This window comes from Physella acuta, unplaced genomic scaffold (assembly GCF_028476545.2).
Source record: "Physella acuta isolate Inbredline_101_S28 unplaced genomic scaffold, ASM2847654v3 ptg000009l, whole genome shotgun sequence".
In the NCBI taxonomy this organism is placed as follows: domain Eukaryota; kingdom Metazoa; phylum Mollusca; class Gastropoda; family Physidae; genus Physella; species Physella acuta.
The window spans coordinates 16,641-160,819 of record NW_026731529.1 but is presented as its reverse complement, the minus strand read 5'-3'; the positions used below and the strand labels follow the sequence as shown (position 1 = coordinate 160,819).

General features: G+C 35.3%; 9 protein-coding genes and 1 long non-coding RNA gene across 14 annotated transcripts in view; 2 read left to right on the top strand and 8 right to left on the bottom strand.

The window, feature by feature from the left end:
• The window catches only part of LOC131928769 (transmembrane protein 145-like), a 19,191-nt gene extending 16,576 nt beyond the window's left edge, over positions 1–2,615 (bottom strand). The window contains exon 1 of the mRNA XM_059284924.1: positions 2,419–2,615. Within this exon, the coding sequence (XP_059140907.1) occupies positions 2,419–2,523 (105 nt within the window). The 5' untranslated portion in view covers positions 2,524–2,615. The remainder of the gene's footprint in view (positions 1–2,418) is intronic.
• Positions 2,616–15,020: 12,405 nt separating this feature from the next.
• LOC131929516 (BTG family protein) lies at positions 15,021–18,658 on the bottom strand. 3 transcript variants are annotated; one of them, XM_059285959.1, is made up of 3 exons: positions 18,586–18,658; positions 16,680–17,361; positions 15,021–16,540 (listed from the first exon to the last, which is right to left on the bottom strand). In XM_059285959.1, the coding sequence occupies exons 2-3, from the start codon at positions 16,988–16,990 to the stop codon at positions 15,550–15,552; spliced, it is 1,302 nt and encodes a 433-aa protein (XP_059141942.1). In that variant the 5' UTR covers positions 16,991–17,361; positions 18,586–18,658; the 3' UTR covers positions 15,021–15,549. The 3 variants fall into 3 exon arrangements, with proteins under 3 accessions (XP_059141942.1, XP_059141868.1, XP_059141785.1); XM_059285885.1 differs by having other exon boundaries at positions 18,546–18,628; XM_059285802.1 differs by having other exon boundaries at positions 18,537–18,613.
• A 5,727-nt stretch (positions 18,659–24,385) lies between these two features.
• On the bottom strand, positions 24,386–39,569 carry LOC131928687 (A disintegrin and metalloproteinase with thrombospondin motifs adt-1-like). The gene is made up of 13 exons (XM_059284810.1): positions 39,141–39,569; positions 38,907–39,030; positions 38,554–38,796; positions 36,938–37,105; positions 35,479–35,581; positions 34,992–35,002; positions 33,658–33,861; positions 32,234–32,404; positions 30,452–30,616; positions 29,014–29,196; positions 28,304–28,471; positions 26,915–27,001; positions 24,386–24,674 (listed from the first exon to the last, which is right to left on the bottom strand). The coding sequence occupies exons 1-13, from the start codon at positions 39,567–39,569 to the stop codon at positions 24,511–24,513; spliced, it is 2,220 nt and encodes a 739-aa protein (XP_059140793.1). The 3' UTR covers positions 24,386–24,510.
• Positions 39,570–44,592: 5,023 nt separating this feature from the next.
• LOC131928604 (putative uncharacterized protein DDB_G0282133) lies at positions 44,593–47,489 on the bottom strand. Its single transcript, XM_059284703.1, has 2 exons — positions 47,340–47,489; positions 44,593–45,897 (listed from the first exon to the last, which is right to left on the bottom strand). The coding sequence occupies exons 1-2, from the start codon at positions 47,487–47,489 to the stop codon at positions 44,593–44,595; spliced, it is 1,455 nt and encodes a 484-aa protein (XP_059140686.1).
• An 8,226-nt stretch (positions 47,490–55,715) lies between these two features.
• Positions 55,716–63,532, bottom strand: LOC131929394 (uncharacterized). 2 transcript variants are annotated; one of them, XM_059285599.1, is made up of 9 exons: positions 63,345–63,532; positions 62,433–62,594; positions 61,356–61,400; positions 61,114–61,161; positions 59,539–59,667; positions 58,823–58,955; positions 57,972–58,072; positions 56,457–56,639; positions 55,716–55,901 (listed from the first exon to the last, which is right to left on the bottom strand). In XM_059285599.1, exons 2-9 carry the CDS (start codon positions 62,574–62,576, stop codon positions 55,851–55,853), a joined length of 834 nt encoding a protein of 277 aa, XP_059141582.1. In that variant the 5' UTR covers positions 62,577–62,594; positions 63,345–63,532; the 3' UTR covers positions 55,716–55,850. The 2 variants fall into 2 exon arrangements, with proteins under 2 accessions (XP_059141582.1, XP_059141671.1); XM_059285688.1 differs by lacking the exon at positions 61,114–61,161 and having other exon boundaries at positions 55,717–55,901.
• A 6,051-nt stretch (positions 63,533–69,583) lies between these two features.
• Positions 69,584–81,112, bottom strand: LOC131928314 (uncharacterized). Its single transcript, XR_009383762.1, has 3 exons — positions 80,981–81,112; positions 70,579–70,680; positions 69,584–69,765 (listed from the first exon to the last, which is right to left on the bottom strand). It is a non-coding gene; the product is annotated as an uncharacterized LOC131928314 (long non-coding RNA).
• A 689-nt stretch (positions 81,113–81,801) lies between these two features.
• Positions 81,802–84,022, bottom strand: LOC131929843 (beta-1,3-galactosyl-O-glycosyl-glycoprotein beta-1,6-N-acetylglucosaminyltransferase-like). The gene is made up of 3 exons (XM_059286259.1): positions 83,254–84,022; positions 82,279–82,359; positions 81,802–81,883 (listed from the first exon to the last, which is right to left on the bottom strand). Exons 1-3 carry the CDS (start codon positions 84,015–84,017, stop codon positions 81,802–81,804), a joined length of 927 nt encoding a protein of 308 aa, XP_059142242.1. The 5' UTR covers positions 84,018–84,022.
• Positions 84,023–91,631: 7,609 nt separating this feature from the next.
• LOC131928236 (Golgi pH regulator) lies at positions 91,632–100,026 on the top strand. The gene is made up of 15 exons (XM_059284230.1): positions 91,632–91,823; positions 92,276–92,335; positions 92,576–92,679; positions 92,950–93,056; positions 93,415–93,525; positions 93,824–93,944; positions 94,259–94,339; positions 94,881–94,995; positions 95,586–95,672; positions 96,097–96,189; positions 96,817–96,912; positions 97,066–97,155; positions 97,542–97,607; positions 98,018–98,076; positions 98,911–100,026. The coding sequence occupies exons 1-15, from the start codon at positions 91,782–91,784 to the stop codon at positions 99,056–99,058; spliced, it is 1,380 nt and encodes a 459-aa protein (XP_059140213.1). The 5' UTR covers positions 91,632–91,781; the 3' UTR covers positions 99,059–100,026.
• Positions 100,027–103,147: 3,121 nt separating this feature from the next.
• LOC131929322 (SID1 transmembrane family member 1-like) lies at positions 103,148–124,260 on the top strand. The gene is made up of 22 exons (XM_059285475.1): positions 103,148–103,887; positions 104,548–104,669; positions 105,112–105,273; positions 105,633–105,777; positions 106,565–106,648; positions 107,120–107,282; positions 108,189–108,282; positions 109,899–109,942; positions 111,991–112,068; positions 112,635–112,756; positions 113,362–113,435; positions 114,438–114,504; positions 115,451–115,602; positions 118,532–118,698; positions 119,474–119,610; positions 120,643–120,745; positions 121,059–121,132; positions 121,533–121,579; positions 121,780–121,885; positions 122,256–122,366; positions 122,992–123,105; positions 123,345–124,260. The coding sequence occupies exons 1-22, from the start codon at positions 103,318–103,320 to the stop codon at positions 123,405–123,407; spliced, it is 2,799 nt and encodes a 932-aa protein (XP_059141458.1). The 5' UTR covers positions 103,148–103,317; the 3' UTR covers positions 123,408–124,260.
• A 7,805-nt stretch (positions 124,261–132,065) lies between these two features.
• On the bottom strand, positions 132,066–141,510 carry LOC131929127 (monocarboxylate transporter 14). 2 transcript variants are annotated; one of them, XM_059285329.1, is made up of 8 exons: positions 141,491–141,510; positions 140,559–140,906; positions 139,741–139,884; positions 138,564–139,476; positions 137,470–137,720; positions 135,599–135,868; positions 134,993–135,118; positions 132,066–134,224 (listed from the first exon to the last, which is right to left on the bottom strand). In XM_059285329.1, the coding sequence occupies exons 2-8, from the start codon at positions 140,851–140,853 to the stop codon at positions 134,043–134,045; spliced, it is 2,181 nt and encodes a 726-aa protein (XP_059141312.1). In that variant the 5' UTR covers positions 140,854–140,906; positions 141,491–141,510; the 3' UTR covers positions 132,066–134,042. The 2 variants fall into 2 exon arrangements, with proteins under 2 accessions (XP_059141312.1, XP_059141336.1); XM_059285353.1 differs by having other exon boundaries at positions 137,470–137,714.
• Positions 141,511–144,179: the final 2,669 nt, after the last annotated feature.

The following is a 144,179-nucleotide window of genomic DNA, read 5'->3' as shown; positions in this document are numbered from 1 at the left end:
TTAGGATTAGGGTTAGGGTTAGGTTTAGGCTTAAACCAATGTCTAGCTTTGGTTTTGTTTTTGTGTTAAGTTTTGGCTAAGGTGGATGCTTAGGTTTTGGTCTTTTTCTTAAGGTTAGGATCAAAGTAGTATATAGGTATAGAATTCTAGTTAGAGTTAGGATTCTAACTTGAGAGGGGGGGGGGGGGGGGGGGGTAATTGACAGGGAGGTAATTGACAGGGGGTAATTGCTCCAGGGGGAAATATGGGGGGGAATTCTGGGAGGGGGGGGTAATTTCCGGGGGGTAGGTCAAGTCCTGTAGCCGTTTAGACTTCAGCTTATAAATAGTATTAGATTCAGTATAAGGTTGTTAAATATGTAGGATTATTATATAACAGTTGTTATATATTTGATAGGGCCTAAAGTTAGATATGGCTAAATAAACTATGAAGCTCATGCCTTTGCCGTTAAAAACAAGGCTGGTCTGAAATCTGTTTCTAGCTACCAGGTTTAATATTGGCTTAGCCATAAACACTTGAACCGTTAAACATGTCAAAGAAAACTGTCACACAGGTGTGCCATAAAGGAAACAAGCATAAAAGACCAGGCGTAACTGGTATGAATAGGCCTAGGCTCAGTGTGTCTGAATCCGCTAAGGGCTAAATTTAAAAATAAAAAGGTGGAGAGCAGGCCACAGTGACCTATTTTTATTAAAGGAGAATATTGGTTTTCTTGGCCATGGGTGTTGACATTAAATGTATTACAACATAGTGTGTAGCTGAAAAAAAACCTATAGTCAAAATATAAATATGTAAAATAAACATTAAAAAAAAACTTTTTTTTTTTTTTGCTAAATTGAAATACCAGAAGTATTTTTACCCGAAATTTTTAGTAGCTCATCTACTTAGTGTCAAAACAAAAATGTAAAATAAACAAAAACATCTGTTGTTTGTTTGCTAGAAAATCACATACCAATGGATTTTTAAGAACAATTTGTCAATTAGTAGCTTATTGGAAACAAAATCATAACAAACCATTTTAGTTTCTTAATTTATTTAATTTTTAATTAAAAATAAAATAACTTTATAAGCTCAATAGGTCTAATGACACTACTACTATAGATTTTGTTTATTAATGCAGATTCAGTAGGCCCTAACCTTCATTATGTTTCAATAATAATAATAGATACACTAAAATATTAGTAGGTCTACCCATAAAAGCTAAGCTTCACGAACATCTAACAAGGTGTGCTATATTTGAGGTTGATATACAATGTATGTTAATTTGTTTAGATTTTTCATCATTGATATTTGTTTTAGAATTCATCTATCCATTTCCAAGATGTTTAATACTATATAGTAAGTACATTATTGGATATGAACTCATTAGGAAAGATGCTAAGACAAAATAAAAACAAAGGTACTAGAAATCTTGATTAATTAAACAATAAAAAAATGACCTTGGCAGCTATACATTACTAATATTTCCATGCTCTCCTGTTACGTTTGGCGTGTAGTGTTAAAACCCTAACCCTACTGATCTCACCACAGATGATAATCCTAAACTTAAATTACTCAAACAAGCAACACCAGCAGAAGATTTTATAAAGTAAAAACCTGGATGTATACACTTAGAATACACTAAAGTAACAAAGCAGTCTTTTACTTCATAAAGAACAGAGAAGTAACCAAGGAAAAAAAATAGCTATTCCACCACCACCCCCTCCCCTTTCAACAGAATCGTTTAATACTGAAATAATATAGATGCTCTATGTATGACTGTATGCATGTAGTATGTGATGCATGCTGCAGCATGAGAAAATTGAGACATGGTGAATTAATAATGATAAACCCAATAAAACATTTTAGGCCTAAACCTGACTTAATATAGAAGAATGTATCTGATACATTGACAAATTCATTCTATCAGGCTTAAGAATGAAAATGCCTAGGCCTAGGGTCTAGGCCTAAATAATAAAATATAACATAAAATAATAAAATAATTAGGCGGCCTAGGGCCTAGTTCTTTTGATTTCTAATTTAAAATTATCTAGATCTAGAACAGCAGTTCTGTTAAAGACTAAATTCTAAAGTACTCTAAAGTACTAAAACTAAAGACTAAAGTGTCGTAACACTCTTAGTCTTAACTTAAACTGAGTTTTTTAAACTCTTTTAAATTTTTAAGTGATGTTCACAGTCATTTTACTCATTTATTATTAATTATTATTATTATTTAATTTCAAGTGGATTTTCTTTAGATCTAGAAGACTTATTAGTAGACTAACTACAGAGTTGCAGAGTGTACAGATTCATGGTGCCAGAGACCAGAGGCAAAGCAGAGACTTTTTATTTTTTTTAACTTTTTACCTCAATTTCAAAATTTTAATTTTAGATTTTTTAAATTTTTAGTTTTAATTAAGTTTTAGATTTTAGTCTTACCGAATCTGTTTTTATTGTCCCTTCTACCCATTTTGTTTGTATGTCCTGTACACAAGTCAATACGAGAATTACAAAAACAATAACGATTCTATCAATGGCAAACATTCCTCCAGTGTTTTTGAAGTGTTTTGTTACAAGTAGGGCTGAAAGACTTGTTATTGCGATTGTAAAACAACATCCACCATTTTGAAGTATAAGTCACGTGACGGTCGCCGAGACGACAGTCAACAATACCTAAGGCCTAGTCAATTAATTTTGCTTTCTTCTTAGCAAGAAGAACCGTAACAGGGATTCTCAATCCATTTTCATTTTACTTCGAACTGTGGAATAATGGAAAATGTTATAAGACTTTAAGAAATGAAGATCAAAACTCGACATCTATCTAAAAACTCTCAAAATACGTTCTGATAACAACACTTTGCTTGACTATTATTATTAATATTAAATTAAAATTAGGTCATTCATTACATTTAATTAATAATTACCTTAGCATTAGGTTAGGGCAGTTAGGGTTAGCATTAATAATTAGGTTAATTAGGCTTTTGGGATCTAAACTAATTGCTAAATTACTTCTTTGAAGGCCTTATGCCTTATACTATAAATAGCTCTAATATTTTTAATATATAATAAATAGGCCTAGTGAATAAGGGCGGGGTTTGTTAGAGTATTAAAAAATAGGAGTAAATGATAGTATGGCTAAACACTAAAAATATAATAAAATACTTAAAAAAAACTTTTTAAAAAACCACGTTTTTCTTGTGGACTAAAAAGTAGAAAATAACTATTTACATACATTTGATGACAAAAAACGTGGGTACGTTCACCATCAAATTTCCCGACCCATCTGCCCGACCCACGTTTTTTGTCATCAAATGTATGTAAATAGTTATTTTCTACTTTTTAGTCCACAAGAAAAACGTGGTTTTTTAAAAAGTTTTTTTTAAGTATTTTATTTTCTCCTTTTTAGTCCGTTGCTACACATGAAAAACGTGGTTTTTAAAAAAGTTTTTTATATAGTTTATTTTCTACTTTATCTAATGACTTGATTAAGTATGAATTGACTAAGTGTTTATAAATACACGGACTAAAAAAATCTTGAGCGACCAGGATTCGAACCTGGGTTGTCGCGGCCACAACGCGAAGTACTAACCACTCTACCATCACGGCCAGCGCGCTCACATCGATTGGGGCCGAAGTAACTGTGTCAATAAGCCTCCAGTCTTGTCGGTATCTTTAGAAATCATGTCCTCAATTTTATGGTCCTTTGGGCGTAATTAAATTAAGCTAATTACGGTCTCTAATTGCTAGTTTTTATAATTGCATCTGAAATTGTTAGGCGAAAGTAGCCTGCATGCCAAATTTCAGAACTATAGAACAATCAGAAGTGGGCTAATTTTCGATGTCAATTTTAACAACAAACACACAAACGCGAAGCTGAGTTAATAATAAAATACTTAAAAAAAAACTTTTTAAAAAACCACGTTTTTCTTGTGGACTAAAAAGTAGAAAATAACTATTTACATACATTTGATGACAAAAAACGTGGGTACGTTCACCATCAAATTTCCCGACCCATCTGCCCGACCCACGTTTTTTGTCATCAAATGTATGTAAATAGTTATTTTCTACTTTTTAGTCCACAAGAAAAACGTGGTTTTTTAAAAAGTTTTTTTTTAAGTATTTTATTTTCTCCTTTTTAGTCCGTTGCTACACATGAAAAACGTGGTTTTTAAAAAAGTGTTTATAAATACACGGACTAAAAAAATCTTGAGCGACCAGGATTCGAACCTGGGTTGTCGCGGCCACAACGCGAAGTACTAACCACTATACGATCACGGCCAGCGCGCTCACATCGATTGGGGCCGAAGTAACTGTGTCTATAGGCCTCCAGTCTTGTCGGTATCTTTAGAAATCATGTCCTCAATTTTATGGTCCTTGGGGCGTAATTAAATTAAGCTAATTACGGTCTCTAATTGCTAGTTTTTATGATTGCATCTGAAATTGTTAGGCGAAAGTAACCTGCATGCCAAATTTCAGAACTATAGAACAATCAGAAGTGGGCTAATTTTCGATGTCAATTTTAACAACAAACACACGCGAAGCTGAGTTAATAAAAACGTGTTAAAAACGTGTTAAAATACGACCTGACCCGCGACGTAGCATACGCCGCTATCTCTAGTTGTTTTATTTTCTACTTATCAATATCATTATTATCAACAATTCATAATTTGTGAATTCGACACTATGGTCTCCATGAAGAGATTTATATATATATATATATATATATATATATATATATATATATATATATATATATATATATATATATATATATATATATATAGGCTTATAACAGTTGAGATCAGTGTTTCTTCCAGACTTTTTATCTCCGGGGGCGCACTTGAAATCTTCGGGGGGGGGGGCGGTAAACTTTCTTCGGGGGGGGGGGGGGGCGGACACTGTTAAAAGTATATACTTTCTATATAAATTATATAAATTTCATTTCGTTCGGGGGGGCGGTAAAAAAATTTCGGGGGGGCACTTCCCCCCCCCCCCCCCCCGAAGAGATGCCTGGAAGAAACTCTGGTTGAGATTTGATTAAAAGCAGTTTAATAAGGAAGGGCGCAAGACAACTCTTTTTTACTTTCTCGTATATACGAAGTATAGAGAAAGTCTTGTAATCGTGCAAAAAAAAAAAATCGAGATTTTTGCAAATCTCGACGTTTTGCATCTCACTGATACGGAAAAACATAATTTTGCAATCTTGTCCGTATGTCTGTGTGTGTGTGTGTGTGTGTGTGTGTGTGTGTCCGTGTGTAAACACGATAACTTGAGTACCGTTACAGCTAGGTTGATGAAATTTCATATATAAGTATTTAATCAAAATCGTAGATCCGTATCAACTTTTGAGCGATTTCCGATAACCGGAAGTGGTACTTTTCCTACTTTGAATTTTTCAAAAGCCTATAACTTGAGTACTATTTCAGATAGATAAATGAAATTTCATACGTAAGTAAAAGATCTAATTCTCTACCTTCTATTAAATTTTGAGTCATTTCCGTTGACTGGAAGTGGTACTTTACGCTACTTCCGATTTCTCAAAAAACTAATGTAAATTTTAAAAGTAATAATAATATTGCGCACTATTATGCGCTTTTTTATTTCGCGTTCACTTGGTGTGCAATTAATTTGTCTACGAGATTTTATTCTATTTTTAAAACTTTAAGTATTTAAAATGGATTAAAAATCATGTCTATAGTCCGAGTTCCCATCCCCTGTTATTTTATATAAGAATATTCGAGAAAGTTTAGGGGAGATCACTCCCGGTTTATTTTATTTGTTTTTGTTTTTTCATACTGAAACAATTTTTATTAGGTCTACAGATTTGATTTTCTTCTATAAACACAATACTGTATTATATAATATTGATTTTCTTTTCACATACTTTAGGCCTATTGATTTTAATTAAAAATGTATTACTCAACTTTTGTCGTGGTTTGTGTATGAAGGAGAAGTGGTTCCTAGATACGTTGAATATTATCCAGATAAGCCATACCAAAAAAAAAGTTAATCCCGCCACCCAAAAAAAAGGTTATAAGAAAGTATTTGAAATGTGTTCTTTTAGTTTATAACCCTAATCCAAACCAGAGGGGGGGGGGTGCGGACCGCACCGGTGACACCATTTAGGGGGTGACACCAAGGCAAAAATAGCAAAATATATACAGAAAAATGATAATTCCGCTTAATTAAGTAATTAATTCGAGTGTTAAATAGCCTTTTAAGAGGTGCAAATCGAAAGTTTGAGGGGGGGGGGGCGCAAATCGAAAGTTTGAGGGGGGGTGCAAATCGAAAATTGAAAGTTTGTTCCCGGGAAGGGTCGCTACTCCTCTAGGGGGGTGACACATTAAGTGCAGCACCGGGTGACACCCGACCTTGCTACGCCACTGATCCAAACCATATCACTAGAGGCAGGTATGGAGTTATTTTTATGGCGAGCGTTTCAATATTAAAATAGATCTATCTATTATCCAGACATCAAAAATAGTCTTTACTGATACTAAGGTTAGATTATGACCACAATGCAATCCGACGATTGCTAGATCTACTTTTTTTATGCTTGTGATTTTCTTTGTCAGTCCAAATGATTTTAAACACATATTTCTAAATATTATAAAGGGGAGTTAACTAGGTAGCAATCGCATTCGATGGTTTCTCATGGGAAATATTAATTGGAGTGTCAAGAAAAATCGGCTTAGAAATAATCAATACAATAGGCATACTAGGCCTAATTGGTATTAAACAATAATTTTTGCTTACTTTGTTTGTTTATCTTTACTATCTAAATACTAAAAAGTAGAAAACGTTAAAAATTATATTTATTATTATTATATTTATGTTTATTTTTATGTATAAAAACAGTAGATAAGTATTATCATATCAATTAGGTACTTTTTTGTTGAAATGCCATTTAATTACACATTCGCATTTTCAGGTTTTAAAATAAAATTGTAACTAGATGTCGTGTGTGAAATATCATATGGCACAACGCAATAATGCTTGAGAATCCTTGCTTCACTACATTGTTCATGAGAACTATTTTGACTGATATCGTTTGAAGCTAATGGTATTGCTGATAAGCATGCCTGGGACTAATATGGCCTACAAAGCCAAACTTTGTTTTATAAGCGTTCTATGATTTATAACCATCAATTGATTGTTGAAATCGTGATCCACTGAGTGTTTAACTTTATCATAAAGAGATTTATTGAGCTCATAAGTGCCATTATAGTGTAGATTTAGTGAGCTCCTAGGTACCATTAACCTTGTAAGAAAATTGGTACTCCATTTTAGAGGAGTCTTTTGTGAAGTGCTTTTAAAAGTAAAACTCTAGGCCTATATAGGCAGGTTATGATAATAGGTGTATGTGTTTATGGGAGGGGGGGGGTATGAAGGAGGAGGGGTTAAACCCCTCTACTTCCATAATTAGTACAACTGTGTCACATTACAAGCTTCAAGCATAGGGAAGTTACAATAAACGAACCCTAATGAGGCCTATATGTCCAAGTAATCCATTATTGTCTCAAATAACTTTTCTTAAATTCCCCTTATCTCAGACCAATGTCATTCTTCAAGCACATTAGTAAATGCATGTGTCCTTAACAGAATGTAAAATTTAGAAAAGGACAGCGGATGTATTCTTTATATATCTACAACAGTAATAAGTAAGCAAAGTTTCCCTTTCAAACCTGACGGTCTATGGGGCAAGTGAAGTAGAGTTCACTTGTTTCTGTGACCTCGGCATATGAAAAGATAGTGTGGTCAGCACTATGCCCCGCCGCCTTTACTTTCCCTAATGTCTGTTATGTACCCACCAGAGTTGGGTGGACTCAGGGACGGTCTACTGACTTGAACCTGGATTCAAGACTAACGGGTTAGCAGTCCAGCTCTCTACTACTAGACCAATCCGTCCAGACAACAGTAAAATTTGGAAAATCATCAAAATTTAGAAATCTCTACTCTGAAATTAAATTTGTAATTATTTTAAAGTTAAAACAGAGACACCAACACAAGAAAAAATGAAACAAGTCGGCAGTGCTAAAATTGCATTCATAGAGATATATTTGAGGCAAACCTGTGTGTGACGTGAGATGTAAATAATTATGAAACTCCATAATGAATGACAATCAAATTAATTCATTTTAACAATCATTATTTTCAAATCCATCAATAGACTATTCTGATGCTAATTAAATAAACAATTTCTTGATAACCATATGAAATTAAACAATTTCATAATATAAATTTAAAATATTAAAAAGGCAAAAAATATTTTAGGATAATTACTATCAATATTGAACTGAATAATTATAGTTAATTTCTACAAAGTTAACTAAAAGTAAAGCAAATATTTTACAATTAAATAGGCCTACTTAGTAAAGATTTCAATTACACAAAAGGCATAGTATTGTCATAGACACAGTTCATTAAACTAAATACAGGGGGAAAATTCTAGTTATATCTCCAGACTGTAAAATCTGAAGGGAAAATAAATAAAATCAGGAATGAAATTCAAAAATTAGAGATACGCATGTACAGGTTCAATTTCTAACTCCACCATAGTTGTTTTCTTTTTATTAAATACATTGTTAATTTTAGGATTAATGGATATTCACTTTACACACATAAACATTGTCAACATGAGGGGAAACAACTCAGTTTAAATAGGTGTACATTATAGCATATGTGTTTAGTCCCTTTAGTTAAAGATAAATCAACATGAAAAATGTGATAACAAAAGTGAACAAATAATTCTATTTTTAAACTAATGATGAGAACAAGGATGAATGTTTTTCAACACACAGAAAATAATATTTGCAAACTAAGACAAACTAAACAACTATAACACATGGCTGCACATGTCAAAACACATGCAGAATGCATTTACTTTATAAAATTAGCACAGAGCAATCTATTCCCATTAAAACTACTATTATAAGAAAAAGAAGTAAACCAAAAGTGGACAACCGATAACCAATATTTTACACCATTAATCAGAACACTTGATTTACAGATATAAATGCTTAAATCAGATATAGTACTAATAGTGATTAATTTATTAAAAACAAGGTTAAGAAGCTATAATTTGTCTAGTAATTACTTGCTTAAAACATCTATAAAAACAGTGCTTTTAAATGAGATAGCATCTGACAATGAATAAATGTAGCAATCTAATAAAAATAAATGAGATACATTTTAACTTTTTAAAAAAAAACTGCTGCTTTGATAAAAAAACAAATTTAACATTCTACTGTATTATAAATAATTATAAGGTTTATAGAAATGACAATTTTTTTAATGGCATAAACTGCAGTAAGATGTGACAATGAAAATTATTCTATAAAAATAAATGTTATAAAGAAGAGATGAGGGGTTATTTCCCTTGAACTGTGCTGCATTACTTAAAACACATTGTAATTTAAAACAGGTGAGCTACAATGGAAAGGAAAGGAACTGATGCAAATGTGCTGAACAGGTATAAACAATTTGAAAAACTATAGAACAATATATAATTAAATAATCAACATTGCTGCTCTTTGTTTAGTTGTATCAAGTTAAACTTAATGCTGATTTCATCATGAGGCCAAATTGATGGTGATTTTCATCAGATGAAATAAAACATCTCAAACAATTTTTTTTTAAAACAAGTCTTGTAAAATATCTTCAACAACACGCTACCACCAACGCTAAAAGAAATAAGTTATCAGAACTACACTGACTAAAAATTTTTTTTTTAAATGTGCATCTTTGGGAGTGGGGGAGAGTGGAGGAGGAGAAACTAAGTTATAACATTGCATGTTAAAAACTACCCAATACTGGAAAGGCTTAGCATATGGAACGTCTTAAAGGATTTATAAATATACAAGTGGCTTATAATTATAAACAAAATGACCAATGGCACAGCTGCTGTGGAGATAGACATTCAACCTGTTACACACATTATCAAAATCAAAATTATTTCACAATAATTGCAGTCAACTGAAACACAGAATTGTCTATCATTTGGTGGCTTTGATAACAATGATTATAAATGAAAAATGTTCAGTCGGGTGAACAACAAATTAAATAAGAAAAAAAAAACAGGCATGAATTAATCGTGAAAAGAAAGCACATTGTTCCATTTGTCTTGAATAGGATCTATCTACAATAAAGAACAAATTGGACCAAGCACTAGCCTCACAATGTACAGACACTTCCAGAATTTGCCTCAAAGTATACTAAAACAAAATGATTCTCCATCAATTGAAAGGAATAAAAGAAAATTCTAATTGATAATTATGTATTTTAAAAGTATGCAGAATATAGAGAATGAAAAAAATAAAGAAAAATTGTGTTATGAATAAAACCAATTTCCCTGCCTGCGGATGCAATATGAAAATCAGTAAGGGAAATAACTTTACCGGTACATGAAAGTATTAGGCAAGAAACCTTTACTGACTACCTTGTGATTATTCATCAAGGACAAGATATAATTAAAAAATAATAGTTATATTTAAAATTTAGCACTTAAAATATCTTTTAGATGTCTCACAAGATAAAAATTTGCTATTTCTTTACAATAAGTCAAAATATATAATATTTTACAAAGTAAAATTCTCTAGAATGATCAAATATTTTAACTAGCTGGTCTGAGGTTTTATGTATGTACATTCACTTTAGATGAAAAAAAAACTTAACTTTCAATACTTACTTTTTAATTAGATAAAAAGGTGCAATATACTTTTTAAAAACAATCTGGATAGAAAGTAAAAAATCTTAAATGCTATTTTTTAAAAATTATCTCGTATGCCTAATAAATACACACTTAAAAGCCCATACCAAGGATAATTCCTTCTAGATAGGTAAAGTTTGTGCAATCTGCAAGTTAAAAAAAAAACCAAACAATCAAATTGTTTGAAGGAAACTGACAATCAGATCTGTAGAAGGTAGGACATTTTGGATTAAAATTGTATTTTCCGCACAAGTTATAGTTTAGAATATACTTTAATGACCTCTGCATTATTGGCAAAAAATTAAACAAGTATGTGATACAGACTATTCAAAGATAGACATCAAAATATTTCCATGAGGAAAAAAACTCCATGACAAATCCCACATAAATTGTTAACACTTTTATAAAATTAATTATACGTAGAACTAGTCAACAACAAACAATATTTCTTTAAGTGTACAGTCATCTTTGATATTCTTTAGAAATTGCCAGAAAATATTATAGCTCTTGATAATAATAATTCTATGTAAGGACAATATAAAACATGCACTTAACAACACAAATAATAATCTTTCTCTATTGGTTATGTAGAATAACAAGTGATAAAAGACATCAGTGACATGCTTGGATGACAAGCGTCATCTGCATGTCATGAGAGGCTCAACAGGATGTTACGAGAGAATATTTAAAATATGATGCTGCAAAAATGATAAAACTACTAACAGAAATATAACCCCTGTTAACTCTTAAGGTATTCTGATTCAATCTGCACACAATGCTTTGATTTTTTTTTCAAAGTTAAAACAGCAAAACTTGCCATTTCACTTCCTAGAATATCACATCATATTTTTTAAACCAAGATAATCAAAATGGGGCAGAGGTGAGAAATTGTAACTATTTGGTTTCTTAACGGCTGGAATGTTGCCAAAAATACTAGCTTTTAGACTTTAAAGTGTATAAGCACAAAGCACTCAGTAAACATGGTATAATCTACCCCATTATGAATATTTTTAATAACATTTAAAAATAACTGGGACAATTCCTTCAAAGCTTTAAGTTATGTGTGGAAAATTAGCTAGATAGGGGGCAACAATTAGCTGGAGCAGTATGTACATTTGTTCCAAAGTGTGTGTACACTGAGAATAAGGTTGAATTCATGGAAATACAATTATCAAAGTTTTATGGAGATGCTTGAACTTGTAAGTATTGGGAACAAAATTAGCAACAACAGATAAAAAGAAAATAAACAATCATACAAAACAATGTACCATTTATAGTTTATATAAAATAATGCTCCCTGATTTATAATCAATAGCAATATTGTACAATAGTTAAGTTTTTTGTATCAATAGATGGTCAGCTTTTAATGGGTAATCTCATTTTGCAAAATGAGTATGGTCAATGAATTTGTATAACAGTTTATGGGAGGGAAAGTTATGAAACTGAAATTATTAACAAACTTTACAAAGCCAATAAACAAGCCAAAAAAAGACATCATTTATCTGCATTTAACTGTATCTTTTACCATTGATATCTTTTTTCTAAGTTTTTTTTTTACTAATAAGAAAACCTAGAAAATAAAAACTAAAATAGTCTAACACTGAAATTTTAAAATAAGCTTAGGTGGGTTGCTTATGGAGATTGCTGAGAAAACTGGTCTAAACTTTTTTGAAGTTGACAGATTTACAATTGTGGGCCTTTTCATGATATATACAAAAATGAAAGTATAAAATAAATATAATTGGATATAAACAATGCAGCACTCTAAGTTTGATTTTCTTATATTTTTAAAAATAGACAATTTGATCTTTAAACATTTACTTACAAAGTATTATACAATTTAATTTAATACAGCATATGATGAAAGATGAACATTTGTCTAAGGAAATATCACCATCATTTATCAAAAAATTAAATATCCTAAAAATTAAATTTAACAAGGAAGCTTGAATTCAATATGAATGTCTTCCTGATAAACTAATGAACTCAATTTTTAAAGATTAAACAATTGACATTAACCATTAATGTCCCATTCATTCTACCAAAACTCCACCCATGACGGCCCAATGTAAGGAGCATAACTCTGTATGATCAAGTGAATAGTTTCACAAAATATTTGTTTTTGTCTAAATGAAATTGAAAATTAAGATAAAAAGTACTGCTTAATGTTGGGAATAAACCTGGCTTTCCAACAGTATTAAATAGAATATATTATATTCGGTAAAAGTACAGTATAAAAATAAAAAATGTCTGAGAAAATTCAAAACAGGTCATTTTCAGTAGTCAACTTTATTTATTTTTGTCTTAACAACTATGCATCGAATTTAACAGTTAAATATCAATTTGGTTATGTTTAACATATATAATTCATAAACTACATGCCTAGATACGTTTAGAGGCATTAATTTTTTTTATTTTTAATATTAAATCTACTAAAAATACGACAGATGAGTCGAAAATTTCGAGATAGAAAGAAACTATTATTTTTTCTTTCAAAAGCGCCATTGAAATTACAAGACCGGAAAAGGATGCTGAAACCATCCGACTTCCTGTTTAGTTAAAAATTAGGATTTGTAGGCCAAATTTTAATGAAACAAATTTAATTTTTCTATGCTTATTGTAAGCGGGCGGCAGCGGGCGTTACGGGACATTAACGGTGTCGGGCGGCAGCGGGCGTTACGGGACATTAATGGTTAACTTAACTATACTATTTTTTTAAAAATAATGACAATATTCTAGATTTTGGGCTATGTACACAGTGTGAATGAAATTGGTCTTGTACATTATCAACAAAAAGACATCACATTGTGCTGGACAGATTTCTGTTGATGGTACCTATAACATCTCAAACACAACCAACCAAAACATTATTTTAAAAAAGCAACACATCAACATAACAGCAAGCCACAGAAAAGCTCCAAGGTTAACTCAATAAAACTAATTAAAGACAATGGCACACATTCCAACTCAAAAATTAAAAAAACAAAATGTCAAATATTGACACAACAGGATTACAAAGATACTTATTGTCCTCTCCATAAAACAAAGCAATTATATATACACATGAAAGCACCATTTTCTTGTTAAGACTGATTAACTCATAAGCACAGTTCATTTTTAAATATGCACAAAAGCTGAATTATTTTCATTATTGTGCTTATTTCTCCAGGTCAGCAGATCTACACACAAAAATACAGTTTTATTTAATACAAAAAAAGAAAATTTAAATCTTTTTATAAACTCTAAATCTGGGGAATACTATATTAACAAGATTACTTATACACCAGTAACGAATTAAAAAAAAAACATACTTAAGCACAATAACTATTCAATTAAATGTTGAATATCCGAATGAATTTCAAAAAGCGGGCAGCAAGATTAAAAGGGTTAAATATATTTCACCTTAGCAATACAATTCTTGAAGTGGATCTTAGGTTCCGAAAAATAAAGTCTATGTATTGTCAGCTTTTAAAAAAAAAGTAACAAAATGGTCCTAACTGTTATCAGCAGTACTAGTTAATCCCAAAGATAAGGCGAGGAGGTGTAGGTTAATAAAGTGTTCACTGTTACATTAGCAGCAAGAAAAAAAAATACCATACATTATAACAACTGAACCGACAGTTTAGGAGTACCATTGGAGTAAAAGCCAGAAGTGAAATTTGGACCAGATAATACAGCAACTACAACAAAAAAAATTAAAATAATGTGAAAATTCCATCCAGGAAATGCAGAGGTTAAGCAAAGAATTAAGCCTAATGTTGAACGAGTTATAACAAATCTTTCCAAGTATATCTAAGCACAATGATAATTTGAGACAATAGCTCCGCAGTGATCGTTACAACACAAATGTTTTTTTTAAAATGCATGAAAAAACCCAGCACATAGAAACAGAAAAATACATTCTATACCAAAATTTAGATAAAAATTTGAGGTAATTTTAAAAGTGTCCAAAGCTCTTTTTCTGATATAATAAAATGTTACATTTTTTTTTACATTACAAACTTTTAAAATTAAAATAGCAATATTGAAGATAGCTCTTGTTCAAGTACCAAAGACAAGTTAAAAAACTCATAAAATAGTAAAATGTTTTTAAAAATGACCATATAAATGAATAAAGAGAAATTACTAAAAGAAAATACCAAAAGATATTTTTTAAATTTAATGCACCCTTTTAGTCATGATGTAAGGACAAAACAATAAAATCCCAAAAATTAAAATTCATTATGAATAACCAATTTTAAAATTGTAATCTGAATTATGAAATTTTTAAAGATCTCAAAACCAAATTCATTCAAAGTGCCAAAACAAATTGATTGAAAACATACCCTTCCACTACTAAAGACTTTAAAATCCACTTTAAAACCAAAAATAAAATCCCAAACTACAAAAAAAAAATTAAAAGTATGTAAGAGAACTTAGAATTAAAAAGCAACAAAAGCGTTGCTAAAAGTAAACTGAATTTTTGGAAATTGAGCTTAAAGAAAAAGACAAAAACTCATTTTACTTTGTCATTTCACAATTTATATCATTTTAACAAGGGCAATCTCTTTATGCATTTTCATTTAACACCAAGAGGGTCAATAAAGGAATTTTACAATTCTGTTGAGAAAGCAATGTAAGGCGAACATTCATCCACTTAGTAGGCAGTAATTTCTAATAATAATTTGAACAAGTAAAAGAAAAGATGGCTGTATGCTCTATTATCTTTGAATAAGCCTTCACCATGTCAGTCTGCACAAATCTGCCAATCTCTAGTCCAAAGGAAATAGCACCTACAGCCTTAAAAACAGTTATATACAGGATATTGGGAGTGGAAAGGATGACGTGAAAGAGGAAGCTACGCTCACCAAGTCAGTGAGATTTCACTTCGTGACCTTCACAGGACTGGACTGTTTGTTTCTCGAGCTAACTATACCTCGAGTGCTCTGGAACTTTGAGTTGCTGCCATTGCTGCTTGGTTTCCCGCTACCGGCACCATTGCTGTTGATGTTGCTGTTACTGGAAGTTGTATCTATTGTGGTTGCAGAGGAGGATGGGGGTGGTTGCTGTGGTGGAGGAGGGGGCAGGGTAGTGGTATCAGTAGGGGCATGGCTGAAGGCTTGGTGGAGGTGGGGTGGGATTGGTGGTGGAGGAGGCATTGGGGGCGGGTGTTGCATCTGCTGCTGTATCTGCTCAGGAGTTGGGGAGCTCTGAGATATCTGCCCGGGGCCACCTGCGCTGCTTATTGCTGGCAGTGTACCAATATTCATCATCTTGGTTGGTGAAACTGAGCGCTGGTCATAACCATAGCCATTTTCATCTCCATAACCATTCAGGTAACCATTGCTGTAGGGCGCCGTGGCATTCTGCCCGCTGCTGCCATGGTGATGGTGATTATGAGGGTGATGGTGGTTATGGTTGCGATGGTGCGGGTAGATATGGTGCGCTGATGTAACATGAGAGCCAGCGGAATTTATCGTGCCATTCGAAATGTAGGTGCCTTTCCCACCAGAACTTTTCCCATAGTAATGGAAACCGCCTCCACGTTTGTGATGAATTGAGTGTGCTGGCTTGCCTTTGCCACGAGGTGAACCATCATACCCTGGGGGAGGAGATCCTGATGCATAATGCATCGTTCCATTGATCCTAATAGCCGTGCTAATACCATTGGAAGTGCCATCTGAGTAAGGATTGGTGATATGCATTTCAGTCGAGTGCACCGGGTGGTTTATCACCGTCTGCTTCTTGAGGTACAAGTCTCGAGCATTTTCCACAAGATCATCAATGTCCAAATTCTGTGCTTGATTGTCCAGATTCCCAGATGAATGGTCCTTCTTTGCAACTGTATGGTAAGAGCACTTAAGATCTCCAAATCTACAGAATAAAATAATTTTTAGATAGTGCAAAATTTTCAGCCATATTTTAAAAAAAAGTTGATAAGTGCATGAAGAAATATTTAATATAAATAACTACACATATTTCTCATGTAATGCTATATCAAACAAACACTTACTTGCAAACCACTTCTGTAGGGTCCACCCATAATGTTAGCTCAAATGGAAGGTTAAAGTCTCCTGGATTTATTCCCACTTCAAAGCAAACCTTTTCTAAAATTGGATCAAGGGGTTCCTCAGGGCAAACACGGATACAACGATATGCTTGGCCTTTGGTTGGGCAAGTTTCATGCCAATGATTCCTAAATCTTTCCTCCAATAGGGTCGACAGATGTTGCTTGAACTCTCCCACCTTTTCTTTGGTAATATTGTCATGTGCAAGGAAAATCCGTGACAGGAATTCCGCTGCCGCATCTATCTCTGGTTTCATCTCACTGAGGAGACACTGTCAGAGAAAGAATACACTAAAAACTGTCCCAACGCTGAAGTTCCTATAAGGCCCAAATTTTTAAAAAATGAACTATCTATAGTTATTAACTGATAACGACTTATAGACGGAGGATAGTTCTTGAACAAAATCTGACTAAACTGTCCAGTCCCTAGTTCGTCCAATGCTAAACTTTCAATGCCCAAGTTAGCCACCGTAGCTGATGTTCGGGGCGCTGAGCCTAGATGGATTCCTTCACAGCCGCTCACTTTTCCACAAGGTAAGAGCTGGCCCTTAAAGACTATCATGAAGGCGGTGGAGGGGACATGAGGCCCATTCAGTTGTTAAATTAGCATGACCAAAACCAAAGAATGCTGAAAACAAAACAAAAAACATTTTGAACATTAAAATGAGGTACTATAAAATGTAAAGCAATCAAAATACTGTATCATATCAGTTAGGATAAACATATTTACAATAGAAATAATGGGTATCTGGGATGATTAAACATATTTAACTCACTGAGTTATTTGGAAGGCAGAAGTAAAAAAAAACAAATGTTGGTAGTGTTAGGATCAATAAATAAAGATAGATCTAGCTAGCTCGGCTAGGCATAGAATCTAGGACAAATCTAATACTAAGAGTAATAGGCCTAACCAATGTTATAAATTATTTAGATTCTAGATTTATAAAAATACTCATGATAGAAATAGTATTAATAGATGATAGGCAAATTCATTATTTGAATTATATGTACCCTGTTATCCATGTACATTACTACTGGATGAATTCCACTAAAATGTGATGTGTATAATCAAGAGAGTCTAAATCTAATCATCTAGTGACTCTAGTCTGTGTAGTGTACTGTGTGGGCATAGTTTTGGGAGTGCTAAACTAAAGGTGACTGGATGGTATGCACACGTGAGTTGTGACTATTTTCAGTATTTTGAGACCATGTCGTTATGAACTGTAGCAGGATCCACAAAAGAAAGAATTTAGGCCTATTGATCTATTCTAGAGAAATTTATACACTAGACTTTAGTTCTTAAGTAAACCGTAGTATTGGGGGCCGGCAAATTTTTTATAGGGTAGATCTGACTGTATTCTCCCAGTAGTTTAAACTTTAAACTTTAAACCTTTAAATAAAAACATTTTTATACTTTACTACGAACAGTTCAGCAGCCAATTTTAATTAGGCTACAAAAACTACATAAATTTACCAATATAAATCCAATATGAAAAAGCACTGTTGATTTATACACAAAGTATCGCGAATATTCTCAGATCTGAACACACCCTGTATTATAACATTAAGATTAGCATAAAAATCAGTCTGTTAAAAAGTGGTTAACCCAGAACAGTGAATAGTCACAACAAAGACTGCGCAGATGACAAAAATAGAACAGTCCGCCATGACAGGACAAAATTCGAGAAACAACCCAAGATTGGAAGGGATTTCCCTATAGATGTACGCATGAAACCTATAATATATAGCTCTAATTATATGCGTAAAATAAAACCAACTCAGTAAAATATGGTAAAAGCTTACAATACTCACAAAACAGGACACAAAATTAGACAAAACAGGAAAACAGTACCCTGGTAAGCCCAAGCAGGAATGTTTTGCTTATGAGAAGCAACTAACCAATGGGTGTTGGACATTAATCCAACAGCGCCACCTTTGAGCAAATTCAAGGTCATGGGAGTTGCATTTCCCTTATGTCTACATCTGTGGATCATGGGTGCTGAGCCTAACATTACTAACAGTACGTATAGGTCAAACATAGCAAAGGACCACACCATTTTTATTCGTAACACCAAGGGGATGGAGGGGTTGTTGATCATTTGTTTTTATCGGTTAGAATTATAATTTTTTTTAAATCGGCTTTTTTGTTTCTTTTTTTCTAAATTTTACATACGAACGGTGTTTCTTTCAGACTTTTTTTTTACCGGGGGAGGGGAGGGCTTGAATATTTCGGGGGGGGGGGGGGGGGCGGTGAGGACGGACAAAATTTTCCTAGGGGCTTCCTTGACTGGCAAGTAAGCTTATAAAATTGTAATTAGCGAAGATGTCAACACGAACAGTGCAGGCAAACATCCATAACTATATAATTTTGTTATTAAGTGTGACGCAACCTTAGGGTGGAAAGAAGCCTGACATCTTGTGTGGACAACCTTACGTGTTTACAAATGTGTCAAGTGTAGAAGTTAACAAGCAAATTTCCTGAAAAATCACGTTTTATAGTGTTTTTATTTGCGGGAAGGGAGGGGAGGGAAGATAGACCTAGAAATGTTACGAGGGGTATTATAAGGGTATGTTTTTTCCCCCAGACATTTTGCTTTGGGAGCGCTTGAATTTTCAGAAGATCTAATGATGATTGAAGTATATATTTTTTCTATTTAAAAGTTACTGTTTTTCTGTTTCTACCGAGGGTGGAGTGGGGGGTCCAGTATGACTTCCTAGGACAGAAGTCATATGGCGCATAATATGTTGGCACGTAGTACGCAAAGTTTCTTCCAGGCATTTCTTCGGGGGAGGGGGCTTAAGAAAGTCTACCGCACCCCCCCCCCCCCCCCGAACGAAATGGAATTTATATAGAAAATATATACTTTTAACAGTGTCCGCCCCCCCCCCCCCCCGGAGGAAAAAGTCTGGAAGAAACACTGGTATTACGTAAAGGTGTTGGAGGTCATATTATCCGACCCAACAAAACAAGTATGAACCAAGAAGAAGAAAATTAAATGATTGCCTGCAAGAAATGAATGCGCGGGCGTAATTAGACGCCTATTTTCATTAACCGTGTTTAATTGTATGGTATTGCAACCAAGCTTATTTTACGTAACCTTAAGTTAAGTTATATAACCACCCTGGTCTCTCCCAAATAGTTCAAGTACCCCCCCTCCCTCCCGAAGAAAAATAAGTCTAAAAGAAACAAGGTCTGTTGATATAACTGTTTTCATATAATCACAGGCGTAGCGAGGGTGGGGCGGGGGTTGCAAACCGCATCGGATGACACCCGACCTAGCGACGCCACTGCGTACAAAGTATTATACAGAATGCCATCATTGAGTCTTTATGTAATTTTCTTTCTAGCTTAAATTTGACAGATTACTTGCATGTCAGCATAGAACATTTTGTAGTTGGTTATTGCATTAAAATTATGCGTTTACCATTTATCGATACTGTCAAAAAGAGCTCAGTGACAGCCTACAATCCAGCGAGTTTCTTTTAGGCAACTTGTTTGATTATTATAGTTTTCTCTCCTAGAGGGGTTGCTACCCCAGCTAACAAGACTAATCTGCCGGTGGAGGGGGTACAGAGTTTCTTTCAGGCATCTATTCGGGGGGGGGGGGGGGAGATGAAGAATGTCTACAGCACCGGCCCAAACGATATAATGTAAATAGAAAATATACTTTTCACAGTGTCGTCCTCCCCCCCCCCTGCCCCGGAAAATTTCAAGGCCTGGGGGTTCGAACTCGGGATTTTCGGAGTTAGCTATTGTCCATAAATGACGTCACATTCGTAGGGCGAGGGGGGTCCGTAATTTTGAGATTTTGTGTGATGAGGGGGAGGGGGGGGGGGGGTTCAAGTGGTCAGTAGTGTGAGGTCACTTTTTTGCATTATAAAAAAAACTATGTTGGAAAACGAGTTTTAGCCGTTATTTCGCGTTTTAGAAAACGGTTTTAATAAATTGTAATAGGAATTGATCAAAATACTCTCTGTTGACAGAGTTCTGACAAGATTTTGGAAAAATATGTTTTAAGAAAAATTCAACAGCAATTTTGAGGGGGGTTTTGTAGGATGAGGTGTGACGTCATTTTAGGGTGGGGGTCTGGCTTTTTGTGACGACGTGTGACGGAGGGGAGGAGGTCAAAATCGTGCCAAAAAAGCGTGACGTCATGTATGGATGATCCCTCAGCTACCCGAGGCCCTGTACCATTTCTCTAAAATATGTAGTTATTAGCAGGGGCGTAGCGAGGGGGGGGGGTTGCGGACCGCACCGAGTGACACCATGGGGGGTGACACCAAGGCAAAAAATAGGAAAATATATATATATATAAATCGAAAGTTTTGAACGGGGGGGGGGGGGTGCAAATCGAAAAACTTGAGGGGGGTGCATCAAATCGAAAGTTGAGGGGGGGGGGTGCAAATAAAAAAATTTAAAAGTTTGTCCCCGGGAAGGGTCGCTACGCGCTCTGGGGGGGGGGGGGTGACACCATTAAGTGCCGCACCGTGTGAGCACACCCGACCTCGCTACGCCACTGGTTATTAGGTAAACCCGCTGTCTACTATTGGGAGACAACACGGTTTTCGTTGTTCTCGGTTGTTTTCTTTTTTTTTTTTTTTTGCGATTCCTCCTAGAAGAATCTATGACATTCCGGGCGCTTGTGTTTCACTGACAACTGATTTTCTGTTTTTTCACGTTTGTTTCTTGGCCAACCTATTAATTCTTTCTTAGGATTCTTAGTTAATGTATGTGTGTGTGTGTGGAGGGGGGTCACTAGAAATAATGTCACTTTTTTTTTGAACGATTTTTATCTTCCTTCTCCTCGCTGTCACACATCGTCACAAAAAAGCCAGATTCCCCTCTTAAATCACATCACAACGTCACCCCCCCCCCCCCACCTCAAAATTGCAGACGAAATATATTTTTTAAACATTGATTTTTTTTTCTTAAATATTGACCGAGCTCAGTCTACATGGTATTTTTATTATATATCAAATTATCTTACCACTTATTGTTACAGTTCTTCTAAGCACGCGATCGCAGCTAAAATTCAGTTAAAAAAAAATCATGCAAAAAAGTGACGTCAAAAAATTTACGTAGGCCTACTTCACTGTCCCACTTATTAGTGTGACGTCCATTATATGGATCGACCCCGTCTGGTGATTTGTTTGCTGAACTTTTTGTTGTATCAAATAGGGTTGTGCAGGGGAAGGGAATCAGCATCAGAGGCGTAGCGAGGGTGGGGGGGTTGTGGACAGCACCGTGGTGACCACCCATTTAGGGGGGGGTGGTGTGACACCAAGGCGGCAAAAAATAGTAAAATACATAGAGAAGAAATTTGAGGGTGGTGGGTGCAAATTGAAAGTTTGAGGGGGGGGTGGTGCAAATCGAGAAATTGAAAGTTTTGTCCCGAGAAGAGTACGCTACGCTTCTGAGGGGGGTGACACCCGACCTCGCTACGCCACTGATCAGCATCATTTATCTTTTCCTTTCTTGACACAATTGCACAATGGGGGCAGATAAAGTAAGAGCTCATCTGTTGCAATGACCTCAGAATAGTGTCGTTAGCACTATTGGTTTGTAGCAGGGGAAGGAATCATCATCATTATCTTTTCCCGTTTGTGCCAAATACACATGGGGACAGCTGGGTGGACTCGGGGACGAACTATAACATACTCAAACCCGAACTCGAGACTGTGGTTACAGCAGTTGTGTGCTCTACTATCTAACCATGCCTTCCCATTTGGGTGGTATTCTAGTTTGGGTGGTGTTCTAGTTTGGGTGGTGTTCTAGTTTGGGTGGTGTTCTAGGTTTGGGTGGTGGTCTAGTTTGGGTGGTGGTCTAGTTTGGGTGGTGTTCTAGTTTGGGTGGTGTTCTAGGAACGTTAAAGCTGCCTTTATTATTGTCAGGGACCTATCAGAGCTGGATGTACTCAAGGACATCACAAGTTCAAACAGAGATCCAAACTGGAGACCTTCAGGCTAGTAGCCAAATACTCTACCATTCGACCAAATGATATACACATATGTTATTTCCAACATGTGTGCTAAATCAATATTTTTTAAAAACAGAATCCACTGTATTTTCCCAGCAGTAAACAAAAGGTTATTCAACAACAAATAAAACTAAAAAAAAAAGTTTAAAAATATGGCAACAATTATTATTTATATATATTGACAGCCAAACAATTCGTCTCATTAACAAAAAACAAGTTATTGAATACATTATAACAAAAGATTAACTGAATTGTGTTTTGTTGTATTTTTGTAGCAAAAACAGAAAATAATCTATGTACAAAATACTGAATATTGGTTATATTTTTAACATACTACTGAAAAATATATAAGCAATTTGTAGAGTTGGGTTTATTTACAATCAACACTACTTTTTTTTTTAAATTTGATTGTTACAAAAAATATGTATTGGCCTACTTAACAATGTACAAATATTCAGGAAAAAAAGTCCTTTATATTCTTTCCTAGTAGTTTTTTTTTAACTATGCTAAATTTAAATTTTAGATTTGTTTAAAATGTGTTTTTTTAAAGAGTGGCTCTGTTCTTTATTAAAATTTGACTGATATGCTTACTGTAAATTAGCAGAGTTTCTGTTTAAATTGCTATTACCGTAAATTACAATGTTATATGATCACTATTCCTTATAATTATACTAAGTTGTATTCCTTTTACATACTTTATGTATGCTTTAAAAAGGCATTAAATGACTTCTATAGAAGTTCTATACTAAACGTATTCCTTTGCAATTTTTTTTTGTTAGTTTTTACCATAGATCACAAAATGTGTTTTCAAAGTACTTAATCCCATTGAACTACATGCTCTGTGAGAGGGTATTTAAGTAAGAGTTAGTGATTTTTATTTCATCACTATACCATTGATTTAATACAACAAAATTTAACTTTTCTAAACAAGTAGGCACTATAATGTTTTGATTATTACATTCTGTACTTCTTCAAAATACCAGTTAAGAAAAAAATACTTTTCAAATATTCAGATACACACATCCCTACAAGGGTATTAATTTTATACTCATTAGTACTTTTTTTTAACACTGTGGAAATGACCCTGACATATTAAACGAAAATAAGGCTTTGTCAATTGAGGTGAGGAGGGGTCGGCGTGGTCAAGTCGGTAAAGCTCATGGTTGCTAAACGGAAAAGTCTCGAGTTCGAACCCTCAGGCAGATGAGGCTCGTTAGCTGGGGACAGCCACTCTTCTAGGAGAGACAACTCCAAAATCAAACAACTGCTGCCTTGTAGTTTGTTCTTGGTTGGAAAAAGGCTATGGAAGCAAATCCAAAAAGAAAAGCAGGCTAAAATCGGGGTAAATGGCCTCAATGGCTCATAACCAGTTGACACGTAAACCTTAATTGTGATGGAAGCATGGTCGAGACGGCAAAGCTCATGGTTGATAAATTCAAAAAAAGTCTCGAGTTCAAACCCTCTGGCAGATAAGGCTCGATCCCTCCCAACACTAAAAATTAAGAACGAAGAAGAAGAAGAAGAATTGAGGTGAGCATCTTTACCATGGTATTCTGAAAAAACAACAGTAGGTCCAGCAATACTTGACTTCAAATGAGCATCATAGCACAATATATTATTTATATTAAAAAGAAACATGAATAAAACATAACAAGATTTAGTTACTAGCTATTACAAAGTTGTTTTTTTTGGAAAACTTAAAACAATGTACTTCAGCACAATTTCATTTGTACTGATACATTTTGAAACCCTTAAACATAGTGATGAAAAGTAATTATTTTATGAAAAAAATATTTATTTTAATTAATTACAGCGGTCGATAGGTTTGGGATCGTCAATGCGGGCATCGTTGAGATGGATATCATAGCCATCATCGTTACAGGTGGCAGATTTTCTAATACACATTTTCGGCACACTGAGTTATACTGTTGTCCTCCATTACATTTGCTTACTAGAGGGGTATCTGCAATAGAAAATATAGTAATTAGTAAGTCAAGTTCCCTTTTTGAACCATATGTCCATGAGACGAAATAAGTAGAATGAGCTCATCCGGGGCGTATCATATGCCGCTATTTAGTTGTTTTATTTTTCTACTTTTCCGTACTTCATAGTTAGTGAATTCGACACTACCCTCCTTCCATTCCCCCCCCCCCCCCAGAAGCCGTCCGTGACGACAGTTGACGGACGACAATGAAAAGATCAAGCAGAACTTCTTACCTCTTAGTTTCAAATAGTTTAAAAGCTAAATTATCCGCCCCTAATAGCCATTACTAATTATTAATTCGACGCGGCTCTACGATTATAAACATTCAGGGTGAACGTTAGCTCACAAGAATGGTGGGAGTGGGGGTGGTAGCTATATGCCTAGAGAGCGGGGGAGTAACGGTGTGCGTTTACATGGTGTCGCGCATGATCCCCATGAAGAGAGTTATATATATATATATATATATTTATATATATATATATATATATATATATATATATATATATTATATATATATATATATATATATATATATATATATATATATATATATATATATATATATATATATATATAGATTCATCTGTTTCTGTGACCTCGCCTATAAAGGGATAGTGTGGTTAGAATATGCTCAGCCGTCTTTACTTTTTAGGTGCCTATCAGAGCAGTGTGGACTCAGGGATGTTCAACTGAACTGAACCTGGATTCGAACTCAGGACTTTAAGGCTAGCAGTATATTATAGTGCTTTATTAGTAGGCCACGTCGTTCCATAATAGAAAATATGGTACTGTGATATATTTTAAGTTTTTAATGACTTCTCCGCTTAAAATAATGTTCAATTTAAAATTTAAATTAAATTGTATTTGTTATTAGTGTAGGGATATCCACATTTTAATTGAAATTTTATGTTTAGTATGGTAATTTTTTTTTTTAATCATACAAACACATAAACATTTGCCAGCTGAATGTCAATAGTTTTTAAGAAAAAAATTTAATTAGCCTTCCCCTCATAGGACAGATGGTATGCTGTGAAATTTTTCATTGGGCACACGCTAAAACAAGGGAAGGGAAGAAAGCAGGACAGAGAAAATCAAACCAAATCTGACATTATGGATATCTTTCTCTCCACTCTGCCACTTAAGTCACACATCAATTTGACAAAATTTAGCATTTTGTTTTACTAAAATTTTTTGGGGGCAAGTCCTTAGACTCCACATTATTGAATGAAGTAGATTTCAAATACTTTTTTAACTCTATGTATAAAGAGGTGTTGAGGTCAGTGGTATGTCTAGCCATTAATTCACTCAACAACAGTTTGATCATTTATTAGTTAGCTCTTTGTTCCATTTGGTTGTAGAAACCCACAAGAGTTTTAACTCAATCCGTCCCATGAGCCGCGAGATGCGGCTTGAGCCAGCTTCACCGTAGGCCCGCGAGCCGCAAGGTACGGCTCAACACCGCTAATGTTTGTTTCTTTAACAAGTCATTTAACATGTAAAAAACCTACATTCTTTAACTCACAATTATCTTTATTTACTACTATAGAAATTTCATTTCTGTTCATTTTGATGTATAATACATAAATCTGGTTAGAAAAACATAGGAGCTATAATTGTTTAAGTAGGCGAGGGCTGTGTAAAAAAAATTGGGTCACGGAAATAATGAGGTCAGGAGGTGGTATAGAAAGAGTTAAAAGGAACACAATTTTGAGCTATTTTTTCTATCTAGGTGACAGTGAAGACAGATGTTAGTGTGCACTAAAGTCTTGAACTCGAATCCTGGATTGGAAACTAAGATGTCCCAAGTCCATCCAGCTCTGACGGAAACGGATTTATGTTAGAGAGAGTAACGGTGGTTGGGCCACACTATCCCATGACATACTGAACAGTGGCGTAGGCAGGGTGGGTTAGGGGGGTCATAACCCCCCCCCATAGACCCCTCAGTATATATATAAAAAGTATGAAGGGGGGGGGGCAAATCGAAAGTTTGAGGGGGGGGGTGCAAATCGAAAGTTTGTCCCCGGGTAATAATTGGAACCCTCCCCTTGAGACGATCCTGGCTACGCTACTGATACTGAAGTCACTAAACAGATGATCCCTACAACATCTGCCTTCTGAACCACCAGGTGCAGGTGCGAAGAGTAAAAAAAAATTCTGTAACTTGGCTATACAAAATGTAATTTAGAACAGGTAATGGTAAAATAAAACATTTCTCTTACTTTCGCAACACATAACATAATGGTTGCATCCTTTTCTACATGAAGGGTATTTTCCATCAGTTTTCCCTTGACATGTCTCATTACAACCTGAAAAAAGTAGAAATTTTGTAAACTTCACAAGTAGAAGATTGAGATATTTCACAACTGTATCTTTTATTTCATAGTACATATGTTTATGTAGAATAAAAGAATTAGTAAAATGTATTTTAAAATTTTTAAAAATTTAACTGAGGGGAAGTTTATTCAGATAATAATATGGCTCCACAGTCTAAAACAGGGGTCTCCAAATTACGGCCTGTGGGCCGCATCTGTCCTCTCATCCGGCCCGCCGAGATCTTTTTGTCCATGGAAAAAACTTTTGTTGGTGATGGCTGAGGAAGTTTGCCCAGAAAAATCAAAGACATGCCTGGAAGAAATTGGCCCCCGAACTGAAATTTGATAGTTAATGCGGCCCTCGGACTGAAAAGTTTGGAGACCCCTGGTCTAAAACACCATTGGATGATTGCGCATTGGAAATCCAAGCACAAAACCTGGGCCTTAAGTCGAGAAGAGACAGATGTTGCATCTGTATAAGACCCTCTCTCTCCACACAGCTAATGGACCCTAGGGACACGACATTACCTGTACCAGAGGCGTATCAGGGGGTGGGGATCGCACCGGGTGACACCATTTAGGAGGATGACACTAAGGTAAAAAATAGCAAAATATATAGAGAAAAATTTGAGGGGGGGGGGGTGCAAATCGAAAATTGAAAGTTTGTCCCCAAGAAGGGTGCTAAGCCTGTGGGGGGGGGGGGGGGGTGACACCATTAAGTGCCGCACCGGGTGACACCCGACCTCGCTACGCCACTAACCTGTACAAGTTGGAATCATCAGTGTTGCAGGGTTGCTGAAAGGAAACCAGAATTAGTAACCCTATGGCCTAAGGGGCTCCACTCCTGTTTCATGTAGGAGTTTTCTCTCCTAGATGGGTTGCTGTTCCCAGCGGACAATATGTACTAAATGTAATAACTAATAATAAGATATGACAATATTAGAAATTATGGGGATGGTTTGTTAGATGGTAGAGTTTTCATCTGCTAAGCCAATAGCCTAAAGTTAGTTCCCAGGCTGTTATCTGTCGAACATCCAAGAGTATGCCCAGCTCAGATGGGTACCAGACACATGATAGGGAAATAAAGGCAACTGGGCATTGTGCTGACCATATTATTTCTCACATGTCCGAGGTCCTCAAAACAGAGGAACTCTATTTCATCTGTTTAATTTCTCTTGGGCACAAACAGAAAAACATGATGATGATTAGAAATTATTATCTATAAATGTATTCATAGTATCAAAAAATGAATTTTCTATCTCATACTCTCTATTCTTGCATGAGACACTAGCCTACCTGCAACACACTGGTCTGAACAATCTCTGGAAGAATTATTTCTGGTGGTTGGCGAACAGAGAGGTAAATTCTGGTCTTCATAGCTAGATTTGACTCTAAGCTGGTAACTTCTGCTTTTGTTGGTTGCGCAGTCACATGGGTCTCTTATGTTTTCCCATTCTCCCTGAGCTTTTAGGGTAAAAAAATAGAAAATTATAATGATCATTGATATGATTTTTACTCAATGGATGTATGCTAATTGATATAATTATCTTGTACAAATGGAAATAAGGTTTTACTAAATCGACTGTTAATGGTAATTGATATATCTTGTACAGAAGTAAATAATTTGTTACTCAATGGACTGTAAATGCTAATTGATGTGCAGGAAGAGATCAAAGGCATTACTGCTGGATAGTGCAGTATCATAGTGCTAACCACATAGTCACTTCATAAGCATTATTTATGAACCATACTTAGTTATAAAGCCAGGAAATGTATTAATTTTAATCAATGTGAAATACCCCCCCCCCCCCCAAAGAAACAGCAAAAAAATAATAATCAAAAAATGAAAAGGACTAGAATATACAGGCTAGTTTATTTTTAATCAATTAGAGCTACTGTGACAGTAATTTTCAAAGTTAGTTAATTTTTACCCCACCCTTTCTTGATTGATTATCAATATCCATTAGTAAATTTTGTATTAATGAATTTTTCAACAATCTAATTACTGCAAGATTTAGAAGTTGTAAGGGTGCAGTCCTTTCTCTCCGTCCAATTCTCACAAGTTTTCAGACATTTAGGGTTCTGTAAGTTTTTGGCAGGCACGTGGCACTCTCTAGTGCGAGTTCGATAAGGAGGAGATCCATACAGACAGTGAGACCAGGCGCCCCATTCTTTCCAGATTATCCCTTCTGAAAAAGAAGCAGACATAAAAATAAGGATGGGCAAGCCAAGAGCAGTCTTCAACCAACCTAAAAAATGTTTAGTGTTCAGGAGATTTAACCCTTGGAATAAAAATCTTGATCTTCAACAATCATACTAGTAAAACCTGTTTTAATCTATGGGGCTGAGATATAGAGAATAACTGCCTCAAATAAGAAGAAAATTTAATCATCTATAAACTCATGCCTCAGAAAGATCCTTCAAATTCGCTGGCCTAAAACCATCAGAAATGAGGTTCTATGGCAAAAGACAAACTGCCAGCTGAGGAAGAGATCTTCCAGAGAAAATGGAAATGGATTGGCCAAACACTCAGGAAGACTTAATACAGCATAACAATACAGGCCTTCACCTCGTATACAGAGGCAGACCAAGAAAGACCTGGAAGAAGACATTGAGAAGATTGGATACACCTGGGGACAATTGGAGAGACTAGCCCAGTACAGAGATGCCTGGAAATCTTTTGTCAGCAGCCAACGTCCTCTTAGGGGTGACATGCTAAATTAACCTCTTCTGAAAAAAGTAATATTTAAACACTGTGGGGGGGGGGGGGGAGGGAAGGGAGAGATTGGATGGATGGATGGTACAGCACTCAATTTCTAACCAAACCGTTTTAAATTAATTTTCTGAGAATACATATTTGAAGCTCGGTGTGGTTGAGTCGATAAAGCTCATGGTTGCTAACTGGGGACAACAACTCTTCTAGGAGAGACAACTCCAAAATCAAACAACTGCTGCCTTGTAGTTTGTTCTTGGTTGAACAAAAGCATATCCAAAAAAAAAAAGGAAGACTGAAATTGAAGTCAATGGCCAATATGGCGTATAACAAGTTGACACAAAATACTTAATTGTGTTAGAGGGAATCCTTTCCAACACTAGAATTTAGAACAAGAAGGAGGAAAGATATGTTAGCCATTACTGTACCAAAAGAACTCTGATTAGCATCTGATTAAAATCTTCTCATGTGCAAAGGTCTAAAAGGTAAACTTTAAAAAATTATCTTTTACATCTTTTACTGTCCGCCCAGTTTATTAATAGAAAACAGATTTTAAAAAAAGAACTTAATTGGATTTCTTTATTATTAACATCTATAACCAACAAATACATTATAAATATAAGTTTAATATATGGAGAGTTTAGTCTAGAAAACATGTCAGATTTGACTAATTAATTAATAACTACAAGGCCAAAGCAAATAAATCAACTGTAAAACAAAAAATTAATTACCACAACAATTTTCCTTTTCCTCATAATCTCCATCGCAATATATTTTTGGGCAGTCGGACGGATTACTGTCAGCAAAACAGAGTCTTGTTTTCTTCCTTTGAATGGTTTCATAGCCTTGTTTTTCACAATTTCCCCATTCACTCCAATCACTCCAGGTTCCAGTATCTGAAATTAAATTGTAATAATTTTATTCTAGCATACATCACAGAGGATAGAACTATAGCCAGTGATAGTAGGGGGAATGGAGTGACCTAAGGGGAAGAGAGCTAGACTGCTAACCCAAGTTAGTCTCGAGTTTGAATCCGGGTGCAAGTCAGTAGAATGTCCCTGAGTCAACCCAGCTCTGATGGGTACCTAACTCAACTAGGGAAAGTAAAGGTGGCTGGACATATTGCAGAGGTTATGGAAACAGGTGAACTCTACTTCACTTGTCCCATTCCCCGTAAGTTAGAAAAGGGATCTTTACTTACTTTGCGTTGGTGTTTTGCCGAGGTGAACTCTACTTCAACTGCCTATTGGATTGCTAGGTTTAAAGAAGATTCTTTACTTTAGCTAAAAGATGACAGTTTGTTTCCCAGTCTTGATGTCCTTGAGTGAACCCAGATATATCGCAACGATCGTCTTTTCCCTTTTGTACCCAAGACACATAAAGCAGATGAAGTAGAGTTCATCTGTTTCAATAACCTCGGAAAACATGGAGATAGTGTGGTCTGCACTATGCTAGCTGTCTTGATTTCCCTAGCATGATTCAGGTGTCCATCAGAGCTAGTGGGATCTGGGACGTCCTACAGTTGGGACCGAACTCAAGACTGTCCGGTTAGCAGTTGTAAGCTCTACCATTTGTCCATACTGTCCCAGTTATATCTCAATGTCCCAGAGTAAGCCCAGTTGTACTGAGTACCTGGCCAGAATTGGGGAATGCATATGTTGCTGATTATTTTCCAGACCTATACGTTAACTTCACATACAGAGATCCATAGCCCCGAAAACAATTCTCAAACCTCCATACAGCAACTGTGCGAAATGTCCAAAACAAAAAAACCTAGATTCTGTAAAAACTGCTAAATGATAAACGCAACAAAGCAATGACAGCTGTGGTTTCTTGACCTCACTTCAATCATTACATCAACTGTTTGCCTTTGAATGAGTGGACACAACAACAAACTGGTCTTGTCATGAGTAGCTTGTTTTTTCATGAGTAGCTTTTTTTCTCTTATTCAAAGTAGAGAGGATGTATTGTAATATTGCAAAAAATTTAAATCTTAATGTTTTACAACTCCTTGAGTCAGAAAAATTTAGTTTTGCAATTTTGTCTGTATGTCTGTCTGTGTGTGTGTGTCGAACATAACAATTGAATTGTATCAAAGTTGTAGCTCTGCATAAACTTCTGAGCATCATAACCGGTTGTGGTACTTACTCTACTTCCCATTCCTTAAAAGCAAATAACTTGAGTACCATTTATGTTACGTCTATTCTATTTAAAAAACATAATATATAATAAAGCTTAAGGGAGATCACTCAGCTTTTTTAAATGAATAGATTATTTTTTTATGAGTAGCATGTTTTATTATGAGTATCTTGATTTTCATGAATACCTCTTTTTTTATGCATAGCTTGTATTTTATGAGTAGCTAGTTTTTTTACGAGTATCTTGTTTTTTATGAATAGCTCTTTTTATATATAGCTTGTTTTTTTCTGAATAGCTTGTTTTTTTTAGTACCTTGTTTTTCTGAGAGGCTTAGCTGTTAAGAGTAGATGATTTTATTTTTAAGTGACACTTACCACATTTGCAAAGCTCACTCCCAATATCGGGTCCAACACATGTCAAATGCTGACAGTTTGGTTGACTGTCCGATGGCGCATAGCAAGTGCGGCTCTTTGTTCGTCTGATAGTCCCATCAGACTGGAATTCACAGAGTGACCACTGGCTCCAGATGTTCCACGCAGGATTCACTAAAACAATACATTTTAAGGAAGACTAAAGGATTTATAGTCAGGTGTTCCACTAAGGATTCACTAAAACACAATACAGTTTAAAGAAGACTAAAGGATTTTTAGCCAGGAGTTCCATTCTGGATTCACTAAAAAACAATAGTTTAAGGAAGACTAAAGGATTTTTAGCCAGGAGTTCCACTCAGGATTCACTAAAAACAATACATTTTAAGGAAGACTGGATGATTTTAAGTCAGGTGTTCCACTCCGGATTCACTAAAAACAATACATTTTAAGGAAAACTAAAGGATTTTTAGCCAGGAGTTCCACTCAGGATTCACTAAAAAAACAATACATTTTAAGGAAGACTAAAGGATTTTTAGACTTTGGCTAGTATGGGACATTAGAAATTTCAGGGGGTGTCGGCATGGTCGAGTCAGTAAAGCTCATGGTTGCTAAACCAAAAAGTCTCAAGTTCGAGTCTTGAGTTTGAACCCTCAGGCAGATGAGGCTCATTAGCTGGGGACAGACACTCTTCTAGGAGAGACAACTCCAAAATCAAACAACTGCTTCCTTATAGTTTGTTCTTGGTTGGACAAATGCTATGGAAGCAAATCCAAAAAGAAATGCAGGCTGAAATCAGAGTCAATGGCCTCAATGGCACATAATCAGTTGACACATATACTTAAGTGTGTTCAAGGAGATCCCTTCCAACACTAAAATTATGAACAAAGAAGAAGAAATTTCTGGTAAGTAGTTTTGGAGGTGGCTGTGACTTTTGGAGTTATGTGAAGATGAGCTAAATGGTGGAGTATTAACTTATTAAATGTGTCTTAGCATACATATGTTTTGCATAAAAAATTGAAATGGTGTTTATTAGAAATGTTTAAATAGAATTGATTTCAGTATGGACCAGTTGTGAGTTGGGGTGGGGGGGGGGGGGGGGTGTGAATTTCAGTAAAATTAGAAGAGCATCTTTTACTAAACACCACTAAAACTAAAGAAGGTGTGGTTTAAAAGCTGATTCCAATAAGATGAGTTTAAAATGATAAAATTATGGAAAATATGTTATTCAATTAGTCATATTTTTTTTAATAGAAATCATTATATGCACCATTTAATAAATTAACATACATTTTAAAAAAATGAAAACAAACTAATAAAGGAATTGCGAAAGTCAATCTTTTTTTTGGTTGTTTAAAATTTTAATTGATTAGGAAATTTCCCAAAATGCAACCAAATTCTGTTAGTTTTAATAAAAGAAAATTACTAACCACAAGGATTGCAGGTGTTTAAGCAAGGCTGTGTCTGCTGATCCTCTGAACTATTTCTGCTGTTGAAACAGCCATGAAGTTGACATGCGGGAGAACCCAAATCACCTCGACTGAGCTGGCACCAACGATGTCTGCTTTGAACTTCTGCTCTGTTGGTCTGTGGGCATTCATCCCAAGGTGTCCATGCAGTCCATGATGGGATAACTGTGTACAAAAATAAAATGTAGCATACTTGATTTTTAGGAACTAATTCTAAAAAAGTAGTTTTTTTAAACATTATATATATATATATATATATATATATATATATATATATATATATATATATATATATATATATATATATATATATATATATATATAAACTTTCTGAATAAAGGACTGAGTGATTTATGTGACAAATAAGTTAATGAGTCAAGAAATAGTCTAATCTGCAAACTTAAATTCTTTACACAAAAAGATGTAATGTGTATCAGGTATAAGGATACTAAAGCTTAACTTCAAAAAGTTTTTTTTTTCAAAAAGCATTACCGATGTATGAAAAGCATTACCGATGTATGACAAAAAAAGATGCGTTAGGTTGTTAGTATTATAATGTAGTTTTAGTGTTATGGTTAAAAAAGGGTTAAATAGCTATGATAGTAATTTGATTAGGGTTTGTGTTTAGAGTTAAAATGGACAATAACAAATATTAAGTTAACTATCAATTATTTAACATTGCATTTTAAAAAAGATTCAATTATTGTGGACACTGGTATGAAACATCAATGTTACACTTGTGTAGAACTAAGCGTGTAAAACACAAACGCAGTGTGTGTACTCCATTAGCACGTAGTAAACATACCACAGCAAGGCTTCAAGTTACATAACATATACTCCATATGGTCCCCAACACAGGTCAGTTCCCTTTCACATCCAGGAGGCTGGGTTTTGCATTCTCTGGTTCTATATTTTTATAAGATATATATATATATATATATATATATATATATATATATATATATATATATATACATACATTATACATAAATGTAAAAAAGTTAAATGTTATATATATATATATATATATATATATATATATATATATATATATATATATATATATATATATATATATATATTATATATATATTTATATATTTATATATTATAATATTATGAACACAATATGATATAAATATTATATATATAATTATATAGTATAGGCTTATATATATTTTTATTATATATAGATACTAGATACATCTACATTATATATTGTAATGTTGTATACATTATATATTATTATAATATTTAATTATATATTATATATGTATATGATGATAAAACAGTACAAAAAATAATCCTGAAGACAAAAATAGTATTTTATTTGCTTGTGTTCTGCTTAATGCCCAGATCACGACTCATGTTGACAACACATTTCACAAATAACGTTACAGGGGCACTACTCAAACAAATTTACTTGGCATCATTGTGCTGGTTATCTCCCCTGTATATTTGATACACTACACATACAGATTTAGTGTTTTGACTAATACTCAGTGATAGAAATCGTTTCAATATATTCTAACTTGATTCCAAAATGTTTAATTTTGTAAATTTATATTTAGAAAGAGTAAATAAAAAAAAAATAAAATAAAATGTATCAGTACTATCAGTATCAATTCTTTCTTTACTTAAAAAAATAATCTTATTTGAACTCCCAGTTCTTTAGCTATTATCTCTCACACACAAAGAAATTAGTTCCAGTGAGTAAATAATATAGGCTAGCTATAGCATTCAAAAGAAAAAAACCTCAGAAAAATGAAATATCAACATTACCTGTTTCTGCAACCACTGCCACAATCTTTATTTGTATCTGGGTCTTTATAACCAATAGTGCTCGTACACTGTGTCCATGGGCTCCACTCACCCCAAGATACATCTGAAATTTTTTTTTATATAAATGTTTATACATGTTGGGGATGGCGTGGCCTAGTGGTAGAGTGCTAGACTGCAACCCAAAAGTCTCAAGTTCAAATCTGGTTTCAATTAAGTAAAATGTCCACTCAGCTCTGATGGGTAACTATCTCATGTTAAGGAAAGCAAAGGTGGCTGGAAATAGTGCTGAACATACTATCCCTTCATATGCCAAAGTCCCTGAAATAGATGAACTCTACTTCATCAACCCCCAATGTGTCTTTGGGCATGAATGGGAAAAGATGATATACATGTCAGTATCATGCAGTGCATGTCAATGTCATGCAGTGCATGTCAATGTTATGGAGTGCATGTTGGTGTAATGCAATACAGTTGCTTGGCTAGTCCTATAACACTCAAATAAAACACAGTACTAAATGTTGTCAAACTGGTATATGATGTCTACATCATCAGTTGCCAATACTTATTTAATCCCCCCTCCCACTTGCTGCCAACTAATATGCTTCGAACACTTGTTGAAGTGGATATGGAGAAAACTATTGAAACAAGCTGATTTCTTTAAATGCTCTATTTAGTAAAATAACCATGCAAAAAAGATGGGGATCTAAGAAAATCTCCTCCATGACCAAATGCAGACTTTTCAAAAGTAATGTCCTTAGTGTTCTACTATATGGCAGTGAATACTGGAAATTAAACAATTGCCACCAGAAGATCACTGGACTGTTTTCAAACTAAGTGCTTGGGAAGAATAAAAGGCATTCACTGGCCTAACAATATCTCCAATAATAATAAATTACTAGAAGAGATGAAAATGGAAGCAGTTTCCAAAATAATAAAACAAAAAAGAAGATGGCGCTTGATGGGGCACTTCTTAATCATGAATCCAGATGAGATTGTAGGAATGGTGCTTAACTGCATGCCTCAAGGAAAAAGAAAACAGGGAAGGCCAAGGGAGATATAGAGGTGCACGGAGTACAAGCAGCTGGCAAAAGCAGAACTGTCTTGGGGGACTGCCAGGAAAATGGCAGGTGACCAACAAAAATGGAGGAAGCTTTCTGTGGCTGCCCCATGTGCAGTGTTTCTTTCAGACATTGTTCTCACTCAGGGGGGCACTTAACTTTGGAGGGTGGGGTGGGGAGTGGACTAAATTTTTTGGTGAGGGGGCATACACTCACTAGTTTAATATATATATTTTCTTTAAAAACAATTTAATTCAGGGGCCGGTAGATGAGTTTCAGAGGGTGGCACAGCCCTACACCCCCCCCCCCCCCCCGAAAGAGATTCCTAAAAGAAACCGTTGCCCATGTGTCTTGGGCAGAAAAGGGAAAAGAAGAAGATGATGATTTAGCAAAATTCTTACGGCAGCAAGTCTCAACTTGATGATTGCCCCCAAAACAAGGTTGAGGACACATTGGTTTATCAATGTGGATTTGGTCGGCTTCACAGGCTCTCCATCTTGTGTGGGTAGGATGTTTTGAGTCATTGGTGCAGTTTGTCCACTCACCCCAAGCACTCCATACTCGTTCCTCTTGTAAAATTAATTTGCAAAAGAAAAATCATAAAAAGGTATAATTTGTCAAATTTAAACTTGAGAAATTTACCATTTAAAAAAAGATAAATAATTGGTCTTTTTTTAGTTTTTTTTTATGTTAATACTAACCTAATAATAAATTAGGGTAATCGTGCAAATAAAAAAAATCACTATCATGTTTACAATACTGAAATACTTGTATGAATAATATTTTTTTTTAGATTTGAACACTAGGATAATGAGAATTCACCTATTTTTTCTCACAAAGCCCCTAACAGTCTTTGCCAAAAACTGCTAGGGACCTTATGAGAATCATAGGTGAATTTTGATTTGTAGTTGGCCCTATTTGTAGGCTATAGACTTAGGGTCTGTGGCATAACTAACCCCCATTTCCCCTCACCCCCTTGAAAATACATATCATACTTATATCTTTGCCTATCCCTCACTAGCTCCCTATAACTAATGTACTAACTTTAATGCTAAACCTATTACTAATCATATCCATAACCTATTATTAACCTATCTCTAACCATAACGCTTTTTCTACTCCTACCCCGATCCATATTCCTACTACTTTCCCTAACCCTTACTAATATCACTATTAGTTAAGGATCAATTAGTAATTAACCAAGGGTGAGGGGGGTGGGGGTGGGGGGCAGATTATGAGAGGGAAATGACCTGGGGGTAATTGACAGAAAGGGGGGGGGGGGAATGTAATGTCCTGCTTCCTAAGCCTACTTGATTTAAAATTTCTGTTACATATTATTCTGAATTAAAAAAAAGATACTGATGCTAGCATGAATGAACAAGCCACTTACTGCAACAATCACCAGGCCCACATTTATCAAACTCCCTTGCAGTCAATCATGCAAGCAAGCCACTTACTGCAACAATTATCAGGCCCTTCCCCTTGCAGTCAATCATGCAAGCAAGCCACTTACTACAACAATCACCAGACCCTTCCCCTTACAGTCAATCATGCAAGCAAGCCACTTACTGCAACAATCACCAGACCCTTCCCCTTACAGTCAATCATGCAAGCAAGCCACTTACTACAACAATCATCAGACCCTTCCCCTTACAGTCAATCATGCAAGCAAGCCACTTACTACAACAATCACCAGGCCCTTCCCCTTACAGTCAATCATGCAAGCAAGCCACTTACTACAACAATCATCAGGCCCTTCCCCTTACAGTCAATCATGCAAGCAAGCCACTTACTGCAACAATCATCATGCCCTTCCCCTTACAGTCAATCATGCAAGCAAACCACTTATTGCAACAATCACCAGACCCTTCCCCTTACAGTCAATCATGCAAGCAAGCCACTTACTACAACAATCATCAGACCCTTCCCCTTACAGTCATTCATGCAAGCAAGCCACTTACTGCAACAATCACCAGACCCTTCCCCTTACAGTCAATCATGCAAGCAAGCCACTTACTACAACAATCACCAGGCCCACAGTCCTTAAACTCCAGGCCCTTGCCCTTGCAGTCAATCATGCAAGCAAGCCACTTACTACTTACTACAACAATCACCAGGCCCTTCCCCTTACAGTCAATCATGCAAGCAAACCACTTACTACAACAATCACCAGGCCCACAGTCCTTAAACTCCAGGCCCTTCCCCTTGCAGTCAATCATGCAAGCAAGCCACTTACTGCAACAATCTCCAGGCTCCTCCCCTTACAGTCAATCATGCAAGCAAGCCACTTACTACAACAATCACCAGGCCCACAGTCCTTAAACTCCAGGCCCTTCCCCTTGCAGTCAATCATGCAAGCAAGCCACTTACTGCAACAATCACCAGGCCCACATTCCTTAAACTCCAGGCTCCTCCCCTTGCAGTCAATCATGCAAGCAAGCCACTTACTGCAACAATCACCAGGCCCACAGTCCTTAAACTCCAGGCTCCTCCCCTTGCAGTCAATCATGCAAACAAGCCACTTACTGCAACAATCACCAGGCCCACAGTCCTTAAACTCCAGGCCCTTCCCCTTGCAGTCAATCATGCAAGCAAGCCACTTACTGCAACAATCTCCAGGCTCCTCCCCTTACAGTCAATCATGCAAGCAAGCCACTTACTACAACAATCACCAGGCCCACAGTCCTTAAACTCCAGGCCCTTCCCCTTGCAGTCAATCATGCAAGCAAGCCACTTACTGCAACAATCACCAGGCCCACATTCCTTAAACTCCAGGCTCCTCCCCTTGCAGTCAATCATGCAAACAAGCCACTTACTGCAACAATCACCAGGCCCATAGTCCTTAAACTCCAGGCTATTCCCCTTGCAGTCAATCATGCAAGCAAGCCACTTACTACAACAATCACCAGGCCCACAGTCCTTAAACTCCAGGCTTTTCCCCTTGCAGTCAATCATGCAAGCAAGCCACTTACTGCAACAATCACCAGGCCCACAGTCCTTAAACTCCAGGCCCTTCCCCTTGCAGTCAATCATGCAAACAAGTCACTTACTGCAACAATCACCAGGCTTAAACTCCAGGCTATTCCCCTTGCAATCAATCATGCAAGCGCTGTTGCTTGAGTCCACCCAACTTATGCTGGGGAAAGTAAAGGCAGCTCTTCATGATCTGAAGTGTAGAAACATATGAACACTACTTGATCTGCCCCCTATGAATTGTTAGGTATGAAAAGGCAACTACTTTTAATTTAAATAGGCCTAGATCTACATACAAAAAAATTTGATGAAAAAACTTCAAAATAAAAATGGAATAAAGATTTACTGTTAGGAAAAAATAAAAATAAACTTCTTTATCTAATTTTCATTTTTAAGGAGTGAAGGAGTCTAATCATAAAACAATTAAAAATCAGTGTCTCTAGTCGTCTTAAAGTGTATGAATTTTTAGGACAGTTACTGGGTCGGTAAAGCTCATGGTTGCTAAACCGAAAAGTCTCGAGTTCGAACCCTTGTGCAGATGAGGCTCGTTAGCTGGGTACAGCCACTCTTTTAAGAGAGACAACTCCAAAATCAAACAACCGCTGCCTTGTAGTTTGTTCTTGGTTGGACAAAGGCTATGGAAGCAAATCCAAAAAGAAAAGCAGGCTGAAGTCCGAGTTAATGGCCTCAAAGGAGCATAACCAGTTAACACATGGCCTCAAAGGAGCATAACCAGTTAACACATATACTTAATTGTGTTGGAGGGGATACCTTCCTACACTAAAATTAAAAAGGAAGAAGAAGGACAGCTACTGTTTACCTATTCAAGTGTCATATCTAGCTAATTCACAGCTTACTTCAAATTGCAGGTAGAACAATATTGTGTGTACTTGCCTGCTCCAGAACAGCCATATCGCAAGATGTTGATGTATTCATTGGACCATTTCTGAAATTCAGCAGCTTCATTTTCATAGTTGTGACACTGATAGTTAGCTTCACGATACATTACTGGAAAAAAAATCAATTAAATCCTTATTTTAAAGTTAAAATACTTAAAATAAATGTATTTATTAAAAAAAACAATTAAGTCCTTAATTAAAGTAATTAAAATAAATGTATTTGTTTAAAAAAAAAAACTTAGATAAATAGACTTTATAATAGAAATATTTGAATAATTATGCCCCTTAGCTGTTTAGAAAAAAAAAAGGTTTCTAGTTTTTATAAAAATTAGAAGCAGTAATTAAAACAATGCACTTGTGACTGTGTGTGAAGAGGGGGTGCGGAAACTTTTGTGATGTTGTTTTACAAGTGGGGGTTAGGTTATGCAATAGTGACATCAAACTTGCAGGTTTTAAAAAAGAATGTATTTTAGGTATTTTGCAGTTTTAAAGGACTTTGTAAGAGGTAATTATAATTGATTGAAATACCTAACCTTGACCTAGCTCAGGAAGGTGTAGGGTTGGGTGGGGGTAGGAAAAAGTGTGATCTTATTTTTAGGGTAGTGGAGGTCTTATATTTTGAGATAATTCTGATGATGTAGGGGGGGGGGGGAGGAGAGAATCTTCAAAGAAGAATAACAACATTTATGAAAACTCCTTAATTAACTTTTTATTACTAGAAAAAATAAAGATAATAAAAATAAATGACAGGTTTTGTATAGGGTTTTTTGTGTAAAGTACAGCACCATAAGAATGAGAAAAACAGTGCAATTTAATACGTAAACTTACCCATACAAACATAGTCTGTTTTGGTTGGTTAAATGTTTACAGTGACATGTAATTGAGCAAACAATGCAGTTTAACAGGTAAACTTACCCATACAAACATAGTCTGTTTTGGTTGGTTAAATGTTTACAGTGACATGTAATTGAGCAAAAAATGCAGTTTAACAGGTAAACTTACCCATACAAACATAGTCTGTTTTGGTTGGTTAAATGTTTACAGTGACATGTAATTGAGCAAACAATTCAGTTGAGCAGGTGAACTTACCCATACAAACATAGTCTGTTTTGGTTGGTTAAATGTTTACAGTGACATGTAATTGAGCAAACAATGCAGTTTAGCAGGTAAACTTACCCATACAAACATAGTCTGTTTTGGTTGGTTAAATGTTTACAGTGACATGTAATTGAGCAAACAATGCAGTTTAGCAGGTGAACTTACCCATACAAACATAGTCTGTTTTGGTTGGTTAAATGTTTACAGTGACATGTAATTGGGCAAACAATGCAGTTTAGCAGGTAAACTTACCCATACAATCATTACATGATCTGTAATAGTCGACAAGCAATTTCACTGAGTTGTTTTTCAAATCAGAATACCTGTTGTATCTGCAAAGTCAATGAATAAGGTTGGTATATAAACAGAGAAGAAAATATCCCCTCATAATTACTTATTACTGGGGACTGTGTGGTTGGATGGTAAAGCTACAACTGCTAACCCGAATGTCTAGAGTTTGGATCAGGAGTAGAGTCTGGAGGACATGTATGTGTCCAGTGGCGTAGCCAGGAATTGGTCATGGGAGGGGTTCAAATATTTTTTCATATGTATAAAAAAAAAAAAAAAAATATATATATATATATATATATATATATATATATATATATATATATATATAGGAGTGTGAGTCCATGGGAAGGGTTATAACCCCCTAACCCCCCTCCCCCCTTGCCTACGCCACTGTATGTGTCCAACCAGCTCTGATGAGTACCTGAGTTACTTTAGGGAAACATATGCGGCTGGGTTGGCCATATTATTATTATTTTGAGAAAATGAATTACTAATTACAACTTTTCATCTTAATTTATTGACAACAAGTGTTTCTTTCAGGCACAAACTTTCGATTTGCAGCCCCCCCCTCAAACTTTTTATTTGCCCACCCCCCCTCCCCCTTCCAAACTGCAAAAATGCAGCTAAAGTGACATTTTAATTTGTTTTTACAACCCATTTTGGCGCCCCCTAAGGTCGGCGCTCCTGCCCCCCATTGCTACGCCTCTGGCATTACCCCCCTCCCTCAACAAAATGTATTATAATAAATTTTAAATAGAATTATATATATATATATATATATATATATATATATATATATATATATATATATATATATATATATATATATATATATATTATGCCCACTTTAAACATCATTCATGATCCCCCCCTCCTCTCTGGTTAGTTTCTTCAAGACAAATGCCCGCTACCCAGAGCAAGATAGATGTTAAATGTTTGAATGAAACTGTTGAGGACACCGTTTTAAAAAATACAACAAATGCTTCAATTCAAATCTTCTCACCTGTGATCAAGAAACCGGTTGTCTAGAATGTTCTTATCAACCTGCCCAGCGTCGTCTGGAACTGTTGGAGCAGAAATGGTGGCTTTAACTACAGAAGCAGAAATGGAAGTCTTTAAAAGCGAAGTTGAAGTGGGAAATGAAGGGGCGGTAACTATCATAGATTCCGTCAAGGGCGGTAAGGACAAAATTACCAAATTTGATTTGGCGGTATCAACGTCGCCTATGAGAAGAAAGGGAAAGGAACTACACGTTACTTGATTATACTAGAGTTTTGATTGAAATATTTTACGTACGGATATACACACTATTGATATTTTCAAGATACTGAAACAGTGGCGGAACTAGAAAAAAGGGGCCACCCCGCAAAAAAAAATTTTTAAGCCCCCCCCCCCATATAAATATATAGGCCTATATATGTATATATGAGTACGATCATAGGATACTTATTGCTAGCCTGTTCGTGTTTTGAGAAATACATGTGTTTTTTTTTAAACAAAAGAATATTAAACATGAAAGCTTTCTGTAAATAATGGTGTCTCGTGTCATGTTTATTTTTATGTTTTTTTTGTATTTATTTTATAAATTTTAAATACATTTTCTTTTTATACAATGTCATTCTTTAGTAAATAATTTATAAACAAATAATAATAAGGAGAAGTAATTGCTTTTTAATTTGTTTAGTACAAATCTATTAAAAAGAGGATTATGGGCATCACTATTTGACTATTTAAAAAAGGGAAATAAGTCATGGAAGTGGTTTGAATGTTTGCTTATCTTTTATAAGATTGATTGTAGGAGAAAGAGGACTCGGCTTTCACATTGGTTTAAAAACGAAGGAAAAATGACCAAGGGGTGGTGTCTATAGAATAAAGATAATCCAACCGCAGCTAGGGTAATCTTTTTTACAAAACAAACATTAAGTCAAAAATGCAAGAAATTTTTTGTTAAACTATAACAATTTTTTTTATGGTCGGCCGTGGGCCCCTAAATGGCGTGGGCCCCCCCGCATTGCGGGGTCTGGCGGCACTGTAGTTCCGCCCCTGTACTGAAAACGATTTCTGATAGAGTTTACTGTAATTACGAAAAGGGGGGAAGGGGAGGGGTTCGTCCATCATTGACGTCACGCTTTTAAAGTACATTTTTGCACTCCTCCTGTATCGTCACAAAATGTCAAAACTCCCGTAAGATGACGTCACACTTAAGAATTCTCTCTCCCCCCCCTCTCCCCCCTCCCCCACCTCGGGGGGAAAAATGTCTTAAAAAAGAATAATTACTTCTAAACTAAAACAACGCAAGGATAGATCTGCATATGAAGATACAAGAACTAGTTATAAACGACTTTTTAGTAAGAAAATAATGTTTAAAGGATTACCCCCCAAACCCGAACGAAATTGAATTTATGTGGAAAATATATACTTTACCAGTGTCCGCCCCCCACCCCGAAAAATTTAGTCCGCTCTCTCTCTCTCTCCCCCAAAGTTTCTTCCAGGCATCTCTTCGGGGGGGGGGCTAAGCCCCCCCCCCCCCCCCCCCGAAAAAATTTTACCGCCCCCCCCCCCCGAACGAAATGAAATTTATATGATTTATATAGAAAATATATACTTTTAACAGTGTCCGCCCCCCCCCCCCCCGCCCCGAAGAAAGTCTACCGCCCCCCCCCCCCCGAAAATTTCAAGTGCCCCCCCCGGAGAAAAAAGTCTGGAAGAAACACTGCTCTCCCCCCCCCCCCCCCCACCGGCGGAGAAAAAACTCTAGAAGAAACAAAGTAGGTCATTTCTCTCTACCTTAACAATTAACACAAATCAAAGAGGAATAACTCACCACTGCTCTCGTCGTTGGGATACTCAGTGTAATTCGGTGAGAAGTGCAAGAAATGATCCTCAAAATCTAACCGCAAGGTGTCATAAACATTGTCTGTAAGGGGAAATAACCCAGCGGATTTGTTTTCTTTATATGACGATTCTTCTAAATTGTTATCGTCGTTTGTTTGTTGTTTATTAAGAGGCCGAGTTACCGCCCCGTTTTTTGTTTTGAAGTCTTTCAGGGCTGATTTAGCATGTTTTTTAAACGAGTTAATGGTTAAGGATTCTGGTGTAGTTAATTTGTATTTATTTTTATCTAGGCGTTCTGCTGGATCGTCGTTGCCAATTTCGTAGGTTTGCTGGTAAATAGTTACTGTTACTTCATCAGTTTTCGGTTCGGTTTCTTTTGGGGAAGATTCAATACTTGGTTTTAAGTATGACATTGTTGTTTCCGAATGTGAAACGGTAGTCTTGCTGTTTTTATCTGGTGTTTCGGTTATAGTTATATCATCGCTGTCATTCTGAGATATTTGTTGCGAACTTGTTAGATTTGACTCGATATTGTTGTGTAGTGTTTCGTTGGGAGCCGATTTTAAAGTTGTATCAGAAGTTGATGTTGTTTTGATATCATCGGACGATTCAGTTAAATCGCGACTGTCATTCTGGAAAGTTCGCTGTGTATTTATTAGAGTAACCACCTCATGATTGTGTTTATTGTCTTTTGCAGCCATTCCTGAAGTTGTATCAAGTGATGTGGCATTATATGTAGTATCGTAAGAGGGTGGTTCAACCAATTCGTTATTGTCATTCCCGTAGGTAGTTTGGCTTACAGTTTGTGTTGATATTTCTTGGACGTCCGGATAGAGTTTAGTGCCAGATGATTTTGAACTTGTTTCAGTAGGCTTTGTAGTTGATCTGTTCAATTTTATTTCATCTATTGAGTCGTTGTTAGAATTATTGAATTTATTTTCATCTGTTAAGTTGTTGTTAAATTCCTTGAACTTGTTCTCATCTGTGAAATCGTTGTTGGATTGTGTGAATATGTGCTGATCTATGTTTTCTTTCATCAGGCCAGTTGTGTTCAGCTTTCTTTGCGATTTACCCGTGTTCTGCCTCTTTGTGTCTCGCTCCTTTTTGTGTTTATTCTTGTTTTCTTTCTTCACAGGGGGCGCTCTATTCACACCCGAAGCGCGCGTGGCTGGGGTTGTTTTCATCTGTTTTCTCAGTTTATACATCTTCTTAGAAACGTTCTGTTTACTTTTTGAAATTGTGCCCGCGTTAACAGGCATATGGCTCTGGAAATAAATCGGAAAATCAGATTAAAATTTAAATTCTTATAATTTTGTATTTGAAGTAAATCGACAAAAAGAAATGAGTTTGCCCTCTTTTATATAGTCTACAATAGGCTAGTCTACAGCCGAGATTAGCGAGTTGAAGCGCAAAGCGCTTTATCTTATACGAGCCGACCCGCGGTGTACCATACGCCGCTATTTAGTTGTTGTTTTTTCTACCCTTCAGTAATTCATAATTTGTGAATTCGACAGTACCAATGCTGCCACTGAAAATATTTGCTTAAAATCACTAACCCCCCCCCCCCCCCCCCCCGTGAAAGCAGCCTCCTCTTAGTTACCTCCTCTATGTTTAAAAACTAAATTATCTGCCCCTAATAGCCGTCACCAAACCCGTCAATATGATTGTAAAATGTAAACAGCGTGAACCGCAGCTCACCAGTCCATGTGAGGGGGTGGGGGTGGTAGCGATAGAGAGGAAGAGAGGGGACTGTAAGGCGCGCTTGCAGCTTGTTTTCTATCGGCTCCCAGAAGAGAATTATATATATAGATTGGACACAAGTGAAATGTTTTTTTTTTAAGTTCTGACTAAAGTTAGATATGTAGATACTATATTAAAAACATCAAGAAAAAAAAATTGGTCAACTGTTTCAAGCCCAAATGGTAATCAGCATTTAGGACATTTGATAGCCACACCAAACTATGGCTACACTTGAAAAGTATGTCACATATTTAATATGGGCTACACTTGAAAAGTATGTCACATATTTATGAATGAATGTGATCACAAAGAAAATGATTGGCTACCAGGGGTCTCCAAACTACGGCCTGAGGGCCGAATGCGGCCCGCGAGGTCCTCTCAACCGGCCCGCGCGCGGAGGTTGTTTTGTCCACGGAAAAAAATGTTTATGGTGGTGGCTGAGAAAACATTAAAAACTAATGGAAAATGTAGCATTGGGTGCAAATACCATTGAAGCAAATGTGGCCAGTTGCCCAGCAAATGACCTCTTTAAAAACAAGTTCAAATAAGGGCGGGTGGGTTTTATAAGTATTTGATTTTGCCCAAGGAAGACTTTCCTAATATTTAAAGTTTTGCGCCAAAGTACTTTTAAGAGACGTTCTTCAGGGGGGGGGGGGGCTCTACCACCTCTAAGAGATGTTGAAGAAGAGATGCCTGGAAGAAACTCTGGACCCCGAACTTATATTTGATAGTTAATGGGGCCCTTGGGTTGAAAAGTTTGGAGACCCCTCGGCTACACTTTACAATTATGTCTTATATAAAATATGGGCTAGACTTTTTTTTTTAATATTTTCTTAGAGAAAATTTTGGCTACATTTTAACATTATGAGCTACACTTTAAAATTATGACACATATAAAATATAGAAAATATTGTCAACACTTCAAAAAAAAATATGAGCTACACTTTACATTTATGTCCATACTTACGTTGTTTTCTGTAGTGAGACTGGCCGGCTGGCCATTAGCAACATACGAGTTGTTACTAGCTAAACCTTTCACTTCGTCGTTTGTTATATCCACTTCTAACCCGCCAGCAGTGATGGCGAAAAACAGAAACAAATATCCAAAACGAGGCATTATAGTTGGTACTGAGAATGTGAGGCTCATGTTATTCTTTGCTAGGTTTCTGTTTGAAAATAAATTTTAAAATTCGAGTCAAGTATTATAGAGACTCGGTGCAGAGGCGTAGCGAGGGGAAGGGGGGTGCGGACCGCATCGGGTGACACCATTTAGGGGGGTGACACCAAGGCAAAGAATAGCAAAAAATATAGAGAAAAACCATAATTCCATTTAATTAAGTGATTAATTCGAGTGTTAAATAGTGTTTTAAGAGGTGCAAATCGAAAGTTTGAGGGGGGGGGGGGTGCAAATCGAAAGTTTGTCCCCTGGAAGGGTCGCTAGGCCACTGACTCGGTGGAAGAGCGTGGTCGAATGAAAGAGCATATGGCTGCTAGCCCGAGAGTCTCGAGTTCGAATCCGGGTTCAAGTCCGTAGAAGGTCTCTGAGTCCACCCAGCTCTGGTGGGTACTTGACTCACATTAGGGAAAGTAAAGGAGGCTGGGCATAGTGTTGACCACACTATCCCTTCATATGCCGATGTCACAGAAACAGGTAAACTCTACTTTACTTGCCCCATGGACCATCAGGTTCAAAAAGGAACCATATAGACTCGAACCAGACGCATGACCAGTTTTGTAAGTTGAATTTTTTTAAAAATCTATGTCGCCCTCTAGTAATGGGCATCGTGCCCTCACCACACGATCCTTTCATATGCCGAGGGCGCTGAAACAGGTGAACTCTACTTCACCTGCTCTTTTGGGTTCGAAAGTGTATTTTACTTTTTGAGAGCCAGCGTGGTCGTATGGTAGAGCGTGCGACTGCTAACTTGAAAGTCTCAAGTTCGGTCCTCTGGCCTGAGGCCGTATTACGTCCCTTGAGTCCACCCAGCTTCGATGGGTACATGCCACAAGTTGAGGAAAATAAGGCGATTGGGCATAGTAGTAAAAATATTGTCCATTTATATACCGAGGTCAAGAAACATGAACTCTACTTCATCTGCCATATGTATCGTCAGGTGTGAAAGGAGAACTTTACTTCTTACCTTGTTTTCACTATGTGCTACATGATCGCTTGCTTCCATTTAAACAATCGAATACATGATCTCATCGTTAAGGATTGTTGGTTGGAGGTTGATCTAGATCAAGTCTATATTGTCATCCTACAGATAAGAAGCCAACCCGAAAAACACTGACAAAACTCAGCTCGTTTTGAAAGTACTAATGAGAAGTTCTGGTCAGGTGTGTGACTGGAAAGACGTGCAACGGAAAAATGCGTAAGGGAAAATTGCGAACAAATAAAGTGCGCAAGGGCATTTTTGTTTGTTAAATCGAGCATCAATAGAAAGTATGAGAGTGAATGCTTTTACAACGTAGCCTAATATAACAAAACACGAAAAAGTGTGCGCAGTTTTCCGATTGCGCAATTTACCGATTACGCAATTTTCCGATTGCTCAGTTTTCCGACGGCATGTCTACTAACCCTATAGTCACTCTTCTTTGACTAAATATAAATGTACCTGACTCGCGTTAGGTAGTGTGAGATCAGCTGAGTATAGACTTGACCTTTCTATCCCTTCACATGCACAGCGTTTCGTTCAGGCAGAGGCGTAGCGACCCTTCCCGGCGCCCGGGGACAAACTTTTCGATTTGCACCCCCCTCCACCCTCCAATTTATTTTTCCAACCCATTTTGGCGCCCCCTAAGGTCGGCGCCCAGGGACATATGTCCCCCCCCCCCCCCGCGTTCAGGCATTTATTTCAGGGCCCGAACGTAATAGAATTTATATAGAAAATATATACTTTTACTAGAGTCCCACCCCCACCCGGGAAAATTTAGTCCCCCCCCCCCCACCCGAAAGTTTCAAGTGCTCCTCTGGAAAAATAAAGTCTGAAAGAAACACTGCGCATGCCGAGGTCACATAAACAGTTGAACTCTACTTACATCATGGCTTATATCTTTCTTAAAACGTCTTAAATTTATAACACTTCTTCAATTATCTAAAAGTCTGATCATTACCTAGAAAGGTAAACACAATCGCATAGGACCTACCTGAGAATCTCGGTCTTACGTCATAAGGTTGAGGTGTGCATGAGACTAGTCGACGTTATAAAAGAATCACCACAAATATGGCTGACACCGACGTTATAAGAGACCACAAATAATATGGCTATAACCGACGTTATACGAAACTCACCTCAAATATGTCTGTGGCCGACGTTATAAGAGACTGGCTGTAACTGACGTTATAAGAGACTCCACACAAATATGGCTGACACCGACGTTATAAGAGACTCATCCCAAATATGGCTGTAGCCGACGTTATACGAGACTCATCACAAATATGGCTGACACCGACGTTATAAGAGACCACAAATAATATGGCTATAACCGACGTTATACGAAACTCACCTCAAATATGTCTGTGGCCGACGTTATAAGAGACTGGCTGTAACCGACGTTATAAGAGACTTCACACAAATATGGCTGACACCGACGTTATAAGAGACTCATCCCAAATATGGCTGTAGCCGACGTTATACGAGACTCATCACAAATATGGCTGACACCGACGTTATAAGAGACTCCCCTCAAATATGGCTGAAACCGACGTTATACGAAACTCACCTCAAATATGGCTGTAGCCGAGGCTATGATTAGAGACTTGCCACTAATATGTCTGCAATCTACGTTACGATAGAAGAATCACAACAAATATGACTGACACCGACGTTATAAGAGACTCATCACAAATATGGCTATGATTAAAGACTTACCACAAATACGGCCGAAAATGAACGCGTCACGATTTAAGTAGGACCAGAAACCCGCTTTTCCAGGAAAAAGACTCCAAAACTTCACATCCGTGGACGTATCTGGTAGTCGTAGTTGATTGAAAGCAAAATTGAAAAAAAAATGTTTTGGTTCATGGTTTGGGAAGAAAAAAAAAAAGGGGGGGGAGGGTGAAATATTTAAAATTTCACTTCTGCACGTGTGTCTGGAATACGTGATGTCTGACAGGAAAGGATAAGTAAATGTAATTATGTCACTGTAATTATGTAATTTTTAACTGTAATTATGTCACTCACATTGATTGGCTGTAACAACATGGTCTCCGTTGTTTTGGCTTGTTGTCCGCGATTTGTTTTTATTTTCCATTGCATGCAATGTTAGGCCAGTGATCGTGTGTGAGAAGTAGTATAAAAAGTTCAGCTCTATGCGATCCGCATCAGCATTTGTTACGTTACTGCCTTTCCAGAGGCGTCGCTAGGTGGGGAGGAAGGGGGGCGGACCACAACGGGTGACACGATTTATGGGGGCGGAGGTGATACCAAGACAAAAATTTGCCAAATTGAGAGAAGAAAAATGCTTTTTGCCTGTTCAATTAATGTTTAATTAGAGTTAAATAGTCGTTTAAGTACGAATTCAATAATCCCGTTAAGGATGGGGAGGTGAGACCATGACGTGAACCTGCAAATTGTAGAGAAAACAATTCTATATCCATCTGTATTAATAATCGACTACTGATAAACATCGTTACTATTAACTATTAAATCACGCCAGTGGGCAAAACGGTAGCGGGGGGGGGGGGGGGGGCGACACCTATTGCAACTACATTTAGGCCAAAATAGGAATATATATATATATATATATATATATATATATATATATATATATATATATATATATATATATATATATATATATACAGATAGCGAGAGAAAGAGAATATAGTTTTTCCATTTGGTGTGAGTGTGTGTGTGGGGGGGGGGGGGGGTGACACCATGAGGTTCCGCACCGGGTGGCACCCGACCTCGCGATCCCACTGCTGCCGTCCATGAAAAATTGAAATATCTATGTGTCATGGACTTATAGAGATGATTAAATCTAGACTACAACCAGGAAAAAACGATTGATTGCTTTCTTATTCGAAGATGAGAAAAGATCGGACTGGCTCGTGTAGGTATAATGATCATTAGTTTGCAAATCTCCACAATGGTGAAGTTGCTTCATTCCCGCTAGCTAAGTTGGACATGTTGAAGTATATCAGAGGGGAAGGGGGTGGGGTTGAGAACCTACCCCAATTTTTTTTTTACCCCAATTTTTTTTTTCTTCTCTTTTTTTTCGCCTCAGACACGTAATTTATAGCGTCAGTTGTGTGTTCGCTTTAGTATTACAGTTTTCATCATCGGCTTGTGAGGAACGATACAGATTTACAATAGTAATATTTCTTTCTTACTTGTAGCCTACTTTCATTCATTTAAGATGGTTTACTTATACATAGATCTAATACAAAACGTCTAAATATAAAGAAATAATTTTAAAAAATTACCCCAATTGACACCCAAAATTAGCTGCTAGTTTAGATAGACAATTGCCGAACCACCATTTTCTTGATAATGTTAACCTCGATTTACGTTGTTAAAATATTAATATATAGCTACATATATATATACGGTGTTTATACATATATATATATATATATATATATATATATATATATATATATATATATATATATATATATATATATATGTAAAATGACATAATCCTGCCTAGGTTAATGGAATAAATTTAAGTGAATTAATATAAAAAATCTACATAATCACTAGATAATAATATTATCTGCAGTTGCTTCCTATTTTGTAAAAAAAATTAAAGGTTACCTCCCTTGTAAGATTTATAATTTGTTTACATTCAGCTGTCTCTGTGATATTTCAACAAACAACAGATGTTAAAGCTTACACATTGTTTTTCTTGGGAAAAGGGAGGCCACTATAATACTGTCAGTTTATTATGTCTAGGTTTGATACCTATTTAAATGTATTATTTCCCCTACTGTTCTCGCTTCTCTTGTTTGGGTCAAGGGTTCACAATTTTACCAAAGCAGGAAATTGTTATTATTATTATTTTTTGAAACCGAAATCCTGTCTCCATTCATAAATTTTACAATAAAATACAATTGGCGTGTCGTAATAATTGTTGTCTGTTAGCTATACAAACACAACATTGTTTTCCTGCGAAAATTATTATTATTAGTAGTAGTAGGCCTAAATTCCCCTTGCGCAGTTGAACGGGGTGCAGTCCGAATTGACGAAGCAAATGTTGAGATTGAATTTTCGAAAGTCTTTTTAAAAAATTTTTAAGTCGACTAACGTATCGAAATATTTATTACACTGCATATGCATTTGCGACATGTATAAGCTATTATACATATCTGGGGGGGGGGGGGGAACAACTTGTAACAAGTAGGCAACATGTTTCGTGACAAAATTATTTTTCAAATAACTTATTGCAAGTTTTTTTTTTCTAGACATGTCACAAGTTTAGACGCGATGTTAGATTATGATATATAATACTATATAACACATGCGGAATGCAATTTTTATAAAAATGGATCTATTCCAACAATTTCCCCAGAAAAATACGCAAACAGAAAAATGCACAAATACAAAGTTATTATACTAATACACTACAATTTTGTGTAGGGACAGCGTGACTTAATGGATGGGGGAAAATGCACTGCTAAAGGGGGCCGCTTTTATTTATTTCCCAGGCTATTAGGACAGGGCCAGTCCATCCTCCACATGGTATCGACCAAAAAATTGACGTCACACTTTTTGGGAAGATTTTTACTCCCCGTAATGAAATGCGCCCGAAATATGGTGGTCATTTCTATTACAATTTGCATTCTCAATAAACGTAATCCAACTACAAAGAACTGTTTTATTTAAACAACAGAAATCCCTTTAAAAATGCTTTAGTTGGATGTTTACACTGTTATCTCCCCTCCCCTAGCACTTGTGATTTTATTTAATGACGCCTCCATTGTTGTTATTCAACTATTAGGTTTGTACTGTAGAACTCGGTGTATCAAACATTGCAAGATCTTTTGTTCTCCCGTGTAAATAAATATTCATCACAATTTAAATGAAGAACAACATCACCAATTATTCATACAAGTGTATTTATTTGAGTAACAGATCAGTAAAACATAAATTAGATTACTTTTTATAGCATATAAATATAGCAGTCAAACATGCATTTGGATAGAAAAATGTGGAGAATATTTTAACCATGGGATGTTAAAATATCAAGTTTAGCTCATTACTAAGAAAAGGTCATAGTAAAGTATATAGGATGCAGATTTATCACCCCCTGAGTGGGTTAAAAATTAAAGGCTATCTATCACAGATATGAAACAAAGGTTACAGAGGTACTTTAGTGAATCTAAACTTCAAATTTTAAAAAAAAAAAATGAAAAAAAAAAACAACAACTTTACTTTAAAGGTTTTAAAAGTTAGTTGTTTTTTGTATATAAAAAGTAAAAAAAGAAACTAAAAAGAAGCAATTTTAATATATCATTACAAATTCAACTGTTTAATAAACTTTGTTGTTATATGAAAATTTAACTTCAAATATATTAAAAGGGAATATAATTTATATTTAACTTACACATATTTTAAAGATTTGAGAGAATTTTAAAAAATGTATCATTGATCCTAATTACAATTTCACTAGTCAATTAAAACAGTAATTAAATACTTTTAACTTCAGTATACAGACTTGGTAAGTAGCCCAAGAAGAAATTTTAACAGGAAAAGGAAAACTGAGAAGGTTTATAATTATAACTAAAAATGAACTAGAATTTTAAAAATTATAATACAAAGGCACAATGAAATGAAAAATGGAAATGGTTAAATAAAGTTTTTAATTTGCATGGTTAAATGAGTCAATATAAAATAATAAATCATAAGCCTCTGTATTAATTATGTAGCTTTTTGAAAAAAGTAAGTTACTGGAAAAATTACTATAACATAATATAAAATTTAAAATAAATGATTACTTATTAATTAACTTGTTTAATTAATTTTCAAAGGTCTGAAAGTTTCAGATTTACTTTTTTTAAGTTTATACAGTATTTTTGTAACACCTTAGTTCATTCAGAATAGCTTGGCTTTCCAGGTTTACTATGTTTTTAAAACATATTTTATATTTTAAAATGACAACAAAACTAATATAATCAACTGTTAAAGATAAAACTATAACATATGTGCTGGCACTCAATTTGAATAAATCTTCACTTTGTTCAGGCATCGTATAACATAACAGCCACATCTTGAATTGTTCCTCATAAATTTGCTTTTATATTTGGTATGAATTCAAATTACAATACAATTTGGCATAACTCTGGCTGTCCATTCATAAATAAAGACTAGAAACACTAAATATTAACTACCTAGGAGAATATTTGTCTATTCTAACGCGATTAATTATAAGAATAAATTAAAAAACAAAAATACAGTAAAAATGCAAATTTAGCTGGAAAAAAATGTAAATAAATACAAAATTAGTATCGATCATAAAAGCCTGATTTTAATAAATTTTAAATGCAAAGAGAAATAGTTGAATTATTGACTGCAAATTCATTATCCTGTCCAGAAAGTTTAGAGGATTGTAGAAAGTTCTTCAAAATATTAAAGATATAAAATTCACTCCAAATATATGAAAATGTTCACTATACAATCAAGGAGTATATCAATAAATATATTATTTCAGCACCACTTTGGTTTATTGCAAAACACAGCAAGGAACACAAAAAGGCAAGACATTTTATGATTAATACTATGATAACTGGTAGGCTATCTAGGGCTTAAATCTTCACACTGGAAATACAAAAACTGTATTAAAAAGTTGTGAATTATTTTCTTAAGTTTGAAACCTGAAATTGGATTCTGGATATCACTGCTGGAACAAAAAATACCCTAAAGAACTAATATTATAGTTTGCTAAGCTCAACTTTTCAAAATTATTATTTTCTTAAGTTTGAAATCTCAAATTTGATCTTTGATGAAACAGAATGAAGATAAATTATCGAAAAAGAACTAAAATAATAGTTATCTCACTCGCTTAAGGGCAACTTTTACATTTTTAAATTATAAAGGCCTTAGATGTGTTGGCAAACTTTGTTGAGACAAAAGCCTTTTGTGTAATAAAATATTTAGTAATAAAAGCTGTATTTTGTTATCTCTGAAACTTTTTATTGAAAAAAATGTTATTTAAAAATATATGAATACTTTTAAAATTAAGATCTATTAGAATTTTAAAGTTTTTATATGTTGATAAAAAGACAGAATTTTTTGTTTTCAGAGGCAGAGTTAAGGTATGCTGCCAACTGATAAAATACTGTAACTATCAAATTTTAAAGAATTTTAAAATTATTAAAATGTTATAAAAGTATTTTTTCTTTCAGAGTTGATGTAAGATGCCTAATAACCTACTGTAACTAACAAATAATAGTAGTAAATGGCTATATTTAGATCATTAACCTAAAGATTCACTAAATGCATGCCACACAATTTCCTCTGGTTTAGTTGACAAATTACTTTGGTTTGCTGGTGGCCACTGGTGTTATTACTGGGTAGGGAGTTGACTGAAAGGGAAAAAAAGGTTTCATCAGTAAAATATAGCTATAATATATAAAATTGGATTGGTTGTCTAAAGGATATCATGTAATTTCAACCAATATAAAAAAAAGTGTATAATATGACAACTAAAAGTTTAATGTAATGTCCAAAATTATGCAATGAATTGATGTTTGTTTTATCACACTAATAATTTGAGTGAAAACATATTTTCATGAAAAATGAAAATTGTCTAGCAAAGACTTATTTGCATGGTAAGTCAGTACCTTGCCTTAGCACACTGTTGAGAGACATTGTATAAAAAGATTATTTGCTGTCATTAAAAACCGGATAAGTCATTTACTTGCATAGTCAAACATGTATAAATTGATGAAGTTTACTTTCCATTCTGTTGTTTTAGGAATTATTTTCAACAACTAGAAATTTTGTAATTTCCAAGAAAGTAAAACATTAATCTATATCAGCCTGACACCCCCATCCCTTACCTCTTTTTGAGTCAGGTCATGACTTTAACAGACTAATGAGACAGAGTAATGATTGACAATCAAAGGTAGATAACTCACCACAAGCTTGACTCCCAACTGTGAGCTGGGCTCTTTGATGGTAGCCAGCGCAGGCTTTAGCTCCCCTGAAGGCATGAAGCCCACATGTCTGTTCTTCTCCTTCAGAGACTCCAGCATGACAAACTGCTGGTGGATCTGGCTGAGCTGGAACTTGGTCTCCGGGCCAGTAGCTGTTCCAGGAGGCTGGGGAGTACAGCAGTGAGACATGAGCAGTGAGACATGAACAGTGAGACATGAACAGTGAGACATGAACAGTGAGACATGAACAGTGAGACATGAACAGTGAGACATGAACAGGGAGTACAGCAGTGAGACATGAGCAGTGAGACATGAACAGTGAGACATGAACAGTGAGACGTGAACAGTGAGACGTGAACAGTGAGACGTGAACAGTGAGACGTGAACAGTGAGACGTGAACAGTGAGACGTGAACAGTGAGACGTGAACAGTGAGACGTGAACAGTGAGACGTGAACAGTGAGACGTGAACAGTGAGACGTGAACAGTGAGACGTGAACAGTGAGACGTGAACAGTGAGACGTGAACAGTGAGACGTGAACAGTGAGACGTGAACAGTGAGACGTGAACAGTGAGACGTGAACAGTGAGACGTGAACAGTGAGACGTGAACAGTGAGACGTGAACAGTGAGACATGAACAGTGAGACATGAACAGTGAGACATGAACAGTGAGACGTGAACAGTGAGACGTGAACAGTGAGACGTGAACAGTGAGACGTGAACAGTGAGACGTGAACAGTGAGACGTGAACAGTGAGACATGAACAGTGAGACATGAACAGTGAGACGTGAACAGTGAGACGTGAACAGTGAGACGTGAACAGTGAGACATGAACAGTGAGACGTGAACAGTGAGACGTGAACAGTGAGACGTGAACAGTGAGACGTGAACAGTGAGACATGAACAGTGAGACATGAACAGTGAGACATGAACAGTGAGACATGAACAGTGAGACATGAACAGTGAGACATGAACAGTGAGACATGAACAGTGAGACGTGAACAGTGAGGCATGAACAGGAGAAAATAAAGTTAGGCTAGGTAGGAAATGAAAAAAAAACTAAAGAGCAGGACATCAACATTTCTTCAGTAGGACATCTAAACTTTTATAGAAATAAACATTTGAAAAGGTTAGCCCTCTGTAAAACATAAGGAGAAAATATCTTTTTAAAGAAAGACAATGTTTGTCGTTAAAAAGAGAAAATATCTTTTTAAAGAAAGACAATGTTTGCCGTTAAAAAGAGAAAATATCTTTTTAAAGAATGACAATGTTTGTCATTAGTTAACGTGTAGAAAAAAAACCTTAAAAATCAGAGAGTTTAGGCCTAAGTATAGAAAAACAGACCAAAGAAGATTATAAGGAAACCAAAGAAGATTATAAGGAAACCAAAGAAGATTATAATGAAACCAAAGAAGATTATAAGGAATATTCATTATCTGTCTAGATAAAAACACTCTAATACTTTAAATCAAACCTAAAAAGTAATCAAATACCTACATAAGTTCTGATTACAGTTTCACCATCTATAACTGTAATGTAATTTTGGTAATTGTGCAGGCGAACTTGATTGCTCCCTTCATTTGTTACAGTCCAGAGGGCTGGAATAAAGTAAAAACAATTTAAATAATTAATTAAAATAATTAATAAAACTGAAGCAACTACCTATACCTTTATAAGTAAGTTTAACAATTTGTAAGTAATAAGGACATAAGACAAAGATATACGTTTAAAAAATAATTTCAAGACTAATTTAAGATTGCATAAAAGATTTACTACAGCATAATTTCTAATCTTGTTAAAAAATTAATATACTTTTGTTAAAATTACATATACATATTTATTAGATAAACAAGGCAGCCAAAAACCATTAAACATTTGACTTCCCAGCCTAAATAACTGACAACTTTTTGGCAAATGCAAATGCGCAAAAAAAAAAAAAAACAATACATAAAATCTACAACAAGTTTACATAAATAATATGGGACGGAGTGGCCTAGCAGTAGAGAGCTGGACTGCTATCCTGTAAATCTTGAGTTCGAATCCGGGTTCAAGCCAGTAGACCGTCCCTGAGTCCACCCAACCCTGATGGGTACCTAACTCACGTTAGGGAAAGTAAAGGCGGCTGGGCATAGTGCTGACCACACTATCTCTTCTTATGCCGAGGTCACAGAAACAAGTGAACTCTACTTCACTTGCCCCATAGACCATCAGGTTTGAAAGGAAAACTTTACTTTTTTTTTTTACTTTACAAGTTTACATAAATTGTTTTGTATCATAGTTGTGTTTAGTGGACATAAGGTTACCCTGGATGATGATAAAAGCAGGAGATGATATTGTGGTAAACTCACTGTTAAATGCATTAGGATCCAGTGGGCCATTAGCATCCAGCACCATTTGGCCTGTAGAACTTATCACGATTTGTAAAGTCCTCCCTGTTACCCTAGAGACAAGCTGAACTACGTTGCCATTCTTGAACAGGTCCTAGAAGAAACAATAAATTTTTAGAATGTAATATTATATAATTTTTTTTTTTATAGTTTTAACTTTTAAAGTAGGATATCAGTTTTATACAGTCACAATTTTACTTCAATAATAACTTTCTACACAAAGATAATTATATCATATTTCAAAGCTTTCTGAATCATTTATATCCAAGCATTAACTGTGATAAAAGTACATTAAAATAGCATTGACAATTCATAATAAGACTTACTAAAATACTGACTTAGATTTAATGAAGTGAAACTGGCTAATTCAGCTACTTTTAAGATTTAATTTATTTAGTGAAATTGTTACTTCTAATAATGCCTGCATGACAGTATTGAAGTTATAGGATCAATACTAGAAAAAACAAACAATGGGGTAATAGTGAATTATCTTGCAGACAATCCTTGAAGTACATGTTAAGTTGTCTAAAGCAACACATAGGTTGGTTGTCTAAAGTCACAAAATACCATAGAAGTACTGTTCAAGTTGTCTAAAGCAAAGAGACCTTAAGTCATAACATACCATAGAAGTACTGTTCAAGTTGTCTAAAGCAAATACAAGTCAAGCCACAACTCACCAAGAGAGCAGACTGGTAGTTCCTGTCCACAGCATCATTGATAGTTTTCCCTGCCTTGTCCAGCTCATGGCCCAGCTGCTTCCCCACCTTTTCAGCTTCTTTCTTTAAGTTGGAGAAGAAGCCGCCTTTCTGGTGAGGTATAAAACAAAGGGGTATAAAAGCCGCCTTTCTGGTGAGGTATTAAACAAAGGGGTATAAAAACATATTAAAGAAAAAAAAGGTTCCCTCCAGGTATCTGTACCTACATTATCAACGCAATACCACATGTTACGGTTAGAGGGAGGTTTAGCCATACCTATTTCCTATGTAGTCTATGTATCTAAGTAGTCATAAAATTAACCCTTTGAGCCCGCCAGGCCGGTAAACCGGCTTCAACATTAGGCATATATGTCCGAAAAGCCGGTTTTCCGGCCCGATGATCTAGCGTCATATTCCTAGCGGCCGATATACCGTTAATTAAATATAATTAGCGGAAGACTGACTAAAACTGCGCATATGTCTTTTGAGTGCGGGATTATGATTTTAAAAATTGATTTTTAGGAAAAGTGAAAGTGTTTACATTTCGTAGCAATGCCGCCGAAACGAAAAGCTGAGCCACAGCCGTCGGCTTCATCACATAAAGTTGGTGCAAAAGATGAAGCAAAAGACCGACATATCAACAAAAGAAGTAGAATGACTGCATCTCAGGCAATACAACTACTTATTGATTCTGATGAAGAAGATAATATTCCTGGTCTATATTGTGATGATAGTGACGTTAAATTTGAGACTGAACACAGTGACATTGAAATTGACAGTGACAATGAAACTGTTCAAGTACGTTCTGATGCACGTGGTGTCAAGGACAAAGACTTGCCGAAACGAAAAAAAAATGTTTATGGTGCAAAAAATGCGAATTTTTTCTTTGCATCAGGTCCGGCAGTGATAACTGTTTTGAAAGTTATCACACAAAAGTGGACTTCTAGTGTTGAACTAGTATGGCCAGGTATCAATAATAACAAAACAATTACTAAATGTAAATTGGTTTCTTCTATGTTCTATCAAAACAATAATTATGTGTTCGTTTTATATACATTGTTCTGTTCAAACATTGTTAAAAAAATAAGGAGTTTTAGAATCTTGCTGCATTGTTGTTTGATCCTGAGTCTGGATACCAAATTTGGCTTGATTATCTCAAACGGTTCTAAAGTTATAGGCAAAGTTAGAAGCAGATAAGTGAAATCGGTTTGGGCCTGGGAGCTCAGGAAATAGGAGAAATTAGGTCAGGGAGGCCAGGGCTCAAAGGGTTAATTCTATGTGAATTCTGTAAACAATGCAGTATTATAGACTAAAAATTTAGTGAAACAAGCAATTACATAAACATATAGTTACAAAAAGGTAATTTCACCTCTCAATTTAACACAGAAAAATCTATTGCAATACAAGAAAAACAAAACATATGAACTCAAACTTAGTCAAAACTCTAAAAGAACTGTAAATTGAAACATTAATATTAATAAAGAAACAACTAATAAAAAAAAAAAAAAAAAATACAGTGAACCAATCAACAGGACAGATCTATAGAACAAGACTTACAGTAAAGTTTTCAACCTCAGTTTTTATAGCACCAAAAACATTTTTAATCTGGATACATTTAAAATAGAATGTAAACTAATGATATTAAATAATGAAGTTATTCATTTTGTTTAACCCAAGAAAAATAAAAAAGACATCAAATATTTACCAGGCTTGAACAATGTTGTCACTACAATTGTGATTTATTAGATATAAAAATACAGTGACGGTAAACCTATTTGAATACATATGTAATTGCTTACCTTTTCTTTGGGCTGTTCTTGTTTTGTATTTACTTTGTCGTGAGTCTGAGTGAAATGAAAGGTAATTATAATTAAAGAGTTTCTATTTCAACCAGTAACACTTGACAAGGTAAGTATTTGTGAGCAATCCTAAAAATATAAATCAAGTTGGCAGTTTAACCATAACTTATAAGAAAACTGAACCGTAAAATGTCTATCTGATAAAGAAGTTTGAGAATCAATCAGTAAACTGAAGTTAGGAAATCAATGAGTGAGAATAGATAAAAAAAAACAACTTTCTAGCTAGCAAGAACTACAGCGTTACAATTTCTGATAAAATTTTATTTCTTTTCAGCCACACCTAATTCTCATGTAGGCTATGTCAAGATAGGCCTAATTTAAGTTCCCTTTCAAACCTGACGGTCTATGGGGCAAGTGAAGTAGAGTTCACCTGTCTCCATGAACTAGGAATAGGAAGAGATAGTGTGGTCAGCACTATGTCCAGCTGCATTTACTTTCCCCGACGTGAGTAAAGTACCCATCAGAGCTGGGTGGACTCAGAGACGTTCTACTAACATGAACCTGGATTTGAACTCTAGACTTTCTGGTTAGCAGTCTAACCCTCTACCACTAGGCCACTCAGTCCCAAGATAGGCCTATAGATACTTTTTTAAAAATTAGAAAATAAACCTGTATTTTAAGTTCATAGATCTGAAGTATTTTTATAAGCTAAGCGAGTTTTCCTAATATATTGGCATGCTTAAAACAAAATTAGTACTTTAATTACCAAAAAGCTTTACAGCTAAGCTGGGAAAAAATAATAAGCCCAAGCCTATAACCACTATATAGGGTTGCCAGATACCTTTTCCGAAAATACTGGACACCTTTCCATCCTTCCCTTCTCAGGTATGCCGCAAAGCAGAAGAAGGGGGATAACAGAGTATTATTCATATACTTGTCCAATATTTATATTTATTTTATCCTGGACAGTCTGCTCAAATACTGGACTGTCCAGTTCAAAACTGGACACCTGGCAACCCTACCACTATAACATGTTTATAAAAGTTCAAGTAGTGAGGATACTTAGTTGAAACTTACAACATGAGTGTTGGAGGAGGCAGCAGAGGCTTGTGGTGTAGCAGGATCAGGCTGCATGGGATTCTGAGAGGAGTCTGAATATGGGGGTGGTGGGCCTCCTGGTGGAGGGTATGTCCCTGCTGATGGATATGGTTGCTGAGACATGGTTAAATCCTCAGGATACTGTCAAAAAAAAAATATTTAGATCTTCAATGAAATAATAAGTACTCTACTGCTGGTTAACAAAATACCCCAACCCTAGTCCTACCATATGCCTCTAACCCTAATTTCTATCCATAGAACTTTATGAAATTACCATTCATTCCAGATCACCACTAGAAACCTACAACAACACCCATTTTTGGACATCGACCAAATCATCCGATTCTACTATAATATTAACTATTAACTACTACTTAGATCTCTACATTTAACTGTTCCATATTCACTCTGGAATCTAGATAAGATACAATACAGCTCAGTACACTGTACAGGCTAACAAACTTTACATGGCTAATAAAACAACACAAAGAATAACATGCCCTAAATAAAGGCCTAAAGGCCCTAACTATGTAACTAAGGCAAGGCGCCTAATACAGTAATACAGTAATTACTAATTAATTAGATCTACTAACAAAGGGGAAAAGCCAAGGCCTAACCTAAAAAAAGGGCTAAGGCTAACTACTAACTACTATACTGTAACTATACTATACTTACTAACTACTAGATCTAGATTCTAGAAACTAAGAAGGCCAGATGAGAAGGGCAAGGCCTATGCCTATCTAATATAATAATAGTATCTAGATCTAGATTCTATGGAGTCGTATGGCCGATGGACTATTGAATCATGGTCATGGAGTCATGGAGTATAACGTATAACCGACGGTAGTATAACCGCCTAACCCTCTAATGAAATTTATTAAAATGTCTTACCTTTCTAATTTAGATGGTAAAACAAATCTTAGTGTTAATGTGTAAGACAGTGCTTGTAGGTAGATCTGGCTGGTTTCGAACTTTATTCTATAAAAATAGTCGTATTTATAGTTTATGCAGCAATCAGATTACTAAGTAAAACCTCAGCAGATTATGAATCATTTGTTTGCTCCTGTTCTACGATCTTCTGAGGTAAAGTTTTCAAAGGCTGAGCTAAATTTGGATCGAAGCATAGGCTTGTAATTTTAATGAATATTTCGCAACGATGAAAAACTTTCATGTGACGATTAGTAGATATCTAGATCTAGATCTATTGCTATTTACAAAATCACGCACATGCTTGATTTTATTTCTCGTATAGACATCTAGATTTAGATCTAAATCTACAGACTAAACATTATTCGGAGACGAATGTGGAAGATTAGTAGAAATCTTATTCTCGGGAGTGTTAGAGTTAGATTATGTCTAAGGTTAAGGTTAAGGCCCTAATCAAAAATCTTAATGATGCCAGACTTTCTTCTAGACATCTTATCAAGGGGACTGAGCCCCCCCCCCCCGAACGAAATGGAATTTATATAGAAAATTGTGTCCGCCACCCGAAGAGATGCCTGGGTTTCTCTCGTGCACCCAGAGGCGTATTATAGCGACCATTCCTGGCGCCTGGTGACAAACTTTCAATTTGGCGCCCCCTCGGGAACAACCTTTCAATTTTCAATTTGGATCCCCTCAAACTTTCAATATGCACCCCCCCCTCCCCAAACTTTCAATTTGCACCTCCTCCCAATCCTCCCATATATTTTTTATATTTATAATGCAAAACTGCATCTAAAATGATATTTTAATTTTTTTCCAACCCATTTTGGCGCACATTAAGGTCGGCGCCCGGGGGCATATGACCCCCCCCTCGCCACCCCCCCCCCCCCTTGATCGCCTCTGCGTGCACCTTTTCAGAAAAATGTCTGGAATAAAAACACAGCCTGTAGTAGTATCAACGACTTTCCAAAGTTTCTTGGAGATTGGATTAAAAAAAAAACAAAAAATGATGGTGTTAGTAGTGCCATATTCATTAAAGATTAATCAGATTTAAAAAAAAAATGAAATGTCATTAAGGTAATAATTAGTAGAAAAACATTGCTGAAATGTTGGACTTCGATTGTTGTGAAAACACTGTCCGCGGTTGATAATGTTTTTTTTTTTTAAAAAAATGGTTCTGTTGTTATCAATGGTGTTTAGTAGGATGGAATTTCGGGGAGGGCAGACAGTTGGGACGAAGGTCCAGGTCTGCGTGCGTGCGTGTGTGTGTGTGTGGGGGGGGGGGGGGTTCCCAGTCGGTTGAGGTTTTTAGCGTTGTTTTAAAACTTGCAAGTCAAAGTTCAAGATTATTTCGAGGCTAATTATCTCAATGTCTTGCACGCAGAGCCGGCGTTAGGGGGTGGCGAACGGGGCGGTCGCCATAGGCCCCGCGCTTGAAGGGGCCCCGCGCTTCAGCAATGTCATTGTTATCTGAATAAGTTTGTAAACTTAAAAAAATTGTTGCTGAATTCAATTGGGAAAAACTAAATGGTCGAATGCCGACGTTGTTGATTGTTATAACTGAGGCCACGGTTGATGTTGGTGAGTCCCACCTGAACTGGGACAGGCCGTAATTCGATACAAAATTAGTGTCACGCCTTCCCTTTGTGTAGGGTACGGTCGCCTGGCATTTGACCTGAGCTGACTGGAGATGGCGGTCGAGAATTAGCCCACGACGTAAAGAGATACCCTATTGTATGCGGACCCATGAAGACGTCCTTTTAGTGAGCAGACGGGATGTCTGTAGTAGACAGTTAGTGACCTGATGAACTCTAGTCCTGACTTTCTTGTTGTAGATGTCGTATAATGTCGTATATGTAAAGTGTTTCTTCCAGACTTTTTTCTCCAGGGGGGGAGGGGCACTTGATATTTTCGGGGGGGGGGGGGGGCGGTAGATTTTTCCCGAAGAGATGTCTGGAAGAGACTATATGTAGGCATACTTGTCTTGGTATAACAAAGTTAACATTCAGTTGCGTGCAGAGGGTGGGAGGAGGGCGACAAGGGGGCAGAGGCGTAGCGAGGGGGGGGGCGGGGGGGGGGGGACATATGTCCCCGGGCGCCGACCTTAGGGGGGGCGCCAAATTGAAAATTTGAGGGGGGGGGTGCAAATGAAAAGTTCGAGGGGGGGTGCAAATCGAAAGTTCGAGGGGGGGGTGCAAATCGAAAATTTGAGGGGGGGGGTGCAAATGAAAAGTTCGAGGGGGGGGGGGTGCAAATGAAAAGTTCGAGGGGGGGGGTGCAAATGAAAAGTTCGAGGGGGGGTGTGCAAATCGAAAATTTGCTCCCGAGGGGGGCGCCAAATTGAAAGTATGTCCCCGGGCGCCGGGAAGGGTCGCTACGCCTCTGCGAGGGGGGGGGGGGCTTAGGATCTATATCAGGCGGCATTAAACAGAGTGAATTATTATTATTTTTTGGAAGAAAGTTAAAACTGTTGTTATGTTGTGTCACCTTAAGGATTCACCCGTTCAATAATTAAGACAATAATGTTTTTGGTTTTAAAATATTGTATGAATTCTAAACAAATTTTGAAGTCTATACTGTTTTGATACATCAGGCCGAGTTCGCTGTATTGTAAACTTTATTTTCCTAATTATTCGGCACGTGATTAAATTTTCTTAAGTGATTTGGTATGAATTACATAACTGTCAAAAGTGATTTAATATCTAAGCAAAGGAAAAAAAAACTACGAACATTGGGTTAATACATGGGAGAGATAAACATCGGTTATTATAGTGGAAAGTTTGACATTAGCTTATAAACTCCAAAACATTTGTGTTATTATGTGTACATCACATTATATAGGCCTTTATACATATATATATATACATATATATATATATATATATATATATATATATATATATATATATATATATATATATATATATATATATAATATATATATATATAATGGAAAGGCCCCGCGCGGATGGTTGGCCCTAGGCCCCGCGTATTCCTAACGCCGGCTCTGCTTGCACGACAAAGCCTGTTGTGTTATCATTACGTCTGGGCCCTATTCGACCTCCCCCCCCCCTCCTGAATCCCACTGCCTGTACAGTTAGAAAGAACTGGCGTCTTTTTTGGAACTTTTAACCTTTTTCTTTTAAAAATTATTTACATTAAAAAAATATTAAAATTCCAATGAAAACGTTTTAAATTTTTTTTTAAGAGGGAAAAGGGCCCCTATATCCATTGTACTCCTATGCCTTGGTTGCGCTAGCTTTACGGTAGCTTCGACACTGGTTGATTAATGAAACTATAAGGTGATATAAGCTATGTGATAGTAACGCATCGTTACATAAACTTGACACTACACCGACATTGCCAATTTATCTTTATTTACACAATATAAATAAAATAGTTATTTTTCAAAGAATACATGCACAAGTTCTCACATAAATTATCATTCGTTTATTTTACCTAACTAATTAAACATTTAAAATTGTGATTTAAGATTTAACATCTATCCTAACTATTTTATACTTTAAAAAAAAGGTTTCACCAAATAATGTTTATTTCAAGTAACAATCTTTGGGACGGAGTAGCCTAGCGGTGGAGAATCCAGGTTCAAGCCAGTAGATCATCCCTGAGTCCGCACAGCTCTGATTGGCACCTAACTCATGTTAAAGAAAAGTAAAGGCGGCTGGGCATAGTGCTGACCACATTATCTCTTTATATGCCGAGGTCACGGAAACAGGTGAACTCTACTTCACTTGCCCCACTGGTTTGGAAGGGGAACTTTACTTTTTTACTTTAACTTTTACATTTAAACATGAACACTGTAGTTTAACATTATCCTTTCACGTGTCTATGTCCCTAAAACAGGTGAACTCAAGTAAACTTCACCTGCCCCATTGACCGTCTTTAACCAACACATGGCAATGTTTCTACGGTCAACAAAGATATGACAAATGAACAATTAATAGGCTAATCGAAAAACGCAAAAGCTCGACAGTTCTAAAAGGCACACTGCCATTACAGCAGTGGTTCTAAACCTTTTTAGAGGTACCGAACCCCATCAGTTTCATATGCGCATTCACGTTTTTTTTTCAACGATTCTCAACTCAACACTGCCCTACCGACTCACAGCGTTACAAAATGCCACACTCTTTCTCTCTCCCCCCCCCCCCCCACAACAACATCCGACATCAAAATGGTAATTTTTTGTTTGTTTAATAAACAGCGAATTTTAAAAAAATATATTTTAAGCAGTCAACATTGAATAAATGTATCAAAAAATTATAATACAGTTAACACATAAAATATTCATAAAACGCGAAATGAAATTTGCTTTTAATCATTACTTTTTAAAATGTTAAAGGCTGTCGTCTGGTTTCATTTTTTAAAATCCCCCCCCCCCCCCCTCGCCTCGAAACATCGTCACAAAAGTCGTAGCCCCCCCCCTTGCCATTTAGGAGTGTGACGTGTGACGCCTTATACCTTTAGTAGTGTGACGTCTTATCCCTTAAAGAGCGTGACATCTTATCCATTTAGTAGTGTGACGTCTTAACCCTTATGTAGTGTGACGTCTTATCTCTCTATGAGTGTGACGTCTTATCCCTTTAGGAGTGTGACGTCTTGTATGACGATTTCCCTTAAGATCCAGTGAAGATTGCATTATATCGTTTGGTGCAATTCTTAAAATTTTTATACAATCATCCCTGGTGGGAAATGGACTAAATATCTAGTTATCTCCCCTTTTCAATTCTCTTGAGCTGGCTTCGTGTGCGACCCACCTTGGAAGTTTCTTGCATTACTTTTTGCCTACCTTATTTAACTTTCTTTAAAGTGCCGAACATAGAATTGGTGAGACAGGAACCCGTGACATTACAGATAAGTTGGAGGAATAGGTGCTGGGTGGAACACAGATTCCGAAATGTGCAACCATAATATGTGATACACCAGCAGCTTTTCTTCCAGGCATCTCTTCGGGGGTTGGAGGGAACGAAGAAAGTCTACCCCCCCCCCCCGAACGAAATGAAACTTATACAGAAAATATATACTTCTGACAGTGTACGCCCCCCCCCCCCCCCCGAGAAAAAAGTCTGGAAGAATCACTGAACGCCAGGTGCTTGGCTGGAGGTGGAAGAGAGGGCGCCCAAGACGGAACAGGAGGCGGTGTCTTCACGAAAAGAACTAAAGGCCGCAGGGGTGTCTTGGGGTGCTGCAAAATACACAGCCGGGGACCGGGCAAAGTGAAATATTGTGGTTGACGCCCCAAGCTCCACAGGGAGCAAGCAGGACCAAGTCAAGAAAGTTATTTAACTTTAACTTTTTAATACCTCCCTGGTGATAATCGAAGGATTTCCAATTAGGTCGGGCTATATTCAGCATCGTCTTCTTCATCAGCGTAATAATTTGAACAATGGTATTAAATTTGTCAATTGTCTTGTGCGTTTTGTTTTCCTGTTTTCTTGTCATACTTTTATTTTCATTGTCTGAGGCTGATATAAGATTCAAGCGATTAGTCGTATTTTTTTTTTCTGAAAACATTCAAATCAGATGCGAAAGGCACTTCATGGAAGGTTCCTATAGTTAAGGCAACAGAGGATAAGATCAATATATTAAAAATAATAAGTATTTATATCTGTAATTAAAAAAAAATAATTTTTAGTGCTTATAGTTTCTCAAATCTATCACTTATCCAAAATAGCAGAATCATTAAAAATAAACGCTTAAGCTGTCGAATATGATGGTGTGTAAGAAAACACACGTCCCGATCAGTCTCTATATAAATCTCGAAAAATCTCAGACTGAAGATTAGCCAAATTTATCTTTCAGAAACAGAATGCGGCGTTATTGCCATTGATGTGTAAAGATAAATGGCTGTTCTCTAAAGATCAATCCGAGAGCTTTCCATAATTTTAGAATTTTTATACAGCATTGTTATTAAGAATTCTCTTCTGGAGCTTATGTAAACTCAGACTATGATTTAGTTTTTTGATACAGAAGCAGAATGAGGCCTTATTGCTGTGTTAAGATACACAGCGGGTCTGTAGTGATCCATCTAAGTGCTTCTCATGATTTTAGCCATTTTATAAAGCATTGTTATAAAACATCATTTTCTGGAGCCTAAGACTATGTTTTGGTTTTTGGATACAGCTATTATCTGCATCTTTACAGTAACGTGTGTACCCCCCCCCCCCCACTCGCATGCTTCACGTGATTTGATTCGTGACGTAATCCAGCGAGCTGTAGAAGCTGGTGTTGAGACCTTTGACCCCCAGGTACTCATCCCGTGTGTCGTTAAAGATTTTCTCCTCCAGACAGCCAATCACCAGCCTGTCCTCATTCAGGAAAAATTTGTTGGCGAATAGCTCTTTGGCTTGGGCTAGTCGAGGCAAGTCACCTGAAATAAAATTTCTGTAGTTAATAAGTTTAATGTAGTTATTTGTGTACTTAACATTATTTTTTTTAATGTCATACTTTAAAAATATAAGTTCCCCCTTCAGAACCAGTGTTTCTTTTAGCCCTTTTATCGGGTGGGGGGGTGCACTTAAAACTTTGGGGGGGGGCGAACATTGATATAAATATATATATATTTTCTTTATGAATTATAGAGGGTTGGAGAGGGGGGTTGTCCCCCCCCCCCCCCATTGAAGAGATGCCTGAAAGAAACACTGTCAGCCACCCATAGAAAGCATTATGCTAAGCAGCCTTACTTTCCCTAACACGAGTAAGGTACTTAATAGAGCTGGGTGGACTCAGGGAGGTCCTGCAGTCTCGAGTCCGGACCTAGATTCTAATGCGAGACTCGAGTCCCCTAATGTCTTGCTTTAGGACTCCTTAGTCAACAAGGCTCCATTCATGGCATGCTGTAAACTTTGGCTGAACTCCGTCATATCTTATGTAACTAAGCTATGCTTGTCCCTAACCCTAACCGTCATCTCACGCCATACTTGGTTTGGGCTTTGATCATGATCCTAATTTTAAATTAGGGGGGATTGCACTTAACGTTAAGATGGGTTGGGGGGGGGGGGTGCGGACACTGGTTAAAGTATATATTTTAAAATTTCAATTTGTTTTCTATTTTGTTCGAAGGGAGTGAACAGTGTTAAAATTATTTATTTTCTATATAAGCCTACATTCTAGTTCATTCCTGGTGGATGGGGGTGGGGGGTGGGGGTGATGTGCTTCGATACTAAATAAGCCACCGACTCACTTGTTGTCAGAATGCAAATTTCCCTCACAAACCGGCCGCCACACTCGCCGCCTAGCCAAACTTTGTAGCGAGCGATGAACTGTCTTGCACCATCCGGCTCTCCTGAAATAGACCGTTTACTGTCAGAGCCGGCGCCAGGTTATTTAGCGCCCTAGCCACAACTTATTAAAACGCCCCAATCTCTTAAATTACTTACTATATATAAGAAAACAATTAATTAAAAGTGACATATTAATTTATTATCAATGGCATACTCGTCCAGAGGCGTAGCAACCCATTTCTGCTCCCTGAGCAAACTATCGATTTTGCGCCCCCCCCCCCTCCCACATATTTATATATTTATTCACGTTCGCGAAAAAGGACCCCCCCCACCACTACACACACAAACACACACATCATTCACCTTTAATAGTTTTTCCCGTATCACACAAGCATCGTAGATAGCCGTCCATAGAACCAAATGGCTTTCTATTTTCTTAAATACGACTGTAATGCAGCTTAGAATAAGCTTGTTATTGTATTTTCTTCCTAGTTTGGCGCCCCCGTAAGGTCGGCGCTCTGAGCGGCCGCCCCACCCGCCCTCCACTAGCCACGCCTCTGGACTCGTCATAAGTAGACATCAAAAATCGAACTTTACTTGCCTTTTTCGTCGCAAAAGTTTGTACTAATTCCTTCAATTCAAGTTTGCAAGCGTAATCACATTCTATTGAAATTGTGACGAGTCTTTTTTGTACTTTACGACATAGCCCCCCCCCCCCTTATAAAATTTCCAAGTGCTTCCCCCCTCCCTCCCGGGAAAAAAAGTATGGATAAAAACACTGACGAAAACACAGTTCATATAGTGTTTGTCTCTTCCAAAAGGCGTAGCGAGGGGGGGAGGGGCGGGGGCATATGTCCCCGGGCGCCGACCTTAGGGGGGGGGGGGCCCAAATTGAAAGTTTGAGGGGGTGCAAATGAAAAGTTCGAGGGGGGGGTGCAAATCGAAAGTTTGAGGGGGGGTGTGCAAATGAAAAGTTCGAGGGGGGGGGGTGCAAATCGAAAGTTTGTCCCCGTGCGCCGGGAAGGGAAGGGTCGCTACGCCTCTGTCTCTTCCTCAGACCTTCCAAAGGTGAGTTCCGACGGAACTTACCTGTTTTAAGCTTGCCTGTTTTTAGTTATAATAATTGTAAAATGTATGTCTATTTTGTATGATTACGTAACGATTTTTTTTTGCTTTTAAAAAATTAAAGGTTATAAATGTTATAGATTCCAGCCTACAATTGTTATATATGAATCCTTTAGGAGTGGATGGAAAATATGAAAAAGACACTTGATTATTTAGATGATTAATTTGCAACTTAGACGATTTTAGGCGCATTTGTTGAATTATCTCATACTAGCACTAATTATTACAATATACAACGGCTACTGGTGTATTTGTTTTTCAATTGGATAATCTATATATATAAAAAGCAATGTATGTGTGTGTGTTTGTTTGTTTGTCTGTCCTTTATGCATTACTACACCTCTCATCACATCGCCGTGAAACTTTGGGAAGTTGTTGAGAATATTCCTGGGGAGGTTTCTGCGAAAAAAACAATTTCAAATTCGCAGGGGTGGCGCCCCGGCAGGGCGCGATTTGTTTTTCTCTATATACCGTATATAAAAATAAAAGTCGATTTTGGTTTGGCGTCGTTCATCCGATAGCCACGAGACTTTGGGGAGTTCATTATACCACTCTAGGGAAGGGTTCTGTAAAAAAATCATTTTTAATTTCGCAAAGGCGGCGCCACGGGAGGGTCCGATTTTTCTCTATATACGGTATATAAAAATAATAAAAGTGAATTGCAGTGACACCGTTCATCCGATAGGCATGAAACTTTGGAGAGTTCATTATACCACTCTAGGGAAGGGTTCTGTAAAAAACATAATTTTTAATTTCGCAAGGGCGGCGCCACGGGAGGGTCCGATTTTTCTCAATATACGGTATATAAAAATAATAAAAGTGAATTGGAGTGACACCGTTCATCCGATAGGCATGAAACTTTGGGGAGTTCATTATACCACTCTAGGGAAAGGTTCTGTAAAAAAAATAATTTTTAATTTCGCAAGTGCGGCGCCACTGGAGGGTGCGATTTTTCTCTATATACGGTATATTTTAAAAAATAGTCGATTTTGGTGTGACACCGTTATCCGAAAGCCATGAGACTTTGGGGGAGTTGATTAGAACAATTCAGGGAAGGGTTCTGTAAAAAAAAAATCCTTTTTTAATTTCGCAAGGGCGGCGCCACGGGAGGCTGCAATTTTTCTCTATATACGGTTTATAAAAATAAAAGTCTATTTCGGTTTCACATCGTTCATCCGTGTAGCCTACCATGAAACTTTGGGGAGATGATTAGATCACTCAATGGTAGGGTTCTGTAAAAAATATTGTTTAATATTGCAAGGGCGGCGCACCGCCGGGGGGGGGGGAGCGATTTTTTTTCTCTATATACGGTTTATAAAAAAAAAAAAATAAAACTCGGATGCGGTTCATCCGAGTACCATGAAACTTTAGGAAGTAGATGAGAATACTCCCGAGAATATTTCTGCGAAAAAGAAAACTAAAGTTTCTTACGGGCGGCGCCATATAGGGTACAACTTTCGTCAATACACGGTTTGGCGCCCAGAGTTTTAGAGCGACTAAGTTGGCACTTGACATCCGTTAATCGAGCGTCCTGTATAGCGAGTAAGGGGTACTACTATATTCAGCGGTAAAACTACAACAGGCTTCTAAAAATAACTTTGTAACGCGAGGAAATCCTGTACAGTTTCGTCACCTTGCGAAAGATGAAAAAATAAATGTTTGAATATGAGGAACCTACTGTAGAGTTTCGTCACTTTGCGAATGATGCAATAAGCATCTATTATTAGACGATCCAGGCCGAAATTGAGACCGAGCATCTAATAATAGACCATTAGTAACGCTAGCATATTGCATCAGTCGAACTGATGTTTAAAACACGTCAAATAATTTTTGTATGTGTTAAAGAAAAAAATCCTGTTCATTTGTGTCACTTTAGCGAATGACGAAATCTGCATCATTGTTTACAGGATGCTATTTGGCACGCTGGGTTATCCTATGAGCACGATGGCGCCTGTTAGTTTTAAGGAGCCAGGGGCCTTACGCTGCGCCTCTGCGGTAGTGTAATCGGGGGGTATAGAGGTGGGGGCTCCTGAGAGCGCCCCTCTACGTTCCTGACATATGGGTGGTCACTGAAGTGTGTTCTACCTAATTATTACGGTGAGTGATTAATATACACTCAAGATTTTCATGCGGTAGTGTAGAAAAACCCGTGTCCCGATAATTATTATCCAAGCGCAGGCAATGTTGACATTTAAATAACACAGTTTTAGAAAACAAGGTGATGCGTCTAAGAACATATGATTGGTAATGCATTGGTGATATCCTTCTAATATATTTCGTCAGACTTTATTCTATCCCCGCGGCAACGCGCGGGGGACGGGTACGCTAGTGCTAAATAAAATACAAAACTTTTTTGTTTGAAACTTCTGCTCTATATAATTTTAACAAAAGCAAATGATAACTTTAAGTTGTATTTATATGTAAGAGTTCAACCTAAGGCGCAGGAATTTGAAACGAATATAAAGTTAAGCAACGATTTATCTCCCATTCGGCAACCCAAATACCAAAATTTAATTCAAGGGAAATAACTTCCACAAGAATAGCTAAATGAAACAGTGTAACTTAGACATGCTTAAAAAACACAATAAAACGCTTTAAATTTCATTACGTAATAATTATAATAAATCGTTTATATTAGCTATGTACCCGTGTCAAAACAATATATTTTACTTATTAACTACTTAACTATAGATTTTGTTTGAAAGTCTAAACACGTTAGTTTTATTATAACATACTTCTAGTCAATCTTGATGACATATGAGTAAACGAGAATTACAAGCCCTATTAAAAACCAAAATTGCACGTGTTTTGGAACTTGTTATCCCTTACCATTGAACTACATAAATGTTTTATTTTCGCATCAAATATTTACCATTTGATTGTGTATAGGTTAGTCTCCTAATAGAAGCTTTTAAAATTCTAATTGGACATAATTTGGTCTCATTTTACGCTACATATCTTTTGCAAATTTGTAATTGCTGTTGTTTTTGGTATTGTCTTTTTTAATTCATCACTGTTTCACCCATCCATATTTCAACTCTTGTAAGTTTTCTCCACTAAAACATCATCCTAGTCATAAACCACACATAGACTGTTCAGATATGAATGTATTGAGCTTCCAGACACTGTTTTTATTTATTCCTGATTGCCTTTAGCAAAGCCAAGCAAAATTAATTACCTAAATAACTTTTCCCCTTCATCACCATGTGTACAAGTTTTAGAAAGTTAGTATCTTGCATTTCTTTTCATTTACTTAGACTCCTAAAATAAGTTCATCATTTACAAATTCTGATTTACATATTAAAATGTTGTTTATTAGTGATATTGTTGTACTCTGATATATTTGTTTGATGTAATTAAACACTGAATATCTTGAAAAAAAAAAAAAAAAAAAAAAAAAAAAAAAAAAAAAAAAAAAAAAAAAAAAAAAAAAAAAATTTGGAACTTGTTAATATTTTCTATTAATTCCTCACGCTGTTTATATTGCAAAAAATTCTCAACAAAACTGTAAAAACACTTAAGACTATTATGGTAAAAAAAAAAAAAAACCATGTTTGTATTTCTTTAATTCTGGTTATCTTCATTTGAATTGTTGATCCTTTTTTTTAAATAATGTTCACCATTTTGTTCATGTATTGACAATTTTTATTAATGTTTGAACTATGTTAAATACACACTATATCAAGCACACACACATTTGTATATATTGATGTAATGATTTCTATTTGAAAATAAAGATATTTAAAAAAAAAAAAAAAAAAAAAAAAAAAAAAAAATAGATCTAACAAAAAAAAAAAAAAAAAAAAAAAAATCTTCTCTAAAATTGGCATTACTGTTTACATTTAAGCACTATAGTTATTGATCTGTTTGAATTTGAAATTTACAATTAAATAATTATGTAGACCAATCCATGTCTATATTAAGAGAGTGATTATTTCCCCTACTCTAGTTCGCTTGACTAAATAAAATGCCATTATGTCAAATTGTTTTTTATAAAGCTTAGAAACCAGAAAAAAAAAAAAAAAAGTTTTGGAACTAAAATCATAGAATTCTAATGAGTACATTTATCAGTGACTATGGATTAATTTCATCTCTACTTATTTAAACTCGTGTGTATTTCCATTTGGAACCTTGTGTGTGTGTTATTTTTTTTCTTCACATTTTATACTTATACATTGTAAGTACTTTTTTTCTTTTTTATTTCTTGTGTGTGTTGCCTGGCCCCGGTTGGGCCTCACGCACAACAATGTCGGAAAAATACATCAAACGGCTATTCCTGCCTAAGTTTGGCATGGCAGGACATACACCAAAAACTCTAGAGATTTTCATAGAAGAGGGTTTTTCTTTAGCTACCCTCACAGCTGACGAACTAAAAAGAGAGCTATGTATGTTATGTAGCCTATCACCAGCTGAATTTGAAGGTCTGTATAACTATGGGACACTGCGTAAATGGTATGTCACCATTAGATCAAAGGAACTATATGAGAAAATGCACCTAAAAGAATTTCACAGAGATTTGCCACCTGGGGTAACATCCAGATACAGAGTGCAGAGAATATCAATAACCCACGCCGATAAATCTGGGCAAAGGGGCATGCTGAAATGGCTCCCTTCCAAGACAAGCGACGATGATATAATGGCGATTCAGAAATCTATAAGCAGTCAGGACTCAACACCAACATTTAAGAGAATAGACCAATCAAATGTGGTCCAATTCACCATCTCTCTGGAGAAAGAAGATGTGGAGAGTGTCCCACACTATATTATACTTACAAATGAGGCCAACAAGGAGAGCAGAGTCCTTATAATCCTCAATGGGAGGAGGGTGCAATGTTGCCACTGCAACACAGACACCTGCCTAAAATGTGTGAGCATTTGACGTCCAGCTAGTAGACAGACAGTACAGGGCAATTGAGCCTTGGGATGCAAATGATAAAGAAGAAGTTAGGGAGCATCTAAGTAACAATAGAAATTTCTTAAAGCATTTCGACAGTTATGATGTTGACGGAGAAAGACAAAATGAAATGCTTAGAGAAGCAAGGCATAGAGAGGTAGAAGATACCTTTGGAGTAGATGGCCAAACTGAAGCACATCATACTACTGCAGCATCACAGCAAGTTAACGAAAGCGTAACAGAAACCACCGTAGAGGCCGAAGCCATGGAGACAATAGCGATCAGAAATTCCATAGTAACAGGGTCTCAAAAAGATGGGAATCAAGAAAATTTGGAGGCAGTCGACGAAACAATAAATGATATTCTTCAAGATAACACTAGTTCAGAAAACATAACGAACCGCTAAAGGAAATTAAAAGATCACAAAGTATATCAGCAACAAAGGTATCAGGTCAACTGTCATATAGTCAAGCAATCAGTTCAAATAAAAATCAATTACCTACAGTAAAGCCATTATTTGCAGTTTAAATTAGCATGTATGTCTACTCATTTTCTTTAAGATTTATTTCTTAAAAACTATTTTCATTATAAAAAGCTAGGCCTACCACATGTAGTTATCAGGTAAATTGTATTCAAATTAAGGATTTAATGTCCTTTTCTGTTATTTTTCATTATGCGCTTGATTTTACATGTGTTAAAATGATAAAAGAATGTATATTTAATGCTTAGAATGACAGAGTGAATTTAATGTACATTATTTAAAATATAATAATTTTCTGGTTTCTACTATGATCTGACCAGGATACAAGTGCATTTGTTTTGGAACGCCCCGTCATGCGCTTGAGCGATCATTAAATCAGCATTAAAATTAGATAACCGTTTAAAATGTTCGAAATTTAAATTAAGAACTTATTTAATCGTTTTCTAAATCAATAATGTGAAACCAAAATAAAAAGAAGTGACTGGTAAAAAACGCCCCGACATTTCCAAATTAGGGAGGTGGGGGTGCATTTTCATCAACGCGATTAAATATAGGCCACTATAGGCCTAATTTAGGGGTGGGGGTGCAAAATTGATAGTTCGTCCTGGGCGCCGAAATAGATCGCTACTCCTTTGTTTATTATCCTGTCTATAGTTTATAAAAGATAATGAAAGTTAGTAATTATTAGGTATTTTTTGATAATAGCGATTAAACCTTCCCCCCCCCCCTCTAGAGGGTTATAGGAAAAAAGTCACAGGAAAAAAAACACAGGAAAAAATGCTATTAATATTTTATGTTAAACATAATATTAATAGCATTTAATAGAATTTTCCAACGTCCTCGGACTTGCTGCCCTCAATTCATCGCAACAATAGTTATGTTTAGTTCAACCACCTTTACTGCCCACATTTATCACGTTCATTACATAACAAAGCATATGATCAAAACAGAAAGCCGACAAGGTTCAAAGGCTGTCATTGACACAAAATGTTAACAACACACAATATGTTCGGACAAGGCCGACTGAGGAGAAGCCGACCAGAGAATAGCCTGCGGCAAAACATATGCAAAACACAATGATGTGCCTACATTTCTTTCATAATTAATTTTCCTACCGCGTAATTAACTAAATGCGTAACAAAAGATGAGATTGTTGTGTAAATTATCTTAGAGTATTTTTACTTACAATTGTTATAAACCATAATACTTTTAACGTCTATAGATAATTTATGCTTTCAAAAAATACAACCCACAACAATAAACATACAAAATTTTACAATTTTCAACAAATAAATAAAAATATTTCTGAAATTATTTTTGTGACTTTTTTTCTGTAACTTAATTTATGTGACTTTATTTCCGATAACATTTTTCCACTGTGACTTTTTTTCTGTGTTTTTTTTTTCCTGTGCCTTTTTACCGTAGGGATGGCGGTGAACGAAAAAAAAAAGTCACAGGAAATAAAAACACAGAAAAAAGCCACAGTTTTTGCTAGGCAAAAAAGTCACAGAAAAAAAAGTCACATGCTTTGTTATGTAATGAGCATGACAAATGTGGGCACGAAAGGTGGTTGAACTATTGTTGCTATGAGTTGAGGACAGCAAGTCACATTAACTACGCCTCTACGCCATTTCACGCTAATTTAAATTTAGTATTTTAAAAAACCCGACGAAAATCCGAAAGGGTTGGAACATTCTATTAAATATTTTAAGTATAGCGGAATTAAAACCTACATGCTTTATACTAAATATTTTTACGTGTGTCATACAAACCTATACAACATACGAAAATAAATCTAAAATCTTTACATTACATTCGAATCGGAAATTGATTTGTACTTTCTTAATATTTAATACATAAAAGTATTAAATTCTATACAAATACTTATTTGTGACTTTTTTTTCCTGTGACTTTTTTTCCTGTGACTTTTTTCCTGTGACTTTTTTTTCTGTGACTTTTTTTCCAGTGCCTTTTTTTTCCCTACAATCGACTAATCTATATAGCACAATTATCGCCGCTCCCCGAATAACGTGGGAACACACAGTATAATCTATAATAGCTAGGGGGTAGGGCGTGGTTTATAATTTTGTAGTATATTTTTCTTATATATATTATGCAATTATTTTTTCTTCGTTACCCCCCCCCCCCACCACCAAATGGTGTCACCCGGTGCGCTACGCACCCCGACCCCGCCTCGCGACGCCTCTGGTGGGTGGAGAGATTATTAATTTTATTTTTGTGTGAGAATTTGTTTGTGAACTTTGTACTTCCGGTCAAGATGGCTATATAAGACCGAGTGGCGTATTCACGGTATTGGGACTTCCCAACTATGACACAAGAAGAAGAATTTCAAAGTAACGTCTATTCTTAAATTCTTAAAAACAAGACAGCAACCAGTGGCGTAGCCAGGATCGTCTCAAGGGGGGGGGGTCCAATTTTTTACCAGGGGACAAAGTTTCGATTTGCACCCCCCTAAAACTTTCGATTTGCACCCCCCTCATACTTTATATATATATATATATATATATATATATATATATATATATATATATATATATATATATATATATATATATATATATGTATATATATATATATATATATATATATATATATATATATATATATACATATATACATATATATATATATACCGAGGGGTCTATGGGGGGGGGTTATGACCCCCCCCCCTAACCCCCCTTGCCTACGCCACTGACAGCAACTGTTACCCAGCAACCAGCTGTCAGTACAAGAGGCAGACCTGATGATGGATCTTATAATAGGGCTGCAATTTTGAACACTGTAATAAAGTGTTCAACAGTTTACTATAATCATTACAGTACAACTCATGAGTACTCGTTTGGTGGACTTGTTATGGGGATGGTATGCTAGAGAGTAAGACTGCTAATCCAGAAATCCTGAGTTTGGATCCTGGGATCCACCCAGTTCTTATCGGATCCCAACTTTTTGGGAAAGCACTATCCCTTTATACGCAGAGGTAATTGAAACAGGTGAACTCTACTTCACCTGTTCCATGGACCTTCATGGCAGAGGCGTAGCGAAGGGGGTACATATGTCCCGGGCGCCGAACATAGGGGGGGCCAAAATGGGTTGAAAAAAAAATTATAAGCCCATTTTAGCTGCAGTTTTGCATTATATATGTAAAAAAAATATATGGTGGGGGGGGGGGGGGCGCTGGGAAGGGTCGCTACGCCTCTGCTTCATGGTACTTTCCTTTTTTTTTCTTTTGCCAAATTAAGTATTTGTATTACAGTACAACTCATACGTTATCTTATATTTTTATTTTGTGGGTGTTGTAGACTTAGGTTAGGAGTTTGACCGCCGTGGGTTTAGCCACGGTTGCACTGACGCCCGGTAGTTATTAGACATTAGGGTAAATTTAGATAGTTAGGGTTTCACACCCCCCCCCCCCTTGTCAGGCTTACACACACATAAACACACACGCACCCACCCACACACACACGCACACACACCCACGCATACACACACCCTCACACACATACACCCTCACACATACACACACCCTCACACATACACACACATACACACCCTCTCACACACACACCCTCACATACACACACCCTCACACATACACACACATACACACCCTCTCACACACACACCCTCACATACACACACCCTCACACATACACACACATACACACCCTCTCACACACATACACCCTCACACATACACACACCCTCACACATACACACACATACACACCCTCTCACACACACACCCTCACATACACACACCCTCACACATACACACACATACACACCCACACACAAACACCCTCACACACATACACACACCCTCACACACACACACACCTACCTCTGTACGCTCCTTTGATGGCTAACTGTGGGTTGTAGTTGAGTGTAGAAAAAAAAGATTCATCCGGTATCTCAACATTCTCTGTCCATTTAAGCAAAGCCCTGGACGTCTCGTTGTGGAGAACGAAGTCTATAAAATCTCTTGAGAGAATATAAGGGTTTTACTGAATTGACTGTTTGGTTTAACTGGATTCAATTTTTTGGGGTCAGCGTCATGCGGTTAGGAGTTAGGGTTCGACTTTTGGATATGGGTATCTTTTGATTAACATGTTCTGGTATTATAATGTAATTAATACAGTAATCTCGAGGTTGTTTCACTAAAACGTGAATCAACTAGAGCTGACCTCCCCCCCCCCCCCCCTTCTCTTCCATCGTCCTGTTTAAAGGCACAGTTAAACGATGAGAATTCCTTTACACGTCAGGGAATCAAGTTAAAGAAAACAACTTATTATTAGACTAATAGTCAATTTAAAAAAAAAAAATAACAAGCGTCTGTGTTTTAATGTAGCGGATGGAATGTCTGGAGGGGGGGTAATTGACAGAGGTTATTGATAACTAGAGGTCTTGCTGATTTGTGTGTGTGTGTGGGGGGGGGGGGTTGGGGGGGTGGGGGTAAATGTACTGTCTTTGGGTGAAGTATTATAAAGGGGGTAATTGACAAGGGAAAGTGGGCTTGCGTTTTGTGTGTGTGGGGGGGGGGGGGGGGAGAGATGGTGGAGTGTGGCAGTTTTTGTGCGGATGTGTATGGTTAGGTTTAGACTTGTGGATATGGGTTACTTTTAATTAACATGTTCTAGTATTATAATGTAATTACTAAAGTAGTCAAGAGGTCTTTTTACTAAATTGTGAATCAACTAAAGCTTCCATCGTCCTTTTTAAAGGTACTGTCAAACCATGAGAATTCCTTTACAAAACAGGGAATCATATTAAAAAAAAAACATACAAATATTCATTTTAAAAAGTCACAACCGTCTGTGTTAATGTAGCGGATGGGTTGTGTTTTGGGGGGGGGGGGGGGGGATCGACATGACAGAGATAATTGATAAGGGGAGGTCTTTCTTATTTGTGTGTGGGGGGGGGGCGGGGTTATTGTCCGGGTAATTAATGTTGTTTTGTTTTTGGGTTGAGTAATATACAGGGGGTAATTGACAAGGGAAAGTGGTCTTATGTTGTTTTTTTTTGTTGGTTTTTTTTGCAGGGGGGGGGAGGGGTCAAGTCTGGCTGTTTTTGTGCGGATTTGGGGGAGGGTGGTAATTGGCGGGAGAAGTAGTGTCCTGCTCACAGAAAAAGTCACTTTACCTGTTGGCTACAATATGCACCGCACCTTTCACCGGCCGCAGGCCTAGAGGCGGCTTGGTCCGCCACCTGTACGTGTTGGCGCTGGTAGAGACGGGAGGAGAAAAAAAAAATTGATTGGATATCGATCAGAAGATAATTGTGCTTTGATATGTGTGTGTATGGGGGGGGGGCGTCATTTGTTAAGCAAGGGAGGCGACTCTATTATATATACTCGTAAAGAGGTTGAATAACAGGTTGTGTTATAACTAAAGTTATGCTTTCACTAAGGAATCGTGCCCATGTTATTTAACGCAAAGGCGGTCAGTTGGGGGCGATTTTCCCAATAATGTGTTATATGCGGTTAACAAATGAGTAATGTTAAGCAATGACTGTTGATTTTCAACTTTTTTTTAAAGAGTATAAGAGTAAAATGTATTGTGGTGGTTCGTATATTTGTAGGGGGGGGGGGGGTTGGAGTGGTCTCTTGAGATGTGGTATTTTATATCTGGCAGGTGGTGTGTTAAAAATGTCTGATTTCTATGTTTTATTGTTTTATAAAATATATGCCACTACATGCTGTATATGACCCCCCTCCCACGTCATTATCACAGACCATATAGGCCTACACTATTGTTATGCACGATCCTTAAATGAGCTAGAAGTCCTATTTCATAAGGCTATTATATTTATATATATCTCACTAACAGTGTTTCTTCAAGACCTTTTTCTCCGGGGGGCAATTGAAATTTTCGGGGGGCGGACAGTGTTAAAAGTACATATTTTCTTTATAAATTTCATTTCGTTCGGGGGGGGGGGGGGTAGCCTTTCTTCGGGGTGGGGGGGGGGGATGGGGGAGCGAAGAGATGCCTGGAAGAAACTCTGCTTTCTTTTTATCCAGTTGGAGCGTCCAGTCCACCCCTTTACCCCCCCCCCCCCCCTCACCAAATGACCTAACACACTTATAGCCATGTCATCGTTTTCTTAATATTTACCTACCCTTTAATCGTTCCTTCAATATTGTTGGCACCGTCAAAAGCTTTCAAAATTTTCACAAGTTCCCAATTCGTTTTTAACGGGAACTCCTGCCCGGTGAGGTTGATAAAGTACTTCCAGCGAGTGTAACGCCACAGTTCCTTCAAACAGACTATTTCCGCTTCCAGGACAGAAAATTTGCCCCATTTTACATCAATTCTATTCTCAGGCAAAAAGACACCCGGAAGACATTTAGAGATGGCCAGCATCGCTTGGTAGAATCCAGAATCCGAGGAAGCATCAACGTGAATACAGTAATAGTTTTGTGGTCTGTAGATTGCCCTTAATAAACGCTCCACCATTTCGGAGTCTTTATACGCCATTATCGTAAAAGCGATCGGGAATTCCTCTTCCTCCGCGGATAATGAGGACGTGATGTATCCGCGCGACTTTCGGAAATTCCCACAATCTTTGGCTAAACTAATATAGGAGGAATCGTTCAGCTCGTTTTGCCCAATGTGCATTACGTTTTCGATACTTTTGTTCAGTTGCGCATTGAAAAAGAGATTTTTACAATCTGCTGTAGTTACTTTATGCTGGCTGGCTAAATCTTGAAGCAGGCGGAGATTCTGATCTTCTGCTAGTACGTAAGAGGTTATGTTTTTTAAGTAACTGCTGAATACACTGAAATGTTCAACTTTAGGTTGCCAGTTCATTATCCACATAAGAAAACAAATCGTTACTAGAAATGACATAAAAAATAAAATGTTCTTAAATGTTGATTTCATTTTTTAAAAAATGTTTCCTTATATTAATTCAACGATCTTACTTGACAAATGAACATTTTCCTGCAAAGATAAAAAAAATAAACATTAATGCCAGTTTTTTAAAATAATAACACACACAAAAAGCCTACTTTTTAAACAACTTTTACGGTTGTTTATTTTTACTCAACGTATTGTAGTACATTTAATAGTTTAATGAGAGTTAAATTAAATAATTATACGCAATTAAAAAAACAACACATGTCTTTAATTGTAAGAATCTACTTGTCCTGAGCTCGCGATCTATAGGGCAGATGAAGTAGAGTACGCATGTTTCTGTCTCTTTTGACCACCGCACATGAAGGGTTAATGTTGTAGTAGTGGTATAGTGTGGTTAGTAGTGGGATAGTGTGGTCAGTAGTGGTATAGTGTGGTCAGTAGTGGGATAGTGTGGTCAGTAGTGGCATAGTGAGGTCAGTAGTGGGGTGGTCAGCAGGGGGATAGTGTGGTCAGTAGTGGGATAGTGTGGTTAGTAGTGGGATAGTGTGGTCAGCAGTGGGATAGTGTGGTCAGCAGTGGGATAGTGAGGTCAGTAGTGGGATAGTGTGGTCAGTAGTGGGATAGTGTGGTCAGGAGTGGGATAGTGTGGTCAGTAGTGGGATAGTGTGGTCAGTAGTGGGATAGTGTGGTCAGTAGTGGGATAGTGTGGTCAGTAGTGGGATAGTGTGGTCAGCAGTGGGATAGTGAGGTCAGTAGTGGGATAGTGTGGTCAGTAGTGGGATAGTGTGGTCAGGAGTGGGATAGTGTGGTCAGTAGTGGGATAGTGTGGTCAGTAGTGGGATAGTGTGGTCAGTAGTGGGATAGTGTGGTCAGTAGTGGGATAGTGTGGTCAGCAGTGGGATAGTGTGGTCAGCAGTGGGATAGTGTGGTCAGCATTATGCCCAGCCGTCTGTAATTTCCCTAACGTGATTAGGTTATCCTTCATAGCTTGGTGGGTTCAAGGAAGTCTTAGCTCAAGGAAGTCTTAGCTCATGGAAGTCTTAGCTCAAGGAAGTCTTAGTTCAAGGAAGTCTTAGCTCAAGGAAGTCTTAGCTCAAGGAAGTCTTAGCTCAAGGAAGTCTTAGCTCAAGGAAGTCTTAGCTCAAGGAAGTCTTACAAACTCGATTCGGGGATTGGAACTCGAGACGTTCGTGTTTGAAGTTGTGCGCTCTAACTCTACCAATTATGTAATGTTCCTTTTCGAACCTGACCATCCATGGAATGGAGAAGTAAGGTTCTGTGACCTCTGCATTCGAAGAGATAGTGTGGTCAGCATTATGCCCAGGCGCTTTTACTTTTCTTAACGTGAGTTAGGTACCCATCAGAGCTGGGTGTACTTAAAGACTTTTGGTTTAGTAGTCGTATACTCTTTCAGTTAACTAATCATTCCATCTACATTTTAAACAAACCTGAATGAATATACTTACAAATGACTGTGTTTAAGATGGCTCGCTTCGTCGTATAATTTATTCTGCTTTTTAGCTTCACAGATAAACTAATACAAGGAATTTATTCTGCAAACTCTTCCTTATACTGACTATCTAATGTGTCAAAATAGCATGTTCGTTTCATAAGCCTAACTGATAAGGAATGATCAACAAAGTATGCACAGGCATATTTTTCGATAAACTAAACCAACTAAAACGTGAAGTACCTGTTTCGAAAAATCAGTCAGTAGTACGAACTCCTCCGACTCTGTCGTTATCTCACATTCAGTTAATTTTTTTATCACACAAAACTGGGTTGTGTCATTATGACATGGAATTAAAAAGTTTTATAAACTAAATGGATATGTGTGTTGAAATGTCCTTATGCACTGCGTGGTTGAGCGGTAAAGCGCAGGCCTACTAAACGGGAATCCTCGAGATCGGTTCATGGGTAGGCCTACTTGAGTCTGTGGGACATCCTTTTGTTCACCCAGCTATATTAAGTAGTCAACACATAAAGGGTTCAAGTAAAGACGGAGTTGCGCAATATTAAATGAACTAACTTTTAATGATTATGTAATATAATATACGAGCCGACCCGCGGCGTATACGCCGCTATTTGGTTGTTTTATTTTCTACTTTTCAGTAATTCATAATTTGTGAATTCGATAGTACCAATGCTGCCACTGAAAATATTTGCTTTAAAACACTATCAGTATGTCGTTAAGGACGATACCCCCCACCCTCATTTCCCCCAACCCCTACCCTACCCCCCTCCTCCCGTGAAAGCAGCTTCCTCTTAGTTACCTCCACTAAGTTTAAAATCGTTTCAAACTAAATTATCTGCCACTAATAGCCGTCACTAAACCCGGCTCTACGATTGTAAACATTTAGCGTGAACCACAGCTCACCAGACCATGTGGGGGTGGGGGGTGGGGGGCTAGGCGCGCTTACAGCTTGGTGTTTTCTAGGGTATCCAAGAAGAGAATTATATACATAGATGATAAGGGCTGATATGTAATATAATATTAACTGGCATGGGGTCGTTTTTCTTCATCTATTTCTTTCCTAATTTTAGTGTTAGAAGGAATTTCCTACAACACATTTAAAAATACGCCATTTATGCGCCATTTAAGCCGATGACTCCGATTTCAGCCTGCTTTTCTTTTTGGATTTGCTTCCATATCCTTTGTCCTACCAAGAACAAACTACAAGGCAGCAATTGTTTCATTTTGGAGTTGTCTCTCCTAGAAGAGTTGCTGTCCCCAGCTAACGAGCCTCATCTGCCCGAGGGTTCGAACTCATATTTAAAACTTTAGTAGTAAAGAAATAGAACTCTCTGTAAGTCTTTGAAGATTTTGTCTCGCACATAAACAATCAAACGAGAGTTATAGTTCCTGCTGTTGTTTGCATCAGCTTGCGTGAAATGAAATTCAAAATATGAATATTTACCACTTCTATGGCAACACCTGGTATCCAACGAATAAACGAAATGTAACAGTATGAGGAAAGCCGTACCAAAACACTTCGCCGTATTATTATAAAAATAAATTATTAAATAGTGACGGATACAAATCATTAATAAACAAGTCCACACACCTGAATAAGGACACACTAAGGTTACTGAATAGTGATTTAAAAAAACGTAACTCAGAGATAAAACTAATCTGAAAGGTGGCATAATCCCACAGTACAATCGCTGACACAATCACTCAACCAATTGTTAACACAAACCTAACACAACTGTGACACTTAAGTTTGTATGTGTATTAAGCATTAAAAAACGGGTTATTAAACATTTTCGATCATTAACTTCGAGAAAATCTTAGCATAATACATCAGGCACCATCTGTTGGCCAATCAATGCATCAATACTTTTAATACAGTAAATTGCCAGGGAACATAACTACTTTCTTTTAACCACTCAAAAAGTTGTCACTGATTCTTACAGTAATACGAGAGTTATTGGACTTGGGGCTGTTAGCAACATCTTGAGTAGGCTGACTAATAAAATATAGCAAGTGGGTAATATTTCAAATGTGCTAAAGTAATTATTGATCTTTTTAGACATTTACAATTAACTTTGTAGAAATATACATAGTTATATTAAGAGAGTGATTATTTCCCCTAGTTAGCTTGTCTAAATTAATAATCTAGGAATCATTATGTCAAATTGTTTTTTTACAAGGATTACAAAACAGATTATGTTGCGTTAATTGTTTTTGGTTGTATTGTGTCTATATTTTGTTTTTGTTTTTTTGTTTAGAGTGATACATTGTTTTGTTTTGTCGGCCTACATTGTGTGTTTTTTCTTATTTCTTCAGAGTGCTACTTTTAAATTATTTTACATCAAAGCGAAGCAATGACATACAGCTAGTATATAACTATGTATATATATATATATATATATATATATATATATATATATATATATATATATATATATATATATATATATATATAATGCTGGAAAAAATTTGAACCCCTCCCCCATGAGACGATCCTGGCTACTCCACTGGTAATAGTACATTCCCAAAGCATATATAAATGCAGAATATTTTATAAGAGGCTTGTCATTCTTTAAATAATAGCCTTGTTCTTTCACCCTATAATAGATAATTGCGTAGATGAAGCAGAGTTGATTTTTTCTTTGAGTTCGGCATATGCAACTGTGATTAAACAAGATATTAAGAAAATATAGGCTAGGATTGGTTTCGGATTTTAAAAAATGATTTTCTGTCTGAATGCATATAACATTTGCATTTTTCAACTTAGTGTTCTCTTCTTCTTCTTCGTTCTTAATTATTAGTGTTGAAGGGGATCGAGATTTATCTGCCAGTGGGTTTGAACTCGAGACTTTGTTCGAATTTATCAACCATGAGCTTTTTGCCGACTCGACCAACACAATTAAGTCATTGAGGCCATTGACTCCGATTTCAGCCTGCTTTTCTTTTTGGATTTGCTTCCATAGCCTTTGTCCAACCAAGAACAAACTACAAGGCAGCAGTTGTTTAATTTTGGTGTTGTCTCTCCTAGAAGAGTGGCTGTCCCCAGCTAACGAGCCTCATCTGCCCGAGGGTTCGAACTCGAGACTTTTCGGTTTAGCAACCATGAGCTTTACCGACTCGAGTGTGAAGTCGATCAATATGGAAAGAACGTAAACATGTTAATGTTTCAATTTTTGTGTGGTTTGAATGGTGTTTATCTAAATGATATTTACCATAAATTGCCTTGCATTATATTGGTCTGAGACAAATTACTTACCACAATCAATTGGACGCTTTTGGCATTGGACAAACTATTTACAATAAGTTTCAAATTAGCACTGTATTCTGTTGGCGTCAAACAAAGTACTTACTTCCAATCTTCAAGTTGTATTGTATTATGTTGGCGTTAGAAAACTTATTTACCACATTTCCAAAAGTCGTATTGTATTCTGTAGCGTTAGAAAATCTATTTACCATAATTCATATTCCATTTTGATGGTATTAGTCAAACTATTTCCCACAAGTCCATAAAGACATTGTATTCTGTTGGCGTTAAACAAACTATTTACCACCATTCCACAGGTCCTATTGTATTCTGCACGCGTTAGAGTATCTATTTATCACAATGTGTATTACATTTTGATGGAATTAGTCCCACTGTTTACCACAAGTTCAAAAATCATATTCTATACTCTATTACTGTTTGATAAATAAAAATCACAAGTCATGCACGAGTGAGTTCAATACCTCCACGACCAGACGACTTTTCTGAATGAATTCCATCTCCGTCATGACAACATATCACCACGCTACTCCCTTAGTCACACGCCACGCTCAACACGCACAAATCTATACCAACAACTCACCGTTATACCGCGCACAACTTCCGTTACCACGGTAACTGTGTAATTCCCCATAAACTACACTTGAATTAACTAGAATCAATGTAAACGCGCATCGACACGCATGCCTGCTTGCTTGCATGGGCGGTTAAGTCGCGTGCCAATCGATCTCTTGCAAACGTTGTTTATTTTTAATTTATTTTTCAATCAAACCGCTTGAATCAACGTGATGGGTTTCTCCTTTCATTGCAATGTAAATCGTGTGCAAATCGCATGCAACATGTTGCAGTTGTGAGTGAGAAATGCCAATAAAATCACTCTTTAGGACTGAGGCCAGGTGCACATGGCAGGTGAAAAACAAGAGCAAGAGAACAGAAGAACACTGAGCACACAACCGAGAGCAGAACAAAAACACGCTTATAAAGGACAAGAGATTTAAAAAGTGTGTAGGTTGTTTTGAGAAATAGCGACATAGGAAGTGGAACGTCATCAATCTACCATTCATTTTAAAAAGTCAGCAATTGGGAATTACCTAATAATAGGCATATATATATATATATATATATATATATATATATATATATATATATATATACATACATATATATATGCCTATTATTAGGTAATTCCCCGCCTCCTCCCCCCCCCTCAACCTCCTACCCGCTTCAAATATAAAACAAACCCTAAATGTTCAAACATAAATACAATACAAAAATCAACAATGTCAATATATAGGCCCCTAGATTTTTAAAATTTTATTTTCTAAAACAGAAAACAAAGCAAAACTTACAAAATATTCCAAAAATATTTATATAACAAAATCTAGACGTAAAAAAAAGAATAAAATAAATAAATTACCAATGTAAAATATACACTTCTGAATAAGAAAACGAAGGAAAACAAGCATACATTTAAATTTGAATATTTTAAGCTATCCCTCTAAAATAGTTCATGTGATTTCTGATGGCATAGTCGAAAACTTGGAAGATGATGTGGATCGTGATTAGCTTCGATGTTTTCGAATACGACGACATAGATGTGGAATAGGAATCTTTTGTGAAGAAGCTGCTTCTCAAAGATTTTACATCTCTCGACCAGGAATCTTTTGGGTTTTTTTTCCTCTGTTTTCAGTGTCATTATTTTATGCCCTGTCGAATTTGAAGAACTTCACATTGTGTTGCATATGATGCTTGTGTGTGTACACGCAGAAATTCAACAACAATGTCATTTTTAATTTTGATATTTGCTTTGCTTTCAGAAATCCTTGTTCCATTTCCTTGACGCTTTTCACGTTCATAACTGATCGCATCTCCTGCTAAATCTTTCAGTTTAATATAAAATTATCCAATTTTGCTTAACTTCCTTAATCCCACGAATACTATGAACTTCATCTATATTTGAATTAAAAAAAGACTATATAAACAGTGCACCACATTTAAGATTTACGTTTACGTCATTCGCTTTTCAAAAGAAAAATGAAGTGAAAAAAGCCCACATAAGCAGTGACATTTTAGGTATATGAATACATAATACATCGACACATACCACTATTCTTATCAATCTTAATCTAAACTTATAACGATCTTAAGTTGATCGCGTGGGAGCAGAGGCGTAGCGACCTCTCCCGGCGCCCGGGAACAAACTTTCAATTTGGCTTCCCCTTCCCCATATATTTTTAATTTTATAATTCAAAACTGCAACTAAAATGAGCTTTTAATTTTTTTTCCAACCCATTTTGGCGCCCCTAGGGTCGGCGCCCGGGGGTATATGTACCAACCTGCCCCCCTCCCCTTCGCTACGCCACTGCGTGAGAGGGGGGGGGGGGAGGGAATGTTCTAATGCAGTTTTTTGGACGGGGGGGGGGGGGGGGGGAATTGACATGAGGTAATTGCTCCCGGGAGGGGAAAACAGGGGTAAACATTCGGGGATAAACTGACGATGGGGAGCGGTAAATGTCCTAGACCCTATTGATATATATATATATATATATATATATATATATATATATATATATATATATATATATATATATATATATATATATATATATATATATATATATATATATATATATATATATACATGGTTATGGATTTTTCTGATACTAAGTTGTATTATATTACGCCCTTGAGTAAGTCATTTTAAATTGTTATTTTAAATTTAAATTTATAGAATCTATATTTTTTAAATATTTGAACAAGTGGACTATACTAGACTATATGTCTATATTATATTCTACATCACCCTGTTATAAAAGTTTGTAGACTAAAGACAGAATTACACCGGGATTCTGTAAAACACAAATTATGTTGATAATATTTTACGAAACGAAATATTGGTGTGCAACGTTTTAAAATCCAACACAGCTCATTTGCAAACTTTTAACTGAAGGCTATTATAAATTATTAGAATTACTAGATGAAGACTAGTATTTTGTAATAATGCATTAAACTCCTTGAAGATCAGTATTAATAGTTTAAAAGAAACGCGAAAATGTCATTCCTTGTCGATTCGTTATTAATGGTATTTTCGTTGGTAAGAAAGAAGTAACAAATTTAAAAAATTCCTTTAGTTTATTTCCACTGACTGGTCATGCATGTCCCTTTCTAGATTCTACCTGATTCTAAATACTAAATTTGATTACAATTGATTATAACTGATTCTTATATAATTATACTTTAAAGAGCTGTTACTGTAATAATAGCGTAGTAATAGCGTATCATGGCCTTGATCAGTTCTTATTAAATTAATACAGCTGTATTTCCAAGCTGCAACTTTATTAAAGCCTACAATTCCAGATTTCAGATCCCGCCAGGAATGTTATTGAAACAACACACATTTTTATATGTTTGGGCTGAGGATCATAAATTACATCTAGATCTAGATTCTAGATCTATTTAAATTTTAAATTGATTTATCACACATTATTTACAAATTACTTCTATAGACCTAATATAACCTAATGTGGTACACATTTTTTCTTTCAGGTTTTGTTCTTCGGAGGAGGATGGGTTTTCTTTTTGAAACAGTTATACAGAGATTATGAGGTAGGCCTATTTGTCATTGTAACTAATACTCAAATAGAGTCTACATATTTTTAAAAAAAAAGGAATAGGCCTAAATACATTTTAATATAATTAGGCCTACTAAAACTACTGACTACTAACGTAATCACAAGGGAGGTGAATAGAAAAATAACAAAATGAATAGATTCTTAAATTTCATTGAGGATTTAAAATCCTTGTAGTCACGTTAAATTGAGTAAAAAAATGTTAACAAATATTCAGGTTCACCATTCTATCGTTTTGTTGGTGTTCTCCACAACCTTTGCCCTCTCATGTATTATGTTTGAATTGATCATCTTTGAAATACTTGGTGTAATGGAATCAAGGTAAGTTATGTACATTTTTGTTGGTATAATTGCTGTTTACAAGTAAATTACACATTTTTGAAATCACAAAACGAAATTTTATACTGAGCTATTAATTTTATTCAAGCACTTCTTGTCATCCACTAGCTTAACTAACACATTTTTTTATGAATGATATAGACATTTTAAAAATCATTTTGGTATTGATATTTCATTATTGAACGTTTTGAGTTTTCAATTAAGAACTAATACCTGCTAATGTTAATCCTTCTACTCCTATTCCAATATCAGTTCTAGATTCTTCCACTGGAAGCTGGGGCTCTATGCCATCTTGTTTGTGCTGATTGCTGTTTTACCCTACTATATTGCATACTATTTGATCCAGAATATTAGAATTGGTAATTCTTTATTTTTCATGCTTTTAAAATAGGTTATTTAACTGAACATGTTTGAAGTTATTAAATATTATGTTTGTTATTGTTTGAAGTATAAGTTATAGGTTATTAGCTTTTGAAAAATTAACACCTTTTCAATTTCAAATAATTAGGAACATACTGAACGTCAACTACTATTTTTAAAACTAATTTTTAATTGCCTAATGATTAAAATAATATAACTATTTTTGCAAATAAAAAATTGATAAGTAAATAAGTTCTTTGCAACCATCTAAAAATTATTTTTCCTATCATCATACAATTTTGTTCACTACCTTTTTTTAATAATTTGTTTTGGTTAATTAATTGTATTTTACTTTAGTTCCACAGAAACGCCATATCCGTGTATTTATAGCAGCTGGGGCGTGGTGCCTTACTCTATATTTGTTTTGGAGGGTTGGAGACCCATTTCCTATTTTGAGCCCTAAACATGGTAAATATAGTTTCATCAATTTTAGAGTGTTTTTTATTTCATTTTAAATATATAATTTCTTTTGTTTTTAATAATGTTTTTTTTTTTAGGAAAGTTGATAGGTAAATTGAAAATGTTATTTTCAACCTTCCTTATTTTAGCAATGTGTAATAATTGTTTTTTTTTACTGCATTTAATGGAGTGAGGTGTTATGTGTAAGTCCTAAACATCCTGTTTCAAGCTAGTGAGTCAAACATTGTTGTAGGAGAAACTAATTTGGTTGTATTTAGTATAAAATTGTAAGCATTTTTGTCCTTAGGAATCTTCTCCATTGAGCAGTGTATTGGGCGTGTGGGGGTGATTGGGGTAACTCTGATGGCAATTCTGTCAGGGTTTGGTGCAGTTAACTGCCCTTACACTTACATGTCTTACTTCATAAGGTAATGAATTGATTTTTTAATCCTGAAATAATTTCTGTGTATAGAAATACATAATATAGAATGTTTATTAAAGGCGAAAAATTATCAGTTGTGCAGACACATTATTTATAGTTTTAATGATGATTTTGAATAAAATTTGTGCAAGTTTATATTTCATGTATCATTTATGTCAAGTCTTCAAATGCATTTATAAAATGTAATGTAATATTGAATCAAATTAGTTTGACGGAATGACGTCATTGCTCACAAGTTCAGTGTTCAATATTACTGTGAAACTATTTCACAAATACATTTGTTTGTTTATTTGTTTTCAGGCATGTAACAGAAGCCGACATCCAAAGCATAGAAAAAAGACTGCTACAGACATTAGACAGAATTATTGCTAAAAAGAAAAAGTAAGTTAACATGTGTGATGTTAAACTGTAAGTCATCTTGAAAACCTGGTGTTAATCCACCTGTTAGATTATGATTAGATCTAGTAGCGTTTAATGATGTACTCTATACCTAGTCATTATTTGACTACTATTAAATTGTAAATGAGATGGTGTGGTCAGAAAGTAAAGTGTATGACTGCAAACCCAAAAGCCTGAGTTCTGATCGTGGTCTTGAGTCTGTATGACATCCCTGAGTCTACCCAGCTCTTATGGGTACCTGACATGTGTTGGGGAGAATAACGTCTGGGCATATTGCTAACCACACTATCCCATCATATGCAGAGGTCACTGAAACAAGTGACCTCTACTTCACTTGCTCCATGGACATGAATAGTACTTTACTTTTTTTGTTTTTACTAATAAATTGTGTCTTCACATTTGATATTTGTTTAGCTGAACCTTTTTTTAAAGCAGATTCTGTATAATTGGTTTTTGAAAACTTTTAAAAGCTATCTGATAAATATTTCTAAATTTTGTGTCATCTTGTTTATTCTTTTGACAGAATAGCCTTATCAGAGAGAGACAGACTAAGACAAGCCAGTCTGTCTACACCATCTAAAGGTATATGGGGTCTCCTTAAAAGTGCCGCCACAAGTGTCAGTGCTACCACACCAAGTATCCTTACAAGTAATTTGTTATTTAGTCACATCACTCACTTCTGTGATATATGTTTATCTTAAAATTTGATTTAGTAATTTCTTTTGTGGCTGTGTATTCTTTTGGTACTGTATGGCAGGATGGTAGGGCACGCACCGGCTTATCCCAAAGTCTGGCGTTCAGATTTTTTTGTATTAATGGGTGTGGGGAGGTGAAGGTTGTTGGGCATATTCCTTTGACTGTTCCTTTATATGCTGAGGTCACAGAAACAGGTGAACTCTTATTTAATCAGTCCCATGGATTTCCAGGTCCAAATGGGTAACTTTACTTTCTTAATATTTATTCTTGTTAGTTACAAATTTAATTTATAAATTTCACCCACAGTGTATTTAAACTAAGTGATTTTACTTTAAATTTGAAAAAAAATCAACTATACAACAGAGAACTTGAATTATAAAATGGAATTTATCTATTTGTTTCTGGTGTGTTATATTGTTTATTATGTAATGTTTTGGAGCCCATGATAGCCATTTAAAACTACTGTTAAGTAGATTGTTGTAAGTGTTGAAACTTTTTTGCGTAATGCTATAAAACTTAACATTTAAAATACTTGGGACCATTGAAGCAAGAAACAGGTGCACTGGAGGAGCTGAGTCGTCAGCTGTTTTTGGAGACAGCGGATCTGCATGATGCTATGGTAAGTTTAACTAAGTCTAGAAAAGGTTTAGCCATACCACATTACAGTTGTTTGGGGGTTAAGGGTTTGGGTTAGGTTAAATTTTTAAACTGTAGTTCATCTCTGTCAACAGCGCTGGTGAAACTTAAAACAAAACTTAACATAGTGGGAGAGGTTTTTTTTTATCTTTATGGGTTAATTTATTTGTTGTTTTTATTGTTTTTTTTTTAATTTTGTGTATACCTCTTTTGGTCAATCTATTGTAAAGATGTTAAAAAAGTATCACTGCATTTATTACAAAATAGAGTTGACTTCTCAAAGACCTTTGAGGGGAAAAATTCATTTAACTTAAAATAAGAATAAATAAAATTTAATTTTGAAAATTTATAATTTATTATTTTCTGTTGTTTTTTGTTTATAGCATGTATGAATGCTTTCCTTACAGGACAGGATAGAGTACTCAAAGACTTTCAAGGGGAGATACTTTAATGTCATGGGTCACTTTTTCTCACTTTATTGTGTATACAAGATTTTCATGGTAAGCTAAAGCTAGATATAATAGTTACTTAATTAAAGTATCCTCATTAGACCTAGCGATCCGTTGGGCAGATGAAGTACAGTTCATATGTTTCTTAACCTCGGCATATGAAGAAAAGATGTGGTTAGCACTTTGCCCAGCCGCCTTTACTTTCCCTAACATGAGTTAGGTATTCATCAGAGCTGGGTGGACTCAGGGACATTCTGCTGACTTGGACCCGGATTTGAACTCGAGACTTTCGGGTTAGCAGCCTTGTGCTCTACCTCTTAGGCCACGCCATCCTATAGAATAGTTACATACTCTGATAATATTTATAAAGCATTGTTGGTATGTAGAGGGTGGGAAGCAGACTATATTTCTGAAGTAGCAATATTGAGAAGAAGTGTTATTTCATGCCAAAAGTAAACACATGTACAGAATATAGCCCTTGTAAATACAGGTTAGTTTTGGCCACATGGGATCCAAGCCCAGCATTGAAATAACACCTAAAGTCAATATTGCTGTTTTAACTGAAACTTTGTTTTTTCAATAAAAGTCTAGTAGGGTTCTGCCTTTATTTAAAGATTTTAGATGGTTAGAACTTGGAAATTAAAAAATGTAATCTTTATGTTCTTTACATTTTATTAGGCAACAATCAACATTATTTTTGATAGAGTTGGAAAAGTTGATCCAGTTACAAAAGGAATAGAAATAGCTGTCAAGTATTTTGGATTTGAACTTGATGTAAGTACTTCGTGTCATCAGAACTGTTCAAAAGATTTGAAATAGTTTTTCCATATCTTTTCTACTAGTATAAGTTTTTATTTAACTGAATACAGTTCTATCAAGTTGGGATATGGCACTTTATGTTCATATATTAATGTTCTTATTTTGTAGATCAAGTTTTGGTCACAACAGATCTCATTTTTACTTGTTGGTGTTATCATAGTAACATCTATTAGAGGCTTTCTTATAACACTGACTAGGGTAAGTTGTGTTATCTTTGGTTAGTTGTCTCCCTTTAGTTATTATTTTTAATTGTTGCAACTTAGTATAAATTAACTTAAAGGCGTTTGGCTATATGTCAATAATTTGAATGATTACAGGCAAGACTATCATTTAGAATATATTTAAAAATCATCATCATTCCTTTGTGGCCCCTGGGGAGCAAAGGGCTTCAACCACACATCTCCAGTGGACTGGGTTTTGGGCTGCCCCCTTTATCTGTGCCCATGTGAGCCCAGCTGTTTTCGCTTCTTCTTCAACCGTTCTTCTCCATGTCTTCTTTGGCCGGCCCACCCTCCTCTTAAAAATATCTGTTTTAATATTAAAAATATCTGTTTTAATTATTTAACTGATTTTTTTTTTTTCAGTTTTTCTATGCAATAGCCAGCAGCAAATCTTCCAATGTTATAGTTTTATGTTTAGCTCAAATTATGGTACGCCATTTATTTTTCTACTGTTAATATTGTAACACTAAGTTTTTAATAGATCATTATCTACTGCTCTAGTTGAACCATGTTATGACTGACCAAATAGGTGTCTGCATAATTTTTTCTATGTTTTTATTGCCTTAAGTTAAATTTGTGATGTATTTGTATAATCAGTTTGAGTTATTTATTGATATTTATATTTAAAAAAAATAATGCTTGAAGAATAAGTCAGAAATTAGCAGAAATATTTCCTGGAAATTAGAAAATTATTCTTTTTGAGCAAAATTTCAAATCCCTCCAAAACATAATTGATTAAATGTGCTTGGGCTCCAGGCAATTTGATTCTTGCCCTTTGTAATACTTTAGCTTACACAGCCATGGTCCCCCAGTGTAATGTGTAATATCTCTCTCCATAGGGCATGTATTTTGTGTCCTGTGTCCTGCTGATGAGAATGAACATGCCTCAAGAATACAGGTATTCCAAGTTTAACAGTTGATTCAACACATTTTATTGTAGAGTGCTAATGGGAAAGTAAAAGCAACTAGAGTGGGTCCATGACAAATCTCCATTTCAATTCATTACCAACCTGCCATTCCACCTCAGAGCAGTTACCCCTCTCGTCATTACCCAGTTTAATTACACCCTGGCAATATCCCTAGAATGTAATAATTACCTTTTATAAACGTTACAGGCAAAATGAGAAATACTACATTTTACACAACGACTGAAATAATCCCAAGCAGTGACAGTATAGAATAGGAAGATTCCATCCAGAATATTGCCTAACCTAATCCCAGCTCCATTTCTTACATTAGTGATAATCCTAATATTACCTTACATTTTTGGTTAGGTTTAGTGTTATGATTTGGCTTTGGGTCAGTTATCAACAGAGGAGGGGGTAATTTCTTACTCCTGTTTTTGGGCTGAAGCGCCTTTGACGCAGTAGTAATGTTCAGGTGAGGGGAATTCAGGGAAGGGTAATGTCCTTCACTAGTTGAGGATAGTGCTGACCACACAATATACAGAGGTCAGACAATCATATAAACTCTACTTTATCTGCCCCATGGATTGTTTGGTCTGCAAGGGTGCTTTACTTTTTATTTTTTATTTTATATGTTTTACACTTGTGATTTTACACGGAAAAACTCTAACAAGATAAAATTGGTTTAACAGGCTGATCATAACAGAAGTACTGGGTGATCTTCAGTTCAATTTTTATCAGAGATAATTTTTTTTTAAATTTATTTATGTGTTATACAATTGATTTAACACTAAAAAACTCTAACAAGATAAAATTGGATTTAACAGGCTGATCATAACAGAAGTACTGGGTGACCTTCAGTTCAATTTTTATCACAGATGGTTTGATGTGATATTCCTGGTCAGCGCCTTGTCCAGCATTGGGTTCTTGTACATAGCCCACAATCAATCGGCAGAGAAAACCTTACACAGATGAAAAAATGTTGCTCTGTTGCAATCATGTTTGGGGTTGCTTGCTCATTTATTGTTTGGCGTTAATGGAATGTGGTGTGTGTGATATGACAAATGCTAGTTTGTCAGCTTTTATATGTATTCTATATTTAGTGTATTTGTTAATGAATTATGCTGCTCTTTTGAATTTAATTTATGATTTTAAAAGAATACAAGATCACTTTTTTAATCATTAGATGAGAAACTGCAGACAGTGAATGAAGATCATATTTCACTGTTTTATTATAGTTATAACTATATGGTTACATGGTATTTAGAAAAATTTTGTAACTTAAAAAATGTTTGTGTGTAGACTCTTAAACTTTTAAAAATTATTTTTTAATTTTTTTTTGTGATAAAGATTCCAAGCTTTGTATTACTTTTTTTCTAATATAAAATTCACACTGTCTTAACATGTTTTTATATACCTTTTCTGCCAAGTCTTGATTAATCTTAGCAGCATATCTAACCACACTCTTAATAAAGTTACTTCCCTTGTGCTGGTTCAATAGTTTTACTACATAGTGTCCAGCAGGTAAACTGTAACCAGGCTACCTGACCTTTTTATACATTAGAGCTAGCTTTGCTTGGGTCATTACATAAAAGTTGTGCATACACTCTCCAAACCTAGGACAGGTACTCATCTGAGCTGGTTGGACTCAGGTGTGTTCTATTATTTCAAACCTGAGACTGATAGTGAATTATCACTGTGATGCTGTGTTATCATACACTTCAGAGTTCAACCACTCCTCTTTATTAAGTCTTTATATTAATTTATAACACCACTTTATTAAGTCTTTATATTAATTATAAGATGCCTAGTATATTCCTAAAGCGATGTTAACACTTCTTCCTTTTTATTTTATCAGTTAATTACAAATTTGCAATTTATTGTATAATTCCATCATTATTGTTGCAAATGTGTATATATGTACAATGTATGAAAAGAAACAATGGTTCTGCTTTAAATTGTTTTTTTTTTCTTTTTCATATCATTTATTCATTCATTTTTCCTTTGTGGCCTTGGGGAGCAAAAGGCTGCAGTTACACCTCTCTACCAGTCTCGGTTTTGGACTGCTCCCTTTATCTATGCCCTCAAGAGCCCAGCGGTCTTTGCCTCTTCCTCTACCGTTTTTCATGATCTCTTTGGCCGACCCATATTGATATACTGTTTAAGAGTATTAGTACTAGGAAAAAATAGCTTGTAGATTTTGGGAATAGACAGATATAACAATTATATTACTTCAAACACATAAGATACACTTATTCTTATGCTATATTGATCAGAACATAAGACAGTTATCTTGTTTTTCTAATTTTAATGTAATATTTTTAATGTAATATCCTACTATAATGGCTCAAAATAACTAGATTTGTGACATGTATACTATGCATGTCTAGAGAAAAGAACTTGTACATTTTAAAAATATATTATTAATTTGTTGTCAGTCTTTTTTTCTGGACATTTATACTACACTAGCCTATCCGTCCCGGCGCGAATAGAAGAAAATCTGACGAAATAGGCCTTATATAAGAAGGGTTTCAATAGTTTCATGAATGCTTTACCCATCCCTTATTCTTGGACGCGTGACCGTCTTTTCTAAAAGTGAGTTATTTAAATGTAAACAATGCCTGCGCTTGGATCATAAATATCGGGACACGGGTTTACCTACACTACCGCATGAAAACCTTGAGTGTACATTAATCACTCACCGAAATAATGAGGTAGAACACTCTTCGGTGACCGCCCATGTGTCAGGGACTTAGAGGGGCGCTTTCAGGAGCCCCTCCCCCCCCCCCCCCCCCGATTACACTACCGCATAGGTGCAGCGTACGACCCTGGCTCCTTAAAACTAACAGGCGCCATCGTGCTCATAGGATAACCCAGAGTGCCAAATAGTATCCTGTTAACAATGATGCAGATTGCGTCATTCGCTAAAGTGACACAAATGAGCAGGATTTTTCCTTTAACTTTAACACGTAAAAAAAATTATTTGACGTGTTTTAAACATCAGTGTGACTGATGTAATATGTTAGCGCTACTAATGGTCTTCTATTATTAGATGCTCGATCTCAATTACTGATTGGATTGTCTAAAGTAGATGCTAACTGCATCATTTGCAAAGTGACGAAACTGTTTGGATTTTTACGGACAAAAAGAAACATCCCAGTTAATAATCTAACCTTGGTTAATTTTTCTGATTATTAAAATAAAACGTATTACATGGCCCTCAGCGGCTCATGTGAGCCTTTGGGGACGAAACGGAAATTTTTATTTGCAACCAAAATCGCACCCTACCAGGGCGCCGGCGGACACGCTTGATTCAATTTAGTAAGCGTTTGTAACGCTCCATCCTATTCATTGTCTATCACACTGTTTAGACTGATCGTAGTCGCCATAGCGCTCACGGGAAAGATCAGGGCGCCAAATCGCATCCTGCCAGGGTGCCGCCATGCAAAATTAACCGTACCCCCACCCAGAGGCGTAGCGATGGAGAGCGGGGGTGCGGACCGCACCGGGTGACACCATTTAGGGGGGTGACACCAATGCAAAAAATAGCAAAATATATAGAGAAAAACTTGAGGGGGGGGGGGGTGATGCAAATCGAAAGTTTGAGGGGGTGCAAATTGAAAGTTTGAGGGGGGGGGGGTGTGCAAATCCAAAATTTGAAAGTTTGTCCCCGGGAAGGGTCGCTACGCCTCTGGGGTGTGACATCATTAAGTGCCGCACCGGGTGACACCCGACCTCGCTACGCCACTGCCCCCCACCCCCCTCCCACCACAGAAACCTTCTCGGGAGTATTCATCAACTCCCTAAAGTTTTATGGCACCCGGATAAACTGTGTCGAACGGCAATTGTCTTTTATTTGTATTTACCGTATTTAGAGAAAAATCCCACCATCCCGTGGCGCCGCCCTTGCAAAATTCAGGGACACTCTAATGACTTTAACCCAGATTCAAACTCAAGACTTACGGGTAAGCAGTCTAGCTCTCTACCGCTAGCCCACTCAATCCCCTGTTACGTATGTTGCAAGTGTGAAAATGGTGTAATGGTAATGGACCATCATCCTTTTTAGTATTAATTCATATTTCATTAATATAAAAGCCACATTTGCTATCAATGCCTCGATCTCTAAGCCACAAGTGACCAGACCATTTCTGGGAACCAAGACACTTGTATCTTTTAAGCCAGTAAGCTGGACATTGACCCCATCCTCCTGATTGGATTTCCAGGCAGAGTTTCTTCCAGGCATCTCTCCGGGCCATCTCTTCAGCCCCTCCCCCCCCCCCCCGAAAAAAGTCTACCCCCCCCCTCCCAAACGAAATGGAATTTTATAGAAAATATATACATCTAACAGTGTCCGCCCCCCCCCCCCCCCCCGCGAAAATTTCAAGTGCCTCCACCCCCCCCCCCCCCCGGAGAAAAAAGTCTGGAAGAATCACTGGTTCCAGGTCCTACACCTGGTCTAAAAGGGCGGTTGTGGGCTGAGTTTTACGTGTCTAAATATGATCTGGGTCAAAATTAGTGAGGGAAAACAAAGTACCCCACAACCTTAATGTGTAGGGATAGACGATTGGTGAAGGCTAGACCATTTTTCTTGTGCTTAGTAAACTAAAGTTGGAGAAGTGTCGTTCGCATATGACGTCACACAGATGGGGCGCGGACAATCTGCAGCCATTAAAAACATTGGGTTGAGTGGTCTTTAATTTTAATTTTGGATTGTAAAGTAGTTAATTTTCGTTATGATTATTACTACTTTAGACAATAAAATGTAGTAGTGAGACTTTATTTGTAAGGTGAAATTGTCTCTCCTGTGTTGGGCCGTGGCTTATTCTGCGATTTGTTACGACCAGTAACGGGGGGGGGGTAAACTTGCGTATAGTTATATATAAACTACCCCAACGTAGAATCATTTCATATAAATCTCTATATAGATCTAAATATAAATAAATATAACAGCTCGGCCGCGTAAATAATTGAAGCAATAATATTATAGTTTTGTTTCGGGAACATTTTAAACACTATTTTGAGAAGTACTTTTAAAAGGATACAAGGAAGATAAATCATGTGATTAGGAAAACCCGAAAACACAGCAGCGAAATGTAAATAAATAGATTCTAGATGTCTGATGTAGGCTACTCCTTGTCACATCTGCAGTGTGAACTTTTAAAATTTTATATATGGGTGACAATTTAAAACAAATAATCTGTCTTCAAAGTTATATGCACTAAACCCCACATGAAATGGAGTCTTTTGTGTCGTTCAGATGGATGAATCGTCCTTTTCACTTTTTTTGTGTTTTAACAATCAGCTGCTTGTGTTTACCAACAACTCTGTCAACTGTACCAGAAATAAAAACCATTGAAGACAATCGCAAAAACGTATTCAAGACTAACACTCAGTATTTTACTCAAAGTTATAAAAGTTTTGATGGATTTTCAACTACATTTTCTTATTCTCCAAATGCTGTAAATCCAGAACCAGATGTTGTTGTAAATCTTGAAGACAATCATGAACATGAAGACAAAGTTTTACATTCTTCTTCACAGAAAGACAAAAATAACAAAATTAATAACCACTCACCACTTTTAAGCTCCAAAGATGTCATTCTAAATAAAATTAAAATAAACAAAGAAAATAACCTCTTTTTAGATCTTAATAATAGGCCTTTGCCTTTGCCAAATGACGATGAAAATAATAACACTGTTAAAACAATTGAAGTAAATGCTACTTTTGGAGAAATGTATTCAAACAATTCTGTCAATGTTTTGCAACAAGTTTTGTTCATCTACCACTATGAAATACAAAATAAGGTTTGATATATTATTTATTTATGTTACAACATTAGTTATTAAGTTGCTAGTTACTATGATTAAGTTTATCTACTCTTTAATAAGTATACAATAGTTCTCTAACACAGGGTCATATCAAAGTTATTTATGATGGTATAAAAACATGATGTGTCAACAGATAACATTCAAGTAGTGTAAAGTTTATGTTGTAGTTGTCCAGTTAGGTTAGGTTAGGCTTGTTTATTCATGCTACTAGAATAATTTTGGAACAGAACTACTAAGCTTGCCTAATTCCGAATGCAACAAAATTAATTGATTGAAACATGGAATTAGAATCACTTTGAACAGAAATTTTATTTTACCCTAAATAATAATTAGTATCAAAAAGATTATACATGTGAATAAAAATAAATTATACTTATAAGTCTGGTACTACAATAGAAATCATTGTAATCCCACCACCTATAAGTACCCGTCTTAGTTGTCAAATGCCTACTAATGTCATTCATCCCAATCTTAACCACAACCAGTGCAAATGAGTTACTAACAATACCATCAGTCAAAATGTCTTTGATACGACTGCATAGGAGAACATCACAATAATATAATTCTTTCAGTAATGTTTAACAGCCTAACCATGTTTGTCGATGATATCTTATTGATTCCTTTCATTCTCCTTAGACCACAGCTATCAGAGTGAGTGTTACCAGTGATAATTTTTCAGAAGAATACCCGGTAATGTGTGTAGCAAGGCAGCAGGAAAGTATTTTATCTTGGCAAATACCCCTTGCTGTTGGCGACAGGTAACTATAACCATGTTTGACCCATTGAATGTTGTAAGAGGGTCCACATTGTTGGGTCGTTAAAGCTCATGGTTGCTAAACCGTGAATCCTGAGTTTGAAACCCTGGGCAGATAAGGCTCAATAAATGGGGACAGCAACCCATCTTGTATAGAAAATTCCAAAATCATACAAATGCTGCCTTGTAGTTGTATGTAAGTAGAGAAATGCTATGAAAGCAAGTCCAAAATGAAAACAGGCTGAAATCAGAGTCAACAGCATGTAGGGCACATAACAGGTTGACACATAGCTCTTAATTGTGTTGGAGGAAATCCTGTTCTACATTAAAGTTAAAAGTGAAGAAGAAGAATTTTTATTTTTTTATATCCATATTACATTATTCCTGTATATTTTTCTGATTTAATTCTTGAATTTTAAAACTGAAAACTAATATATATTTTGCAGCTACTTATACAAATCAGTCAGCCGAACACTGTGTCCCATTGATGAAAGTAAAAGGAAGACCATTGACAAAAACCAGCGCATTTACCTCACAGTGTCCAGTATGTGTTCAAACTACAAATACTTTCACCTCACAGCAAACATTCTCACAGATTTTGAGATTACGTAAGTATTATCTTAGACCACTGACCTAGCTCAGTCACTGCTTAAATCTTTTTGATTAACTTAAGTTATTGAGTCATACTTAAAATTAAAATGTGAATGGAATAGTTAACAATTACAAGAGATCAACACGGCCTATTAAATTTAATCAAAATATTACAATTAAGAATCCACAGCTGAAATAAAATAATCCCACTTACCCAAAAAAAAAAGTAAAATAACTATGATGGTAACATAGCAACTATAAAAAAGTGAATTAGTATGTATACTGAATGTAAACTTTAATTAAAAATTTTTGTATTGAAATAGTTAGTAAGTATGTAATTACAGTGTAATTAATATCAGATGTGAAAATGTTTCAGGCATGAAGTCCCCAGAACTTTTAATCTAACAGTTTGGGAACCAACTTACTTCATGTACACATTCCCAGCTGGTGTTTCCTCTGTTCTGCTGAAGGTTACATCCCAGTCTCACATCTGCATGACAGTATCTGTTCAAAAAATTAAAGTGAGAATTTAATTCTTTAGTCTTGGGTAGAAATATCTTTAAATTTAAATTATCTTTAAAACTTAATTTTTATTTAAAGTGAATTATTTTATAAGTGTTTTTATTTTATAATAGAATTTCTCATAATGTTCCTTTTTTGTTTCTCATTTTCTATTTTTAGTTGTTTACATTCTCCTATGTCTTTTGAGAATTTGATTTGGTTTGTTGCTTCTCTTTGTTTGATTGTTTTTGAAAACTCTAAACCTTTTCTGTCTCTGCTAAAAATTTATCCTTAACTGTCTCTGCTAACAATTTATCCTTAACTGTCTCGGCTAACAATTTATCCTCAACTGTTTTTGCTAACAATTTGTCCTTAACTGTCTCTGCTAACAATTTATCCTGAACTATCATTGCTTACAATTTATCCCCAACTGTCTTTGCTAACAATTTATCCTGAACTGTCTTTGCTAACAATTGACCCTGAACTGTCTCTGCCTACAATTTATCCTTAACTGTCTCTGCTAACAATTTATCCTTAACTATCTTTGCTAACAATTGATCCTGAACTGTCCTAAACTGTCTCTGCTAACAATTTATCCTTAACTCTCTCTGCTAAAAATTTATCCTGAACTGTCTCTGCTAACAATTTATCCTCAACTGTCTCTGCTAACAATTGATTTGCAACTGTCTCTGCTAACAATTGATCTCTAACTGTCTTTGCTAACTATTGATCTGTAACTGTCTTTGCTAACAATTGATCTGTAACTGTCTTTGCTAACAATTGACCCTACTCTGTTTTTGCCAACAGTGTCCTGTATTTGACCTGGCTAACAACGTGGAATTTGAGGGCAAACATCAAACCATGTCCACGCAAGCAGCCATGTTTTTAGAGGTCAGTCAAGCCAAATTGTATTTATGACATCTCAAACTGTATACATTATGACATGCAGTATGTTCATACTGTTGTTAACTGTTCAGTGTTCAGAAGATTATAAATATAATTGTATATAAAATATACACTTCCAGATCTATCTTTAGGGTAGATGAAGTAGAATTCACCTATTATTTGGGACTTTGCAAATGAACGGATAGTATTGACAATACTATGGCCAGGCACTTTGAAGTTTATATATCATTACTTAAACCCAAGATTACTGTATAATATGTATATCTGTGTTTTGATAATGTTATCCTATCTGTATCAGTTGTAGCTAGAATCAAGCTATGGTATAGCTCTAGCTCTTGGGTATGATTAGCTTTGGTTTAGATAACCATACATCCTTAGTATTTATTTTCTTTTATTGTTAAAAGTAATTATTACTTTTGTTACATCCTTAATGTTTATTTACTCTTGTTTTTACAGAAGGATGATTATGACGACCAAGGAGGATTCTATGTGGTGTTTATTGTGAAACCTGATAATGAAGTCTGTGAGGGTTTCTTGAAGCCCACCCAGTTAATGCCAGCTGGAAATGTGACAGATATTAGGAAAGTGGTGACTGTAGTGGTTAAAGAAACAATTTCATGTGAGTTGATTGGGTTGTTTAAAAAGTGGTCACTGTAGTGGTTAAAGAAACAATTTCATGTGAGTTGATTGGGTTGTTTAAAAAGTGGTCACTGTAGTGGTTAAAGAAACAATTTCATGTGAGTTGTTTAAAAAGTGGTCACTGTAGTGGTTAAAGAAACAATTTCATGTGAGTTGATTGGGTTGTTTAAAAAGTGGTCACTGTAGTGGTTAAAGAAACAATATCATGTGAGTTATTTGGGTTGTTTAAAAAGTGGTCAATGTATTGGTTAAAGAAACAATTTCATGTGAGTTGATTGGGTTGTTTAAAAAGTGGTCACTGTAGTGGTTAAAGAAACAATTTCATGTGAGTTGATTGGGTTGTTTAAAAAGTGGTCACTGTAGTGGTTAAAGAAACAATTTCATGTGAGTTGATTGGGTTGTTTTAAAAGTGGTCACTGTAGTGGTTAAAGAAACAATTTCATGTGAGTTGATTGAGTTGTTTAAAAAGTGTTCACTGTAGTGGTTAAAGAAACAATTTCATGTGAGTTGATTGGGTTGTTTAAAAAGTGGTCACTGTAGTGGTTAAAGAAACAATATCATGTGAGTTGATTGGGTTGTTTAAAAAGTGTTCACTGTAGTGGTTAAAGAAACAATATCATATGAGTTAATTGGATTGTTTAAAAAGTAGTCACTGTACTGGTTAAAGAAACAATTTCATATGGGTTAATGAAATTATTAAAAATATGTTCCCTGTACTGGTCATAGAAAACTCTAACCTAATGGCTGTACTGTACTTGTCTAATTATTTAAAAAAATAACAATATTTTCTTCTAACAAGACATAACATTATTCCTTATATCATGCCGATTATTCTTATTTTATACAGACATTTTGTCTAACATAAAATCCCATTATACCTCTACAGTGTCACAGTATATTAAAGCAATTGTAGCAGCTGTTCTAGTTTTTGGAGCATTTTATCTAATTGCTGTCATCATTGGAGTGGTTTATGCTGGATGGTAAGTACCAATGTTGTAGTTGGGTTCAAAACAGTCAGTCACATGTTTATGGGAATAGTCCTTAACTCTTTTGCTTCGGCTTATTGTTTGAACATATCATTATTAAAAATATGCAACTTTATATGGTCTTATGGCCAGCACTGAATCAGTAAAAGTTGAGTTATGCATAAAACATGATGTGAAATTTGATCACTAAGTAAAATAAAATGTAAAATGTCACATTTAGGTAATCAATCATCTAATTGTGAATTCTCTCCCTGATTTTGGCATATGAATATGGACCATCATCAGTTTCTGAAAACGCAAAAAAAAAACCAACATAATTTCAAAACATATTGTGACCAAATGCCAATGCTTTGAATGATTTATCCCTTGTCAAAAAATAAGAAAATATATTTAGCAGCTTCTGATCCACACATTTCAAGATGGAATGTTTGACAAAAATGGCACATTGATGAAAAGATCTCATTTTTGTGATTATACTCTTCCACTGCTCAGTTTATCTGTTTCAGTAACAAAGTAATTCAATCATTCATCATTAATTAAACTGAAAAAATGCTGTGACTTTAAATTTTCAGTGAAAGCGATACTTAACCAACTTTTAAACCAACATACACATTAAAGATAGTAAATACTTATAAAGTACGAGCCGATCCGCGGCGTATCATATGCCGCTATTTAGTTGTTTTATTTTCTACTTTTCAGTAGGTCTAATTCATAATTTGTGAATTCGACAGTACCAGTGCTGCCACTGAAAATATTTGCTTTAAAACACTATCAGTAGGTCGTTAAGGACGATACTACCCCCACCCTCATTTCCCCCAACCCCTACTCTACACCTCCCCCACGTGAAAGCAGCCTCCTCTTAGTTACCTCCCCTAAGTTTAAAATCGTTTCAAGCTAAATTATCTGCCCCTAATAGCCGTCACTAAACCCGGCTCTATGATTGTAATCATTTAGCGTGAACCACAGCTCACCAGACCATGTGGGGGTGGGGGTAGTAGGGATATGCCTAGAGAGGAAGATAGGGGGCTGCTAGGCGCGCTTACAGCTTGGTGTTTTCTAGAAGAGAATTATATATATAGATAGTAGGATAAGATGGTGTGTTGTGATCTACTTGTTATTTAGTTAAGGGACAGAATTTTATGATGAAACATATTTGTCATGCAGAGTAAAAGGGTTCACCACATAGACCATTAATAATGTAACTACTTTAATATTAATTCTTTTTCTTCCTCTTCATTCATAATTGTAATTTTGGAAGGGATTTCTTCCAAAATAATGAAGTATTACGTGTGAACTGTTTATGTGTTATGTAGGCCGCTAGCTCCTATTTCAGCCTGCTTTTCTTTTTGGATTTGCTTCATCCTTTCAAGAACAAACTACTAGTCAGTAGTTATTTGATTTTGGAGTTTTCTCTCCTAGATGAGCTGCTGTCCCCAACTCTTAAGCCTCATCAGCCAGGTGGGGTTCAAACTCCAGACTTTTCGGTTTAGCAACCATGAGCTTAACTGACCTGTCCACGCCGACTCCCTAATATTAATTAATTTTAATGACTTATACATTTAGATTTTTAAAGTTACTCTTTTTACTCATGACATTTTTTTCTCTTTCAGTGGACTACATAAAGGACTGGATGACTTGACAGAGGAAGAGAGAGGTAATTTGTTTTTTCAAGTTGTATGTGAATCCAATGCTTAATTTTTCATTATACAACAAACCCACAGGCGTTCTATCACTAAACATACTTTAATGCTATTCTGGCAATATTTTCAATGAATCCCAAAATAAAGAATTAAAAAAAAGTAATGTTAACATTAAGTTGAACTGAGTACTAATATATTTTTTTAGCTAGCAAACTGAATGTGTATTTAAGTCAGGTTTTAAAAATGTAGCCTGTTATTTATAACAATTTAAAAATAACAATTTATTTTATAACTTTCAGTCAAGTTAAAATAGTCAACCTAAACTTATGGCTTTTCTTTTTTTTATCAACTTGCCATTTACATGTGTGACTGGTTCCAAAAATCATGATACCTAAGTTTTTTTTTTATGTTAAGGATTAGTATTAGACTCTGGATTGTTGTATCATTATTATAGGTACAGGTTATAAATGTGGCTTATTCACATCTTTCATCACAACTAAATCCTAAAATCAACAGTTAGATAATCTATGACAAAATTAATTCATACAAATTATTAATGTATTTATTTATATATAATATACTTATGTAACGCTGTACATACTTTTCAACTGGCTTCTCTGCTAGTGCTTTTTACAAATGATGCTGCATGGAAAACTTTTATTTCCAGAAAACACACGTTTACTGTTTGAAAACAGTTTGCCAAATGTTTTGGTTCTCCCTGGTAACAACTGTTTCACTTCTTTCATGTTATCATTTTTGCATGCTGTAAATTTTGGACCATTTTATTTTGGTACATAACCAGTGGTTCAAGTTGTATTGTTCTGTTAACAATTTAACAAGAAGGTTTTATTTCATTTATTTTTTTCTAGTATTTTAATGTTGTCTTGCATGTTGTAACCTGCATGAAGTTGACATATATTTTGTATTGATTCTAACACCAATTTCAGTAGCTTTTATTTACTACAAGCCTTCAGTATGTAGCAGGTAGCTTTGGTGTAAATATAAATTTTGTAGTTTATCACTTACAGAAAATTAAGTTACTATGACTCAATAAGTTTCACTAACCTTTATTAGCTATCAGTGTTTAATCCTATCAACTTAAAGGAAAGATACATTAATATATTCTCCCAATACAGTGAAACATACTCTTTGTTGCATAAATTTTAAAACTATTTAGAACAGATGTAAAAAAAAAACACTTCAAACCTGAAATATGTACAACCTTGTACTTTAAACGAAATCTGTATAAACATAACTAAAAATTAAAACAATTTGTATACAGAACAAAACCATTAATAAACATAAAATAAGTTCTAAATGCCATTTTGTGAAATTAGTTTTTCATTATGGATTTCTTTGATTTAGACTTTCAAATTAAACTATTCTTTTCTTGAATTTATTATTGTTTTGATAATTAATTAATTATTGTTTTTATTATCAACAAGGAGTCTTGAAAAGTATTACCATAAACAATGTCTTAAAGTATAAAGATGTAACAAATTACTTCAGTTCTAGAAAAATGAACATAAAAAAATGTGTTTGATTTGGAAAACGTTTTCTTCATAAATTTTTGTTCATTACCCTAATAAAAAAATCTCTTTACTTTCTGGATATTATTTAATAGATTGTAACGCCTCTAATTTAATGCTTCTGTTTTCATTAATTGCATGTCAAGATTGTTTGTAGAGGAACAAAACTGACCTGCATGTTGCTATCCAGCATTAACTTTGTTATTATTTTATTCAACCAAAATTTTTAAAAAGTTGAACTTTTGCAAACTTCTATTATTTCGAATTGTATTATCCAGTGCACCACTTAATGTACCAAAAATAATGTTAAAAGTTGTTTATTAAAATAATTCATTAATACTTACAATTTATTATAATTGACTAAATACTTTATAGATCATATTGTAGATTAGTTTTGATTTACATTAATTAATCACATTTTGTTATAATTTTTTACAGTTTAAATTTAAGACACTGAGCGTCTTTAACAATTTAGCTTTTAATTGAGTACAAATATATGAGCAAATTAAAATTCTGGATTGTGATCTCTGCAGGGGATGAGAACAATTTCATTAACAGAACTCACCGCCATGAGAGTTATGGAACTTTATCTGAACCTAGATCCAGTCCAGGTTTGTATCTTTCAATCCAATTATTATATTGCTCTTTAAAGGGATTTCTCAGTTTTCTTTAAATTAGTCTTGATGACTGTCAAAAAGAAAAATAATTTATTTCAAGCTACAAAAAATGACTGTTATATTGTAGTGCTTATTCATCTCAAAGTAACTTGATTTCCTGAACAATCGATTTGACATATTTTTAAAATTTTATTATAACCCATTTCATATTGAAATATTAAAACTTGTCATATTTAAATGAGATATATCTTGGTACATTCTAAACTTGTCATATTTAATTGATACAGCTTTTCTTGGTACATTCTCAACTTGTCATATTTAATTGATACATCTTTTCTTGGTGCATTCTCAACTTGTCCTATTTAAATGATAAAACTTTTCTTGGTACATTTTTCAACTTGTCATATTGAAATCATACAACTTTTCTTGGTACTTTTTAACTTAACATATTGAAATCATACAACTTTTCTTGGTACTTTCTCAACTTGTCATATTGAAATCGTACAACTTTTCTTGCTACTTTCTCAAACTTTAAAAAGTCTATGTATGAAATGTTGCAGACCAGGGAATGAGTGATGTGACAACTGACCGTGAGGAATCTTCAGAGTCCTCCTCTTTAGATGAGTCCACCATAGACTTTGTCCCTGATGCTGACCTTGAAAAGGACATCTTCAGGACAAAGGTAACTTTGGTCATGTATCATTATCTGTTGAATACTGTCAGTGTTTTTCAATGCCATAGTTCTCCTATACAGTTAAAATATTTTTGTCATTTTATTTTTTTACTATCATTGTCCTGTTCTTCTTACCATAGTTCCTTTTAGTTTCTTCTTCTTCGTTCTTAATTTTTACTGTTGGAAGGGATCGAGCCTTATCTGCCAGAGGGTTTGAACTCGAGACTTTGTTCGAATTTATCAACCATGAGCTTTTGCTGACTCGACCACACCGCCATCACAATTAAGGATACGTGTCAACTGGTTATGTGCCATTGAGGCCATTGACGCCGATTTTAGCCTGCTTTTCTTTTTGGATTTGCTTCCATAGCCTTTGTCCAACCAAGAACAAACTACCAGACAGCAGTTGATTGATTTTGGAGTTGTCTCTCCTAGAAGAGTGGCTGTCCCCAGCTAACGAGCCTCATCTGCCCGAGGGTTCTAACTCGAGATTTTTCGGTGTAGCAACCATGAGCTTTACCGACTCGACCATGCCAACCCCACATTTAGTTGAAGACTTCAGATATTTAATGATTGGAATTTGTACTGATTTGTATTTTCTTGTGCTACTCCAGACTGCTTTGTTTGTTTCTGATCTGGCGAGGAAGAAAAGAAAAAAGCTATCTAAAACCTACAAGCTTTATTACTGGTAAATACTAATCAGATTTTTATTTTTACATTATCCAATTTTTGTGGTGTTATGCTTATTGCATGATATATATGATAGGTTTTTTATCACATAATGCTGAATATTGCTATTCCATCATCATCATCTTTTCCCGTTTGTGCCCAACGCTCATGGGATAGATGAGGTAGAGTTCACCTAGACACAAAACTTTCGGGTTAGCAGTCATACGCTTGGCGTGGCCTAGCAGTAGAGCGGTAGACTGCTAACTCGAAAGTCTTGGGTTCAAGTCACTAGAATGTCCCTGTCCACCGAGCTCAGGTGGGTATGTAACTCATGTAAGGGAAGGTATAGTGCTGACCACACTATCCCTTTGTATGCCGAGGTCACAGAAACAACTACTCTATTTGCCCCATGGACTGTCAAGTTCAAAAAAGGAACTTTACTTTCAGGCATATGCTCTATCGTCCAAATACGTCATCCCTTTGCAGGTCCATAGTGGCCCATTAACTAATTGACACTAAATCAAAGACAAAGTCCTGAAAGAGGCCCTAGACTAGTGGTTATTAATGACAGATGAGGCTCGTTAGCTGGGGACAGCCACTCTTCTAGGAGGGACAACTCCAAAATCAAACAACTGCTGCCTTGTAGTTTGTTTTTGGTTGGACAAAGGCTATGGAAGCAAATCCAAAAAGAAAGGCAGGAAGAAATCGAAGTCAATGGCCTCAATGTCGCATAAGGGATCCCTTCCAAACCTAAAATTAAGAGCGAAGAAGAAGAAGAAGAGGTTCTTAACCTACGTTCAATCGAACTCTAGGGGTTAGTCAGCCTTAGGGGTTTGGGGGAGGTCAAGACACACACCCGACTCATATGATTCATGACTAAATTTTGTCAGATATTTGCACATATTAGGTTTAGTACTTTGAAAAAAGCTAAGAACCACTGCCCTAGATACAACTGTTTAATATTGAGTTTTAATGTTGTGGTCAGGTTTGATGAGAGTGAGTAAATTGTTTATTTCCCCAGGAACTTGGTGACCATGTCTATATTTTATGGTCTTCCAGTGGTGCAGCTGGTAATAACATACCAGAGGGTAACTATCTGTTTCATGTTTGTTTTATAGTTTAGTGGGACTTTGTACCAAGTTTAACTGGTCTGGAATAATACAGATGGTAATTTTCTGTCCAATGTTTGGTTTATAGGTTAGAAGGAATTTGTAAATAATAGATTTATCTGTTGATCATAGAAAATAAAACTAAGCGAATTCCTTAATTCACTATTAGTACTCAACACTGTATTTTTGTGGGCATTTCGTCGGCTTAAAATGTTTCTGACTTTGGATAATTTTTTAGAGATTTTTATCCCCATTTATAAAATATATTTTAATATAGGTAATTTGTGGTCATTTTATCTAAATATATCAAATATTTTAATATAGGTAACTTGTGGTTATTTTGTAGACATTTTATCTAAATTTATCAGATATTTTAATATTGGTGACTTGTGGTCATTTTGTAGGCGTTTCATCTAAATTTATCTAATATTTTAATATTGGTGACTTGTGGTAATTTTGTAGGCGTTTCATCTAAATTTATCAAATATTTTAATATTGGTGACTTGTGGTCATTTTGTCAACATTTTGTCCCCATTGATCAAATATTTTAATATTGGTGACTTGTGGTCATTTTGTCAACATTTCATCTAAATTTATCAAATATTTTAATATAGGTAGCTTGTGGTTATTTTGTAGACATTTTATCTAAATTTATCAAATATTTTAATATAGGTGACTTGTGGTCATTTTGTCCAATTTTTTATCTAAATTTATCAAATATTTTAATATTGCTAACTTATGTTCATTTTGTCGACATTTTATCTAAATTTATCAAATATTTTAATTTTGGTGACTTGTGGTCATTTTGTCGACATTTCATCTAAATTTATCAAATCTTTTACTATTGATGACTTGTGCCCATTTATAGACATTTACTACTGGTGACTGGTCATTTTATAGACATTTTGTCCCCATTCCCTTCCAGGTGCTGACCTCCACAGGTAACCAAGACATTTGCTACTACAACTTTGCCTGCTCTCACCCTCTCAAGTCCTACCTGAGTTCTTTCAATAACGTCTTCAGTAACATTGGTTACGTCCTGCTGGGTCTCTTGTTCATTGGCATCGTCTTCCGCAGGTAAGAGTTTAGTACAATACAGGTAAAAGTTAAGTACAATACAGGCAAAAGTTTAGTACAATACAGGTAAAAGTTTAGTGCAATACAGGTAAAAGTTTAGTACAATACAGGTAAAAGTTTAGTACAATACAGGTAAGAGTTTAGTACAATACAGGTAAAAGTTTAGTACAATACAGGTAAAAGTTTAGTACAATACCTGGTAAGATTTTAGTACAATACAGGCAAAAGTTTAGTACAATACAGGTAAGAGTTTAGTGCAATTCAGGTAAAAGTTTAGTACAATACCTGGTAAGATTTTAGTACAATACAGGTAAAAGTTTAGTACAATACAGGTAAAAGTTTAGTACAATACAGGTAAAAGTTTAGTACAATATAGGTAAAAGTTTAGTACAATACAGGTAAAAGTTTAGTACAATACAGGTAAGAGTTTAGTACAATACAGGTAAAAGTTTAGTACAATACAGGTAAAAGTTTAGTACAATACCTGGTAAGATTTTAGTACAATACAGGCAAAAGTTTAGTACAATACAGGTAAGAGTTTAGTGCAATTCAGGTAAAAGTTTAGTACAATACCTGGTAAGATTTTAGTACAATACAGGTAAAAGTTTAGTACAATACAGGTAAAAGTTTAGTACAATACAGGTAAAAGTTTAGTACAATATAGGTGAAAGTTTAGTACAATACAGATAAAAGTTTAGTACAATACCTGGTAAGATTTTAGTACAATACAGGTAAAAGTTTAGTACAATACAGGTAAGAGTTTAGTACAATACAGGTAAAAGTTTAGTACAATACAGGTAAGAGTTTAGTGCAATTCAGGTAAAAGATGGCAGAGCTTATGACTGCTAACCTGAAAGTCTTGAGTTTGGATGCCTGACTTGAGTACTTAGGACATCCAAGAGTCCACCCAGATCTAATGGGTACCTGACTTACATTAAGGGAAGTAAAGGTGGCTGGGCATAGCTAGAAAGAGTACCATTACCCTTACAATACAGGTTAGTGTATGTCCCTGAACTTAAATCCCACTGACCAAACCCCCTTAACTTAAATCCTCTAGTCTGTATTGTGGGGAACTGTGTGTGCCATATTACTGTACGAGCCGACCCGCGCGTATCATACGCCGCTATTTAGTTGTTTTATTTTCTACTTTTCAGTAATTCATAATTTGTGAATTCGACAGTACCAATGCTGCCACTGAACATATTTGCTTTAAAACACTATCAGTAGGTCGTTAAGGATGATACTACCCCCACCCTCCTTTCCCCCAACCCCTACCCTACACTCGTGAAAGCAGCCTCCTCTTAGTTACCTCCCCTAAGTTTAAAATAGTTTCAAACTAAATTATCTGCCCCTAATGGCCGTCACTAAACCCGGCTCTACGAATATAAACATTTAGCGTGAACCACAGCTCACCAGACCATGTAGGGGTGGGGAGGTAGGGAGCGTGCTTACAGCTTGTTTTCTAGCGTCTCCCAGAAGAGAATTATATATATGTAGATTATGTGTGGGTTATGTGAGAGTCTGTCTGGACTGTCAAGTACCCCTAATGAATTTGATGATCTATAGCAGGGGTCTCCAAACTTTTCAGACCGAGGGCCGCATTAACTATCAAATATAAGTTCGGGGGCCAGAGTTTCTTCCAGAGAAGAACGCACCACACACCCAACGGAATATATATATATATATATATATATATATATATATATATATATATATATATATATATATATATATATATATATATATATATATATATATATATATATATATATATATATATGTGTGTTTGTGTTGTGTTGTGTTTGTATTGTGTTTGTGTTGTGTTTGTGTTTGCATTGTGTTTGTGTTGTGTTTGTGTTGTGTTGTGTTTGTGTTTGAGTTGTGTTGTGTTTGTGTTGTGTTTGTGTTGTGTTTGTGTTGTGTTTGTGTTGTGTTTGTGTTGTGTTTGTGTTGTGTTTGTGTTATGTTTGTGTTGTGTTTGTGTTGTGTTTGTGTTGTGTTTGTGTTGTGTTTGTGTTGTGTTTGTGTTGTGTTTGTGTTGTGTTTGTGTTGTGTTTGTGTTGTGATTGTGTTGTGTTTGTGTTGTGATTGTGTTTGCTTTTGTGCTTGTTTATAGTTTTGTCTAGTTCCTAAGTTGGTACAACTAAAAATGATTCACCGTGGCGGAGTACGGGAATGCAGATATATATATGTATATATATATATATATATATATATATATATATATATATATATATATATATATATATATATATATATATATATATATTTATTTATTTATTTATTTATTTATTTATTTATTTATACAAATCAATACATTATTCAGATGGATTATTTAACATATAGGAATATTAGGCACCAATATTTATAAAACTGCTGATTTTAAAGCTTCAATTATGTTCAATGAGTGGGTAATTGAGCAATCGTTGAATGAGATGTCGTTTTTACTACACTATAGAGCAGGGGTCTCCAAACTTTTCAGTCCGAGGGCCGCATTAACTATCAAATTTCAGTTCGGGGGCCAGTTTCTTCCAGGCATGTTTTTGATTTTTCTGGACAAAGTTCCTCAGCCATCACCAACAAACGTTTTTTTCCGTGGACAAAAAGATCTCCGCGGGCCGGATGAGAGGACCTCGCGGGCCGGATGCGGCCCGCGGGCCGTAGTTTGGAGACCCCTGATCTATAGAATAGATGAAGTAGAGTTCAGATGTTTCTTCACCTCAAGATATGAAAGTATGGCTCAGTCAGTACTATGCAGAGTAGACTTTACTTTCCCTAACATTAAGTCAGATATCCAACAGAGTTGGGTATCGCAGATGTCCTACATGCTCAACTCAAAGATCCAAACTCAAGACTTTTGGGTTAGCAGTCGAGAACTCTGCCAGCCGACCATGCCATTGTTTGGACTGTATTGAGGATGTTTCCACAGAGATCGTCTACACAAGAAGGTGGTGGCTAAGCACGGAAACCTGGAGAAGCAGTACGGGATACCCCAACACTTTGGGCTCTTCTACGCCATGGGGTGGGCGCTGGTGATGGAGGGTGTGATGAGTGCTTGCTACCACGTGTGTCCCAGCTACTCCAACTTTCAGTTTGGTGAGTTGTTGGCCTTGGTGGTGTGTTACAGTTGTTGGCCTTGGTGGTTGTGGTGGTAAAGTTGCTGGCTTTGGTGGTTGTGGTGGTAAAGTTGTTGGCCTTGGTGGTTGTGGTGGTAAAGTTGTTGGCCTTGGTGTTTGTGGTGGTAAAGTTGCTGGCCTTGGTGGTTGTGGTGGTAAAGTTGCTGGCCTTGGTGGTTGTGGTGGTAAAGTTGTTGGCCTTGGTGGTTGTGGTGGTAAAGTTGCTGGCCTTGGTGGTTGTGGTGGTAAAGTTGCTGGCCTTGGTGCCGTGTTACAGTTGCTGGTCTTGTTGGTGTGTTACACTCTCTGATCTTGGTGGTATGTGGTAGAAGTGGTAAATTTGCTGGCCTTCGTGGTGTGTGGTGGTGATGCAGTTGGTGGTGTGTGGTAGTGGTGGTACAGTTGGTGGTGTGTGGTAGTGGTGGTTTGTTGTAGTGTTAATAAATATATGGTGTAGATGTAATGGTGATATAGTGAGTAAACTTGTAATTTATGATAGTGCTAACACAATAGATTATATACACTTATATGGTAGGTCCAATTCTGATTTTGTGGAAAGATAGTCGTTATTTGTGAGTCTGGATGGGTGATGATTTAGAAATAGTTGATGTTGCAGATTGATGGTGACTTTATAATAACAGGGGATCATGATAACTAAGTAATAGAGCCAGTGCTGACTTTGAGAGAAAGAAAACCAGTTCAATTTTTTTTTATTCATTACAATTACTATTGAACGTATACTCTTCTTGTTTCAGACACGTCCTTCATGTACATCATTGCCTGTTTGAACATGTTAAAAATCTACCAGTCCAGGCACCCAGATATCAACGCTAAGGCCCACACAGCCTACCTTTCAATGGCTGTCATTATTTTCATTGCTGTTGTTGGAGTCGTAAGTTCCTTAGTCAAGCTTTCAAATTTTACATTGGTGATACGAAACAAAATAATATTGTTTCTTTATAATGTTTATATTAACCCAAGACAGTTATAAACAAACCTTTTTTTCTAAGATTGTTACAAAGTTTATGGTAAGACTTGTTATGGGGGTGTGGGACAGCATGGTTGGGTGGGGAACAGGGCATTTCCCCCCTGTCAATTACCCCCCGGATATTTCCCCCCGACATTACCCCCTCAGAGTAATTACCCCCCCTGTCAATTACCCCCCCTGTCAATTACCCCCCCCCCCCCCCCCCCCCCTGGATAGGGTTAGGGTTAGGGCTGGGTTTAGGGTTAGGTTTATGGCTAGGGTTAGGGTTAGGGCTAGGGTTAGGGTTAGGGCTAGGGTTAGGGTTAGGGCTAGGGTTAGGGTTAGGGTTAGGGCTAGGGTTAGGGTTAAGGTTAGGGTTAGGGCTAGGATTAGGGTTAGAGCTAGTGTTAGGGTTAGGGTTGTGTCTAGCTTTGATTTTGGTTTTGTGTGAAGTTTTAGGCTAAGGTGGATGCTTATGTTTTGGTCTTTTTCTTAAGGTTTGGATTAAAGTAGTATATATGTATAAAATTCTAGTTAGAGTTAGGATTTTAACTTGAGAGGGGGGGGGGGGGGGGTAATTGACAGGGGGGTAATTGCTCCGGGGGGTAAATACGGGGGGGGGGGTAATGTCCGGGGGGGGGGGGAAATATCCAGGGGGGTAATGTCCTGTAGCCGGTTGGGTGATAGAGCACTTGACTGGTAACCTGAAAGTCTTGAGTTCGGATCTGGGTCCAGACTTAAGTCTGAAGGAAATCACTGAGTCCATTCAGGTCTGAGTCCACATCACGTGAGGGAAAGTAAAGGTAGCTGGGCATAGTGCTGACCCAACCCATCCCCTTTATATGCAGAGGTCAAGAAACACATGAACTCTACTTCATCATTAGGGCCATTAGGTCTGAAAGGGAAGCTAAACTTAAACTTTATGTTATGGGTATGATACCGTAATATTTCTGACAGGTGTACGGCACCAACATATTTTGGATCTGCTATGCTGTCATCCACATGTTTACCACATTTTTGATGACTGTACAAGTTTATTATATGGGGAGATGGAACATTGGTATGTTCAGTTATTATCTGTATATTTATTGTTTATTGTAAATTACATGTGACTTACAGAACATTGATACGTTGTAGTGTTTTTTTTAAATTAATAATTGAATGACAAAAAATAAACAGACCATAGCATATAAAAACATGTTGAAATTTTGTTGTTTCAATGAAAATCTGTAATAAAATAAAAAAATTTCAAGAATTTACTTTAATAAATAATATGGCAAAAGGGGGAACGGTAATTTCATTTACAATTTTTTTGCACATTCATAAATATGAACCAGTAATATTAATACTAGACATTTTAAAAATTGAAACAGATCGTCATATTTTCAAGAAATTGTTTCGCCTGCTTGTCACTGAAGGTTTGAGTTGTACAAGGCCGGTCTACCTAGTAGGTTGTTTTTTTTATGATTCAAGTTTTTAAATGGTTCATCTATTTATAGTATCGTATATTTGTTAATTGTTTATTTTTCTTTTAATTATTTATCTTTTATAGTAGTCTCTACTATTTTCTTTCAACCTGTGTGTTATTTTATTGATTCAAGTTTAAAAAAAAATTATTCTTTGTGTCTTCTTACATTAAGTGTGTAGGGTAATTCAGTTGTTTAAAATAATGTGCTTGGTTGACTTAGCTGTGTCAAACCATTACTTTAATGAAACTCTTACCGTAACCTTCTGGTATGCAAATGCTAAGCTAATATTTGCAAAGAATATATGTAAACATAACAAATTTATTAATTTCACTGAAAATATTATAAGCACATTTTTTATACATGACTTTTTTTTCATAGAATCGTTTTATCTTACTGTTGATTGGCAATTTAATTAACTGGGCTTTGTAAGTATACATAATTCAACTGTTCTTTATTCTTAATTGTAATATTATGGAGGGGATTTCCTTCATCACAATTAACAAAATTAAGCATTATGAGCCAATACCTTATGTGTCATATGGCCCATTGACTCTGAATACTATTCAAACAGTTTTAACTTCTTCTTACATCATGCTCCTTATCAACTATGTTATAATGATTTCAGTGCTATATATGGTGCCATTACGCAACCTTCAGACTTTGCAACTTACCTGCTGGCTATATTTATTGGGAATTTGTTACTGTACTCCATCTTTTATATCATCATGAAGGTAAAATTTTTTAGCAAATAAATCACATGAATTTTAACAGTTCAGTCACAGGATTTTTTAAAAATCAGAGAATAAATTGCAGGAATTTATTAAAATCATTTAATGTATCGTAGGAAATTCATTGAATAAATCACATAGATTTTAAAATTCAGTGAATATATCATATACATTTTTTAAACAGCTCTGTTGATTAATATAAATTTATTAGTTACTGTAACAATGTTTGCTGACCAGATTTTATATTGCCCAAATTTGAGTTATCTCCCCTTTTACATGCTGTGTAGAGAAAAAAATAGCTGCCTGATTAACGTAGTTATTGTGACATTTGTCATTGCTGATATAATTGTGACATTTTTTCTCCCTGTACCAGATGCTGTATAAAGAAAAATTCAGCTGGCTGGTCAAATTAGTTATTGTGACATCAACTGTCACTTGGGCAGGTTCACTCTACTTCTTCTTCCAAAATTTGACTTCCTGGGATGTGAGTTTATTTCTTTAAATTTGTTTTCTAGATAATTCATTCATTCACATTTTTAATTTACAACACACTTTAACTTGCTGTATGTTAAGGAATTCTTTAAATTAGTTTTCTAGATAATTCATTCATTAGCATTTTTAATTTACAAAACACTTAACATTGCTGTATGTTAAGGAGTTCTAGGGTAAAGAATTTGTTTTACATTTAAGATTACTCTGTAATGATCATTTTTAATCATGAGCTTTTTATTATTTTATTCTCTTGTGGTATTCAATATCATTTAGGGTTTCTTATGTACATCAATATGTTGTGCTATTTATAAGGCTAACTCTAATCACAAAATTCATTTTTTAAATACACCTGTTTTTTTGAGTCCATGCTAGGTTGAATTAATGAATTCTTAAGTTTGACATAATACTTGTCTCTCATAAAAAAAACAACCCAATAATTTTGTAGTTTTTTGTCATGGAAACATCCCCCCTGTCCTTTTTTCATTATTATTTTTCATAACAATTTTACAAAAATGTAGTGTTGGTTTTTAACAGGATATGAATACCACAAGTAGTTAGACATATTTGTTTCGTTGTTCCCTGTCTGTTGGTTGTAGATTTTATTCGAACTTTCCCAGAAAACACCTGCTGGCTCTAGAGCAGGAAACAAAGAATGTATTTTGATGGAGTTTTATGATCACCATGACGTCTGGCACTTCCTATCTGCCATTAGTTTGTTCTTCTCGTTTATGGTGAGGCTAATTAAGCATATTCGTTAAATATATTCAGTACAGAAAAAATAAAATAATCTATACATTAGAAAACATCAGCTGGGTTTTTTTGCTAAGTTTTATTTTCATTCTTTAAAGAAAAAACAAAAAAAAAAAAAACCCAAAAAAACCTGCCAAAAACAGTCAAATAGAATAATTGTTTTATGTAAATTCCAATCCCTTTTTAATGGAAGCAATAATATTACTGTTTCCTGTTCCAGATATTGTTACTTTTGGATGATGATCTCTCCCAGCAGAGGAGAGACAAGATTCCAGTGTTTTAGTTTCAAGCCTGGAGCCAGCGTGGCTCATGTTTGGCTCTCTCATGTCAACTTATGTGCTCTGCAGGAAAACAATGCAAGATCATATGAAAAAACATCAAATTCCTAACTTTGACATAATTTTTTAATGTTGATCTTTTGAAGATTTTAATGTATTTCCTAACAAATGTAAATCTTATAATAATTTATACAGACTTAATAAGCATAAACTTAATTCATTAAGCCTGCTGTTGAGTATCAACGAATGGCTCATTTATAATTCAGTTTTAATACGAATGTCAATCATTTTTTAAATATTTGATTATGAACATGTACTGTTATTTCAGTTTTTTTAATTTTTCAACTGACTTAATTCACTGGTTGTCATACTAATCTAATGGGTGGTTTTTTATGCTAGTCTTTTTTTTGTGGTGAAATCCAGTAGTTTAAAAAATAGATAATGCTTAATATATGCTTGATTGTCATTATAGTTTTGCTATAGAAAATATGTCATTGCTAAGTAAAATTAATGTAACTAAAAGTAGTGTAGTTATATATGTTCATAACATTTATTTTGTTAACATTTTTAACGATTTTGTTAATGTTCAAAATAATTGAATGAAGTTCATTTTAATAATGTGATTGTAATTTAATACCATTCCATTTTTTTAAACAGTTTTTCTTTAATTTAAGTTTTGATTTTTTAAATTTTATTTTTGTTTAAAATTAATTTTATTTTTTAAATTTATTGATGGGGTAATACTAAACTATTAGAAAATACCCAACATCCTACTGAGACAAAAGTAGGCCTACATAAGTATATTTATTTTGAAGACTGAACAGTGTCTACTTTATTCTCAGTATCAGATTCAAACCCCCTTATTATAATGTTAACTAGTCATATTTATTACACCTGTTTCTATATCCAGATATTTGAACTCTTTCTATTACTACACACAGATTATAAATCCTTAACTAAGCCTGGATTTATAGAAGTTTGGTAGATCACTCATTCTCTTAAATTAAACTGTTTTATGTTGTTTAGTATCGCTGCTAGGATTAGGGTCTGGGTTAAAGGCAGATGTACGGTTGGGATCAGGTCTTGGGTTTAGGTCTTGATTAGGTGAGGGCCGTAATACTATTAAGGGCAGTAATACTAGTGAGGGCAGTAATTATCTATTAGGGCAGTAATACTCAGTTAGGCCTATAATACTAGGGCATAATTACTAGGGCATAATTACTAGTTTAGTGCAGTATTTTCTCCTCTCCGGGCGGAAAGGGGGGGGGCACTTCTTGAAATCTTTTGGGAGAGGGGCGGACACTATATATTTTCTATATCAATTCCATTTTGTCCGGGGGGGGGGGGGGGGGCAGAGCCCCCCTGAAGAGATGCCTGGAAGAAACTCTGAATACTAGGCTAGTGTAGGGTAGTAATATTAGGCTAGGGTAGGGCAGTAATACTAGAAATAAAAAAAATATTCTCTATACACCTTATTACTTATTTTAGTACTTAAATACATACTTACATTTTTAAACATTTTACTCCTATTGTCTAATCCGCAGTCTTTCTCTCAACACTCATTCCATATTTCTAGCTACACAGACTGTACCCGCAGATGATATTTTGATGCTTGTGTCAATATAAACATATTTCAGGATATTATTATTATATTATATTATATAGGACATCAACTTTTTAAATAAAGGAGAATTTGGAAAAACTGACTTTCTATTACAATTTACAAAAACAGTCTTTAAAAAAAAACCGAAATAATGCTCACAAAATTCTGACACCCCCCCTCTCCCGCCATCTTGAGTGTGATGTCATTTTTATTGAAGACCCATTTTATGAATTCTAGACTGCTGCGTATCTACACTTTGAGAATCATTAAGCGTGGTCAACTAGAAAAATGTGATAACTTAACCAAAACTCAAAACTTTTTTTGGGTGAAAATACTCAAATAGATACCCCTGTACACTCTCTACTCTTTTTTCATACTCCTTTAAATTATTTGAGTTCTTTTGTCACAGAGATAAACACAATACTTTGTTTATTGTGTTTTGAAAGGGTACTTTTTATGTTTTTGTAAAGCAATGCAATTTTAATAGTTCTTAAAATATACCTGGACCAATATTTTCCTTTAGCATAACATAATGAATAGTTTAACAGTAAGGTAGATAACTCAATCTTGCGACGAATAGAAGGGTAGATAACACTTTTCTTTTACTTTTTATTTGCTTTTGTATCAAAGAATTTCACATAATACATAAACCTGTTGTGGGACTTTTTACTTTGTTTATTTAAAGTATTTTTTTGTTAGATCTATAAAGCAAGAGTGACATGATTAAGTAATTTGTAAACTATTTAATATTTTCATAGCTTAATATTCATTTAGGTTTAAACTTAGAATAAGTTGTTTTTCTTTTACATAATTTAATTTTTTTATTGTAATTAAGCAGTTACACTGTTGAAAATGCTCATGTAGAATTATAAATATACCAATTAAATTTGAATTAAAAGTAAGATAAAACTATAATTTACTCATTAATAATTATTGGATGCATGCCTACATCAAGTGATGCTTTTATAGGGCATATCACATTCTTTTTTTAATGAAGAGATTCATTACAGTTTGGGCATGGCTGAAAGGCCTTAGAGCTCTAGATAGTAGAGCTGAAACTCTAGCAAGTCCATCCAGCTCTATAGTGGTTTCCTGAAGAATGTGCAATGGAAAATTGTGCAAACAGATAAATGTGCAACAGAAAATTGTGCAAGCAGATACATTTTTTTTTTTTAAAGTTCAAATAACTTTTTACTGACTGCAAAAAAACATTGATAACACATGTTATAAGTATATGTCTACAAATTATACTCCCATTTATCATAAAAGGTATGACATTTTTTTTTATATAATGAAGACATTGATACAAATAAGTTTGTCTGGTTCAGGGTTCCTAATCAAAGAACATCTGAGAGTAAAAAACATTAGGGAATAAAACTCAAGAACAATTTATTTCTTTATGTGCAAGCAGATAAATAACAATACTAATGCAGTATACTGATAATTCAATTTGGCCACATGTTGTGAGGTATATTTTATCATGCTTCATTTTACATTTTCTCATTCTTTGCTGATGTCTTTGAATTATTGAATAATTAATTTAAAAAAAAGAAAACAGTGCCCATTCACACACATTTCTGTTGCACATATTCTGATCACCTTTTTATGTGAAAGTAAAGGCAGCTTGGTGTAACAATTTATTATAATATCTTTAAATAGATGTTGTTAAAGAAATAAATGACCTCTTATCTCCCCTTATCTGAAATCGATCTTACAAAAACCCACCTTGTGTAAACAGCCCTTCAGTGGTTGTTCTGTTCTAGTTTAATGTTCTCTTCATTTAAAAAATTATTATCACATTAATTAAATTTTTTTTTGCATATCTTTTGCATAGTCTTTGATTATAGAATTTATTAGTAATTTTTAATTCCAAATGGGGGTTTCATTTGCTTTCAACTGTTTACACCACAATTTAACGTTACTGAGACCCCATCTGTGAATCCGGATTCATTATGCTTAATGCCCATTAAATTTTGCTTCATGCATGTTGGATTAGTCAGACATTTCAGAAGTGCCTATATATTTAAGTCTTTCATATCTACTCGATTAAGTAAAAATGTAAATTATCATTTGACAATTTTGTTTTTAATTGTTTTGGTGTGGTGTTTTTTATTTTTTTTTTATTTGTAATAGAACAGACAATTAAGTATTACATGCTTCGAGTGTTATTTTAATTATTTTTTTTCATTTTAGTTTGCTAGTCAAATCCATTTAGTTGTTTTATTTGTCTAATTAATATGTAAAAATCATAGCTATTGATTGATTTTGTATGCTCAGACATTGATTTATAGATTACAAGTTTTTTCTTTTGTGTATTATGATATATAGATTACATGATATTTTGGTGTATTAAGATTTCTTACATGTGTTATATTGCTATTTCAGAAAATTAAGAATACAACTTTTGGAAAATTTGAATATTACATTATATTTGTAGTAGTTGCTAGACATCTATGCTTGATTTTAATGGTTTTTTTTTATTGAGCCCTGTTCTTTATAAAAGTCTATAGTTAGCTGCTATCAAATGATATTACTTAGCTACTTAAAAATAACATTTTTAACCCTTTTATCATGTTTCAGAATTTTAAAAACACAGAAGTATATGAATAAGTAACTACAAATAACTGAAATTCCCAAATTAATATTCTAAGCCCTTTCTAATATTTGGCTTAAGTTGAAAATACCTTGAAGTACTTAACAACACATTTTGTTGTGTAGGGCCACATAGTAAATCAAAGTTTACAAGTTGGACAGTTTAAAAAAAAAGATAGCTACCCTCTTCCATCTGCATTTAACCCCTAGGTGATTAGTAAGCTTTTTAGCCCTTGGTTTTATACGTACAGTTGATATTTGATAAGTATTAACTTTAACTAGTAACTTGTCATACCAAATGGTTTTATGCAGCTGAATGTAATTCTATTGCAGTGTTTAGTTTTTGTTAATATCTACATTTGTTTCTAATAAAATTATGATTTTTGCAACAATTATCAAAACCTTAATTCTTGATATAAGTAAAAGTAAGTAAAGTTTCCCTTTCAAACCTGACGGTCTATGGGGCACGTGAAGTAGAGTTCACTTGTTTCTGTGACCTCGGCATATGAAGAGATAGTGTGGTCAGCACTATGCCCAGCCGCCTTTACTTTCCCTAATGTGAGTTAGGTACCCATCAGAGTTGGGTGGACTCAGGGACGGTCTATTGACTTGAACTGGATTTGAACTCGAGACTAACGGGTTAGCAGTCCAGCTCTCTACTGCTAGACCACTCCGTCCTCAATTCTCGATATAGGTAATAGTTAAAGACTGATGTGTCCTTTTATCTGGTAGTGTTAATCTTCTTTTGCACTGAGAATCTTAAATCAGGCTGATTGCAAATTAGTAGAAGTAACATTTCTTACACCAATGTTTTCAGCAGCTAGACTGGGCTGTTTTATTCCTTTTTAGTGAATTGCACCACTTGACTTGAATGTGGTGTTTGGTTGAGGGATGACTTTTAGTTTCAGAACTGGCTTTACATGCACATACCTCTCTGCTAGACCACACTGTCTCCCGGAGAAGTTTGTGAACAAAAAAACTGCACTGAATTTCAACATACTTATTGAAAATATGCCTAGTGAATCTTAATCTTTTGTTTATATTTATTTAATCAGTTTCATTTGTGCATTCACCAAACCCTTCTAAATAGTTCTAAGGTCTCTAGTAGGAAAATTGATTCGTGAAGCGTCAGAGTCAAATGTGTATCTTGAACTCCACCGAACCCCTGAGACGGATTCACTGAACCCCAAGGGTTCAATCAAACCCTGGTTAAGAACTACTACTTTAAAGTAAATAAATTACCCTTTTGAACCTTACTGTCAGGGCCAGTGGCGTAGCCAGGGTCGTCTCAAGGGGGGATGTTCCAATTTTTACCCGGGGACAAGCTTTCGATTTGCACCCCCCTCAGACTTTTGATTTGCACGCCCCCCCTCATACTTTATATATATACCGAGGGGTCTATGGGGGGATTATGACCCCCCCTCCCCCTGCCTACGCCACTGGTCAGGGCAGGTCAAGTAGAATTCATCTATTTTTGTGACCTTGGCATACTAAGGGATAATGTTAGCACTATGGCCAGCCACCTTCAGAGCTGTAGGGACTCAGGGATGTCCTATGGACTCGAACCCAGGATACAAACTCAAGACTTTTAAAGTAGCTATCAAATGCTCTACCATTTGACCAAGCTAACCCAAAGTGGTTGCAATGTAAAAAAAAAAGGACAAGTAAATCTGGTTTTTCTGCAGTTCTTTATGTACATCTACTTTAACTTTGAAATATATTTTCTTTAGTTTGGAGAAATGACGTTTTCCAACAGCTTTTACATTAAGTAGTGATAACAGTTGCAATGTTTGTATTGTTAAAGAAAAAGGTTTTAATACTTTGCCCGAAATTTAGTGGAAGATGATTAAATCAAGACAAACACAGGCTTTGTTTTATAAACCTACAACTTTATTTTATTTGAGAGGAATAAAAAATAACATTTGGATAAGAATTATTTTGACTTAAAGTTTGTAAAAAAAACTGGACAAGCATAGAGTCAAGGCCAATTGTAACTGCTGTATATGCTTCATACTAAAATAAAAACTTCAATGGAAATACATCTCTTAAGCAAAATTCAGCAAATTAAGAAAAGAAGAAAACAGTATTGCAAGGAGAAAACCTAGAGTTTTTAAAAGAAATATGTGGTGGTTATGATGTATGGACAGCCATACTGATACCAGTTTTGACTGAACTGAAGAAATTCAAACAAAATATACAAATAAAAATAAATCACAGAAATAATGTAAAAATTTAATTTTATTTTCTACAGTTCAAATATTGCTGATTCCAAAACTATTCTCTAAAGGTACAGACATATACTTGGAAAATATCCTATAAAGTAACTTCTTTTGCGTTTTTTTTTAAAATTTCGCAACTATAAAAAAAAAATAGTTTCTGAATCTAGAAATGAAACTTTAAAAAATAAAACCAACCAGAAACAACTGTATATGATATATACATTAACTGTGAAACAAGTACAGTGCACATGTACAAATAACACTTGAACCTACACCACCAATGCTTCAGGGAAACATGCGAGTAGGTTCAATACAATTTTCCAATAGATATGCCGCATTTGCAGCAATGCCATTTTATAATCAGTAATAATATGCACACAGAAAAATAAAATGCTTCAGTGAAAACAATTTCTACATGTTGATAGTTAATTTGCTGCAATAAAGTACGGACCTAGAGACCGTACACATCATTATACAGCAATCAGCATGTATTAATTAATTAATTAATCTTGCCATTTTTCAATGATTAAACCAGTTAACATTTCACATGTCCCATACATTCATTAACACACAAGTAATTTTTCTTCAAGTAGATCTGCACAAAAAATTTCACTTTAAAATTTTAATTCATGAAGAATAACACATAGCTTTGTCAATACATAGAGATAATACAGTGTTTTATGAATACTATTGGGTGTTTCTTACTAATATTATCTATCTTTGTTTATCTAACTTGAATATGGTTTATTTTGTCATTGAATACATTCTTGTAGAGATATTAACTGTGAATCAAGAACATACTTTCTACATTTGGGACTAAGTAGTTCACAAAAATTATTTTCTTGACATGAAGGTTCAAAAACTTTAGCACAAATAAACTACGTTTATAGTTTCCTAAACCTAACATTTTCAAATCAAATTTAACAGTGAAAGTTCAAAAATTTTATAGTCAAAATAAACTATGTTTATAGTTTACAGTTCCCTAAACCTAACATTTTCAAATCAAATTTAACAGTGAAGGTTAAAGAACTTTAAGGGAAAGAAATGACCACTACATTACATTTTATGTCCGATACAAGCTGTAAAGGATATATTTTTATTGTATTCACTAGTTTTCACCTAAATGGCAAACATTTTAAGTAATTGATGTTTAAACACTAAATAATTATCCACGTAAAATATTCTTAACCCTTCATGAAGTCAAACAGAAGATGAACAGCTTTACTAAATATAAATCAGACTCAAGTTTTTTGGCATTTTGTGTTAATTCTTTTAATTTCTGACAAGTAGTACCTCAGTGAACGATATTAGTACTAGATTTTCTTCTTAAAGTTTTTATAAAACTTTTTTTTATATTCATAAATTAAAGCAAAACAGTATAATTACCATCTACCAGTTCATAAATTTACCGACAACATTTTTATGTTTCTTCAATTCAGTACAAACAACATCACATTTATTCGTTCAACCAGTTAAAAAAATATAGAAAAATAGAACCATTAAAAATATAAGCCATTGAAACATATAAAAGGCTTGAAATGATTTTCATTGTGCAGATTTATTACTACATCCAGTGCAATAATGTACAACATGACAAGGGGACATAATTTTTTTATTTTTTCATTCTTGCCCAACTTTAATTCATCAAAAAATGCATTGTAAAGTATTTAAAAAAAATCTGGCATTGACAAAAAAATAATTCAACGAATAGTTTAACATTGACATTCAATAATGAAGTAAACAGGTAAGACAATTTTTTTATAACAACAAAATAAACAGCCAAAGAAACACTGGTATTAACACTTTCAACCTGTGTAGAACTTATAATTACTGTCCACTGTAAAAAAAAAAAAAAAAAAAAAAAAAAAAAAAAAGTTTTGTGAGCCTTAAACCATACTGCCTTAGGAAATATGTTGTTACTTCATATTGGTTTCAAATGTTTCAGAGAAACCAAGCCTTATATCACACTTCTTTATACAATATATTATTACTTCAAATATATTCAAGTTTTTCAGAAAAACCAAGCTAACTAACACAAACATTTTCCTATTGCAGTTTCAACCCTAATGTATCAACATGATGCAACAATTTATAAACTTTATTAAAAAAATGCAATGTTTGATGAGGTTAAATATATACTTTAAAAATCCTGGTTAACTTTTTAAATATGTATATATTTATATTACAAATACTTGCAATGTGTATGAGACACTTTAAACTTTAATCCTGAATAATTTAGCTATTTATAATTAGTCGTTTTTCAAGCCACCTGATAAGATAACTGATGTATCCTTTTATTATTTCTAAAATTTAAAAAATAAATTAAATTTAACAAGTGTTTAAAAATGTAGGAACAATGTGGCAACAAAAATTTCTACATGGCTGAAATTAGTTTTAAAAAAAACAAGATTTGTTTTTACAAGTTGTTTCAATGATGAGTAAAAAAGTTGAACTGAATGAACTTGATTACATTTGAAGTGTTACAGGAGGAAGTTGTGAAGCTCTGATGTAAGCAATGTGTGCTTGACAATGTAAGTGCTTACACCAGTACTGACAATTTGTACTTAAGATTTTACCTACATTTGTGACAATTTGTAATTAAGATTTTACCTACATTCGTTTATAAAATTTCATAGAAATTACTATTTGTATTGATGTTAAAAATTATCCTTAAAGTATGAAAGAGTTAACAGATGTAAAGAAATTTTTTTGTATATTTGGAATAGTCATTAGTACCAAAGTGAACTATAAAACAATTCTTAGTAAACTATATAAAAAAAACAACTGTAGAGTTAAAGTAAATGTATGCGTTGCTGGCTAACATACTGTGTAGAGTTTTAACAGGAAGGAAAATAAGATACAGCCTAGTTGAGTTTGTTACAGGTTCTAAATACACATAATATAATACTGAGTATGGAAAAAAAATTATGACTAATTAAAATCAATTTTTTTTTATAAATTTAAAAAACAAACAATGCACATACTTCAATAAAACATATTGTACATCATGTACAAGGTAAAAATAAGTGTACAATCTAAAAATGTTGTACTGTGATACACACTTGTAACAAGCCTTTACATCAAAAAAAAAAAAAATATAGGAACACGCAAGCTTCGTAAAATAACAGAACAAGTGGTAGGATGTAGGGCATTAGTCAGTAGTCTCATGTAATGACTAAATATCTGTAGGTATAGAGAGGAGAAAAGCAGATGACGTTGTATTCATGCATGGTAAGTTGAAAGATAAAATGTACACGATCACTGACTCAATGAAAAAACCAATCGACTCAATGGGGAACAAAATACTAGAGGAAGAAATATAATACAGTGTGTTATAAAAAGTGAATTTTAAAGTACCATGCAGCTAGTTGGCAAGTTAAGTAAAATAGATTTTTAAATAAAAAAAATCCAGTGTCTAAAGCCATTTATCAAGGGATTTGAAATTCAAATCTACTTGAAATGTGTTATAGACAAAAACAAAGGAATTTCACTAAGATGAATAGAAATAAATTTTAAAGAATTGAATGAGGTTTTTAAAAATATTTTTTTTACCTTTGTAGCATTTTGAAATGTATGAAAAATTAAAATACTGCTTTGGTGGAGCTGTATATGGCACTTTAAAAAACACCAAAAAAAAAATTAAATAACTATGGCACATGTTTTTTTTTCTACATAAATAGTGTATTTGGCTCCCAAATAAGATGAAATAGGTTAAATTGTAAGGAATAGAACAAAATATTGCCGTAAATTATTGTTTTAGGTATGTAATGTAAACAAAAAAATTACAGTACACACTTTTAAACAGGAAGGTCGGTTAAAGCTTAAAAATGTCAAAAACTTTGACTGATTTTCAAAGTGCAAAAAAATTTTCAACATAGATTTTTTTTTTGTAAAATTCATCCTATGAAAATATGTTGCTTTAGTTTTTTTCAACAGTATGAAAGAAAATTCCTCTTGTGCTATACAGCAATACATGAGAGAAGAGATCTCTTATATAGGCAGTTAGGAGAGGTAGGAAGGAAGATAGGGGGGAAAAAAATAATGAACAGGCATTCAAGTTAAACAGATCATGAAACAAATATTGCTCATGTATATGACAGTAGCTATCAACAGTTTAAAATTTAAAAAAAAGATGATTCTCATTTCAGTCTTTGCAATATGAAAGCCATTTTTTTCCCCTCCGCTAAAATGGAAGATTTTAACTGACGCATCTCTTGCCGCCTTCACTAAATAGCAGATTCCAGTTGTAGCGCCTCCTGGTGCCTTGTTGGCAGGGGCGGGGTCGCCCCTCGATCTTTGTAGGTCTTGAGGAATAAGATGGGCAACATGAGAAGGCCTGAGATAATGTTCAAGGCTCCCGCAAAGTAGAAACAGTTGTCAATGCTTTTTGTCTTGTCTAGTAGCTGACCTGTTGATCGAAACAAATGAGTTAAAACAAAACGTCTTTTTAGGGACGGAGTGGCCTAGCGACAGAGAGCTAGAAAGTCTCAAGTTCGAATCTGGGTTCAAGTCAGTAGACTGTCCCTGAGGTCACAGAAACAGGTGAACTCTTATTCACTTGCATCATAGACCATCAGGTTTTGAAGGGGAACTTTACTTACTTTACATCCTTTTAATTATCTGTGCTTTAATTTATTTCATGAAGTAACAATTATTTCAGAGTATTCTGTTTGTTTTTATATTATATCCATATCAATTAGGATTCAGTCACAACATTTTCTACAGTATGAGTAATAAATAAAGGATGATGGGAACCCTTATTCAATAAATGAAAACACATACTATTGTTTTGTTAAGGATTATACCAAAACTAAATCTCAGAACTTCTAATAAAAAAAATAAAAATGATTGCATTTCTTTATTATTTTTTTGAATTCAGCTAATTTGAGAAAAAAAAAATGGTGTATTAGTTATCTAGTTAATCACTAAAAAATAAATATTTCTAGAAAATTTGGTAGAGGCTCTATTTTTTTGAATTCAGCAAATTTGAGAAAAAAATGGTGTATTAGTTAGATCTAGTTAATTGCCAAAAAATATTTCTGGAAAATTTGGTAGAGGCACAATTTTTTTGAATTCAGCAAACTTGAGAAAAAAAAAATAAAGTGCATTAGTTAGATCTAGTTAATTACCAAAATAAATATTTTTAGAAAATTTGGCAATAAAAACATCCGCTGACCAGCAATAGGTGGACCAATAAATGCAGCCACTCCCTGGAACAGTATGAGCAGCCCGAAAGACTTTGTCAACATCTCCAACCCCAGCAAGTCCACCAGCAGGATGGTTCTCAGAGACACAAAAACAGCTGAAAACATTCAGATGGTCTTTTTAAACACATTTTTAAACAATAAATGATAGTTTGCTTTCATTTCAATGTTTTGAGACAAACTGAGGTGTATTTATAAACTGTTAGGTGAGTACAGTACAAGTCCATACCTTTTGAGATTACACTTTTAAGCAAGGGGACTAATACAATTACATTTGTATGTAGTAAATAAACAATATTAAATGTAAGCTATCTAGAGTGATCTCCCCTGTTGTAAAGGTGTGTATAAGTTATCCCTTTTTTGGCATTTTAAAAATAAGTAAGGAAAAATACAAAGAATTATATTTTAAAAATTGCTTTTAAAACAACACAAATACAACAATATCATTGTAGGTAAAAATAAATAACCGAAGAAAAATAAAGTAAAACGAAAACAAAAATTACTTTAAAAAATTTCTATACTAACTAGAAAAGCAGAACTAGCTTTAAATTGGCACCGCCAGAGCCAAGAATACAAACCTAGGCAAAGACCAAGAAAAGCAGAAATGGCTGCGAGCATGTCTTCATTAGTGGCAAGAGGGCACAGCAGCACAGCGATTCCAGCCAAGATGAGGGCACAGTTGTTCAGATGTAAGGAGTTGATGCAGGGCCGGTCTGCCACCCAGCCACATATGATACGCCCAACCGTGTTGGTGATGCCGATGATAGAGATAAGAAATGAGGCGCGCTCATCTGACATCCCTATTGATCGTCCTTTGGTTGGTAAGTAGAAGTATGGGATAAAGAAAGCTGTTGAGAGAGGGTTAACTTTTAGTAAAAAACAAAAAAATAAATGCTAATTCTGCATATAAATAATTTTCTTTAAAATGGTGTTTGTAGAATCTATGTAGTGAAGGATTTTGGGGTCTTGTTCTCATAAGTCCCGCCACTAATGCAAAAAGTGCACATGGGAAAAGTTAAGCCCCAACACTTCGTGCCAGCTCCATTTCAATGCACGCACGCAACCTTGAGGGTTAAGGTTAACACTCAAGGCACCAGAATGCAGACTTTTCAATAAAATCTAAAAGTACAATTATCATATCCTCTTTTTTATAATTTTTTTTTGGGTGGCAGGGATTAACTTTTTCGGCATGGCTTATCGGGACAAGATCCAGAATTTCTTCCTAATGCTAAGTGAATGTTGGCCACTCTCATTAAAGTGACAAGTTCACACTTTTTAAAAAAATTATTAAAAAAAATTGTTTTTCAATAGATAGCTTTACAAATTCATTCCAAAGTAAAAAAACAAAAAGCAAAATCAAAACAACAACCTATTTTTTTAAAAGTGCACTGTCAAGCACTGATCATTTGTTGGCATTACAAAATAAAAAAAGCTACTTAAAAGTGTTTTGTAAGAAATCATAAAACTGTAAAATAAAAAACTGTAGCAGACATTTAACTACATCCTTACAAAAAACATAGAATATCCAGGAGTTTTGAAAGAACAAAAAATTAAAATTGCCTTGTAAGTAATTTGAAGATCAGCTTCCACTCAGCTTTTTAAAATGGATTTCTGTAACTTGTGAGATATTTTGGTTTTTGATTATAATTAAACTGTAACTTTAAAGTTAATGTTATTAGTTAATAATTTTAATCTTAATTACATTTGTAACTTTTCTTTTTGCACTTTTAAAGTTTATTTTTATAAACTATATCAGCATTATCGAAACAAAGTTATTTTCATGTAAGGGACCAATTTTAAATTAAACTAAACTTTTTAAACATTAAAAAATATAAATTCTAATATATTTATATTTCTTTCCAAAGGAGTTTAGTCACATAAGTGATTAAAAATGACAATTGAAAACTATTAAAAAATATAGAATTCAATATTTAAAGACTTTTCAATACAAAAATTAAAGCCCAACAATGCACAATTTCATGTGAACTAAATTTTTGAAAACAGTGAACTATTATCTCCCTTGGTATCACTTACCAACAATCCTACATTACCTGCATTATAAAAGTTTTAAAGCAAAAAGAAAAAAAAATTCTAATTTTTCTTTTTGTCATTGAAATAAAAATATAAAATAAATTTAAATTTTTTTTTTACCTAAACAAGTAATGTGTTGAAATAACATTAGAGCTTAAACACATTATACGGCTAACAAGATGAATAACTAAAAAAAGTAGTTAAACGCTGCATTTAAAATAACATCTCCTAATTTTAATTGGTAGCATGGGCGTGAAGACTGACAAATTAATGTTCTAAAATAATAAGTTTTCTTTTAACGATCTTATTTATCATGGTTTGCATAAAAAATTGTAGTTAAAACCATTTTCTATTTAAATGATGGTGTATTAAAAAGTAGAAAAAACACAACATGAAACAAATATTCTGGCCAACTTACAAAGGAGGGTGAGAAAGGTGGACAAAGCCAGCAAGGCAAAAACAGGGTTAATCAACAGCTTGATGTCCACCATCTCACAGAAGATGACCCAGAACTTGTAGAGGAGGGAGGACTTGCGGTCCAGCTCCTTCTCGTATTGCTCCAGGCTGGCCTGGATCTGGGGGATGCTGAGCATGCTGTTGCTCAGGTACGTGGACTGGGAGGACAGGTGGCTCTTGTAGCTGCTGGCCATGGAACTGTTCGACCTGTACCTGAAGAATTTGGTACCTCAGTAAAGCAGTCTTTACAAGTCACAGTGTTTAGTATATAAGAAGTAATACATAATGTCTTTTTTTAAAATGATTTTTACCCTCAAGTTAGATCATCTGAGTATATGAATCAATTTCTATTACGATAAGCAAAAATATTCTTCAAGAATCACAAAATAACTGCTAGATTCAGATTCTAAAAACTACTTTTAAAAATGTAGAAGTGTGGCAGAACTCTATTATAAACCAATCATCACGTAAGTCTGAAGCTCTAATCCCCCCCTTAAGAATTGTTTATGGATGACCCCTAATTTTAAGTTATATTAAACTATATACTTATTTTTAAGATATAGTTTAATAATAACATAAATTATCAATGAAATAACATCATAATAATGCTTTAAAATGTTCTACAATAAAAAGACATGTTTTTAATAAAAATGACAAAATTTAAGTTAAATGTTTTGTTAAGTTAAAAGAGTGCTCAACCATACAACCATGCTGTCTCATACCCGAGTGTGGTAAATATATATATATATATATATATATATATATATATATATATATATATATATATATATATATATATATATAACATGAATCAGGTATTTATTAGAGCTGACTGGACTCTAGGGCATCCAACACTGGATTAGAAGTCAAACATTCAAATTAGCTCTACCACCCAATCATGCCATCCCATATACCCCAGTGTAAAAGTAAAGAAAATTAAGAGTCTTCTTTAGACCTAATGATCCACTGGGCAGATGAAAGCGTTCATGTTTCTTGACCCCAGTGTAAGCTTAGCTTGAAACCATAAAACAACAAAAATGAAAACCACCCACTCACCTGATGGTCCTGGTGTCGCTGGGGATCATGTGGATACTAATAACATTTCCCTCAATGGTGGGAGAAGACTGGAGGTCACTGGTCGACCTAGTGACCACCGGCCCGCCCCCGTTGCTGATCTGCTCAATACGCATCTCCAACACGTCATCGCCTATCTGCACGTACTGGTCGTTGATGGGGATCACGCTGCAGCTGCGAGTTTTAGACACACCGTTCGGCGCCAACGACCCGTTAGAGGTGGGGATCCGACCGTTAGTGAGCATTGATATTGACGAGTTGTTGCGCGGCAGGACGATGCCGTCCGGCAGGGAGCCGCGCTTCTGAACAATCTGAGAGTGAGCAAGCTGGTGGGTGCCGTTGGGGCAGTAGATGGGGGAGCTCTTCTGCACGGCGTCGATGACGAACCCCGGGAGGCTGTTCTTTGAGTGGGCCAGGCTCTGGGAGCTGAACCCCAGCTGTTTCTTAAACCTGGCGATGAAAGAATCGTTCCTTTTCATCTCGAAGATCTTCGAGTCAAGCTTAATCAGTTTGTTATCCTTTGTGATTATGCAGTTATCCAAAGATCCGTTGGAAATAGTCCTCTGCCTTTTTTTATCCTCAATCAGAGCTTTCATGATTGCTCCTCGCTCGATCTCCACCCGCGCCTGAACCGGCCTGCGTTTTTTCGACCCCCATCTGTCCAGTGGAATAAACAGCATGCCACACGCGGCACATTTCAGAACGATGCCGGCGAAAATTAAGTTCTGACCCTCCCAGGTGTACTCTGTGAGCAAATAACGTGCCAGCGGCGGGAAAACAAACTGACCGATGCCGGTGCCACAGACCACGATGCCAGTGGTGAAAGCCCTTTTCTTCTCAAACCAGTAGCCAACACAAACGATGGAGGGGAGGTAAATCATCCCAAACCCAATACCTGATGACAAAAAATACCATTTAGAACAAGAAGAAAAAAATCATTTATGTTTCTAATAAATAATGCTGATTATTAAATTAATTTAAAAATTTTAACATTTAGAACAAGAAGAAAAAATTGTCTGTTTCTAATAAATTATGCAGATTTTAAAATTAATCTAATAATTTTAACCTTAGCGCATAAATGAAACCCTGTTATTTTGAAGATTTTTAATCCCCCCTTCATCATAAAGCCAAATTACCCCATGATTAAAAAAAAACTTACCTCCAATGATGCCATAGGTAGCAATCAGCATCTCAATGCTACTGGATTGTGTACTAAGTAGAAAGCCTGCCATTGTTATTACACTGCCGGCCATTGTAACCTTACGACAGCCGTACCTTGTGCACAAAGCTGCCACAAATGGACCTAGAGATCCATGACAAGAATGGTTACTATCTACACACACAACATTACACTATTTAATAGAGATCCATGACAACAATTGTTACTTTTAACTATCTGCACACACACATCATTACACTATTTAACACATACTTCCTAACTTTCAATAGTAAAAGAGTTGTTAAAATTAATTTAAAATTATAAATTAGTTTAATGATAGAGTGCCCAACTTTCAATGTTAAAGTAGTCGTGAAAATGTATTTTAAATTATAAATTAACATAATGATAGAGTACCAAACTTTCAATGTTAAAAAGTCATGAACATTATTTTTAAATTTTAATCAACTTACAATGTTAAAAGAATCATGACAATTGATTATAAACACATTCAGTTCATTAAATTTGTAATACAGATCCCAACTAGACTTGTGGCACCAAACATACCAATGTGCCCAACTTTCAATGTTAAAAGAGTTGTGAAAATTAATTTTAAATTATCAATTAACTTAATGATAATGATCCTAACTTTTAATGTTAAAAGAATGACAATTAATTATAAATCCAATTATATTATTACATTTGTAATAGAGATCCCAACTGTGCCCAACTTTCAATGTAAAAGTAGTCATAAAATTTCATTTTAAATCACCAATTAACTTAACGACAGAGTTCCCAACTAGAAACGACACCAAACTTACCAACAATCAGATAGCAGCCGGTCAGTGAAGACCCCACCCAGCTGACCTGGGAGTTGGTCGCCTTAAAGGCCTTCATGAACTCCGGGCTGACAACCCCAAAGGAGAAGCAAACCCCATCCACTATCATGTTGCACAGGAAGGACGCCACCATCACCACCCATCCCCATCCGCCATCCGGTGGGATGGGGTGGCTGTTGTCCTCCTCCTGCTCGTCGTCCTCTTCCTCGTCCTCGTCTGCGTAGCTGTTCTCCCCTTCCTGCGCCGCTGTAGCTCCATCGCTTGAAGGGTATCTCATGGTTGTATTTCTTGCACGGCGCCTCTCTCTCTACAGAATCACATAGTGGAGCTCTGGGGAAGACAAAATAGCAATCATTATAAAAACATCGCTGAATCTCTCTATAGTGGAGTTATATAGAAGACATAATAGCAATCATTGTAAAAACGTTGTTGTATCGCTCTATAGAATCACATAGTGGGGTTATAAAGAAGACATAATAGCAATCACTATAACAACATTGTTGATATCTCTCTATAGAATCACATAGTGGGGTTACGGAAGACAAAATATCAATCGCTCTAACAACATTTTGGTACCACTCTACAGAATCAAATGCTGGTATCATGTGAAAAAAAAATCAATCACTATAACAAAATTGTTGTGTCTCTCTACAGAGTCACGACATAGTATCAATAACTATGACATCATTGTTGATTGAAAAGTACTGATTTTGCTACTGACATTGCCCTGGGCATGTCAGTAATTGCCATTGTCTACTGTTGACATTGTTGGCTATAGTCATGAGAGAACATACACACAATCAGATCATGAACATGCCTGTTTTTTTTAGGCAAATATATGTGAGAGAAAAAGATAGTCAATAAATAAAATAACTAAGTTAGAAGGTTTCAATAATAAAGGAAAAGAATAGTACCTGCTTATGAATGCAATTTAACTTAAATTTCTCTAAATCCATTCTATAGTGTGGAAAAAAGAAAGAATCAACTACTAAATGATGTTAAGGGATACATATATCAGCCGTCACCAGACTATTTAAAATAATATTTTGTAGATGTGAATGACTTGCAATGTAAAACAACATCATCAGCTAAGTAAAGCTGTTACTGTCTGGTAGCAAATAGAATTTAGACTCTGTACCCTGACTCATTAGATGACTCACTCATTATTTATAATGAATAATAAAGGTTGAAGTATTAATACAAATTTTTAATTAATTCATATGTCATTAGAGGCTTATCCTTTCTCATACAGTTATGTTTTATCTAATTAGGAAATCTCATAGAAGTGATTAAATTAACGGCATATTGTGTTGATAAAAACACTTTTAAAAAGTATTGTAAATAATTCCTACTATCTATACAATCTATAGTTTTATAATTAAAATAAATAGATATTTTCTACTCCATCATTAAGTTAATTTGTAATTTAAAATTAATTTTCACGACCCTTTTTAACATTGAAAGTTTGGCACTATCATTAACTTAGCTTTGTAAAGAATTATAGAATAGAAACAGATCAACATTCTTGTTTATTCACCTAAAAAGAACCAACCAATAAAATCCTCTAGAAAACGTTTAATAACTACATAAAACATATGGTTCAGAAGATTTCTACTCATATGTCCCACTGATACAAGAAGAGTGCAGTCCCCTTTCTTGTCCTGTATTGGCCTAGACAAATGGGGTGACCATTTCAAGATATGCGCTGACCTCCTCTATGAGATTAGAAATGGACAAAGACCTGTGATGTAAGACTGGTTGATATGGTATGACCTTAGCAGTGTGGTCTGACTAATACAGACTGAAAGTGTATGTGAATATTTGGGTATAATGAGATAGAGTATACAGATGATACATTTTCTTATAGGAACTTGTTAGTTTAATTGGGATTAGGACTAAAGTATTAGCTTTGGTTGTAGCAAACTGGGGTAGGGGTGGAATAGAGGAGGTAATCCAACATAGATTAGTGGTCTGAGGGAGGAAGGGAGTTCACTCACACATTCTGATAGAAGAAAACTCACGAAAAAAATTCATGAAAATAATTCTAAGATTCAGTCTGGTAAACAAATAAATAGCATCCTCCCCCTCCAAACAAACAAACAAACAAACAAACATCAAAGGACTAGAATTTGCGTAACTTTTAGTATGTTTTTCTCTCATTGTGTTATTTATATTGCTATCAACATGTTACTGCTAGCATTACTTAAGTCACAAAAACAACATTTCAGATAAGTGAGTTTCAAAATTTAAATTGGCTATAAAAATATAACGTTTTTATTTTACTTTGTTCGTTTTTATTTTACTTTGTTTGAAAGAGGTATTCTGATAATAAATACTTCACTACTGACATTTGTACATAAGATAGTCTTACTAGAGGAATAATGACCATTTCTTGGTTTAGTTTTCACAAAAATGTGACTTTAGCAATTTTAGCACTAGGCTCTTTAATTGCAGGGCCATCTCAAATGGAAATAACCAGCAACCTTGGCCTCAACACTCCTACTGTGTTAGATATGTGGGCTAAAATGCTTGGCTTAACTGCCAACAGCAACAAACCAAAGCTGAACAAAAAAAAACAAAAAAAAAAACAGATGACTTATTAAAAACAAAAAACTCAACCTTGGAAAACATTTAGTGTGCAGTCTTACTCATCTGCATAAATTTTTTTTTAATGTTTAAGTCAAGATGCTAGTACACAGTGCACGGGCTATGACCTTGGTACACGGGCTATGGCTATGACCTTGGTACACGGGCTATGGCTATGACCTTGGTACACGGGCTATGACCTTAGTACACTGGGCTATGACCTTAGTACATGGGCAATGACCTTAGTACATGGGCAATGACCTTAGTACACTGGCAATGACCTTAGTACACTGGCAATGACCTTAGTACACTGGGCTATGACCTTAGTACACTGGGCTATGACCTTAGTACACTGGGCTATGACCTTAGTGCACGGCCTATGATCTTAGTACAAGGGGCTAAGACCTTAGTACACTGGTTTATGATTTAGCACACTGGGCTATGACCTTAGCACACTGCCCAAGATTCGGTACACCTAGGTCACACAACTAGAGATGACGGACGACCCGGCGTTACACAACATCTCGCGGTAACAGCTGTTCTTGGTGGGGGGGGGGGGGGGGAGATCCGGGGGATGGGCGAATTAATAGTCATGCCTACGGCTTCCAGACGTGTAAGTTGTCAGACACTGTATTATCGATTGGTAAACAGGACGTCAGTTTACAATCTGGCTAATCGCTATGACGTTCAATATGGTTTACCTGCTATAGTAAAAAAAAAAAACAATATAGCCTATATAAACTAAAAACATAAGGGATCTGATTGATGGGTTAACTACGCAATTGGAAAAAAAATCCCTTAAAATAATAAATAAATAAATAAAGTCAACATTGTCCTTTTTTTCTGTCTTTTTATTTTAAATTTCACGACTTCTTGTCCAGGTCAGATTTATGATTTTTTAATTTTTTTTTTGGTGAAACTTAATCAACAAACTGTGTTGTTTTAGAAGCTTAATAAGACATAAGTATACAAATCTCATTAGAACTAACTTATAAAACAAGAAAGAAAAAAAAAACT

Excerpts from the sequence above, each read along its gene's own strand:
- LOC131929516 (XM_059285959.1), bottom strand. The coding sequence starts at position 16,990 with ATGAAACCAGAGATAGATGCGGCAGCGGAATTCCTGTCACGGATTTTC. Across the intron at positions 16,541-16,679 it reads CCTACAGAAGTGGTTTGCAA|ATTTGGAGATCTTAAGTGCT; the intron begins GTAAGTGTTTGT and ends TTTATTCTGTAG.
- LOC131928687 (XM_059284810.1), bottom strand. The coding sequence starts at position 39,569 with ATGATTGACTGCAAGGGGAAGGGCCTGGAGTTTAAGGACTGTGGGCCT. Across the intron at positions 28,472-29,013 it reads TACAACTTCTAAATCTTGCA|CTCAGGGAGAATGGGAAAAC; the intron begins GTAATTAGATTG and ends TTACCCTAAAAG. Across the intron at positions 24,675-26,914 it reads TTATGTTATGTGTTGCGAAA|ATACCCCTCTAGTAAGCAAA; the intron begins GTAAGAGAAATG and ends TTTCTATTGCAG.
- LOC131928604 (XM_059284703.1), bottom strand. The coding sequence starts at position 47,489 with ATGCCTCGTTTTGGATATTTGTTTCTGTTTTTCGCCATCACTGCTGGC. Across the intron at positions 45,898-47,339 it reads GTCTCACTACAGAAAACAAC|AGCCATATGCCTGTTAACGC; the intron begins GTAAGTATGGAC and ends ATTTATTTCCAG.
- LOC131929394 (XM_059285599.1), bottom strand. The coding sequence starts at position 62,576 with ATGTCTCAGCAACCATATCCATCAGCAGGGACATACCCTCCACCAGGA. Across the intron at positions 61,401-62,432 it reads CCTCCTCCAACACTCATGTT|ACTCACGACAAAGTAAATAC; the intron begins GTAAGTTTCAAC and ends CATTTCACTCAG. Across the intron at positions 58,073-58,822 it reads GGATCCTAATGCATTTAACA|CCCTCTGGACTGTAACAAAT; the intron begins GTGAGTTTACCA and ends ACTTTATTCCAG.
- LOC131929843 (XM_059286259.1), bottom strand. The coding sequence starts at position 84,017 with ATGAAATCAACATTTAAGAACATTTTATTTTTTATGTCATTTCTAGTA. Across the intron at positions 82,360-83,253 it reads ATTGAAGGAACGATTAAAGG|CGCCAACACGTACAGGTGGC; the intron begins GTAGGTAAATAT and ends CGTCTCTACCAG. Across the intron at positions 81,884-82,278 it reads GTGCATATTGTAGCCAACAG|GAATTCTCATGGTTTGACAG; the intron begins GTAAAGTGACTT and ends TGTTTTGTAAAG.
- LOC131928236 (XM_059284230.1), top strand. The coding sequence starts at position 91,782 with ATGTCATTCCTTGTCGATTCGTTATTAATGGTATTTTCGTTG. Across the intron at positions 94,340-94,880 it reads ATTATTGCTAAAAAGAAAAA|AATAGCCTTATCAGAGAGAG; the intron begins GTAAGTTAACAT and ends TTCTTTTGACAG. Across the intron at positions 96,913-97,065 it reads ATTTTGGATTTGAACTTGAT|ATCAAGTTTTGGTCACAACA; the intron begins GTAAGTACTTCG and ends CTTATTTTGTAG.
- LOC131929322 (XM_059285475.1), top strand. The coding sequence starts at position 103,318 with ATGGAGTCTTTTGTGTCGTTCAGATGGATGAATCGTCCTTTTCACTTT. Across the intron at positions 112,069-112,634 it reads TGAACCTAGATCCAGTCCAG|ACCAGGGAATGAGTGATGTG; the intron begins GTTTGTATCTTT and ends GAAATGTTGCAG. Across the intron at positions 121,133-121,532 it reads GTACAAGGCCGGTCTACCTA|AATCGTTTTATCTTACTGTT; the intron begins GTAGGTTGTTTT and ends TTTTTTTCATAG.
- LOC131929127 (XM_059285329.1), bottom strand. The coding sequence starts at position 140,853 with ATGAGATACCCTTCAAGCGATGGAGCTACAGCGGCGCAGGAAGGGGAG. Across the intron at positions 139,885-140,558 it reads CGGCTGCTATCTGATTGTTG|GTCCATTTGTGGCAGCTTTG; the intron begins GTAAGTTTGGTG and ends ATGGATCTCTAG. Across the intron at positions 135,119-135,598 it reads TTTTCTTGGTCTTTGCCTAG|CTGTTTTTGTGTCTCTGAGA; the intron begins GTTTGTATTCTT and ends GAATGTTTTCAG.